At 43.1% G+C, this 132,906-nt stretch overlaps 2 protein-coding genes across 2 annotated transcripts in view; one reads left to right on the top strand and one right to left on the bottom strand.

The window, feature by feature from the left end:
* lcor (ligand dependent nuclear receptor corepressor) overlaps window positions 1-31,771 on the top strand; it is an 85,450-nt gene extending 53,679 nt beyond the window's left edge. Inside the window, exons 3-7 of the mRNA XM_040147028.1 lie at window positions 3,550-3,629; window positions 8,982-9,114; window positions 16,824-17,318; window positions 22,202-22,292; window positions 30,631-31,771. Coding sequence (XP_040002962.1) covers window positions 3,550-3,629; window positions 8,982-9,114; window positions 16,824-17,318; window positions 22,202-22,292; window positions 30,631-31,771 — 1,940 coding nt within the window. The remainder of the gene's footprint in view (window positions 1-3,549; window positions 3,630-8,981; window positions 9,115-16,823; window positions 17,319-22,201; window positions 22,293-30,630) is intronic.
* A 33,027-nt stretch (window positions 31,772-64,798) lies between these two features.
* Window positions 64,799-132,214, bottom strand: slit1b (slit homolog 1b (Drosophila)). Its single transcript, XM_040145984.1, has 38 exons — window positions 132,066-132,214; window positions 118,136-118,207; window positions 116,767-116,838; window positions 116,581-116,652; window positions 95,836-95,907; window positions 95,520-95,591; window positions 95,325-95,396; window positions 94,779-94,942; window positions 94,536-94,683; window positions 93,226-93,297; window positions 90,025-90,096; window positions 89,595-89,666; window positions 88,684-88,827; window positions 88,417-88,580; window positions 87,068-87,091; window positions 86,598-86,742; window positions 85,612-85,686; window positions 85,178-85,321; window positions 84,299-84,442; window positions 84,037-84,203; window positions 83,658-83,796; window positions 83,220-83,288; window positions 82,040-82,111; window positions 81,324-81,395; window positions 81,009-81,080; window positions 77,762-77,925; window positions 74,514-74,638; window positions 74,037-74,131; window positions 72,991-73,130; window positions 72,659-72,752; window positions 72,289-72,426; window positions 71,513-71,741; window positions 71,218-71,348; window positions 68,102-68,256; window positions 67,764-67,975; window positions 66,649-66,773; window positions 66,362-66,471; window positions 64,799-65,106 (listed from the first exon to the last, which is right to left on the bottom strand). The coding sequence occupies exons 1-38, from the start codon at window positions 132,212-132,214 to the stop codon at window positions 64,799-64,801; spliced, it is 4,566 nt and encodes a 1,521-aa protein (XP_040001918.1).
* Between the last annotated feature and the right edge of the window lie 692 nt (window positions 132,215-132,906).

The raw sequence follows: 132,906 nt of genomic DNA, 5'->3' as shown, positions 1-132,906 counted from the left end.
GAGGGAGAGACAGCTTTTCTATTCTTAGAGCCTTAACACTAGTGGGCCGGAAAAAAAAAAAAAGAAAACATTTTTTTTTAATCTGGATCAAATGTTGGAAAGACAGACCTCGCAAGCCATACAGCTGTGATCCAGCCCGATTTAAAAAAAAAAAAAAAATTCTACTAAACAATAAATCAGATAGAGTTGCTACTTTTGTGTTTCTAAGTATTCATCACTAAGACTTTAAAAGAAATATCTCTCATTTCATTTAGCCATTCATTCAATGCACGGTACTTAGGGAGGTAACAGTATGTGTTCTTATTATTTATGTTAACAGTATGTGTTATTGAGGCTGCACGGAGCCCCAGGCCGCTGTGTGAGGGATATACAGTGGGCACTTACAGACCAAATTATACGGTTGAATTCACCAAAACTGTCATCTGATTCGCTGACTCTCGGAAAAGGTTTCCTGCTCTGAACGACGCAGATCAAATACAGATGCCATACGAGTGAAGCGGGCGAAGGCCAATCTCACCTAAACACCTAGATCTCGCTCTCTCTCCTCCGATCCCGGAGAAAAATTAGGTCAACATGGCGCCCTGGAGTCATGTGACCCCTCCCCCACCAACTTAAGGCATTTTTAGAATAGTTCTAATATTTTCACTCATGCATTACACTTCCGCACACACACACACACACACACACACTGTCTCCAAATAAAGCAGCCATACATGCTCATTTACGGAGCTGCAGACAGTCAAACCTGTGCGCGTCGGGTTTTATACCCACGCACACAAACACACACTAGCATCACTAGATTTCATAAACGTGCAAAGACGATATAGTTAAATTTTGTGGCATTGGCATATTCACAAATGAAAAACATTGCGGTGCTTCATTAATTATTTTCCCTCAAATGGCGCTCATCCCTCTCTACATCAGTGGTTAGTGATTTCCTATATTTCCCAGAATTCCCATTGGCACTCCACTCAAGAGAAGGGGCACATGCTTGTTGCCTGACTGTCGGTCAGTCCTCATCAAGCTGTGAAGTCTGAAAATTGTCATGCGGCCATGTTGTGTTTATGTAGATGTATTTGTGAGCGCAGATGGATTGTTTGTTGGTTGCCAGTCATACATTACCGAGACATCAGGCTTGTGCAGCAGAAATCTACGTACAGTATGTTAAGCAGGTTCCTGTAAATCTCAAAAAAAAAAGAAAATGTTTCTCATTTACATGACGTTTAAGAAACCGGCTTGGCAGTAACCCGATTAATTAAGTGCATGTAAACACACCGACCGGTGAGCAGGAACACAGGCACATAAAGATTAATGTAAACAGTGTCAGCGTCTTCCTCAAGCTCACAAACTCGCACACAAACACACACACACACACACACACAGACACACAGACACACACACACAGAAGCTTGACTACTGTGAGGGTGGGTGGTCACGTTAGCAGTGGGACTGGAGCTAATTGGCGCCTTCCCGGGGATATTGTAAGTGGCACCACCACAGGGTTCAAGCACGGCTCACCTTTGACCTCTTCATTACGGCAAGAGGAAGAGATAGGGCGAGAGAAAGAGAGAGTAATAGATTGTCCATTTATCTGTGGCATGTCTCACAGGAACATGAAAGGAAAGTGGAGCCTGATTAGAAGAGACATAGATGCGAACTGCTGTATTATAAGGAACGCAGCATGTATGTACTGCCACTTGTGCACACATGCACACACACATGAAGAAAAAAAGACTTCAGGTGGAAAGCTAACACACCGTATAACCTAGAAGACCTTGTACGGTTCCCCTCGTGATTTGTAATAATTGCAAAATGCCTCAGTGGTCTTAAAGACGTATACTGGTGTTTTTTGCAAATCTTAGTTCTCAAAAAGCAGCATGATAGCGGCTAATAATCTTGTTTTGGCTGAGCTCTGGTGGTTTAGCTTCTCACTTTGCTCCAGTGATGTAGTGGTGAGTACACTGTGACATCACATCCGGGTGTGGTCAGAGGGGCAACAGACTCAAAACCTTCAACAAGAATGTGCGGTTGATTTTTTTTTTTTTTTTTTAATGTATTTCTTCGACCATTCTGGGCAGCCATTGTTTCCACTGTGGTATGAAAATCAATTACGAGACTCTTTAAACTTTGTTGGGCTGTGTAATTCGTCATAGTCACAGTCACAGTTGTGATGGATTACACGCTGCACATCAGCTCTGAGAGGACCACAGAGGAGCGATTACACGACTGAAATACATTTCAACAATCGGATTACTGATTGCCAGATCTTGCAAATTAATGTTAAGTCATGGATTGGTACGAAAAATTACATTTTGAATTTCTAAAGATTGCTGGTAAATAACAGCCAGACGGATACACCAGCCAATATTAGTTTAATAGCAGATATATTAGTATTTGTGTATATGTTGGGCGATAAGTAAAATGTCCCGGTTAGATTTGTGTTCTTGAGAATTGTGTAAGATACAAACCAAGGGATCTTTTTCAGTTTTTTTTCTTTTTTTTTTTGGTAAAAAAATATCTATATCAGTATCGGATTCATAAATGCAGTGTTGGTCGGGCTATACTTTAAATCTGTGAATTTGTGATGGAAAATTTCAATGACATTATAAAACTTCTTCCACATCATTTGAGTTCATTTGACAATTTTAATAAAATCCTTTCTGGTATCACATGATTTACGTTCATATTTTTATTTTTCGCAAGGATTGTAAATTTGTCCTCCTCTTTCTGGGTCATTAAAGACACTGCATACAAATTTTTTAACAAGATCTTTTATTGCATTTTGGCTGCACGTGGCTGACCTGGCAACAAGGAATGGAACCACAACCAAATCCACCAAAAGAGCAAAATCTACACATTTAATGACATGGGGAACATGTTATTGCCTTTCTAAGTGGCTTAATACAAACTTCTTGTCATAAGTCAAACGCAGACTTTTGTTTAACTCGTCGAGAACCATAGATACTGGTTTTTTTAAATTTCCCAAATCACAACTCCAGGTGACACGGAACCAGTGTGAACAAGGCTGTTAAAAAACTATCATTTTGGGGGTTTGTGGCACCTCGGCTGTCAGGCTCGACTAGATGTTGAATGAACAGTGTGTTTGGATTTGTCCTTTGATTCATCTAGACCTCATTTACACCTGCTGGTAAGAATCAACCTGCATACACAGCGCAAATAATCTACGAACTTTGAACCTAAATTGAAAAGGCAAAACAAGAAAAAAACAAAAATCGTAGAAAGAGAGTTTTCTTTTGCCGTTTGGTGCTTTGTTTTAGTTTTATGCTACCAGATTTCCTTCCCAACTTCATACTTTGCTGGATAACAGGACTGCAGATGCGAACATTGAGTATTTAGGATTTTAGAAGTGTGTGAGTTACCTTTTTCATCAAACTAAACCACAACTTCACCAGTTTGCTGATGTCTGTTTAGACCTAAAAAGTCCATTGCCTGCTAGAATGTGCATCGATTTGGAAGATGCTGAGGATTATGGGAGCTGGAGTTTGTTGTGATTTAACCCTCTGCTTTCTGTCTTCCTCTGTGATCCAGATTGCGAGCCGGAGGAAGTGTCTGACTGGTCCTTCGACGAAAACTGTCTCTTCTGCTGCTTAAGACGCGAGAAAGTCAAGGTAGGAGACATCGTAACAATTTGTCCCCCTGTCAGACAATATTCTGTGACTCTGGCTTCAATGCCATAACTGTAAGAAATTGGCGGGTTATCGCTTTCGCCTCACGAGATGATGGTCCTGGGTTGAGTCCTGCGTTGTCACATTCTCCTCATGCGCACATGAGTTTTCTTCAGCCCAAATAAACACATGCTAGGTGTTAGCAGTACCCTTGTTGTTGTCCTTTTGCAAAACAAAAGAGCAAAAAAAAAAAAAATTAAACTCAGGTCAACAAATTCCCTGAAAGATATTAATAAAGCATAACCTAAAGGAATAGTTTGGCATTAGGGTAAATTTTATATACACAAGGTACAATTACTCTGCTATCTTCAGTTTTCTTACTGATACTTAGATGAAAAGATCAGTATGACCCTGATATCTTTATATGAAGCTAGAAAGTTCTTACAGTTAGCTTAGCATAGCATACAGACTGGAACTCCCCATTAAAGAACAACTTGCATTTGTACATTTGTTCGTGTACTGATTAAATAAATGAGAAATAACCTGTTAATGAGTACATTTTAAACATGTTGATAGTTTGTTTTGTTCTGTTTTTTTAACCTTTGGACAGACCCAGGCTAGTAGTTTCCATTCTTATGCTAAGCTAAGCTATCCAATGCAAGCCAAGTTCGGACTCAAACTCTCAGCAAGGAAGCAAAAAAGCATATTTCCAAAAATATCAGGTGTACAAAAACAAACCAATGGTTTTACCTTTTAAACCACTTAAACCACATAATTAATTATTGGGTTAAAAATATCAACTCTGTAGCATTTAACACTTTTATCCAAGGCTGACAGAAAAAATATTTATCAGTATCTACTATAAAATATAACATCCTTGAATAAAATGTAACAAGAAAAACAAAAAAAAATAGTGCCCCAGAACCAAATTCAGTGATTGCACTTTTTTGTGAAGAATCTTTCATTCTTATGTTGCCGATTACTCAGTGTGTTTTCTTTAGATTTTGTTATGTGTACATTCTGAAGAATAGAGACAAATGCTGCCTTCTGCCTAATACAGCACTTGAATTAATCATGTGAATTAATCCCTTTCCTTTGTCCACACAGTTAGTGTGTTTGTCTGCCGCCATTTTGAGCTTTCTGCCGAAAGCTCCACATCTTTTTCTTTCCTCCTCCTCCTCCTCCTCCTCCTGCGTTCTTGTTATTTGTGTTTTTCAACCATCATGGTCTTGACCCCAATTTAGCTTATGAAAGGAATGCTACATAATAGTTTGGAGGTAAGTGTGTAAGTGTGTGTGTGTATGTGTGTGTGTGTGTGTGTGTGTGTGCGTGCGTGCTTGTTAATGTATGTGAAAGGAGGAGGAGGATGGTGACATGGGTTTAAATTAGTGAGACTCCCACAGCAGCAGAGAGGCCGGTGCCTCCTCTGAGTTTCTCATCGGCTAAAAAGTGATCACAGCAGAATAATAATGAGTTTATTGGACCGGCTACTACTTAATGCACAGATACATATGCACATACATGGACACTGTGGTACCTGCTTATTCCACTGTGGACAAAGTATTCATGTGATGCAGCCACTCGCCGTTACAGATCTCCACTCCACTGAGAAAAATAAGGAACAAAAAGCAAGGGAGTACATATGCTCAGCGGTCCCTGTTTGATTTCAGACGGGGGCTCTTGTCGCACGCCAACCCCGTCTCCGTCGTCATAGTGGCTGCTAGAAACACCACAGGGTACGCGTGGATCGGGAGAAAAATTCATTGATTAAAAAATAAGAAAACACAAGTGCCATGATAGGTGAGAAGCAGTACTGAAAGAAGAATCAGCCACTCCTGCTCTATTAATTAACATAGTGATCTTATCACATGCTCTTAAATACATTTCAGTAAAGGTAGTAGATGGAAACACACACCGATTCACATTGTCCACTTTTGTACTTGTACACATTGCAGGAATTTGCTTAAAAGTTGTGCAACAGTTTAACGGAAACAAAATTTCAATCTGCTGCTTTTAGTCTGGAATTTCTTCTCACACTTTGTTGACAAAACAATCTCAACTCGAGGTTCACTTAGTCGCTTCTTCTGGAGCTTTTGACTGTATCACATAGTCTTCATCCGCAGATGGAGTTTGCTCACTTGTCATAGAGCTCTAGAAGTTCAGACTTTTCACTATTCTGACCACTTGTAGTCCTTTCTGTCCATGTTGGCTTTGAAGTTGTTCTCTTCAGTTCTTTGTAGTTGTTTTTGGTCTCGACTCACTGATTAATTTGTTATTTTTCGAGTGTGATGGAACAAGGGAATGAGGGATGCAAACGAAGAAGGGAAGGAAGTCAGGAGGAGGCGTCCTTCCCTCGGCTGTTGCCGGTCGCTTGTATTTCAACTTGACCCAGGTCTGACCCACAAGGTCCGCCATCTGTCTCCTAAAAACATCCCGGCTTCACCACCGCCCCGCTCCATCAACCCCCATCTGTCGCTCTCTGTCTCCCTTTTCTGTGTTTCTCTGCTCACGCTAAAAAAATCATGCTAACAGAGCTCGTGTTGCCAAAGCTCTCACTGACACGATTGAGAATATATGTAAAATGTACAGAAGCACAACAAATTTCCCCAATGTAATACAATAATTAAAGATAAGACTTGAATGGAACAATAAAAAAAACTGAATCAATCAGAGAAAAATCAATTAAACAAAGCCTAGCAGGGATTATAGGAGATCTTTTCAGCAGTAATGTCTGATTGGTCAATAATTATGTTAGCCACTCATGGTGTGCAAATCATGACACAAATAAGAAGAAATTTGCAGCAGGCTTAATTGTATTCCTTTTCTTACTCAGTACGATTTTCATCTTTTATTCATCTGTTAGGACTTGAAGGCTTTCTCTGTCTCACTGTTATTACCCTCTGCTTGTTTGTGAAATGCCAGAGGAGCTTCAGTAGGCGGGAACCATTGATTCATTGATCTGAAGCCATGCAAACTGCCAGCAGAAAGAGGGAGCTGAGGGGGTTAAAATAAAGAGAGGGTGAAACGGCCTTAAAAACACACTCTCATCTCTGTTACTTGCTTTGTTTTCTCACCATTGACACACAGACACAAACACACACTCAAATTCCCTGTTTAGTGTTTTAAAGACAATGGCAACACACTCATTACAACTGACAACCACAACACTAACAGTGGTGTTAATCCCCTTCTCCAACTTAGAGGCAGAATTCACATTCCAATTTAGCTGTTGTTTGTTTCATAATAATCCCCTGTTGGAAGACCAGCGTCTCAACAGGCTCAAGAACCTGGATATCCTGAGGAAAATGTTTGATTGGCTGTCAGCTTGAAAAGGCCCGCCTCCAACAATGGCACCTCAGTAGAGAAGTGAGCTGTCCTGCCACCACTTCTCCCTTTAGTGTAATTTCATTGGAAATTGGCCAGCTCATGACTTGAGCTGATTAATAATCAAAGTCTTCACGTTTTGCAGCCAGTTCTCCTTCCTCTTTCAGCAGCAGTTTATGAGAGTAGCGACCAGATGAAGCAAAGTGGCAGGTGGTGTTGGGGGGGGGGCCTCTCTCAGATGGGCAGTGGCTGGAGGAAGAGCGTGGGCTAGACTACATTTACTGAACACCTTATTAGAGTCACCATACTGGGCCCTACCCCCTACTAATGCTGGGCAGGGCCTCCTTCTCCTCTCAAAACAGCCTCAGTTCTTCGTGGCATGAATTCCACAAGACGTTGTAAAATCTTCTTTGAGATTATAGTCCATGTTGACATGATTGCATCACATAATTTCTGCAGATTTGCCAGCTGCACATTTATGCTGCCAATCTCCCAATCTAACACATCCCAAAGGTTTTTTCTACTGGATTCAGATCTGGTGCCTGGGGAGGCCACTGAAGGACACGTAACTCACAGTCATGTTCGTGAAACCTGTGTGAGATGACTTTTGCTTTTTGACATGGTGCATAATCATGCTAGCCGTTAGAAGATGAGTAGAGGGATGCACATGGTCTGTGGCATTCAAATCATGACTGACTGGTATTAAGGGGGCCTGAAGTGTGGTAAGGAAACATTCCCCACACCATTACACCACCACCACCAGCCTGGACTGCTGACTCAAGGCAGGTTGGATCCATGGATTCATGCTGTTCACGCCAAATTCTGACCCTATCATCTGCGTGCCTCAGCAGAAAACCAGATTCATCAGACCAGGCTACATTTTTCCAGTCTTCAGCTCTCCAGGTTTGGTGAACTTGTGCCCAGTCCAGCCTTAGATTTTTGTTCTTGGCTGAACGTTGTGGAACCAACTTGGTTTTCTGCTGTTATATACCATCCATCTTAAGGTTCAATGTGTTGTGCATTCTGAGAGGCTGTTCTGCTCACCACAGTTGTGAAGGGTGGTTATCTGATTTACCTTAGCTAGTTCTGTCAGCTCCAACCAGTCTGGCCGTTCTCTTCTGACCTCTATCATCGACATACTGTTTCGTCCACAGAACTGCCACTCACTGGATGTTTTTGTTTTTTTGCACCAGTTCTTAGTAAACCAGCAATCATGCCATGGTCAAAGTCACTGAGATCCCGTTCTGATGTTTGATGTGAACATTAACTGAAGCTCCTGACCTGTATCTGCAGGATTTTATGAATTGCACTGCTGCCACTTGATTTGTTGATGTTCAGTGAGTGTATATTTCAGTTGTAAAAGTAAAACACATGCTTAGAAAATTACTTGTGGAATACCTAAGACTGATATTTTTATACAATTCCTAAATACATTTTGCCCCACCCAAAATAATAAAATAAATAAAATTTAGAAAATGTCTTAAAATTAGCAGGGACATTAGTAATTGCCAAATGTCTTTTCAGCTCTAAATAGCCAAGGTGATCATCAATCAGCACAACGCCCACGATTAAATTGCATTTTCTCATATAAAATTTTTTATTGATTATAAATATTAATATTAAAAAAAAATAATTTGAAACCACATTGTAGCCAGTGATATCTAGTCCTAATTTTAACCAAGACAAATAAATCATCATGCAGCGCAGCCACACGATGTGTTACATTATAAGCACTGACCATTACACTCCCCTTTTCTTATCTGGAAGAAAAGAATATCAGCTATGTGCACCCATAGACCTGGAAAATGATCTGCCATTTTGCCATCATCAGGCCAAAGAATGGAGAGGACTGCATGTACCTGCAGCTGCAACCCGTCTTTTGGCTTACAGAACCGAGAAGGAGAACCATGACAGACATCTACAGTTGGACATGGTGGAGCTAATTTGCGATGGAATGCTGTGTATGGGTATTATTTTTTGACAGAGGAGACCTTTACTCACTCATTTGTCTCTGTGTATTTGTCTGTGTAGGACCACAGCGTAGAGAACGGTGGTGGCAGCCAGGTGCTGTCGGAGTGTGAAGACTTCAAACAGGAGCAGTCTCGGATCAGCCGGCTGGAGAGACAGGCCCAAGACTTCCTCAATGCTGTGTTCCACAGAAAAGGTAAAACAAACACACACACACACACACACACACACACACACACACACACACACACACACACACACACACACACACACACACACACACACACACACACACACACACACTCCTCATCAGTTACCACATTCCCTCTGGTCAGAATTTCCAGAGTTGTATTTCAGACAGGTTTAGTCAGAAAATTTGGTTAATTCCCATGGTAAATCAAAGAATATAAGGGAATTTCACAAAAAATGAACCCTATAAGAAAAACATAATACCAGAGTATATTCAGACATTACTTGTATTTAATTATTTTCCTTCTTTCTGTTATTTTCCTAATGGAAAATTATGAAATTGGTCACAGCTGAAATCCTTTTTATTGCTTTTTGTTTCAGTCCAATACAATATAAAACTTTTACATCCCCAAAATTGCCCTTGGACTCCAAAGATTAAAAAAACATAGTTTAATCTCCCATTCATGATCAAAAAAACCAAACAGAATAGTTGTAAAATGTTCCTGATATAATTTTTACTTCATAAAATCAGAGTAGTGATAATGTTCTCATCTACAGGGAGTAAACCTTTCTTTTTGTATTGTCAGTGTATGTTCACTTCAATTGAGAACAAATTACTTAATTTGGTGTGCACATTAAGTGCTTTGGAATAATCAGTTAAGTTGGGCCTGCAAAAGAGTCAGCTGTACTTCGGACTATCTGTAGTAGTTCTTTAGGCAGGACACAAGTTTTTGTTAGAGACTGATGTGTAAAGTTGTGTATCATCTGCATAATATGAGAATTTGTGCCATTTGTAAATGGATAAAAAGGGGGCCATTGATCGATCCCTGAGAGACACCACATCTAACTTTTCAAAGTTTTACATTTGGAACAAAGACGATTCTGCCCTCTAGGTAGACGATAGACTGGTTAAGATCTGGGCCAAAGAGGCCGACCCACTTTTCCGACCTGTACTAACAGTGCTTTGATTACTATGAGAAGCCATGTGGGAAACTCTGCAGAGGGTTATTTTACATGGTAGTGGTATAATGAGATACTAGTGCTGAATTTGGGAGAGTGGAGACTTTAAAAATAGGATAAGAGATATCACCTGTGAGGTTTGCCACATCTGTTGACTGTACAAAACCCCAAGTGAAAATGCCACAATACCAGAGATGACAAAAATACATGAACACACCTAAAACTATCAAAGATTGGTCATCTAAGTGATAATCAGAGCCAGGCTGAGCCTTTTCAAGGCTTAATCAGAAATTGATGAGGTCTTATTAGCACATACGAGCTGACTAGGGACCGAAAATCAGACCAGGTGCGATGTCCGGTTCACTGTAGGACTTTCGTATAATTAGTCACATGAGGATTTCTGCCTAAATGTTGAGAGCCAGATATAAAACTGCAGCATGGTTGGTACAAACTTACAGCAGCCTTGAAAAATGTTGAGGCTGATTATCCATGGGGCCATTTAGGAGAAATTTCTGTAAACCATGATATTGTCTATTTAGGAGTGGATGCTTTTTGATTATGCTTTTAAATACATCATCTAAATACTTACGTTCTTTTTCATTGGCATTTGCGATACTTGATGGATTTTTTTGTGCTCCAACTCAAGCTGCATTTAACTGAAGTTGCTGGTACTTATGCCAAAGTAAATAATTCCCATGCCTCTTTGAAGAGTCATGACCTTCAGACTGATTCAGACGCAGTGGATGGGAAATGAAAACTGTCCAAAATGTATAGGTGCCAATGAAAAGAGAGAAAGGCCTTATGAAGAGTCAAAGAGTTTCAGTTATACTTTGAAAAATGGACTTATTCTAAAATGAGTCATAGCACCAAATAGGTTGTGCAAAGGACAAAGCTTTATGTACAGTAATTGTTATAAACACATGTTTCTGTGGTTGCACCAACAGCAAATATTCAGCATTTACCAGACCAAACTAGCTTTCTGTTCTCACTTGGACTAAGACAGCAGTAACCATGTGAAAATAAATAGTTTTATTGTACAAACAATTACAGTTGTCAAAGCTGAAATATTACAAGTATGCAAAATTACAGTACATATCATGCTCAGGTTGAATGCTTCAGGTCAGGATCAGATTTTAAAATTTTAAAATGTGACTTCATGCAGCTTTTTTTGTTGTATAAATATCAAATCTTTGTCACATGTGATGCCAAAAATTGAGCTCTCTTGGTTGCTCCTTAAATGCAATACTTGTTAAAATCATCATAAGATGCATTACATAAAAGATGGATTCTGTTCTCCATTATCTTACAAAAGCTAGGCTGCAGCCCGCTATGTGATTTCCTCTAAAGAGCTTTCTTGCCAAACCACCTTTTCCATACATGTAGAATTTGACTCCGCACTCACTTTCAGTCCCATTTGAATTGCTTTTAGTCACTTAAGGCAATATGCTCTATCATTCCTCAGTCCACACCACATCCGCGTAACATGCTGTCCCAGCATTTTTACATGGCCAAGAGGATGCCACTGTGAACAAGTTCTTAGGTTTACATGACATGAAGGTTTAATGTCAACCCAAAAGTAGACAAGCTTTTAAAAAAATGACATTAACACTTAGGCTGGTACATACACTCATCAGAGAGCTTTGGTAGCATAATTAACTTTATGCGATCAGTCTTGTAAAATTTTAACCACTAGCTCTACAATTTCTTAAAGTAGCTGATTTGTTCAAATACTTGAAACACTGTCAAATTGTTTTTCCAGTATCACTGTCCCTTCATTCATTATCTCTTAGAATCTAGTTGTAAAACTAAAGCATATCTGAGAATATTACTGTGTTGCCTCAGATGTGACAGTAATTCTCCAGTAAAGACTAACACTAAAAATTAATTACCCTTAAATTAAATTTCTTAGTTCACCAAAACGAAAAAAATGCTTAGTTTACTTATTAAATTAGAGAAATGAGGGTCCTGACTTCCCATTTAAAAGTGACAACATTAAACCACCGGTTTTAATGTTGTGGCTGATCGGTGTAGATGTTGCGTTAACTCTCATACTGGTGCTTGTATTTACATGCACTTACTGCGCTTTGTTTCAGGAGTCAAAAAAAAACATCTAATAAATGTCTGAATATTTGCTGAGCTGCCATGATCTCCTCGAAACTGGGAGTCTATCATGTTCTGTCCTGAGGCAGGCAGCTATTTTGTGACAGAGGAGAGCTGAGCCTGGTAGAAGATGGCTTGTGTTGGGCTTTTTCCAGGAGGCAGGGAGGAAACAGATGTCTGTCCAATCAATGCCCAGCCCTAATCAATCTGGGTTCACTCGCACAGGCAGAGCTTCCCAGAGCTGCTATTTATATATATATATAGACACATAAACAGTAACACAGGCATTGGCATGATGGGACACACATACACTACACAAACACACACTAAAACAGCCATTCATACAGTAACAGGCCTGACAATGCAACAAATAGACAGAAAGATTACAATAAATGTCACAAAACATAAATACAACACATAATACAATAAAAGATGTATACGGAGAAGTGTTTTCCAATCGATTGGCACACACCCAGTGTCATGTCCCATTCAACTGGCTGTTGCTGTTACACATTAACAACCACAACAATGCTCAATTTCTATGAGTCTTACAGTTGGTAATAGCAAGGAGTGTAGGTGAATCGATAAGTCGTTCAATAGAAAAAGTAATCAGCATCTATTTTGATGATCAGTTTATTGTTTAAGACATTTTTCCAGCAAAATTGCCAAAAAAAATCTCTAGTTCCAGCTTCTCAATTTCAAATATTTGCTGTTTTTGTTTGTTTGTTCTTTTTGTCCTATTCGATAGTAACCTGAAAATGTGTAGTTTCTGAAGTGTAGCTTAGGGAAAACAAGCAAGATGACATCACCTTGGACGTCAGGAGTGTTTGGCATTTTTCAGTATTTCCTTGCATTGTATAGACTAGATGACTAATGGATTAATCCAGAAAATAATCACCTGATTAATTGATAATAAAAAATTTCTTGCAGCCCTGGAACTTATAAAGTAAAATTTGCAATTCCAGGTACGGTAAACTGTAAATCGGATAACCTCTGCTGCCATACTGACAAAGTATCCTTTCAAAAATCTGGCAGTTAAATTTTGCCTGGGCTGGGGCAAACATTAAATAACCTTTGAAACACTGTGTACAGCATCTTCCTAATTGTTAGCATCTTCTTTTAAATTCAGCAATAAAAGTAATGCATCAGGATGCAGTTATTTTAAGAAACATCAATCTTCACCATCAGTTGGGTTGACTCGTCTATTTGTACCTTGTCTTGTGATCATTCACTGGACAATTTCAGTCAAAAATCTGTGTACCCCAAAATATGGCATTTAAATTTTGCCATCTGTTAAAGAAATGAAAGCCAACACCATTGGCCTTCAGCTATAATAGAGAAGCCCCATAAAATACCCAGGATGCAGTGCGACATGACGTTGATTCCCAAGCCCTACAGTATATAAAACATATGTGCCTACACAACAGTCACGCATACACAGACATAAGAATTGAGCAACGTGTATTCAACAACACATGTGTTCCTGTCGACCTCAAGACGCTTCCTCCCTCAGGCTGCACGGTAGAATTCCTGAACTGCTCAAGGAAATGTCTTTTTTTTTAAATAAAGCCTGACCTCTCGTGTACCTTTGCACAAGCCTTTAGTCTTACACAACGGCCATTTCCTAGCAAACAAAGCACGGACAGTTGCTGCATGCTGGGGTTTCCCCTGGAGATTTCCCGAGGTGGCAACTGTCAAAATCAAGCTGTATCATTGAGGCATATTTCCAGCAAACTACACGCGCTTCTTGGGTTTTCTTAGCATTTAAGGCCTGTTCGATTGCGGTAGAGAGGGCAAAAGGCCACGCAGTGTATGAACATATTAGAATAATTTAGGGAATCAGTTAATTATTTGAACTTAGTGGGTCTCTGACAGAGCACAACAGATAACTCAGTATACAGTTTAGGACCTTTTATTGCCATGTTAACGAGATCATTGCCGTAGCAAGGATTACAGTGTCATGTGGAGCAACAAGCGCAGAAGTCAAATAACATTAACAGGGGATTAAGCCATCTATCACAAACAACAAATGTCAACAGCACCTACGTACGGGTGTGTGGCAAAGCTTTACAGCAGCCTGTGGGTGAAAGTCACAGTCTGACAGAGAAGAACATCAGAGTTAAAACACATCTGAAATGAAAGGCTTATAAAAAATAAGCCTTAATATTAACAAAGGCTTACAAATACTGGGATAATAAAACTGCTTTGGTAGTTTCTACATTCCCTTGATTTTGACATTTTTCAAATTGATTTTGTTCGTCAGTACACCAAGTTCATACAGTAGTTTGCCCTGGTCTTTTATCACCACAGCACCATAGCTGACTGCAAGGCAAGTGTGACATAAAAGCGGTTTTATCTCCCAAAAAGTACAATGGAGCGTTATTCAATAGAATTGTGACACGTGCCTAAATACTCTTAAAACAAGTGTCTTTACTGAATATTGATCAAAGGAGCTCATGATTTCATGCAGGAGGATATTTTTTACTCCTTCTTTCAGAGGAGCATATTACTGTTGTCTTTAAAATACCTCATAGAACAGAGAGGTTTTTGACACAATTAGTTTCCACCTCTTTATTTTCTTGCTGTGTCTGACTCTCGTTTTTTTTTTTTTTTTTTCCAGTGTTCATTGGCGGTTTTAATCATCTGTAAAACACTGTGATTTTCTTTTGATAACACTGTTCTATTTTCACAGTGCCTGGTACAATTAAAAGAAATAAAAAATCGGAGCAAATTATGCAACGCATACTATGACTCTAGGCTTGCAAGCTCTGAAGAATAATAACACCCATTGTTTGAAAGTTTGCTGTAAGTCTGAAGGATAATTATTTTGATGGTAAAATTTCTCACAAGTCACAGCATGTTTAACACAAGAAAAATGAAGTGCCAGTTTAGGGATAAAAAAATAATTTATACAAGGGAAAAAAAATAGCGTAACAAATAGAAGACACCCAACAAGAAACAGAAAAACAGTCAGGCTGTTGTCGGCCCAGAACGAATCAAAAGTCCAAATGAACAAGTGTAGTAGATCATCAGTGGTTTTACAGTATTTTTCACACTTTTAATCTGAAGCCCTCTTTGCTCCTTCAGCACACATGGTAATGGAATAGTAATCAAGCTACAGTGCAGAGTTAAAAACAGGAACCATGCTGGGAGAGCAGATGTCTGAGGTATGGCTGGAAAATAGCAGCATTTACTAGCTATATGATATTATTGTTCTTCAACCTTGCTCAGTAGGCAGGATTAAGTCCTGTACTGTATATACAGTGCAAAATATATGTGATTTTGGGATTATTTCATCAAATCTTCAGGATTAGATTTTTGGGCTAATGTATTGTTTGGAGGATTTAGGGTTCGACTCGGTGGCAAACATGTAAGTATCCAAATAATAAAGCTGCTGGTCGTAAAGATATAAGTGCTGTTGACTTATCTGGGACAACGCCAGATTAATGCATTAATAACAAACGAGTGTCAGCATCGTCGCCGTTTTGCTCAACGTTTATTAACCAGTGAGATCCATGACCAGTGTTTGATATGGGTTTGTTTTGTCGCAGCAGGGGATAATGGAAAGTTTAGTTTTGACATCCCGCTACAGTACTTGTTCTTTTATTCTATTTTCCATATGGTTTGCTATGATTTGAAAGGGCGTGTTACAATATGATACAAGACATTGTGATACTAGACGATCGCCGTCCCCCTCCTGTAGGGGACATTTTTTGTTGCTGTCTTGTTTTTGCCGGCTCGCACGTCATGCCATTGTTACCTGAACTGAACCGGTATGCGCCAGACTTGGTTGAGGGACGGGGCACGGCCCAGGGATACATCCCGTTAAATTTTGGTGCGGGTCCGGTTAAGGGGGCAGATCGAGGATCACCTTGCTTAACATTGTGAAATAGGGCATTTTTCGCCCTGGGGGAGGAAGGCGCTCTGCTGACTGTCAGTCTAGTTTACTGTTTAGTAACTTAAATTTAGGATGTACTGTAGCAATACGTACAGTCAGAGACAGCTAAGAATAGAAGCTGCTCCGAAACAGGGTCCTGGCCAAGAGGCTGACAGACTCTATGGTAATCCTGAGCTCAGAATTATTTCCATTGTCAGTGTATCCGTTGATCAAGCTTTTGATTAATGGCTCGGCCTATAAAATGACGGAGAATTGTGAAAAAGGTGCATTACAATTTTGCCAGAAGCCCCAGGCAACATCTTGTAATTACTTGTTTTGTCCAACCATCCGACCAAAACCCCAAAATTAAATCAAATTAAAACGATATAAGAGAGAGAAGGAAATCCTCAAATTTGAGCAAATGAAACCAGAGAATGATGGAGTGTTTGCTTGATAAATTATTCCAATGATCACTTCATTAACAAAACCGTTTAATGATTCATTTTTTGTCGATTGAGTTATCGTTAAACTTATTGTTGAGCTCCAGCAGAAGGTTGGCAAGCAATAATCTCCTGTACGCACTGTTATCATGGTGCTTTCACCATGATCAATAGGCAGGATTAAGTGCTGAGTGATTTTTGGATTATTTCTGCAAAGCATCAGGATTACATTTTCAGGATGAAATGGGATAAATAAGCTGTTGAACATGGCAATGACCGAACATATTCCTGGAGTATGGGATGCTGACATGTTTGCTCTTCCGTGTTGTTTTTCTCCAGACCTCCCAAGTTTCTCAGACCCTCACATTCCTCTAGTGGCTCGTGAGATCATGCAGCGAATGATCCGCCAGTTCGCTGCTGAATATACCTCAAAAACTACTCAGGACGACCTGCCCCTGCCTAACGGCACCATGAAGGACCAAAGCCTGCCGAGAGCGGCGTCTCTGGCCCCGGCCCCCTGCTCCCCGTCCGGCCCCCTGCCCGTGCCGAGCTCCCCTCCATCGTCTGCCTCCTCCTCCCCATCCCCGACCCCGGGGCCAGGCCTCAGCCCCACCTCTGCTAACGCTGCTGCTGCTGCCTCAGCACCCACCTGCACCCAGAGCAGCAACGGTACGGGAGCCAGTAACGGTGGAGGAGGAGGAGGAGGAGGTACGGCTGCTGCCTCTGCACAGAATCCCGTCCTCAGCAAGCTTCTCATGGCCGACCAGGACGGCCCGCTGGATCTCACCGTGAAAAGGAACCAGGTCGACACGGAGCCCGGCCAGCAGGGTGAGAGCAACAACGCACTTGTTTTTGTCACTTATGAGGACATTGTGTCAACATTCATTAATTCCTCGGAGGCTTACCCTAATCTAAAACATGGCCATCCCAGGTCTAACTCAGCCTTGATTTTAAACTTAACCCCAAACTCTAACTGCGATGCTAAAACAACGTCTAAACCAGGAAATAACAAAGTAACCTCATGGGACCAGCTTTTGCGTCCCCAGATAGGGAAGTCCCTGTAACCATAGTTCTCACATTGCTATTAAAACAGCCATACACACGGGAGTTAATCAGGAGCATTTCAACAGCCTTTTATCAAGTGTAACTAAAGGATCCGTACATTCTGAAATAGTGCGGTGGAAGTGCGTCTTCATGTTTTTCCTTTTTAAAACTGTCACATAAAATTTCCAGCTGTTAGGAAGACACATTAACATATTTTTTTGTGTGTGTTTTGAGGGTTGTTTGGTTGTTGTTTTTTTTGTGAGGAAATGTATGCTAGCTGCGCCTATTTTCTTTTCCTTGATACTTGATTGACATTCTTATTTCTCTTATTGACAGCGCCCGTGTTTAGAGTTACACGTCAGATGATAATTTTTATGAAATGTTTCATCACCTTGACATTGTTAAGAGACAGATAATTGCCGAACAGATTCATTTCCTACACACAGGGACTCCGATTCAGCACGTACATGCAGATCGGGCTCGTGAACAGATCACTGAAAAGCCATCATCTTTCGGAGGGAGCCCTCGCAGCTCTGTGCTGAGCTCTGAAATGTAGCTCAGGACTCAATCTCTGTTTAATCAAACTAAACCAGCAGGGGGTCGGGTTTTTTTTTGATCACCTAAGGCTGATCAAAGGCTGCAGGGTAGAAGCGATAGCTCGCTGTTTCAACCCTCAACCACAGTGTGACCGGTCACCCACTTTAATACCAGCTTTTTGGAATCTGCTTACAGTAAGCCTCCTTAATTTTTACAAAAAAGATTTAGGCACTTACATCCACTGCATGCTCACACATTATCTCTCTCTCTCTCTCTCTCTCACACACACACATATAAACACAAAAAACCTTTTACATGAATTCTGACTCAGATTATCCCGAATCAGCTGAATCATATACATGCACTCGTTTAAATTACACAGTAGATGTAATTTCAGGAAAAATCCCATTTTTAATGCTCCACAAATCAATGTTTTTACATTACTAAGGAACCAACTGACTACATCCAACGTGAAAGGCTGAACTCACAGAGCTGTGCAGCTCTGCTGAGTGTTTGAGCCTCTTTTAGCTCATAGTTTTGGTCTTATGGTACATTTACTGTATGGTTCGGTCTGGTCGGCACTCTCATCCACTGGGTTTCCAAACGAGCTCTAAAAACCCCGCTGTCCACTACCTGCCCGGCAGAAAACAGCAGACGGACGGTTAGAGACTAGGTGGTGAACATAGTGGAGCATTTAGCTGCTCAATACCCAGATATTTTTGCTCAGGAGTTGGTGGAGACAAAAACAGCAACAAGGAGAGTGAATCCTGGACTTGGTTTCAGCAGGTGGACACAAACATGACTTCACTGGGATCCTAATGTTGATCGGGCTCGACTGAACGTGTAAAGAGGCAACTGTTTATTAATGCGTTAGACTTAACGTACGGTCTGAGGTGACATGCTGTACGGGCTCTGTGGCTCTAAACTGCGAATCATCATCCTAACCCTCAGCAACCATTAATTCCAAACAGCAGGGAATGATGTGTTTGTCTGTTGGATGGGAGCTTGAATTTTTATTTGCCCAAAACAAACTGACCCCCCTGCCAGTGATGCCTGCCAGGGAGTATCTTCGAGCTACCATTGCGGCTGACATTTCCAGCGATGCTTTGGCTTATTGCGCTACCGCCACAGCAAAACATGTCCACTGAACGAGTTTGCCCGGCTTACAGTCTGACTGCCCACTCAAACAATTTATAATTTAAAATGATGACAGACATGGCATTTAATGCACAATAAAATGAAGACACACTTTGATAGTAACAGAAGAAGAAGTCCGTCTAAAACATTTTTTCTTTTTTACCCTATTTTAAAATGTACCAAATATCTCATGACCTTTAGCAAGTAGCATGTTTTGCCGTCTCATTAGTTGGGCTACTTTCACAGGCTGCTGTAGAAACACTCCAGGAGGTCCTGACCTAACGGTTGAGAAAGTCAGTAGATAGTATGATTGATGATTTTGGTGTCTGTCTGTGTACACGTGTTCTAGTGGGCTCAGTAACTCGTTATACTGCGCAAGTATGAGTTGCGGTTCATGCGACTGATTGGAACCTGATTAGAATTGGGAGCACCTTGCTGGATGAATCGGCCTGTTCATGAGGAAAACGTTTTTGTTTTTTTTTCCCCGTAACTCTTTAATACTGAAACATAGGAAAGGTCTCATTACCACCACCAGTTTGTTACGTGAAAACAAGCACGATAATGTGGATATAGATGCTAACCAACATGTTCATTAGCTCAGAGAAGGAACTCATTAGAAGAACTCGTTAAGTGTAATTAATCATGGTTGTTATCACTCGACATTTTATGACTCGAGTGCATTTTAATTGAAATTAATTTTGGAGCAAAAATTCGATGTGCACTCTTGGCTCTCAGTTCCTAGTTTTAAACCCTCAACGTGTGCATGTTGCATATATACGCACATACTGCCATTCACATGACCAGATGACTCGTTTTTCTGTGTCCTCTGGGCTGTACGGACACTGTGTTTTATTTCAGTATCACCTTATGTTTTCTTTTTTGTCCGATTAAACAACAAAAAGCCTCTGAAGATTAGCGAGGTAGAAACGAGGCCTGCGTCCATATAAGGTTGCTTGGGTTAGAGGGGTCAGAAGGTCGGCTGCACTTTAGGGATTACCGCAGTAATCACCAGTTTCTGTATCAGTTTGAATTTCTGCGTACTGCACTGTACGTTTTTTTCATTTCAGGTTTTGGCTTTTTAAAAAGATGACGTCTTACCTGTAAGAGTCATTAACCTAAAAGAGAAATTAGTTATTTTCCTTAATTTTGGCCGACACAAATTGTTTGCCTGTAAACCATATTTCAGCGTTCCTGCTCGTCCTAGAAAACCTGGGATCATACATAGCTCTCTGGTCATGGAAGAGTTCTGAAAAATGACAGACCAAGATGTCCGGGGAGACAATGAGCCGTCATGAGCCGTGTTTCTACAAATTTTCACTTTAAAATAATAATCATTTTTCTTTTAAAACCGGATCAGTTCAAACTCATTTTCACACAATTTCATGTCCCCAAACATGCAGATTTATCCCTTCTGTGTGTGTGTGTGTGTGTGTGTGTGTGTGTGTGTGTGTGTGTGTGTGTGTGTGTGTGTGTGTGTGTGTGGTGACCTGATTTGATGCACGTATGACAAACATATTCACAAATATACAATATACACACATACAGAAGCTGTTCACATGTATTAGATGACAGTAACTTCATTAATAAACAGTACACGCAAATCCACAGAAGTGATATCTCACTGTAAATTAAACAAATGTTTAATGTTTAAAACATGCAGCCCTGTCCATTTGCAAGTCTGAGTGATATGGAGTGTGAACCGCCTCATACTGTATATAACACACAGGCATGATTATCTGGAATAGGCTTCCCTTGTTTCCTTTTCTCTGTTTTTTCCCTTAATCTTTTTCTAATGAGGAATATTGTTTTAAAATTAAATAATAAAAAAACCCCAGCAACTCTCTCGCCAATTTGATTAAATCACAAGATTAATATATAGAATGCAAGTTCAATATATTAAACTGAGTTTAAACTGAGGGATTTCACACACTCACACAGGAATATGATATAGTTGTTAATCAAATCTTGATTGCAAAGCGAAACATTGTCACTGTTGTACAGTCAGACACTAAACACGCCTGGTGAAGTCCAACTTGACCGAGGAGGAGAAAAACAAAAATGTTGTTAGATGAATATGCTGAATATGAACAGATCATGTAGACTAAGTTAGTTAAGGCAAGAAAAATAACAGAAGATAGCCTAGATACAGGAAGATAACTTAGCCACAGGGATATATTATGAGTTAACAAAAACTTTGCCATTGAAGGTGATTGTGCGTCTAAAAATAGGCTGTATTCATTACTGCGTCAGAATGCTTAAAGAAAAACTCCTAAAGATGCCCTGTGAAACTGCGTATCGATAGTAAATTTGTGTACATTTTCATTTATCATTCATTCATTTATAAATTCATGTACATATGGAGTACATTTCCTGAAAATAGCTCTGCAAGGGAAATTTTTAAAAGAAATTTAGAGCAACAAGCGTCTGGGGATAATTTTGTTAAAGGCAACAAACAGACCTCCTTTATGTGACTATAGTGGTATAACTTAAGATTTCCCTTCATTTAATACTGGCAGACTCTAAATTAGTTTTACAATTAACATTTTTTCTTCCCTTTGCATTTTTGTTCAGCATGTGATGTTTGTGAACTGTTTTTTTATGGGTTTTTACGAGTGTCAAGTCTTTGGGTTGTTTTGCACTGGACAGCAGGAGGAATAGCTGTTAAAACTGGGTAACAAGCAACGGGGATCCTTAAGAAATTCAATATTTGTCTTCGATACTGTTCTTGTCTCCTCTTCGAACATTAAGGCCAAGTCACCAAATGAGACGAATGAATCCCTAAAACCCCTTGCCTTCCTCCGGAACGCAGCATGATTAATGAGCGCACAAAGTGATGAATCTTCACTTTACAACACAAAATCATAGTCGGAAGTATTTACGTATGTGACTTGCTGCACCTTTTAATGTGTTTTCTGACTCCTCAAAGCCAAGTGGTGCTTTGAATAAGATTCGAACACGCAGTTGTTTAATCTTTTTTTCCTGTGTGTGTTTAAACTCAGACGGCGTCCTGGACCTCTCCACCAAGAAGAACCAGAGCGCAGAGAGCCTCAAAACCTTCGCCGGCTTCTCGCCTCCGCCTGGGGTCAAAGGGTAAGCCAACAGGATTAGTCAAACTGGCCACTGTTAGCCGAAAACAACACTGGGGAGGTTAAAGCGGCCACTGCAGTTGCATTGCTGCACTGCACCTCCCAGAGACCACAAAATGCCGTGTGGAGGTTTGGTCTGGGGTGATGACGCCACGATCTGACTCTGATTCAGATCGGTACCCGGGTGCCAAAGCCAGGCTTCTTGTTTTTAGCCAGCAAACACTGATGAGATGACAACCGTCACGGGACGATTTTATCATCTGCAGTAATTAACGTTCGTGTGAATATGCTTTGCATGTTGATGTAGATAAAATTCCGGCTCAACCACCTGGGGTTCCAGAAGCCTGAAGGGGTTTTTGTAGATGAGGAAATAAGAAAATAAAAAATTATATTTCGGCAACAGAAATTAAATTTTCCCCACCATTTCTATGCTTTCTCATGGTGAAATACTGGAAAGCTTTACAATGTCAGACCTCTAAACCTATTCAAGGAAAACAAATTGAGAAGAGACTCTGGTTAAACTGCTTACACTTCATATACACCCTGTAGAAAACAGGGTGGCCAGTAGACAGCGGCACACTGCAAAGGGTCCCTGGTCACGAAGTGAAGAAGAACTGCTGCCCTCGATGACACACCACTCTGTATCTTCTTGGTATGCAGCAAACAACGGAGCACGCTCTTTTTAAACGACGTGTCTTTTTGTTGTTTAAAAAGACATCGAAAAGAGAGTGGGGTTTCTCATGCTTCTAGGGGGACGATCAAGGTGCTAGCTACACTACACTTTGTTCTGTAGCTACAATACAAATTTTCAGGCGTAGCTATGGTAAGACGGCCTTTGACAGCCTTGGTTTTAGGTCTTACCTTATACTAAATGTCACCAATAACTGGTGAATAGTGAACTGTTGCTGAAAGCCAACGTCAATATCCTGTATTTATCAGATATACAGATTCTTGTCGTTTATCAAATGAATAGCTCAGATTTAGGATGCCAAACTTTAGAGTTGTAAAGTAGCACTGTCAGTCCGTAAACTAGTGTTAAACCCTAGTTGAAAATGGAGAGCTATTGAAATAAAGGTCATCGGACTTTGTTGTGACTTGACTGTTTTGGCTCATACTGAATACAGAACCAGCACACGTGATTGTAGATGCAGGATGCAGGACCCGGTCTCCTTTAAGCTGTGTCTGTGGTGCTTTTACACAACGGGTTCAAATCTCTGAAGTCTGACATTCTCACAGCATCTGGATGCATCACAGCACCAACAGCAAATTGCAGCGCAACCGCAGCACAGCTTATAAGACTTGAAATCAAAGGTGGCTAATGGGAGAAAGCATGCAAAAGCACCAGTAAGGTCCTTGAACAGTGTCATAAAAGATGCATGGAGTAAAGATGAGTAAAACCAGCGAATCCACGGGTTTGTGGCAGCAGCACAGGGAGCGAGTTAAACCACGAGACAGACAACGCACTGCATTTGCAAGTGTTCTGTTCACCTCTGCTGATACCCTACTGAAAAATGCAATATGTTGCTCCAGCCGTGGATATTAGTTCATACAGCGTAGTTATATCCAGAAAAGACACAAAAGCTGTTGTAGATATTCATGTTTATCGACCATGCAGCTCATCCCCTGTAGATACAGTAATTGTTTTCTTTTTATCTTAGTGAAGTTTGACTTTCTGCACGCGTTTATTCCAAACCGCTGAAAGTGTAAACATCTGTGTGTCAGCATTAAGCTTTTATTAACCTATATGGCTTTAATCACAACATTCAGGGTATAATGTAGCCCAATTGTCATACATTCGTACAGGATGAAATTGCAGACGATATCAAACCTATGAAGGAACATGATCAATTCTATTGAATGGGGTTTGATTCTCATCACAATCTTCTCTCCTTTGTCTCCCCATTGTGCAGTACGTTATTCATGTTCAGTCGTACATCTTTCTATCACTCTAATATGTTGTTTGCGTAGATGAAGTTTCAGAAGCCAGAGAAAGGCTGAGAACAAATTGCTGGTAGTTGGGAGTTAAAGAGAATCGACTTTGTGAGAACAGCAAACCAAAGGTCTGCAGGTCTTGAGAGGAACATGGGGGCCCATACTTCAATCCCCCCCCGGTTGTCCTCGAGTTATTCCTGCCAACACCTCCCACCTTTCATCTCCTACATATTGGTTTCACTAAACTGATCGATACCTAAGCTACCATCAGTCTCATGGCAAGGTTGCACGTACTTGTGAACAGGTATTTATAACTGTCCTCATCCACCCCTCCAACTCAGAGTGAGAGTTCAACAGCAGTGCATGTCAAACACATGACGTTGGCTTTGACTGCTTTTTTCTTTTTGTCTCTATGTCAGCGCCTTTATTGATAATCCTCTGCAGTGCAGCCTGATTATTTATAGATGAACTTGTACTCTGCCTCGAAGTCATGTTTGAATCAGTAGTCATCACACTTGGTTTTTGCATCAGGAGGGAATAAACAATCAACGCTAATCGAGGCTGTGATTTCCAGGAATACTTTTGATCTGTAGGTCAGAGATGGATCAGGTGAGGTTCGGTGCACAGCGCAGTCCCAAATGCGGCGAGGCTGCAGTGATGGAGGATGTTGCCATAGTAAACTGGCGCCCACCATGTAGGCAGTGTCTCTTCGATCCAGCAGTGACTACACCTCCAACCGCCTTCTGAACGGAGATGTGAGAAGTGTTGCATTGACATTGCAGTTAACAAGCGCCTCAGAGGACCACCACATGAGTTCTTCCTGGTGAAAGCTAATGCTGATACAAAGCTACCAAACAAAGTGCTGACCACACCAGTTTTGGATTGAAACAAATAGAAAGAAAGTTATCAATGGAGCAACAGCTGCCACAGATATTCAATTATGGACCCGGCATTTAATGGGGGGCTTTAAAGTACAGCAGGGTGCAAAAGTCTGAGACCACTTTCCCATTCACTTGGGAATGGGAAGTGAATTGGACAAAAGGTCTGGTCTGAGACCAGACTGAGACCAGACTGAGACCAGGTCTGATGGGAAAAAAAGGGAAGAGAGAGACAGGAAGTTATAACTAGCTATTACCTATTGATATTAACTCTGACCGCCGGTGTACTACGCATGCTCACCACCCAGGTACAACAAAACCCTTCATAGTTAGACTGGCCATCGGGCATTCAAAAAAAATTAAAATTAAAATTAAAAAAATCCATAAACCTTTCACTGGCCCTGTCAGTCTCTTTTGTTGTTTGTCCTACCTGACAGAAATGATGGCCAAAGGTATGAAACTAGGACCCAAGTTGTAATAAACGTAATGAAACATCCTCTTTTGAAACAGGGAAATTACACAGTGAACGATAATTCTGAACTGTTATGGCATTGAATATAGTGTATCCGTTAAGAAGGTTTTGTAAGAGTGACAGAAGAGTGGGATTCCTTAAAATTTACTGTGCCACGACCCAGCTCATTAGTGGAAGGGGAAGCAACATAAAATAAAGTTATTTATTTTCAAGGAGCATAGAGGATTTATACAAACAACCATCAGGTAAACTTAAAGGGAAACAGAGCCTGCAGATGCTGTTCAAAACAAAGAAATGAATAGAACCAAAAGAGGACTCTTAAAATAAGCACTACAAATAACTTCCTTAAAGAAACCGATAACAAAAACAGAACCTCACTATCTGCGCTATCGTAATGAAAACCACAAAACAGTCAAAACAGCAACCGTTCCTAGTGTCTCTAAACAAAAGGTTTCTCTGTTCGTGTGTGTGTGCAATCAGTATTTGAATCTATATCTGGCCCAGTCCCCAGGTAGTTAGCGAGTACCTCAATGTTAAATTCACAAAGTTGACAGAGTTAATTCAACCGTTAACATCTATCAGTCACAAACAACAACGAGAGGCACGATGGCCAGCTAAGAATTCCAGCCGCGCCGATCGATTAGTTGTCCCGGCTTTTGTTACTTCTTAGTCCTCAAATTGCCTCCAACCAGGATCCTTGGCTCAGACAGGAAGCGGGTAAAACGAGGATGGGCAATGCCTCAGCAGCCGGAGCCAATCTCGGGCAGGATAGCATACATCAAAAGCACTGCAAGAAGGGTTAGACACACTGGGGGGAGCCGGCTGCGGCCATAACACTCTCGCTGGCGCATTTGTTGCCAATGAATTGAGCATGATTAGGTCACCATTAATGATTGAATGTTTCCAGGAACTGACAGGTTCCATTGAAAATGAAGTCTCTATTTAATGAGGGCAATTTGTAGAAAGATACTGAAAAGACTGTGATTGCGTGGGAAATAAAAACGTCAGCAAAACCTTTTTCGACACACAAGCTTCCTTTTTTACTTGAACACAACAAGATATCGCCTGCTGGCACACTCCACAAACGCAAACGCAAAAAGTTAAATTAGAAAAAGCACCGTAAGCCCCTCAAGAAAGGACTCAGTCTCCCAGATGAAGTTCCTAAGGACCCAAAGGACCAAAGGCCCCAAGCCTCACCGTGAGTCCCTAATGATCAGGTAATGTAACATTTACTAAAGGAGGAGCTGGAGCCTTTAGTCCCGTCCACTAACACCAACTCATCTTTGACAGCCAAGCAATCCCCAAAGCACACAGCAGGTTAGTGCGTGCGTTTACATGCTACTGGCCTTTGATTTAAAATTATTTTCTGACCATGTGTGTAGGAAAATGTTGGAAAAAAGGCCATTTTTAGTGTGTACGTAATTTTCATTTTTTAGCCCTTTTATTGGGTTTTTAATTCAAAGCATTACTTTGATTCATAATTTGTTACTAAGTTGGTTTGTGACAAGTTTTGATTTCCCATGACGGTCCAAACGCTGAGCATTTTACTTAATTAACAAGAACACAGTGAAATCTACTGCAGGCTTGAAAATGTTTAAAACATATACATTTTCAAAAATGAAATATCAGCCCCAGGATAAAACTACCATCCTTCAAAAACCATTTGAGCCTCAGAATACTGCTGTTGGTTGCGGAACACAGATCATACACCCAGATGCTTAAAAGCTCTTTCAATCCGTCTCATTGGGGATCCCGCTCTGTTATGCGCATTTCTTTGGGCTTTTTATTCTCGCAAATGTATGCTCACATTGAATCCTTAGATCCACCATTACTGTCTGGCGCAGCCCTCCCCCGATGACGATACGCTTACTGTAACAGAACGCTCTATTAGAGTGTAGACTCCAAAGCCTCTCGTTAACCCTGTATTGTCCTCAACGAGCCCGAGACCGCCCACTGTGATAATCTGTTTTAAAGCTTCTGCTGAGGACTCCCCACGGTCAGTTGCGCTGTAGCTCACCAGAATACGTCTCCAAAGGAGAGATGCAGATTTTTCCCTCAAGTTACTTCTCCCCATCCCCTGACATGACAAGCAATTTCCTGTTATTATGAACATAAGGGAAATTTTCTTTTAAAGACCCTTTCCACTGTTGCTATAGTTACTTAGCAGTGGGAATACTGGTTGCGGCACTTCAAGTAGAGGCACTTTGCATGTAAGAGTATGTTTCAGCAGCAGACGTGGTCTGCCTCCACCAAGTTTGGTGCAAATCAGTTCAGTAGTTTTTGTGTAATCCTGCTTACAACCCCTTGTTAAAGGTTGCATGTGACTTTGTGGAGCGGTCATGGTTTTTTTTTTTTTTTTCTTCTTCTTTCCTATCTCACTTATCATCTTGCGACCACTTGACTATACCTTACAACCCCGTTGACGTGGTCCTGACCCACAGGTTGAGGAACGCTGGGTGAACGGATTAACAGCTGGCTTTTTAAAAAAAATTTAATTGTTAACACGTTTTTACATGCCAAGGTACACACTTCAGGCAGCGCTTAAAAGTCACGTATCACACATTATTACTGCCTAGCATCGGGAATCTACAGTTTTTGTAATTTTTATTGATTGGTTGGTTGGTTGATCTTGGTACAAAGTTATTTCTCTGTCTTTTTTTTAAATTTTTATTATTTTGAAGATACTACTTCATAGGAAGTCCTTTTATAGTGACTTTTTGAGTGAAATTTCTCCGTGAATAGTAGTCTTAAGTTCATTCTGAAAGCTGAAAATGATGGAAATGTAAGTCAGAGTAGGCACCTATCAGCCACGACATTAAAACCAGTTACTGGTTTTAATGTTGTGGCTGAATGTTGTATTTATCAGTGCTAATTTTAGCAGCTGATTTTCATTCAGTTTTAGTCTTAATCTTTTGACAAAAATGTATATCGGTTTTAGTCACATTTTAGTCATTTTATTTTTGTTAGTTTTAGTCAACAAAAACTACAATTTGAGGCAACAGTTGGCGCCATTTTTGTGTACAGTTACCGTGATACAGGTGTCTCTCGCAAGGTGTCCATGTCACTCTGCTCTGCAGTAGTACAGACCGACTCACCTCAGTAAATCGAGGTCTGTTTGAACAAACCGCTTTCTTTAATCTGACCTAGTACAGTCGTTGCTGCTAACCTAGCATTACTGCAGCTACTTGTGATGTTCACTGCACAGAAGTGAGTCATTCAGAAGCTTGATTCACTAACTTAACTAACACTAAAATACTGTTCATTTTCTTGGTTTCGTTTGAGAGGAGACGCTATATCGTCGGATAAAATCAATACTGTGATCTTTGTTTAGCGAACATCTGGAGGATGATTTAATCCGTCTTTTGCTTAATTTTCTTGATTGACGTAAAATGTAATACATTTCGTCGTAGTTCTCGTTTTCGAAGGTTACTTTTGATTTATTTTTGGTCCTTTTTTTGTCGTGAAAATGTAGGTTTGTGAACAAATATTTTCCATCATAGTTTTCATGAATAAAAAATAATTTCATTAAATTTATAACAAAATTAATAAAAATTGATTTCATAAACGAAATAAACACTGGTATATACGGTTGCACCCATGGGTCCCTGGCAGGCATATACCTACAACTGCTTCCCTAGAAAACATCACACAGAGTATTTATGAACTTGTTCATTATTTAGATTCAGTAGATGGACAGTTCTGTGATCTTTTTGCATGGGTGCAAGAAGTACCCATGCAGATCTGAAAATTTGGCTAAATCTATAGAGTTTCTATAATCCTTGTGTGGTCTTGGCTTAACCAGAGGGTATAGTTGAGTTTAAAACCACCATCAATGTTTCTCATGTTGTGTCCTTGCTTTCCAGCGTCTCCCCTTGAGTCTCTTCTTAATGTTGTTACATTATTGATTAGCTTAGCAGACACTACATGTTGCAGTTTGTTCCTTGCCCCGACGTCTCTGAAACACTCTTGTGACTTGGCACTGAAAAAATAAATAGTAGTTGGTAAACAGAAGTTGGTATTAACCAGAGTGAAGACAAGATTGCCAATCCATAGGTACATTTTCAAACAACAGCTGTACCGATATGTACATATATTTGTGTTTGTATCTTTCAATTTGTGATGCTTTTTGATGCAGTTTTAATCAAATTTATGTGTATAAGGCATTTAAGTTACATAAACAGTATTTGTTTAGATTTAATTATTAGATCAAAGACTAAAACATAATGACTAATATCCTTGTGCTACCTCAGTTTGATTGCAATTATAGAGTGACTGAAAACAACTAATTGATGTTTAGTGATGAAGGGCTGAGAAAAACAGCTAGTTTGCAACGGTTTTGTCAGATTGTAAGCCTATTAATATTCAGCTTGCATTATAGCTTTACTTAACCACTGGATTTCTTGTAAAATGCAAAATCATGCAAGTAAAAAATACTAACTAAAAATACTGTTTTTTCCTTGTTTACGTTAACAGGTATTCATGCAGATTGTTTCAGTTTTATTTGCAGAGATTTTAAGATGTCCACCACTGAGATTTCTACCCCCATTCTGATACAGAGAGAATGGAGAGAATTTTATTTGTGCTGCTCAAAAAAATAAAATAAAAGATGACAGTTTAAACTACAGCTACATAGCTTTCCAGTGTATCAGTTTCTCTGGACAATCTCCAGACCTTCCTTTCAAAAGATTTCATTGAGGATCAAAAAATAGTAATATATGGACAATGAAAGTCGTTGACAGCCGTCTGTGGTGTATCTCAAAATATTGTTTCTGGGAGAAGATGCTGCTTTTGAGTTTGTCAAATGTTATCATTTATGGTTTTGTTTTGTTGTTTGTTATTTGGGTGAACTGAGACTCTAAATAATGATTTAGCAAAGGTCATATTTAGGTCCTATTTCCCAGGTCCAATTATTGGTAATTTAATTCTGAACAACACATTATAGACTAAAATCTCAAACTGGAAAATGCAGTATGTATCAAACCCTGGTCTCAATAAGTTATGTCTTACAACAAGATCTCTGTCACTGATCCTAAATCCTTTTTTTTTTTTTCTCCATCCAGACGTTCTCTCAGAGTGGAACATACCCTGCCAGAGGTGGATGAGGAGGATAGCCTGCTGCAGAAAAACTTGCAGGAAGGACTGAGGGAGAACTACGTCAGCTCAAACTCTTTCAAGCCCCCATTGGCCCGCTCGCTGCGGATCAAGGAAGAGCTCCTCAGCCAGAAGCACCGCCTCTTGAGCCAGCCTGCTGCTCTTTCATTGGCTAATCTAGAGGCAGCTGGCTTGCTTAATCATGGGCACTCCCACTCCTTGCTTGGCCAGAAGGGCTCTTCCTCTTTCTGGGGAAGCAAGGCCCACCTCGACAGCCTGATGAAGCTAAAACAGGCCAGTGGAGCTCTAAGCGGGGCCCTCAGCGACCTCAAAGACCTGCCTACATTCCTGGAGAATCACCACCACGGAGCCTTCTCCATCAAGAGTTCCCTCCACCATCACCACCACAATCAGGTCTCCAAGGCCCAACACCACCACAATGAGGGCAAGAGAGACCAGGGTCACTCACCTCCTGTCGACCTTAAGATCCCCCAAGTTCGGGGCATGGATCTCTCCTGGGACTCCCATGCCTCTGAGCTTTACGGCTATGGCCCCATGGGGGTTGGTGGTGGTGGCCATGGGGAGAACACCCTGAGCCGGAAGCTGAGAGCCATCCTGCCTAAGCAGAACCGCCGGGGAGGAAGCCTTGGAAGCCTGCTGGATGGGGCAGCTGACTACTGGAGCGCTGACTTGGAGCACTCAATTTCCGGGCCAGCGTACTCCACCTCCGATGTGGAAGGGGACCCAAGCTCCAAACAGCCGAGGAAGAAGAGGGGCCGTTATCGCCAGTACAACAGTGAGATCCTGGAGGAGGCCATAGCAGTAGTGATGAGCGGGAAGATGAGCGTGTCCAAGGCTCAGAACATGTACGGCATCCCGCACAGCACCCTAGAGTACAAGGTCAAGGAGCGCATGGGAACCCTGAAGAACCCCCCAAAGAAGAAGCTCAAGCTGATGATGAAGATGGAAGCTGGAGGCCAGGACTTTCCCACCGAGTCGGAGAACACACCCACCTCAACCCCACGAGATGATGGCCCGCCACTGGCAGCTGCAGAGCTCAAGGACAATGTAAAAGAAGAGATTGATGACAATTTCAAACCAATCGACTAAACGACGTACACATGTAAACCTCAGTCAAATGACTTAAGTAATTTGAAAACGGATGGGGCTTTATTTGTGCCAATTTACTTTGCAGTATCTGGGTGAGCACAAACGCAGGGATAATATGAGGAGGATTCTTAAACTGGAAAGAAACAACTAATCTGATGGTTTTTAACAAGTGTCACTTGAGCGACACTGTACAAGCATTTGTTTAGCTTTTATATCTAGGGGCTTAACAAATGTAGCTAAAGACATTAGTTAAATGACAATTGATGAAATTTCCTTAAGCATGCTGATAATCCCTAGCCCAAATACCCAATCGCCCTTTTTCTGAACTTGGTACACTGAACCATTGCCGCTTATAAATGCAGGTTGGTTTCTGGACAATTCCAATTTGGGGAAGAAATGAGGGGAAGGTTGAAAATTAACTCCTTAAAGAACTCACAAATTAGTTATTTACTGCTCCCCTTTCTCATGGATTACTAGCTGAAAATTGGTAAGTGAACCGTCTATTACATTTGAAGCCAACTGTAAAGTTTAATCATACCATTGATACTCTTCGCTAGGGTTCTGAATCAAAACCCATTCTCTTATTGCCAGGTAGCCGTGACGCTTTAACTGCAAACCTTTTCTTTCCTCCTTACAATATTCTGCTAATTTCTGTCTGGATGAAAGCAACATTAACCCGTCCTTTTTGAACGAGAAAAGACACACAAAAGTCATTCAGGGATGCATGTTTGTGAGTTTCGTGGACACTACTGACTTCTTTAATTGACTTCTTTTCCTCTATCTTTTCGTTTGATTTGTTTTGCTTTCTTTTGCACTACACTTTGGGTCTGGCGCTTACAGACCAGGTTACCTCGGCATTGTTGCCCTTGCATCATGCACTTATTATGGTCTGTCTCTGAAGCCCAGTCACAACCTCGCAATGGGTCAGGGGTGCACGTCGCCTGCATACGCTGATCCGTAATCAGATCTAGGAGGCTCTTTAACTCTCTTTTTTGCCAATGGACAAGTTGAGAGGTAATCTGATAATGGATCAGTTGTTTTTAAGGCGGAATGCTACCTCATGGACCTCCATCAGTGTCTCACTGCTGATCCTGGAATGCCAGAGACGCCTTCAGGTTGCCGTCCATATGGTAACCGAAGTCAGCTCATCCTCTCATTGAGATCTTTGCCTGATTAGGGCCTTTTAGGATCAGAATGTGAAACTCTGCTGCTAACCAGTTGATTATCTAGCTCCTATACAAGGTTTAATCTAGCGCAAGCTAATGAGTTTTAGCTAGTCTTCGCTAACAACACATTACATTTCTGATGGGTTTTTTTTTTTTCCTTTTCTAATCGAACTAAGCAGAAGCAGCTTAGCTGATGAGTTTTAAAAGAAATTCTTCTCCCTCAAACGTCAGAGACAGTTTTAGAGGCAGTTTACTACAACAATGTGCATTTATAGAGGGTTGTTCATTCAGGGTGGTGGGTGGGCAATAGGAAGGGGGGAGGGGTAGTTGATAGAGGTGAGAGAAAGGCAGATTTTAATATATTATAAGTTATTATGACTGATTATGTAAAAGCCAATCCGTGATTCTGGGTGATTTCTTTTCTCCTCATTTTTAACTCAGGGTAACTGAGACAGATGATGTGGGTTTCAAATATGGTAATTTCCTCTTGGACCTATAGTAGACAGACAGGAGGACAACGCATGCCTCTCACAAATGCTTTGTCTGCGGAGAGGGGCCATGTGAGTAAATATGGCAGTGCCATAGCAGACAGACCTGCTGATGAATCATGAAAATGAACAGAAAACACTGATGTTGGGTTTAGGTATCAGACTTATGGCGCAACACTTCTAAAATAGCACTTTTCAAAAATAAGAGAAAACAAGAGAGAAAGAATTCTGTTTGAGGTTATGCATGTAGTGTAGCTTTTCTCTGAGGGATATGGAGCAGGAAGCAATGAGGACGGCAGAGAGATGGAAGAAAAAAGCTTTAGTGTGTGAATACTTTCAAAAAGCTGCAGCTTGGACCCAAACTACTCTTTTTTTTTTCCTCTCAATTACCTCCGCAAATTAAAAAAAAAAAAAGAGAGAGAGAGAGATAAAAAAAGGTCAACAGCTTGACCAAGTTCAGCTTTGTGTAGTGTCGTCTTGTCGGTTTCCCTCTCCTCGTTGCTGAAGCACCAGGGATAGAAAAAGTGTCATCACGCTTTGCCTGGCGGGGTAAGAATATCCCTCAGAGGACACAGGTGGAAAGAAAAAAAAAAAAAAAAAAGCTCTTTTGGTGTTTTCCATCAGGAAAAGATTGAAGGAAATGACAAAAGCTTTTTGGTTTTCATGTCTTCTTAATTTTTTTTTTTTCCTTGCTTTGTGGTAAATGTTGCTCTTCGCTCCTAACACTGCCTGGTGCTCACCCAGTCTGTGAGATTTTTAACATGAGAATTGTACCTCTCTGTTCAGATGAAATGATGATGATTCACTCCTTTTGAAATGTATTGTATATTTTATTTATTTGATCAGTTTTTTTTTTTCTTTGATTATTCTCTCTAAAATGGCATGCACCACTTTTCTGGTTGATTTTGGGGTCAGGCCAATTGAATATATTAAGTCGAGAGGATTTCAACTCAATTAATCCTGAGCCAGAGATGCTCAAATCATTGAGAATGAAACTCATTTACTACCTGTTGCACACAATCTTGATTTTCCCCTCTGTGGTTATTGGTTATCCACCTTAAGCTTTGTAGGTCCCTTGGCTGGATTGGCAGGTGTGCATGGCCAATGGGAAAAGCCCTAGAAAAAGCCCCTGGAACAACAATATTGTCAGGGCTCATCATGCATGAAATGCGTCCAACACTTTGACAATGCTGAGCATTTGAAGTGTCTAAAGGGTTGTTGTGCGCTTTGAGTTGGACCCAGCGACGGACAATGCACTGATCTGATAGTTAAAACAGGATCAAAGCCCCAGTGTTGATAGTAATGCACTTCTCATGAACACGCCTCTTATAAAAAGGCAATTATAGCTGCTCCCTTGGTCAGCTGTGAAAAGCAGTTGGACAAAATGTGACATACAGTGTGTGCCCCCTCCCCCTAGAAAACAAAACAAACAAACTATGGCAATCTGCCTGTCGGCCTGTTTCATGTAATGCATGTAAAGCATGGATTTGTGCAAATAAAAAAAGAAAAATATATAGCGTAAGAATAGTGTGATTGGCACTTAATGCACAGGTTTGCATGGATAAACTCCAACAGCACTTAGGCCGAATTCCCGAGGGGTCGATTCCTCGAGGGCCAAATGAGCTCAGTGCATAACTTACACGAGCCTTTATCATTATATTTACAAAAGTTTCGCTCTATCCTTCAAGAAATTCCTGACCCTTACTGTGCATTTGGCTATAAATTTGTCATTTTCTTTTAAAACTGCAGTTAATCTCAGATTTTTAAGAAGAGTCCCATTTTCAGCCTGATCTTATCTACTGAGGTGCATGCCATTTAAGGTATATTTATTTCATTCCATTAGTTTTTCCTTGGGTTCTACTGATTGTTTATAGTTATGTGGTTAACAGCTCCCCCTGTCCAAAAAAGTCCTCCTTCTTGCAACTGAGTCTCACTCCAGTTTTAAAGAAACCTCATACTATATTATATACTTAAGAGAGCAGTATATATCTATTTATATGCATATATAGTAACAGATACTCACATAATAAATGTAGTGAACTGAAATGAATATCTAAAACCTACAGACCACATCAGTGAACAGTGAAAAAAGATGGCACTGTCCGTTCATTTTTAACAGACTGTTGTTTTTATCCTTTTACTTTCATTTTCACTTTACGCTGCTTGCATTGGAAACGCAGTTGTTTTCTGACGCGGGCGTGCGACAGTAGCCTTCAGTACTGTATATGTCTCAGGACCGAGCCAATGGGATGGGCAGCAATATTTGTCAGTCGGAAAATGGCGCAGACTTAACTACCTGAACTAAATGTAATTTATAGACATATATTTATATATAAATATATATATATAAATATACATATATATATATATAAACTATATGTCAGCTTGGCCTGCAGAGACCAAGTGCTATACCTCATTCTCATAATAATGACTCCTTTCCGTGCCTCGTACTTTTATGTATCCCTTACCTGGGAGCCTGGCGAAGGGATAGCCGATACTCTGGGAAATATAGTATCCTCCGCTGTTTCTTTTCTTTTATTATCTGTTTGTTTTTCTTTTCTTTGTTTCGCCTCCCTCTTTCGAAAGGGAGGAGGGAGACGCTTCAAGGGTCTGACTGACCAATATTTGCCACCCTACCTCTTTTCAGGTATTTTTTTTTTATTTTTTGCAACAACAAAACCTTATTGACGTATAAAATGAGCAACAGATTGACAGAAAGAGAGACCCATGGGGATTATACAGCTATTCCTATTCTTAGGACTGGTTGGGGTTGGCATGGGAGGGCTGCAAGCCTCCCATTTCTTCCTCTGAAAGTCAAAACATTTTGGGAATCAGTTGTCTGGTTTCACCCTGGAGGCACTAAGTCATGTTGGTCCCACCCTGGTCTGAGAAAGAACAAAGTGTTTTTGTTCACTGAGGTTTCTTTTTTTTTTTTTTTTTTTTTTAGTTTATTGTGTGTTATTTAGTTGCAACATAACTCCAGGTTGAAACTTGACAGGGGGATTTTTTTTGTGTGTTTTTGTTTTTGTTTTTTTGGCTGTTTTTTTTTTTCCTCACACCGAAATCAGAGACCCAGAGGGGAGATTGGGGGACAGGTGGACGAGTTAACCTTCCTTTATCTGCTGTCTTTTAAAAAGAAAAATATTCTATCCAAAACCTTTTACACTGCATTCCAAAAAAACCACCCTACACTAAGGAAAATGTACCTTTATATGATGAAAATGAAAAAAGCTATACAATATACCTATGAATATATGTATTTATTTAACTGTTTTTGCATCTCCAGGTAAGCCAATCAATTTCTCTTTTAGTTTTCAGGTTGGTTTTTATTTCATTTGATTTTTTTTTTAATTTTTTTTTTCTTCTGAGTGAAAGACTGTCAAAAACCTGATAAAAGAAGAAAAAAATGTCAAACAGCAACTACTGTAACCTCACTTAGCAGACGCCACATGATGTGCCATTTTGTTTCGGGATGGTGCATGATGCTGCGGGCTACCAGGAAAGAAAGAACCATAATGTATATGATTGCCATGCTCCTCTCTGCGGAGAGATTTCTTCTGTTTCTTTTTCTGTCACGCTGCATATCTGGTTGTCATTTATACCTCAGGTCCGACCACTTCAAAGCAGCTGATTGTATATTAGAAATACACACACACACAAAGAAGAATCAGGATTTTTAGTATGGCTTGTTTCCAGATTTTTAGATGTAACCGACGGAAGCAGTTTTTGAATAATTGTCGTTTCTTGTTGTCGTCATTCGTACTGTTGTTATTCTGATGACGTCTTCTTTTCCTTTCTTTGTTTTCATAAAAAAAAAGAAAAAAAAGAAAAGACAAATTCTCTAAAAGCCAGAAGCCAGGTTTCTCGGAATACAATGCTGTATTCTCTCTAGCACATACAGCCGTGGAAGAGCAGAACGCACACACATATAGAGACATGACGCACCTATCAACAACTCTCCCTCCTCATCAGGTAGCCACACTTTGTGTGGGCGGGTTATATGTATAATTATGAAGCTGGGAGTCTGCCGTGTCTCTTTTAGAAGCAGGTGGGTGTGTTTTGTCCACAGCCTGCAGAACATCAGCCCCGCTGGCTGATTTTGATCTGGCACACTGGGACACTGCAGGCACTGCCTCTGTGAAAATCGCTTTTTGTTTCTTGCTTTCAACAAAGACTCCTTTACTCCTCTCCTTTTTTTTTTTTTTTTTTTAAATCAACCTACCGATCTTTATGTTCAAAGGAAAAAAATACTCCCTCCATTTGTTCTGTACATGCGACCAGTCTGTGATGTCCTGTGCATTCCTGCAGTTGTTTTTGTTGTAACTTAACTTTCTCTTTTTTAATATCGTTTCCTTCAATCTGCCTCATCTATTTCTGCCACTGTCATTGATTGCCTACAATTTGCAGAATTACTTTTGACAACCCCCAGAGTATGGACATGGACTTGTTGTACTGAGCTGTGTGTTAACTGTGGGTGGAGATGCACATAGGCAGAACTATCGTGACGCTCAGGCTGCATTTGTTTTTGGTTGGATGTGGAAAATTTTTCCCGTTAAGAAAAAGTGAGTGCTGCTCCCATGTTGTGTCTTGTGTGCTTGTCCAATATGGCTATTGTCGCTTTAGAAATTGGATTCTCTACCTAGACACAATCACCATTAAAAGCTAAAAAAAATTGCTACGGGAATGCAAAGAACATCACCAGAAGTTCATATTATGGGTTAGATTCCCAGTCCAGAATGAATCCTTCTTGGACTAAGGTTGTTTTTCAGTGGATAGTTCAGGATTTGGCTTGATCACTGCCTGAGAAACCGCCTGGTGTATTTCTGGATTGATTTTATTTTATTATCCCCCCCATCCCCCTTGAACTACACATCCAAGAGGGCTGTCTCTTTCTTGCAACAAGATCTATCCTACTTTAAGTGCAGCTTTAAAAAATAATCATCATTACATTCACTGACAGTTACAATTCTCCCTGTGTGCCGTAAGCTTTTTTTCCCCCCCAGACATCTGCCGAGGCGGCGCTAACAGATCTGTTAAAATGTGCAACTCCTCTGTCGTGGAGTCTGATGCCAAGTGTCGTACACGTCAAAGACTCTGTGAGGATGTGACAAGCAGTCACTCAGTGGCAGTATGGCTTTGAAAGCAGAGCTTAGTAGCGATCTTGAAGGCCAGGCACGCCTCTAGAATGATGCGGATCTGCAGCAAACAACACAACAGACACCTTCACCTCCTTACGTTATAATTTACTAAACAATAACTCTGGCAGGGACCTGGTAGTTTTGGAGGACATTTGGAGAAAAAATGCAAATTGTGAACCCAGATTTGAGGCATTATTTTATGTTGCTACTCGGATGAGGCGAAAGCACGCAGAGTGTTACCCGTAAGTCAAGACTGTCTGAAAATTTGATCAGGATTTTGATAAACTACACCTTGAATTAGCCCTTTAATACAGCATTCACTCATATCTTTCACCAAAATGTGTGCTCGGAAAATAAGAAAGTCGACGCATTTGCAGCCAGATTTTGAATATTTTTACCGGAATGAATGTGTTTTCGAACCTCACTCCCTTAATTGCTAACCGCAGCCGGGTTTTCCTCCTTTGACATTTTTCCAAGATGATTTGATGTCCAAATTCCCGTCCTGTCTCATTAATATACGACGTGGACCACACTTAACTCCTTACTCGCATTCAATGAGATGGTGCTGCCAAGAATAACGTGATTATATATTTTGCTGTTCTTTAATCAGTGGAAGCAAGAGTGCCTTTTGAAGACTCTGATCACAATCTCAAATCTAATCTTTAAGGGTTGGTTTCTTAATCAGGTATAATCTAACCACTTGATGAAATCACGAAGCAGTCACTTCAAGAACAACATTCTTCTGTTGAAAGAGAATGTCATGTGAGATTCAGGTCAAATTTGTCAGCTTAAACCCCCCCCCCCCTTGTGTAATTATGTTGCACGGAGAAAGGCCTGTGTGCGGACATTTTCTCACACTGGCTGTTTCTCGCCTCCACCAAGCCCACAATGCTGGCATGCGTCTCACCCCTCCGCCTCGTCAGAAAGCCTCCTCGCAGATGGCAACCAGACAGACCACCAGATAGACACGGCGGTCTGAGGAGGTGTATGGGAGTGCGAGGATGAAATCTAAGTGAAGCTGAGAAGAATAAAGGTCGCTGAAGGTCACCTTCCCCACCCCCACGCCACGGTTAAGCAACGGGCTTTTAATGGCACAATGCTGAAATTCACTTCCCAAGTGAACATTACCTCAGCAAATTGCTTCTGCAATGGTGCCGCGGCTGATCTGAAACTCCACTTAAAGAGAGAAGGGGATTATTAGGGAGGAAAATATCAGACTTGATGTACAAGTTGAAAATTCAAGTTCAAAAAATAAAAACCAGGGCTGTTTGAAGGAAAACCTGGTCAAAATGCTCTGTGACAGAGTGCATTTCATGAGGTGCCCTTGTGTGTTGCCATGACAATCTTGCAGCAGTGTTCCCTTGTGGAGGTGTGCCTGGCCCTTTAGAGCCACCTACATCAACCAGCTGGTCGCCGTTGCTCTTGACTCTGCTAACACTGGTTTATCTCCTGCATTTGTAGACGAGCACGGAGGTTTTGGGTTACCGTCGGAGAATTGGGCGAAGCCGATGCCGTCTTGTTGCAAAAAACACCAGTCCTAATGTGTAGTCGCAGCTTCTGCTGTCGATTTTTCAGGCCTTGTCCAGTGTACTTTCGTTTCAAAGAAAGTGCTTTTGACAGAAGACATGATTATACAAAATCTCTCTCCAACATTGGCAAACAAATAATTACCACTGAATGTCTGTGATCCTCTTCTCATGTCCTCTTATCCTTTGTTATGCTTCCAGGAAATTTTGACAAGACTCCTTCTCTATTTTGCTCAGAGTTGTGTCCACGTGAGAGCATCCTCGAGCATGTATCCGTCTCTTTGCTTGTCTCTGAGATGGTCTCTGTTATTTCTGCTACCTCAGTCTGTCATGAGGACTTGCCCCTAGGGATCTTTTCAGGTGATGGCTGCTTCAGGAGTCAGACAGTTGCACAAAGTTGATTTGAAAACGAAATCATCGTCCATTTTTGCCAGTGAAGTACCATAACAAGCATTTCATAGCATTCCTAGGCCTAGTAGACGTTTGAGTTCAGGTCGCGGGGTCCCCAAGAGTTTTTATGAAAGTGAAATGCTGAAGAGTTAGCGGGATGATTAATCAGGCCTCCTACTGGCGGTCCTTGAGGACCTTATCCACTGATTGTTTGCCGACCATTGCAATCTCCTCTTCTTGTTTTTCCTCTCAGAAATGTGTCAGATCTCGGCTGTCTTGTCACTCAAAAGGGTGAAGTTTCCAGAGATGTACCGTGATGCTGGTGCACTGCCACGGGTCGGCCAGTTCGGGCCTCGCATCCCCTCCACACCTCTGTAAACATTGTATGGTTTTACTGTCACTTTCTTTGATGAAAAGCCATAAACGCCCGCCTTCCCCTTCCCTTCACATTCGCCCCTTAACTAAGTGTCGTCTTCTCAGCATTCTCGGTCAGCGGAGGGTGAGCACCGCGGGGCTGACAGGCCCTCCTTTATCCCAGGAGAGATGGGGTGTTCCTGGGCAGCCCCGGGTCTTTCAGTTCTCATCGGGCCTTTTCATAAACCTCACAGCCACCTCTTGGGGTTGTATCCTCAACCGAGAGGCCTCTGGGCCTCCACTTTTCTTTTTTCTTTCTCTTATCTTTTCACAGAGGCTTTGCCACGCTCTCTTTGATGAGGAACTTGCAGATTTGATTTTTTTAAGACAGGGCTTGAGGTTCCCTCAGTAAAAAAAGGGGGGTCGTTATCCTCTGAACTGTTTCTAGAAGAGAAAAAACACACACACACACACACACACTACCATACTACATACATACATACAGTATGTTTGGCAGTTGGTTAATATTTCAACCTTGGTAAAAATTTCATGAACTCTCCCCACAAAAGAGACTCAATATTTTAAAGGTTGGGACATTGATGTTGTATGATGTCTCTGATCTGTTGTTTTGATGTTTCAGGGAAACGGGCTCGGGTTTGACTTTTACTTTCTGTGTTTAAAAACGGAAAAAGAAGAAAAAAAATTCAGCTAATGAGGAGGGTTGTGTGTTGTTGAAATTGCCAGTGCGTTGCTGTGATCCTCACGTAGCTTCTTTTCGCCCTCTTTTGAGTTATGACGTCTTCTGAATTTGAACTTTGGTGTCCTGGACGACCATGTACCTTCTCTGTTACCGTTCAGTTGAGAAGTCTACACTACATGCAGACAACCCCAGCATCCAGTGTATTTATAGTCGAGCTGAGGAGTAACACTGGCTCATGAGCGCGATCGATAGTCAGGTCAGACAGACCGGCACTCAGTGAGCGGATATCGGAGTTCAGTCCTCAGCCAGGAAGTTTGGCAGGTGAGATAAATTTTCTGTCAAACAGTACATAGGATTAAATGTCAGGCATACGATTCCTACTGCCAAACAGAGTATTCAGAAACTCTTTTGTGGAACACCTCACACTCACGGAAGCCAGAACGTCGCTTAGAAGGGTCTTTGAAAAAGCCTTTTTTTATTATTTTTGACTGATTCTGTACATTATTTTCAGCCAAATACTTTTTCAGTGCTTTATAAACAGCAAGGATTGTAAATATGAATAACTCTTAGCAGGGGAGGCTCATATGGAGCTCACTTAACAGTCCGCCTCGTTGATCCTCTGGAGATCTAACTTGTAAGACTTGGACTGTTGTCTTTCCAAATGTCAAAATTAAGGAAAGCTGCTCGTAAAAAAAACAAACAAACAGAAAAACGAGAACTTTGACTGAATCTTCTTTGGGAAAGCAATGCTGAGTGTTTGTTCTTTCTTTCAGTCTTTGATAATGTTTTCCATCTTGGTGTTTCTTGGTGTGCAAAAAATGTTAAGAAGATGAAAAAAAAAAAAATTACAACACAGAATACCTCAGAAAAGAAATCCATTTAACCTTGACAACCTCCACACATCGTCAGACCCTGTCTATCAACACTCATCTCCTGGGCACTTTCATCTCCTGTCCTTTGTCTTTGTTTTCGCCTCTTGCTTCTTTTGCCATGCAGTCCGTAGCGCCCAGTGGAGGTTCCATAGCTTTTTATACCCCTTTGGTTTCCCATCCTAATATGTGTCGTGTCTTTTGATTTGTGAACATTCTTGGTCTCAAACCTTTCGCGGCCCACCTCGCGTTCCTCGGTTAAAGCAGAAAGAAGCTTGTTTTTTCCAGACCATTTGATGCGTCGCGATTTTCTGACCGCATGGAAAGGTTCACAGAGGAGATAGTCTTTCAATCCCTGCTAAAGATGGGGTTTCATCGAAACAAAAAATCCTCCTGTCTTTTGATTTTAAAAGTGGGTTTGCTGAAAGAATGAAGGCCAATATGTGGAACACTTGAAACCACACAGTCCCCACGTTGTTCCGTTTGCATACCTCTTTATCTACTTATCTACTCTTTATCGTTGAAAACTGAATGTAAAAAAAACGCAAACACAACTAACCTCTAATTTAACTATACATATTTAAGAATAAGAAATACTCTATATGTGCACATAGATATACCTATACAAACCCCACACAGACAAACACAAATGCATATGTATATAAAAATCTCTAATGTCATATACTTTTATCTTGAAAAGGAAGAGGATGAGCCTTTTCCATTGATGATTCAGGGAAACAATACAGAAGTCCAGTGCAGTATGTTGGGTAAAGTCACTCTCTCTCTGTTGCTTTTGGTGTTTCGTTTTCTTACTCTGTCCTTGTTTGTTATTTCCCCCATGATGTAGCATAGGACAAAGGGGCATGGCGACTTGAGTTTTTTGTTTTTTGGTTTTTTTGTTTTGTTTTGTTAACAGAAGTAGTAGTGGAACTAGGATCCAGTGTAGTTGTAGTCTTTTCAAGCCTGGTTCTATGAAAAGGGGGGGGGGGCAGGCGGGCGGGTTTTTTTTCTAAAACGGACACTGTAAAGACAGTAAATTTATGAAGATGACTTGGAGCAAGAGTCACATTGAGGGGGTTGAGGAGTTGTGGGGGAGGTGGGCCGGGGTGGCTTCTTTGGGACGGTTGTATATAGAACTGCTTTACCCATCAACCCTTGCCTGTCTTTTTCACAGGTGAGTTGGAACTGTATATTGAAGGCACTGAGGAGGAATGGTTTGTGTGTTTTTATGTCTAGAAAAGTAAAGATTGTTTTAACTGAAGGAATTTTGGGGGAGGGCAGCGGGAAGATCCTGTTCGGGTTCTCTGTAGAACCCAACAGACAGCGACGTCCTTGGAAAACGCATCTCCCTCAAGCTCTGCTGGGAGCGACGGACGGTTTTGGGAACGTTGACCCTCTCGATATTTTTGCATGCTGGTGTACATACCTCTGTATCAGTCCTTTTGTTCGAAGAGGCTGGCTAATTCAGAAGCGCTTTTTTTGGATGTTGTCCGCAGGACAGATTCTGATGTTTTGAATATGAAATATTGCCCCTAAGAAAAAAAAGAATCCCTTTCCTGAGAAGAAGGAGCACCTAAGGTGTTTATTTGTCACTGCAACAGCTTTCGTAGTGGTTTTTGGCTAAGGCTCTTTTGCAATCATTTTTTTCCTTGTGTAAAGTAACAAAAAAAAGTGTGTATGAGTGTGAATCTGCGTGACTGTGGAAGAAATAATGTGAATAGGTTGCTCTTTTTGATTTTCATCAGTTTTTCTTCGACTATATTTTAGCCACAGAGCTGTTTTTTTTTTTGGTTGTTTTTTTAAAGGAACATTAATCTACCTGTGTGCTTATGGTAAATCAATGGAACAGTGTACAAGTTTGAAGAATTGCATCTCTAAACGTATCTTGGCTGTCTGTAGGAAAAGACGCTTCTCAGACCCAAAATTACACTACCCAGACACCCTCAGGGACCCTCGACAACACTGCTTTCACTCTTATTCAGGTAATAATCTACACCGAGGCCTAGCAGTGATGAACCTTAACTATGGTTTATTTTCAACAGTCTGTTCTTATGAAGACGAAAATTAGCGCCAAAATCTTAAACGATCAGAAGCCGTTTTTCTTGCCCTCAGAGTTTTGTTATTTTGTGTTCTACTCATGGGATTACTTCTCTTTTCCTTACCTTTTAGCTGTCTCTGCTCTAGTTTTCAATCTCTGAATATTTTTAGTATCTTATGAATGTCGATCTTCTTCTCAGTCCAGGACTGCTGAGTCTTTGTTAGTACTCTTTTCCCTCTCTCCGACTTATATTAGGTGCTATGGCTTTTACTCTGCCTAGAGCATCAGCGCAGGCATCTGGTATTGTGCGGCTGCAAAGCCTCTCTTCTCTGCTGTGACTGGTTAAAACCTCTGCTGTCTGTTGCTAAGTGTTTGTGTTGCTGCACACAGCTTAGCCGATGCCATGGATTTTGGAAGTCTCATGCATACTTTAGAGTCGGTTTTTCACCCAGAACTAGTCATGCAAAAGCAGTTATTTATTGGCCTGGTCGAGATGAAAGGAGTGTATTTTGAATTTTGCCTGAACTTTGTACCTCTTACAACAATCAAATCAGTGACGTTGGTGAGAACTGTGTTGAGACTCTTAAAAAATACGTTGTATTTCATGTTGTAAGAACTCTTAAGATTACTTTCTACATTCCTTATGGTGGTTTTGGTAGTAACCCGATTTTGTTGTGATAAAGATACAGTAGCTCTGATTGGTTTGGACACAGGAAGTGTCGTCCAGGGGTTTGGACTCTAGTTTGGGTAAAACAGCAAACCTCTTCTTTTCTTCGGTCTTGATTTTTGTCCTGCTGAGGTTTCTAACGTTTCGTAATCTCACCTCAGTTCTTAACGGGTGGCTGGATGCCCCGCTGCAGGGCCTGCTGGGCTTTGTCCTCTTTTCCACTGAGATTTTGTTTTTGGGTTTGACGATATACCTCATTCCTTCAGTCCAGCGGGCCCTAGGGGGCGCTGTGCCGATGCTCAGGACGCCAAAGCCCCCTATCATGGTTTGGTCCCACCTGCACTGTACTTCTTACAAACACGTATAAACATAAACACACACACACACACACACACACACACACACACACACACACACACACACACACACACACACACACACACACACACACACACACACACACACACACACTACATCCTCTCTCACACACACACACACACACACACACACACACACACACACACACACACCTACATACACACAGGATCTCCAAATACCCCAATGGACCTCATTTTTTCAATATCTACTGTTTACAGTTTGACAAAAAATTGTATAATTTAAAAAATATTTTTCTCATATTGTAGTTTTATTTATGTACTATATTTTTTTCGTTCTTATTTTGTACCTTGTGAGTTGGACTTTTATTCTTATAGGCTTATATTATCGATGTTGGTGTAAATGAGCACTTAACAAGGATCACAATAATTGGTTTTAGTTTGATTGACTGCACTATTTTATTTTTCTCTTCCTCTCTCCCTGTTTTGAATGCAAAATCTGATTTTCTGATTGGGCCAATTAAATAATAAATTGTCTCATAATGTCTGTGATTTTTTCTTTTTGACGAAAAGATGAAAGATGATTTGATTTCCTACAGTCTTTTTTTTTTTAACTTCATTTTGCATTGAACGTCAGGCAACGCTGATTAGATCTGTCTTTGTGCATGTGTAAAATATTTTACTGGTTATGTTATATTCAATTTGTTAAAAAAAAAAAAAAAAAAAGAAAATTGCCATTTTTGCCACACATTTCAGCTGTAATGTTGTGTAAGGTAGTATTCACTGGATGCTAGAACCTTCTTTTCAAAACCACTATTCTTCTAATAAATTTTGTTGTGAAAATAAAATGCCACTCTCGTTTGTAGTGATTTATTTCCATTTTGGATGACTCATTTGTGTTATTATGTTGAGGACGTGAACGTTACAGGTGTCAGTTTTTTCTATGAGACGGACAAACATCTAGCGCTCCATTCCTCACTGAATGTGGCCAGGCACGAGGCACGGGGTCGACCTCTGATACCTCGCCTCCTTGGGTTAACAGCCTGGATAAGCAAAAGGTCCTCAAAGGTTATGTACCGCCCCTCTGAGGAAAACAACCAGGAAGTAAATACGGCATCCTTCTCCCCAACAGACTCCACTCTTTCCCATAGGTATCAACACCACAACAGAAAAACAGACCTTCTCAAGTTAAAGTCCTGCATGATATTTGAATGAGTAAAAGTAAACATATTTAATGGTCTAAAAAAAAAAAAAAAATGGTGAAAAACAAATTGTGAAAAAACAGGTCCTTTCAAAGTGTTAAATTAGTGATGTATTATATAAAAGGTTAAACAATAATGTTGCGGGTGGTCCACTTGGCACTGGAACTAAGTACCCCACATACTGTTGGGTAAATAAATTTACAACATGCATTACATTTGGAGATTATTGTATTGCTTTGACTTTTTGACTTTTTGACTCACTAGAAGCTGTTCAAGCAGCTTTCCTGGTGCTACCATTCACTGAGGAAAAAAAAACTCCTTGGTTAGGGACAAATTTTACCAGTCCTGCTCCATTTTGTCTGTACCTTTAGTCTGTGAAGTTTTGACGTTGATCCACAAGGTTGGTCTGATTGCCGAGGCCCTTCTTCACCTTCTTGGACTTCTATCAACGTCTGTTTACAAGACTGGGTTTTCCCTACCGTAGAAAGGCCTAGACGCTATGCCTGTATGGGTTTGTGGATCGCCTTAAGCCGAATGAACGTAAAAAGGCATTTAGGTGACTTATCAGAATGAATGTTAAACAACAATGGGAGCTCAATGCGCAGACAAAAGGGAAAAAAAAAAAAAAAATTTTAAAAATTAAAAAAAACAAAACAGTGAGGTGGCTTGATCTCAAATGGAAAGGTAAGATGGCGACAGAAATGACCTGCCAATCATAAAAACAGCGTTTGGACGAACGTTTGTGTGACTGGTGTGTGACAGATGTTCATTGCCAAGATAATCAAACAGCTGATTGGGTATTTCTCTGTACCATCAACTTGGGATGGTAGTTACAATCATCGACTCGGATGAGCAAGTTGCAAGCCTCAACAAAGGATAAATGAAGAATCAACTTTTGTTGTTGGGGAGTAATTCTTGTGGATGTTAACGGTAGAAACAGCAGATGGAGAGAATGTATAACTAATGTAGCCTGTTTTACAACTAAAGAAATTGTTAACCTAGATAACTTACGTACATATTCTGCGGCGAAGCTAGCCAGCGAAGCTAGTTAGTTGACGTGGCTTGGTAGCTGAGCAAAGTTAGCTCGGTGTTCAGAGACTGTCCTTTGTTACCGTAACCTATACTAAGCTAGAGTTAATGTAAGGTAACAGGCTGCTTTTTGCTAGCGACTGAAATAAACGCAAACGCCAGCCAGAAACCCCAGTTTGACTCCACAAACGAATATTGCTGATACAGTTTGACTGTCATGAGATATATTTCACTGTGCTCTTGTTGGATTTCAGTTAGGTCCATAAGAATTTGGACAATTTTGCCTCTTTACACCACCACAATGGATCTGAAACAAAGCCATCAAGATGTGGTTGAAGTTTAGACTTTCAGCTTTAATTCAAGGGGTTTAACAAAAATATCACATTGACTGTTGAGGAATTACAGCCATTTTGCTGCACATGGCTGGTCCTGACAGCGTAGAGGACTGTATTTAAGTGACTGTACCGACAGCGGTCTTTAAATCTGTGTAACACGTTGCCCCCCCATACCTGACAATACCTAATGGTTGCATAAGGTTAGCAGCAAAGGCTCTGGAGAGACGGGGCCCACACCTCCTGGAAATCCATGCAGCCAAAACTGCTGGGTTCAAAAGCAGCCTGCAGTATGCTGCCACTATCTGGAATAGGGCTGTCAGTGAATATTCTAAATTCGATTTTATAATCAAATTGTAAAATAAAAAAACATTACAAAAAAACCCCAAAACTGCCTGGTGAGTTCTTGCGTGGGCCTGGGCCGCTGCACTGAATGCACTGCATGAAAGACGGTAGTCGCACGTAACTTTCGCTGATTGAAGATGAAATTTGGGTCAAGCTGAAACGAGTGAATAATTCAACAACAACCGTGTGGTAATGATGGCAGAGAGTTCACAGCCCGACTTGGCCACAGAGACAGCGACGTGCACTCTGAGCGATCCAAAAAGCCCCATTCGGAAAGACTCTGGGATTTTGGTCAGTAGGCGGCAAAATTGTGGAACCTCGAGATAACGCTGTATGCAAGCTACCTAAGATAGTTAGTCCACCGATTCCAACACTAGCAACCTGAGTGCACATCTCAAAAATCTGCACCCAAGTAGTTTCGTTTCTCGTTCTATTGGTTTTCCCTCTTACGGACATGATGCGCAAAAATAGATATTTGTATTTATTTTTTTAATTTTTTTCTTTGGCCCTTTCGCTGAAACCTGTTCCAGGGGTTTTCCTGTCCATATTCTGAGCCAAATCATCCATTGTACTCGAGAGCCAAATTTGAGCACCCCGGTTAAGCTGGAACAAGTTCGAACTTGACTTGTTTCGAGTTGATTTGAATGCAAACCCATACAGCGTGATGTGTGAGCCCGTGATACAATGAGCTGTGACTGCCACGCAAGCATGTGTGGTCGTCTGCGGTGACAGACGAATGGGTGTCAGGGCGTCTAAACCTTCGGTACAGTCCTAGTACTTTCCCATCTGGTGTCATACAATTGCACTATATGTCTTGAGTAGGCAATCAGATTAAGTGGTCCAGCTGACATTGCTCCAATAGCTTTGGCGCCACTGCTGCCACTCGGGTTGCAACAGGATGTGAGTCTGCAGATTCGTTGTCGCTGTAGAGTAACGTGGCTGCTTTTTACGAAGTCGGCAAACAGCCCTATCTTCGTTGGCAATGTTGCCATCTGTGGTGTACAAACCAAACCACTTGCACACCCGGCTTCTCAGATGCTTCGCTGCGGTGATTATCTGATTAGCACTGATTAGCTCAGTTTACATATAGGTCAATAGGACATGGAATGGGTCAAGCTAATGGTGAACGGTCGATTTTAATAACACCCTCTGTTGGACCACAGGGCAGACTACTTCAAACAGTCTGTTGTGCTTATGGGCCGCAAATTCTGAACTCAATTACCTTTCAAATATTTAATTTCCATTCATCAACTCATAGAAGCTGGTTCTTGAATGGTAACATAGTAATCCTTCTTCTATCCTTGTTAAAATGACAATTTGCTCAAATTAAGAAGCCAGTACAGGAGTAGATAACCGATTATTTAATATGGAGAGAAAACCCCGGTATCGTGTTTCATCTTGTCAGAAAGAAAGATTGAAAAAAAATCCCACTAGTGGGATTCCCACTAGAATCCCACTAGAAGTCATTGAACAGCAGGTGAACCAGCAGTGGTGCGGGGCTTTGCCTCTCCATATGTTGGATGCCGGAGAGTAGCCCCCCCTTTTTCCCCTTTTCTTGCTGCACACAATGTATTTTCTGTTCACGGTCACACGACGAATCTCTGCACGATTCATGAAAATCAAAAGTTTACTTTTTACTTCAGTCACTGGGCTTCACATCAGTGTTATTTAGCCAGTAGCCCTGGGGCTTTGAGGTGTAATTCAGCCAATGAGATCATTTCTACCAGCGGACTATCTCTGCCTCTAAGGAACTCAAACTCCAATCGAAAACATTTATTCTCTCTCCAGCTCACCTCTCACTCTGCCCTCCAACTCTTTTGTCTTTGTGCATCTCATCTCTCTCTCTCTCTCCCTTGCCTCTTTCTTTTTACATAAATGTCTCCCTCTCTTTCACTCTGGTTTCCTCTGCCTCAGGGCCTGAGGAAAGAGGCCTCCACAGTGGATGGAGGCAGAAAAAGACAAATAACTTTTCAGGGCACAGGAAATGGGTCATCCTCCTATCAAATATTTATTTCTCATATTGTGCCTAAGGCTCCAAAAGGACTCCCTCTTTAGGTACTGTATAAACATATACACACACACACACACACACACACACACATATACATGTATACATATATATATATACACATAAGTACACATACGCATATATACACACATATATACATATATATACATATACACATATACATACATACATACACACACACACATACATATATATATATATATACACACACACACACACCTATATACACATACCTATACACATATACATATATACACACATATACACATATATACACACAGAATGATATACATACACACACACATACACACACAGAAACACTTACATGTATACAGTATGTGTGTCTGTGTGCGTGTGTGGTTTCACACTTTGCTCATTTGCACATATATTGTTACCTATGGTCTGTGCCTGACTGAACTTGAGTACAGAGAATATGAACATTTGGGGGTTCAGCTCTCTTCAGGAGGCTGAACTAATTTTTTTTCATTCAGTCTTTTCTTTATCAAACATGTATTGAAATATCTTTTCACCATAGTGTCTCTATGTGTGTGTCCACAGCCTGCATCCATTCAGAGTGCAGGGTTTTGGGTGTTCAAAATTGGGGAAAAGGAAAAAAAAAACAGAATAAAAAATACCTAACCTGCAGCCAAGTGTTACTGTGCCTTTGGTCTGCATAGAGAAAGTCTGTGGTAGGATTCGGGTTTCATGTTTGAGGCATTTGGCTGCACCATTTTTTCCTGGAATTACGATAAAAGCATAAGGGCACAGCTTAAGCGAATTGGTGGAAGCCAATTTAGTTTTCTACTAATTGCGTTCAGTTATTGAGCAGCTTTCTGTTGCAGCTGTGCAATATCATTGAAATAAGTATCACAAAATTAATTAGACAAGATTACGGATATCCATTTATAATACGCTATGGCAAATATAGGCAAAAGATTACATTTAAAATGATGAAATCCAGGTTTATTCCAATAAACTGTGTTCCACTATTATACTTTACATTAGACAAAACCCTTAAATTGTACAAAACAAAACCCACAATAACAAATTTTCTTAGTTTCTAATCACAGGTTGGTTGGAATTATTAATTTAGACAAGAGAATTTTATAAAATTATATCAAAATAGGATCCGATCATCGTAATATGCTTCAACTGGAAGTCAATAAACTATTATATCAAATGATTCTCCCTAAACCAGAGTCTTTTAGCTCAGGGGTACTGGAGCACAGTTGTTACTGCCCAGATCTGGAGGTCTGAAGTTAGGGGGGCCATTTACGTAAAGACACACCTCCCCCAACTGCTGGATACCGGAGCTGAAATGATTAGCTGATTAAGTAATTAGTTCAACAGTCAGAAAATTATTTTTCCAACAGTTTCGATGACTGATTAATTGTTTAAGTCATTTTTCAAGAAAAATGACAGAAGATTAAGCACGTACAGCATATTTGTACATTCTTCTCTGTCATTGCACACTGTGTATTTTTGGGTTATAGACCACTGTCACCTTGAGCTCTGAGAAAATGTGGTGGACATTTTATGGACCAAACGATGAATCAAAAAACTAATCAACAGAAACATCAGTTGAAGCCGTACAAATGAAGCAATAATGCTACTAAAGAGTTTAACATTTCTACATATGTATGCAACATGTGTAGAAATACAATCACTGTTGATTTTTCTTTTATTAATCATTATTTCTCACTGAAAAAATGTCCGGAAGAAGTTCAAAATGCCCATCGCGTTTTCCCAGATCCCACTGGGGCGTTTTCTCTTTAAAATGGCGACATATTCATTTCAAACACTGATATATATATATGAGAAAAGCTGCAATTCCAACAAATGTTTGGCACTGTTGATCGATTAATTGACACTTATTCGATTATCAAGGCTGTTGTCTTCGTTTTTATGACATGTGAGGACGACGGAGGGAAGACGCAGATATTTGGCTTCCAGCTTTTCAACCCGCCGTCAACCGCCTGCAGGTCTTTCCGCTGTGAGAGCAAAAGTGCAGAAGTAGCAAGATTCAGATAAAAAGCTTTAATGGCTCCCATCGTGTCCTCCCGCTCAGCGCACGGCGGAAATATCCGCCGCAGAAACATTTTGATATGAAATATTTTCCCCATGCCGGCCTGCGCTCCTGAGACACAAACACATCTCCCTGCTCGCTCTCAGTTTTTTTCATACGCACGCCGACTGCTGTGAAAATGTCAGAGGCCCCATCAGAAGCCCCTCCTGCTGCGGTGTGTGGTGGCTGAGCCCAGCAAGGCTCCCCATTACTGATTAATGGAACCACATCAGCTCCATTCAATTAAGACTCAGTGCCGGCCCCATGCGGTCATCTCCCCAGGCCTGTCTGAGCTGCATTTAGCTGCGACCCACCGAGGACCTACTTTTTTAAACGCGTGTCTGATTTTCTTTTTAAATGTTGTTTAATGCCTCGTCTGAAGCACTTTGACTTGCTTTTATGTTTGAAAGGTTCTGTACAAATAAACCTGCCTGTTATCCTTTTACCAAGATATATGAGACGAACTGTTAATATAATGCTCCGGTGGCCGGCTAAACGTGTTTCGGTTGGGCTCAGGGCTGAAACAGTTAGAAGGTCAATTCAATTTGATTTATTACAATAATCTTGATGATCAGATTAATTGTATTAACATTTATCAACAAAACTCCCAAAAACTCTGCCCCTAAAATGTGAGGATTTTCCAGTCGTCTCTGTTTCGTATCATTGTGAAGCGATTATCTTCGGATGAACTGTAAGACTGTTGATCCGACAAAACCGGCAATGTGAAGACGTCATCTCGGGCGTGATTCGTTGGAAAAAAATGACTGATGCTGAAAATAATCGGTGGCTGCAGCCTGAATGGGGTTGAAACCTTTTTTTGCGTGTTATTTAAAATTCCACTTTCTAACCGATGTGTATGTGTGATTTTGGAAGTGCTGTGTTTGACCTAGGGCTGCGTTATTTTCATTATCGATTAATCTGCTGATTATTATTTTCTCGACGCTAGAATCGAACGGAAAAGAGCGAAAAAGAAAAAAATGCGCCGAGGTTCCAGGTTCCCAGAGGCCAAGGCGATTTCTTTGAAAGTCTTGTTTTGCCCAACTAACCGTCCAAACCCCAAAAATATTCAAATATTATATAAAAACAGAGATATGCAGCAAATCCTCAGGCTGGAAACAGCTGTTTGGGATTCTTGCTTGAAAAATTACTCAAACAATTCATCAAAACAGTCGCCGATTCATTTTCTGTCGATCGACTAATCAATTAATCGACAAATCGTTTCAGCCCCGACTGGTCAGCCTGCAAGTTGCCCCGGATGTAGGTCCCTATAGGTCAGCCATAGCAGCAGTGCCTAGCGGCTGCATTGTGTGTTTAGTTTGGGTCAGACTCACGGACGAACATTTGAAGCGTTCATTTGGAAAGCCGTAGGACGCGCGTGCTGGTTGCCCCGAGTACACGCTCCTCATTTCCCCGAATCCCAACGATGGAGGAGGCGAGTGCAGAGTTAGGACCAGCTGAACTGCTAATGGCTAATTGGGCGTACTCAAGTTCCTGGAATGTAAACAAATAGGCAAAAAAAAAAAAAGATTTAATTAACTGGGGTACACAAGCTACACGCATCACAAGGTTAAAATGGGGGATCAGAGTGAGCTAACCTTAAACCAGGGGTTTGTTCTTCCTCTCTGTAGAAAGGTTCTAATCCAGGTCCAGGTCCAGATCTGATACCGCTGCCAAATCATGAAGTCCAACCTCGTCCTGGTTCTTACAGGCTGGTGTGTCAGCCGGTTTGGTTGATTTCGTCTTTAGGGGCCGTGAGCATCTGTGTCAGCTCCACGTCCTCTCCTTGTGTTTCCACCGCCGGTCCTCGCCGCCAGTGCTGTGGTTGTCGTTTTCTTCACTTTTCTATTTTCTACCACAAATGTGTGGTCTCTGCTTTCACCAACTGAAGTTCGTTTCGCCCGCCAACCGAAATCTGTCGCGCAAACGGAAGCGGTCATTTCTGACACCGTGTGGCAGACACGCAATAGCAGTCGTGTGTACAGAACAGAGCAGATTTACAGTGTACAGTTAATGAAGAACACGATCTATCAGACCGGCCGAGGTGTGAAAGACAGCACCGAAAACCGGTCTAGAAATATTCATCATCATAACGTATTTTTTCAGTGCTTCCATGCAATAATTCCTGATGACACAATAATCATTAAACATGGCCTGGATAAGCAGCAGAAGATCGAACCAATTTAGAAAAGTTAATGATTAATTTAAGGTCCACATATAAATTTTACACAAGGTCTGGAACAATAGCCCTGGAGATTTTCCAGCCAAAATCATATTCAAGACGTTTGTAAATGTAACTTGTAACTTTTTAATTCCCATGAAGGGCTTTTTGTTTGTTTTGTTTTGAGGAAACTGAATTTCAGTGCTCTTTAGACTTTTCAAGATCCCCAGATACATTTACGTTGTACATTATACATTTAAACTATACATTTATTTCATATTGTTCTGTCTGGGTTAACGTCAAGACTCAGTAAAGTACTGTCTTGATATTAACACCAAAGAAAATCGGAAGTCATCAAAACATTTCCAATAATAGTCCCTGTTTACGGTAAGATATCTCCGGTTCCGGTCTGCGTTAGGAGCACCTGATGTCTCAAATGAACTCATCATCTTTTAAAAAGGAGCAATATTTGATCGTAATCATGTCTGGTATTTTAACAGTAAAAGCTCATCTCTTTCTTTGTCCCGCTGAGCGTCTGCTACCTCTGTTTTATCCAGTGTTTATTCATGTAAAAGTCGGGTTGAAAATACGAGGCTAAAGGAGAGACTTTCTGATTCTTTTTTTTCCCCACCTGCACCGACAGTTCGGACCAGGGCCACGTGAAAAGGGTGAAGATTCATCTCAGAATTGAGCCTGTGATTAGAGCTCACTCTGATCTCTAACTTTTTAAAACCTCAAAATTGTGAGGATTTTTCTCAGAAAAATTAACCAGATCTCATCCTCGTCATTTTTGGTCGTTTTTTTTCCCTCACACTTCTGACTTTAATCACAGAGAGAGGAAGTCGTGTTTCATAATCCGTGCCCGTCTGCTTGCTCCTTTATTTCTTGGCCTGGATTGTGCGAAAAAGTACCGAACCGACTCGCACCAAACCCGGTTGGAGGGATGGGGCGCGTTCCAGGGAAGAACCCGTCTTAACATTGTGAGAAAGGGCTCGTTTCCACATTTTTGTCAATATTTGGCCTTGGTGCAGGAGTGAGCTCTACTGACTGCCATCTAGTTTTATAAAGGAAATACAAGTGAATACTACAGTGGAAGGTTTTTTTATTAGCACCTTTCTATGTGTCACAAAGTGCTTCACAATAAATAGAAGATAGTAAATTATAATGAAGCCTCCATGGTACATGGATTATATATTTCCCTCGCAGTGCCTCACAATGCCGCTTCGCGAACCTTTATATGTTGAGGCGAGACTGAAACGCATCCGGAGACCGTTCAGCCCCAGTCGAACCTCCGCGGGTCCGACTGGACATCGTCAGCTCCGCTGCGATGTGACCATGACACGGAGAAATAATAAAGTAGTCAACATTCTCAGTGCAGCTTAATTTGACACTGAAAGGAGAGCAAATGCTCAACAAGGTCACACTTAATTGAAAATGATTGAAACACTTTTCTATAGGGGACCGATGGCAACCTTTTTTTTTTTTTTTTTTTTTATTATTTCACTTTCTTTCTTTTCTCCTTCTCCAACAGGAACTCCTCCCAGGTCACCTTGGTTTTTTCGACTTCTTTTGGCAATTGCCTGAAATATTCAGTTTGCCTCCGGCGGTCTCAAACCCCTTCCCCCATTTCCCTTTTTCTCTGTCACTCATCCCCCAGCCTCCTTTCCTAACTTCCTTTCTCCTCCTTCCGTCTTTCCTGTGTTCATCTCACCTTTTTTCTTACTCTTTCGGGCCTCCACCTCCCTCTCCCTCATCCTCTCTTTTTCCTTTCTTTCCAGTCTTGCTGCTCACTGAATCCAAGAGATGCAGTAGCCGCAGGGCGAGTGTGTGTGTGTGTGTGTGTGTGTGTGTGTGTGTGTGTTTCGGGCTGCTGGCTTCAGGAGGTTATACAGTGGATCCAATGAGCACCTGGAGACCACTAACCATGATCATATCAATAAAAGGACATCTGCTCTACGGCAAAAAAGACCGGCACGAGAAGAGAGGAGAGGAGGAAAAAAGAAAGTGTGTTAATGGGGGAGGAAAAGGAGGAGGAGGAGAGGGGAGGAGGGAAGCGAACAAAGGAGAAGACGGTAGAGAGAGGATGACGGGAAGAAAAAGATGAACAAAGGAGAGCAAGAGACGGGTGAAAGAAATGTGATGGAGAGGAAGGGAAAGGAGAGGAGATGAGGAGGAGAGTGAGAAAGACGGAGTGTGTGTGGGGGGGAGAGGAAAAGAAGGAGAAGAGGGAAGGAGGGATGGATGGTGATAGAAGAGGAGAGATGAAAAAAGCAAAGTGAGTGATGAACAAGAGCAAAAAGCTAGAGAGGACGAAAAGGTGAGGGCAGGAAAACGAGAGGAAAGGAAACGGGCTTGAATAAAATAAAAGAGTGGAGACGGAGAGAGAGAATGAAAAGCTGAAGAAAAAGAAGAGAAAGAGGGGATTTGTATAAAGCGTACAAAGAAAAGATGAGGAAAGTAAAAGAAATGAAGATAAATATGAGAGATAAATTAAAGAGAAAATGCAAACGGGGTAAATCACACAAAAGTACGCGTGAAAAGGAGAAGAGATGGAAGAGCGGAAAGAAAAGAGTAAATGAGAATAGAGGAAAGGAAGGAAGGAAAGATGGCAAGGAAAGAAAACTGCAAAAAGTGTGGGAGCAAAAAGAGTCGAGGAGGTGGATATAGGAAAAAATGGTGAAAAAGGAAGAGTTAATGCAAAGAAAAGAGAGGGTAAGAGAAAAGGATGAAGTAAAAAAAGAGTTCATTTACTGATAGAAGACAGAGAAGACGGAGGGATGTGAAAGACGAGGAGAGCAAATACGAGAAGAAAGGAGCAGAAGGGCAAGGACAGCAGAGAGGAGGAGGGAGAGGAGGGAATGAAAAACAATGAAGGAGAGAGCAAGTAAAAAAAAAGAGAGAAAGAGTGGGTAAGAAATGAATGGAACAGAAAAATGAAATGTAAGTGTAAGAGAAGCTGAGAGGATAATCAATACCAGACGCAACAATGAGTGGTCAGCAGAGAAGAGCTGAGGAAACAAAGAGAGAGGAGAGGAAACGGCCGCCGTGAAGAGCCCTGGAAATAGCGGCCGACAACACTGACAGTCGGACCGTCAGACTCAGGTAGTCGACTACCGCTGCAGGTGCAGTACGGAAAACTTACTGCCCCCTGCTGCTGTCAGATGGCATCGACATACAGTATTTTATCATCTCAGCCAACAACAGTCAGCTGCCGTCCACCACCTCAGGGACTCTCAAGCTCGGCCCTGGAACACACCACGGGGTCCAAAGAAACAAAACAAAAAACACTCTCAAAGCTCAAAGAAATACGTCCTTTAAAACCAGAGAGGCAGGAAGAAGAGCGCAGACCCCGGCCGAGGCCAGCGTCAAACATCATGCACCAGACTTCAGAGAAAAAAATGATCCGGATCTGCCTCGTGATTTAATGGGTTCTTCCCCGGCCCACGCCCCCATCCCGCCACCAGGCTCGGTGCAAATCGGTTCAGTGGTTTCTGCGTAATCCTGCCGAAAAAACAAACGGACACGGGGGAAGACGTAACCTCATAAGGCGGAGGATGAAAAATAAATAAAAAAGGTTGGTGCGTTTAAATAGAGACTGAAACTGACCACGAGAGTCCGTTCTTGACCGTGGACACGAGTCTGACAAGAGAAAATCATGAAGCTCCTGAAAACCCGATTTCAAATCGAAAAAGCAACGTTAACAAAAGGAAAAGTTCATTACTTGAACGGTTGAAAGCTCCGGTAAAAAAAAAGAAGCGTCCTGGGAAACAGTCTCAACGTGAAAACGGCTGATTGGTGGCGTCGGTGAAAAAGCTTGGGACGTGAGCGGGGTCACGGGAGCCTGAATTCAGTCAAGGCCGCCGAAACCAAATGTAAGGCAGCATACGAGAGAATAAATATGAGGTAGAGCTACTAAACCAAAGTGAACTCGGTTGTTCGACGGGAACACCTCACCCAGGGTTCCCTTGGCGACCGTGTCTGGAGCCGTCAACCGCATCTCTGTTTTGGCAGGTTGGTGTTGGTCAGCGGATGGAGTTCGGTGGTGCTGCTGACGTGGAGCAGGACGAACTTTCACGCTCGACGTGAAACGAAATAATTCTGCACCACCGCTCCCTTTTTCTAAGTCTTTTCAATGTGGTGTATCTGGTTTCCCTCCTCTTTTTTCTCCTAATGTTTCTGTTTGTCTGTTTTTTCGTGAAACCCAAAGACGCACCTTAACACAGTAACGGAGAACTTGTGCGTCTGCGTCTGTGTGACGGTTTTCTAGTCTCCCTCGGAGACCTCCGACCTGAGGCGCCAGATGCTCGGGCGTCTGCGCTTTCACTCGACGCGAGCTCGATCAATGTGCTCGCTCAGTGACAGGTTATTGATACACTGGTAAGCAGCGCTGAAGGCGCTTTCCTTGTTTCTAGGCCGCGGAGCAGCCTTTTTCACGGGGTCGGGCTCGGACTCCGACGCTTTCTGAACTCCAACAGAACTCGACAGGGGCTAGACTCCGGACGGACTTATCGAAACAGCATGTGTGCGCGTAGATGGAGAGAGGATGAAGGCGTTCTGAAGCTTTATTCAAGGCGCACCGGCCCCCCTTTGTTTTGCTTTCTGAACCGGCAGCCGTGCATAAAAAGAATGCATACATTCCTGTTTAAATATGCAATGTCGCTGCATGATGTACGTTTTATTGGTGACCAACTGTAGTTCTTCCTGTTTGTCAGCGTGCGCGAGTTCGTGTTTCTTTTCCTGATTTAATGAACCGCTGTTCACTCAGAGGTTCAATACGTTTCCTCTTTTCTTCTAAGTTTGCCAAACAAGTTCTTCTCTTACAGATAAACAATGTCACTGAATTAATTGGCCATTTTTTTGTGCAGACGCTGGCTAATGATGTGGTTTTTTTTTTCTTCTCCTGTCCCCGAATTGAATGTACTGTTTATATTTATCCAGTTTGGAGACAAACACCTCAGTTATTCTGTATATGATCAATCATAGCTGACAATCAGCCTGCCATCGTTTCATAGCTGTATTTGTGTATTATTTTTTTTTTGTCCTTTGTGTGCAGCCGATTGTCAGCGTGCAAAGACGTGGGGGCTTTATTGGACTTGGGGGTTGGGAAGGTGCTGCTGCCGTGATTTTATCCCCCTTTAAAGACACAGGGAGAGAGAGAGAGAGAGAGAGGAGAGGAGAGGGGGAAGGGGTAAAGATGGCGGTGAAGAAAGGTTGAGGGGGTGGTGGGAGGCTGGCTGGATGAGTTGCAGAGGTGGAGGTGGTGGTGGAGGTGGGGGGGTGCAGCAGCTTTCACTGGAGAGCAGACTGGAAGGGTGTGTGTTTCTCTCTGCGTGTGTGTGTTGGGGGAGGAGGGACTCTGTCGAAGCCGATGGGGGTATATATTATGTTTTATGGTTACGAGGGGATGCATAAATCACTGTTTCATTAAACGGCTTCAGTCTGCGAGCGCTGCCCCCTTCTCCCAGTGGGACATCCCTCTCTCTCTCTCTTTCTTCTCCCTCCATCCTTCCCTACTTTGTCTTCCGCCTCTCTCTGCTCTCACCATCTCCCACTAGCTTCTTAAAACTGGCCTCCCATCCTCCTCCATCACTCCATCCACCGCTCCTCCTCTCCTCCCAACCTCCACTCTCTCTCTTTTTTTTTTCCCACCATTCTCCCTCCCCCTCTCTCACTCTCTCTCCCTCCCTCTCTCTTTTTTTTTTCCCACCGTTCTCCCTCCCTCCCTCCCTCTCCTCTGTCTTCATGAGCTGCCATCGTCCATGGACTCAGGCTGGACGCTAGACAGCCCTGACACAATAAGGTCAGAGGTCAGAGCAACAACAACAGGAAAACCAGAGCCAGTGTCAAGGTTGAAGAGAAAGAAAAGGGAAGAAAAAAAAACAAAAGGAAAAACGATGGAGGAGAAACAGCTCTTTATTTTAAATAAATAGGAAAAAGAAGCACTACCTGAAGTCTCCACTCAGGTGAGACAACATGAACCGAAACACTATCTGATTTTTTTTTTCTTCTTTTTTGTAAAATTCCCATGAATGATGCAAAGTTTTTTTGGAAACTTTTTGTTTGTTTGTTTTTTTTTGGCAACTGAAAAAAAAAAAAAAAAAAAAGAAGATTTATCTACAGTCTACAGATGATACAGACACAACATCATCTTCAACATATAAAAATACTATGACAAAATCAAATGCAGTATAAGCTTATAATATATATTACACTCTGTTAGGCTGTTACTGTTGGTAGATGTATTGCAGTTATCATAATTATAACAAGAATAATAATAATAAAAATAAAAGCTACGTTAGTTTAATTCTGATTCGTGACACGACTCGGCCTTTATGAAAAAATGAACTCAAAGGCTAAAAAAACAAATAAAAACATGTTAAAACTTAATATTACACACATTTCATTTTAGTTTCACATCCATATAAATTACATGTCATCATATATAAAAGCTTCATTTTCTGTGTGGCATTTCTATGATGCGTTCACTGCCTCGTCTGACGAATGGGAAAGGGAGCGTTGGACCGGATCAGACACGCTGCGTCGTCGCGTGGGGAAGCTCCGCACCGGGGACGGCGCCTTGTCGTTCCGGGCGTTTTTTTTGCACTTCTACACTTGTGAGGACCGTCATTCACAGTGTGCTCCTGTAGCCTTTGACCCTGACCATCCACGTGCCGAGCCCCAACCCTTTCCTATGGATCTGCATTGTTTTAAATTTTTCAGTACTATTGCGGATACAGCACCTGTGTCAAGGTACCGATGATGAAACGATTCGGTTTGAAAAACACACTGTATTTTGAGGAGTATAAACGTGTTTTTTCTCCACACCTGCTTTTTCCAAGTTAACAAAAGCGGCCAAACTACCACACCATCGGTTTTGCATGTTTTAGCCCATTTACGAGAAAATCCTGTGTACTTTCAATCACAAGTGACCATTTTGCAAACTTGCTCACTACCTTCTCTTTAGAAACTTGGAGGTCTACCATACCAGACGTCCACTGGTCTCCACGCTTTTCCGTGCAACATAAAAATCAGTTAGCAGAGTCTCAAAGTCTGCGTCACATTGGGTCACATTGTTGTTGCGAGGTAATAGGAGCAATTTGATAATCAAATAATCATTTTAGTCATTTTTTTAAGGCAAAAATGACAAATATATTTCCTGGTTTCAGCTTCTCAAGTTTTGCAGCTTGATGCTTTTCTTTGTCACATATAACATGAAACTGAATCTCTATGGATTTTGGACCGATGGTCGCACAAAACAAGACATTTGAAGACATCGTAAGGGCTGTGGGTGATGACATTTTATAGGCAAACAACTAATCAATTAAGCAACAAAAATACCTATAAGCCTAATCAATAAGAAAAATAATCAGTGTGGAGCTAGAAGTAATGCCGAGCAGGCTTTCCAAATCATTCTGCTCTTAAACCGCATCGACACAAAGTCTAACGAGAATAACTCCAATCTGACGTTCATTGATTGCATAACTCAAACAAGTTATAGATTTTCATAGTGTGCAGAAATGAGAGGAAACCAATGGACGCCTAAAAAGAGTAGGGAAAATACATGTTCAAGCAAAATTGTAATTAAGGCGCAAAAACTTGCAAATGCACTGGTATGGTCCTTTGAATACAAGAACCTGTGCAAGAACTTTGCCTAAATAAAACCAAAATCAGAAATATTATGATTTTAAATCAGGAACTATCTGATCAAATCGTAAGTAAAGAATAATACAAATACGACAATGCCAACTTTCGATGCTTTAAAATCTTGGACGCTTTGCTACAGACCCATTTCTATCAGAAGTGGAAAAGTATTTAGGCTTAATCCCCAACGTTGACCTTAACCTAAACCTAATCCCCTAAACCAACTCTAAACCCTCAAACACCCCTTTGAATCAGTATAGACTGGACAAAATGTCCTCTCTCTCTCAAGGTTCATTAAAGAACTGTCCTCACAAAGATAGAAGAACAAGAACACACACACACACACACACACACACACACACACACACCCAGCCCCCTCCCCCCACCGCCAGCAGTCTACAGTGGGAGAAAGGGTGTATGGTGAGGAGCAATGGGAGCGTGGCGGGACCCCTCTGCTGTCCCCCGTGAACTCCGTCACCTTTGACCTTTCAGCCGTGCTCGTGTCACGTCAGAGGAAGTGGAACAAGACGACAGCTCGCTTTCCAACGTCTGTTTTTATTTATGAATATTAACTGAAGTATTTGTTAACTGACTGCAGCAGCCGTGAGCTCACTTTTCAAACAGTAGGTGGTGCCGATCGTTAGTAGGATTATATCTGATTATTATTTAATGTGGTGGACCACGGACGTTAATGGCCTCCACCTGCATTATATCAAGTGGAAGACATGCTCGTCCACACTAAGTCCTTCTTGTAAATAGCACGGAGGGGGGAGGGTATTTTGCAGTTTTTAAATCAGCATCGTGTTGATAATGAATCTGATTCAAAATAATCGCAGCATTTGCCTCACAGACACTAAATCTTCCTGCCAGCGTGGTGCTCAATATTCCAGCCCGGTCTCGTAAAATTTTATGAAATGAGCGTCTTATCTAAGAGAGGAGCCTTGAGGCGATGGGTGGTGACCATTTATCTTTAAAGTCAGCATATATATATATATATAGTTTGATTACATACATTTGAGGCATATTTACAGACATGATTGAAATTTAGACTTTGAGTTGAGGACAGAAAACCTTCTTTAATTTGCCAACCAAACCAAATTGAAAATATGCAGTGATTTAACAAAAACTACACTACTCAGTCCTTACAATCAGTTTGGGTGTGATCTATGGTTCAAATCATGCATAATAGAGGAGGGGCGACCCTTATCTTTCCTGATTACGCCCTAAACTCAGTGACCTGGGATTATTTCACAATTTAAAGATTTTCTACTGTGAGCAAAGGCGTCATTCTCAATTAAAGTGTTCCTTAATTTGAAATGGGCAAGGCCACAACCTTCCTCAAATAACTGTCCACATTCCATTTACAAAGCTTCATGTCAAATTTATGCTGTTGTCACACTGTTGCAGGAAGTCAGCTCCTCTGTAAATAATAAGTAAACTCAAAGTAAGAAAGCATGAATTATCCTCCTTTACCTGACTGATGTTGGGATCAGGGCTGGGCTTCTGTACTCTTTTAAAAAATATGTAGCCGCTAGTCTTATTTCTGTAATTCGGGTTGACTCTGATATTATCTACAGCTTCCAGCTGCTTTGAGGAGAAAGAAAACGATCCCTCGGTGTTTTTCTGCCGTGCCTGTACTGTGGCTCCGTCAAAAGAAGAATGTCTGGACTTCAGACTGTCAAAGCAGTGCGTTAGGAATACTCGGCACGTAGTTGTGCGCCCACAACACGTTCTGCGTTTCACAGTTCTTGCTCATTTTACAAAATTTTGCGACGCCGGTGACAGGTTGAGGATTTCGCCTTCCCGGTTATCGTAAGGACAGCACATACACCCGTCACCGCTGAACCGCTGGTCTACTTCAATCACAACTTGAAGAGGGAACGAATAACGCTCGGTGCTCAGACCCTCCTCAGTGTAGTAGAAAGTTGAGGAGCCTGTTAGAGACGCAGCAGTGAACTTTCTCCTCTTATCGTTGCTGTTCAGAAACACCCACACGTGAAGTCTGAGAGATGAGATCTTTACATTGATAAATCTGAGTGCTTTTTAATACGTCAAATTTGACTGTGAAACCTTTTAAGTCATAATCGACTTAGGATTGGTAGCTTTGCTTCCTGTTGACAAGTCGCCATTCGCCGTTGCGACCGTGAGGGAGCGAGGAGAAGCACTTAACCACTCACACATCAGAAAGACATACAAGAAGGCATACGGAGGCTTTTCAACACACGAGTATTAATAAGGAATTAGTTAGCGCGCGGGTTCCCTTGCAGCAGGTGAAGAAGAGGAAGAGGACGAATGACAATGAGGTTGACTCGTTGATTTCATGTCTCAGGAGGGAAGAACTGTCTTATGTTACAAAACTGCGTCTGTGCGCAAAAACAAACAAAACAAACACCAAAAACGTCCGTTTATCGGTGATAGATTCCCTACAGTGTGTGTACCTCTTTAGCTTGGAGAGTGTGTGTGTGTGTGTGTGTGTGTGTGTGTGTGTGTGCGCGTGTGTGTCTGCGTGTGTGTCTGCGTGTGTGTATGCGCAGCACACCGAGACATCCACAGTACTACACACACTCCTTGCAGCCACATTCCACCGGCTTCTCCACGTCCTGTGTGAACGAGGTGCCGTCGTCGCATTCGAAGGTGAGCCGCCGGCGTCGAACCCTCAGAGGAGCGCAGCAGGGGGCGCCGCTGGCACCCGGCTCGCTTCCCGCCTGGCACCGGCCCCGACATTCCACCCAGGAGAAAGGTTTGGACGTCTGGCAGAGGACGGTGCCGCGCTGCAGCCGGTGGTAATCTCTCACCGGCTCACCGCCACACGGGGACTCTGCGGGCGATAAACGCACCGGGATGGTTAAAAGAGTTTCCAGGCCTCAGCAGTCAAAGGGCCAATCGGTATTAATTTTGCCAACAAAGGCTATGACGGAAAATATTCGTTGACAATCTATTTTTAAAATGAGACTGAAAGATGGACAAATGAACTAATCACAGTTGTTTTCAGAAGTTGGTTTAGCTGCTTGACGCGTTGCACGATCAAGAAGTATTTTGCATTCGGTAGTGTTCTGTCCGTCGGCGATGTTGTCTGACGTTACCAGTTCTCGGAGGAAACAGATTTATGGAGTAAAGTCATCTGCAATATTGCTAAGAATTAAGAAGCATTAAAAAGCAGCTGGGACAAACCGTTAAAACGCGCAGGCGGCCGCCGACATTTCTAATGAGGTAAGCTAATGTAACGTTATCACATGCTGTGGATATAGCTCCTCAAAATGCTTAGAGGATAGAAAAGTTAAAAATGCGTGATAAAAATGAACTGACCACGAAACAGACTACGATGTCTTTAGTTGACTAAATCTAGACTTAAATCTAACCAAAACTACTACCTGGGACCAAAAAGGAAACTGCAGAGTAGCTCTTTCCAGAGACAATTTCACTGGAACTTCCTTTTACCAAAGCAAACAGTTCCTCTGACATCAACTCAGGGCATTTTACACATTTTTTCACCTGCCCGGTTGAACCAACTTAAAGAAAAAGAAAAATTCAAAGTTTGAACAAATTGTTTCAACCGCGTTTGGCGTGGATGTGATGTAAAATACACATCTAGTCCACGGATACGAACGTGTTCTTCTGGCCGGCGCTAATTCTGGGATCAGACACCAAGCGTGGGGAATAAACATGCGCGTTGCTGCTTTAATCCCGAATAGTGAGTCTTAGTGGAAGACAGGTGGTTGTGCTTTTAGGACGCCTAGCAAGGCCCCGACAGGAAGACTAGCACGTTTTTTTTTACCTTCTCTTATCTAGTTTGACAATGTCTAGAAGGTGCTACGTGATGCTTCGGGTGCCAGAGGTCAAGTCTGTGGCTTCCCCTTCCCCATCACTTTCATGCTTCATGCAGGTTGTTAAAGACACGTCACAGCAGGAATTTAAAGCACCTTGGTGACCTAATCTGACACAGTGACCATCTGGAAAACGCATAGTCATTAGCCGGCGTTCGAGACTGAAAGCTGTTTCCACCCCTCATCCTTCCTCACCTATATCACAGCTCTCTCCGGTGTATCCCGGCTCACAGACGCAGCGCTCTCCTTCCCCTGTCTCCTGACACCGGCCATGCAGACACCGCAGACCCTGACAAGGCCCCGCCGGCTCCCCCTGCAGGTTGCACAGCGCACCGCGATACCCCTCCTCGCAGACGCAGCGGTACGTCTGTGCGTCCAGCACCACGCACGCACCCTTCACGCACCTGGGCGAAAACGGAGAGAAGCCAGTGAAGGAGAAGAGTCAAGGAGGACAAAACAAACAGGAACCCAATATTGAAAAGGATTCCTGAACGACTCATCAACCGTTTTGCTGTATGTTAATGTGCACGATTTGTGCAACACCTGAAATGTCTTCAACTGCCAGAACAAACCACACTCACTTGCTGCCTTCACATGGGGAGACACCAGCTGCCGTGGTGACAACGTCCATTCCAGTAAGGCCTCCTGTTATCGGCTGGTCACAGTGTTGTCCCGTCCAACCTGCCTGACAGTGACACTGGGGGCCCTGCGAGAAAAGACACGTCTACTATCTGAGAAAAGAAAAATCATCTGTGTGCAAAAAAGATATGTAGAGGATGATTAACCTTCTCTGTCTCCTTTATTCTTTGTCCCTGAAAGGTTTTCTGCTTTTTCAAAACAGAACGGAGAGCTCTTGAAAAATTAAATGTCATGCAGGCTTGCTAGAACATGAAATAAAATTAAAATCAAGTGTTATTCACCTCAAGAATGTTTCTGTTACACTATAAATCATCCAAGAGACCTCAGTATATTCAGGCAACAATAATCAGGGTATATATAAAAGTGCAGATTTTGTCAGTGGGGGGAAGTTTGGGGACAATTTCTACAGAAACGAAATTATCTCAAAGTGAAAAAAATGTATATAAAAAGTGTCTGAAATAGTTTTAGATTTGACAACAGAAAATTATATGACCCCTTGTTGCATATGGGCTACGTCGGAGGACCACGTCGGGTTCCACTCCTGTCAGCCAAGAACAGAAATCTGTGGCTGCAGTGGACACAGGGCTCACTAAACCCGGAGAGCTGAAGACTGGAGAAAGGTAGCCTGTCTCTGATGAATCTGGAGTCACGCAAATGGTTGGGTCAGAATCTGGTGTCAAAAGCATGAATCCATGGACCCAACCTGCCTCGTGTCAACAGTCCAGGCCGGTGGTGTGGGGAATGTTCACTTTGGGCCCCTTAATACCAATAAATCGTGGTTTGAATGCCACAGCCTGTCTGAGTCTTGCTGCTCACCATGTTCATCCCTTTATGGTCACAGTTTACCATCTTCTCGTGGCTACATCCAGCAGGATAATGCACCATGTCACAAAGCGAAATGTCGTGTCAACGTGGACCAGAATCTCAAAGGAGAGTTTCCAACATCTTGTGGAATCCATTAGGCTGTTTTGAGAGCAATGTGAGGCCCCTACCCAGTATAAGCAAGGTGTTCCTAATAAAGTGCTCGGTGAGTGAATGCTGGCTCTCTGTCTCCTACCTGTGCAGCATTGGGTTGGCAGATGCCGTGGAGGCAGTAGAGTTTGCGGCAGGCCTGACAGCCCGGCACCACCCCGGGCTTCATGTGGCTGCGGGTGAAATCCTGCAGCTCGTGGTTGATGTAAAGATTCCTGATGCAGCCGTGGAAACTGGACACGTTGAGGGTCTGAGAGGAGAGACCCAGAGAGGCAGGCATCACCTCCTCTGGCATACCTGGACAGACAGACAATCAATCATGTGACAGATATTGGTTCTTTTTTTTTGTTTTGTTTGAAAATTCTAGAAACTTCTGGTCCATGAATAGAAAGGTTTTTGTCCGAGTTCCAGCTCTGCTCTTACCTCCCACATACAGAGGGGCCTCCCCTGTCACCAGCTGGCTCCGGCCCTGACTGTCCAGGGTCGTCGGCTCCCCTCCGTCCACCGACAGGTTCACCATCCGGTTAAAGGTCACCAGCTCTACTGTGTGGAAACGCCCATCGTTCACCGTCTCAGTGCTGCACACAGAGGGAGTAACACACACATTCTATATTAAGTTTAAAATGAATGAACTTGTGTCTGGAAAGAAAAAGTAAAAGCCGGTAGGTTAATGCTTTGCTGACATTTTTTTCTGGAATTAAACTTTATATTCAGTCTAACGTCTGTGGCACCGCGTTCTTAGTTGGGGTTGGATGCAGCGGTAAACCAAACATTCATGGTTAGAGGTAGTGGCCTATCCCAGCATGCACTGGCCGAAACGCAGGACAGCCAGGTCATCATTCCATCACAGGGCTCACACACACAGACAGAAACTACCACCGTGTCCTATTTTGTTCCATTCAACGTCAACCCTCCCCCTTCGGGGTGCATGCTCACATGTAACGCAGGGCTGTGCTTAACACAAAACAGCACTGTGTCAAAAGCCCAATTATTGTTTTTTGTTCTTTTCAGGACTGCACGTGGCCCTAAAACGTACCCACGACACCTTGTAAACTGCAATAAAGCAAAAAGACATAAAGTAAAGGGCAATAACACAACCTTAAACTAAAATGGTAGATGGTAAATGGCTTCATTTATATTGCACTTTTAATCGATTGCACTTTAAAATGTGCCTCCAACTGTCCCATTCTCTCTCACACTCACACACACACACACACACACACACACACACACACACACACACACACACACACACACACACACAAACACACACTCAAACCAATGGCCAGGTGCTAGTCTGACCATCAAGAGCAATTAGGGTTCAGTGTCTTGCCCAGGGACACTTTGACAAATGGACAGGAGGAGCTGGGGATCAAATCGTTGACCCTGTAATCATTGGATGACCTACTCTACCTGCTCAGCCACAGTAGGGCCGGGTATCCAACCTCAAGGCTTTTTTTTGGTATCAACCAAAATGTGTCTGTAGCATTGGATGCAAAGAAATATTCAAATGAGGAAAGCCGGCAATCGAATGTCGGGCCAGATTCTTTTTTTTGCTTCTTCTTTGATCACACTGTTGCTGGTTTAAATCCAAGTTTTGCCGGTTCCAGGCTGCACTTTGTAAGGCAGACTTCTAGTACAGCTGCTTCTTTTCAGACAACATGTGACATTTAAGAACTCTGGCTTTTTAGCACAGCTAGCAACCATATCACATTATATGCAGCCGTATAAAAGAATGACCTTGTTCCTTTGATAAAACAGTGTGATATACGTCCCCGCCAACTTCCTTCTGTTAACAACTGTTGCAATATTCAGTTTGCCTTGAGTGCCCTCATACACCATCTCATTTCCTCCATCACATCTCTTTACATTTCTAATTGTCGTTCACTCGTGACTCAATCTTTTCCGCTACTTCTCTGTTCTCTGCACTCCTGTCGCCTCGAGTCTTTTTTCTGTTCATCGTTTTTTCGTCACACGACTTGCCGTGATCCCGATCTCCGCGTGCGCGCGTGTGTGTGTGTGCATGTGTGTGTGTGTGTGGCTGCCAGCTGGCCGAGCCTCCTCCTCCTTAACAGTGAAACATCCCTACATTTAAGATTTCGACACCTGATCACGTGGACACTCAGCGTAAAGTGTCCCCCGGCCGCGTCTGTGATTAAACCAAAAATAATACCGGCCGATGTCCTCTGTCCACATTCCCAACCACTGCAGGATTTTATCTCCGCGCAACGAGGCGGATCATGCGCCAACACGCTCGGGGCGACGTTGCTGGGCTACAAGTCCGCTGAGAGGCTGCTGAGGGTCTGACGGGAGTCCAGCATATCACTCAGCTCAATCAACACTCAGCTTTCGAGACCCGATGACGAGAGCTCACTAATCAGTCTGCGGCTGCTGGCTGGAGTCTTGTGTTTAAATGTAATGTCAAACACGATCAGATTCAGTGGGTGGCCGTCATGACCCCCTCACAGAAAAAGGTAGTGTAACTCAAATCTGACAATTTATTAGTATTAAAAATGGCTGAAAGGCAGATTAATGTGCCAATAATACAAAAATGTGAATGAAAATTTGGAGGAATACTGTGGGTTTTCCTTGTTGTAAGTGGACGTCGTGTACAGTAAACTGGTCACTCTGGTTTTCTGGCAGCACAAAATACATCCAAACGAGACCCTGTTTAATCGGATCTGCTTCTTTTGGAAAATCCTGGTTAACCTGCACCCTGAGAGAAGCTTAAAAAAAAAAAAAAAAGGGGGAAAACTGGTCACTGAAACATGAAGTGGAGGCCACGGCAGACGTTGCATAACAATAGAATCAAAATTTGCAGTTTTTCCTCTACTTTATTTTAAGTTTGCACCAAATGCACAGGCTATAACACGGTCTATGTACCGTCAAACCGCTATTTAAGCTAGGCATCGTTATTCTTTGACGTTGCGCAACTCAGATAATATAAACATATCATTGAGAATAGACCTACCCTAGCGTATATGCACTAATACATGTTGTATCCATCCATAGTTATAGACACACCGAACTACAACAGTCGTAAGGCTATAATGTTCAGTTTCTACAGTGGCGTTGATTCAGCTGTCTGGTCATTTTGGAGGCTGTAGTTTGTGGTGCTGTTGAGCTGAAGTGCGTTAGTCAGAGAGATGTTTCTGATGTTCAGCCAACTCTATTGATATCAACGGGCTGGACAAACCATTAGAAACACCTCTAAAGTTAACCTTGGTGAAGGTAGGATTTACGGCAGGGCAGTTGTATTAGACTGTCTTAGTTTTAGCTGGGTGTAGCTCATAAAAGGCCAGATGAGTGTGTATTATATTCTATTTAGCATTAATTTGAAACAGGAAAAAGGAAAAATCGTGCTTTGCCTTGTTTCCTCTGCAAAATACAATTTACTGTGCACTCCAAACGGCATCTACTTCGACAGGTTTTCATAGGGGACTGGATACTTGTGTGTGTGTGTGTGTGTGTGTGTGTGTGTGTGTGTGTGTGTGTGTGTGTGTGTGTGTGTGTGTGTGTGTGTGTGTGTGTGTGTCTACCTGTAGATAGCTGTGGCAGGCTGGTTCCCAGGGTCGTAGGTGACCCTGACATGACCCTGGTGGAGCTCCACAGCGATTGGCTCGTTGTCTCCGTTATAGAGCAAGATGCCGTTGTCCTCTGCTGTTGACACCTGAAACACACACACACACACACATAAAAACACACGAAGCAGAGTACGTGTGTGTGTGTATGCGTTTGTATCTGAGGCTGCTTCCGCTAATATTTCATTTTTATCGCTCTTCAATGCCTGTCTCAAACATTGTGATGTCTCTAGACGCAGGCTGGTGTCCCCACCTGCAGCGTGATGTTGGCCTGAGGCCAGTTCTTGACATCCTGAAGCTGAACGTAAGAATCTCTGTCGACGAAGTTGACGCTGACCAGCTTCTCGCAGCTCTGACCCTCGAAGCCCGGCAGACACTGACACACCGCAGTCCCGGTCTTCTCCACACAGGGGGCGCCGTTCTGACACTGAGCCAGCGGGCAGGGGGGCGGGGGAGTAAGGGCCTCCTCACAGAACTCTCCGCTGGCGACGAAGAAGACGACGTTCAGAGAGGATATCAGAAAGTGCCTCACATATCATCCTGCATTAGTCTGATCACATCGAAAGAAGAACTGAATTGATCCCAGTGCTTCCCCTCCCCCCGAACGGATATGATCCAATACCAGCTTTTAAATCTGTGTACAGTACAAGACTGGATGGATCTAATTAGGGGTCATTCTTTTGTGGGGAAGATAACTACAATTTATTTAACTATAGGTGGAAACATACATATTCCAACATCCTTTTTTGGCTCGTGTCAATTTTGGTCATATTGTTCTAGAAGGTTTATAAATGCATATAGTTAAAAAATAAGAACCACTCATTAATGTGAATCAGGTGCTGGACAAATTGCTGATTTTTGATTGTTATTTGATGGTTTTGTGTATCTTCAGATGATCATCACTGTACTGTGTTTTTCTAATTACCCAGTTTTCCCAGAGACCCAAGTTACCCAGTTACAGCATCTACAGTGTCCCCCTAGGTTCCTGGTGTTTCCCAGTGATCCCAGTTTTCCCGGCGTTCCCACTACCTGTATCCCTGTGGACAGACGCAGCTGTAGCCGTCCAGATGGTCGACGCACTGAGCTCTGTTCTGACAGCGATGATCCGCACACTCATTATAATCTATACTGCAGTCTGGCCCCACCCAGCCGGGGATACACACACACCTGGAAGACAGACAGACACACACACACACACACACACACACACACACAGTATACTACATCACACATGGTGTAGGATTTCGGGGAGTCAACACTGATCTCAGCAAAATGTACCTTTGTATATGTGTATCTGTGTGAGTCTGTATTTTTAATCTCATCTGGGATCTGAAACTTTGCTGAGCCTGGCAGTGATGAAGTGAAAGGTGTGTGTGTGTGTGTGTCTGTCTGTTGTCACCTAGGGCCGGTAGGACTGCTGATGCAGGTAGACTGATGCTGACAGGGGTTTCTACCTGGAGAGCACACACCCTCCTCTTCTTCACAAAACAGGCCTGAGAGCGAGAGGAGGCCAAGACGGATTATGTACAGCAGTTTGTGCATAATTTCAAACCAGGTCATCTCTCCTCTCGTTATGGTTAGAACAGATCAGCGGTGTTATTTTCTAAGACATGAACATTTTCTAAAATGCTTTTTCGTCAGTGTTTCCTAATAACCAACTAATAAATTCACTGGGAGGAAGGAGGGGGAAAAGTAAGGCAGCTGATCCCAGGCCGACGCCTGGTGTCGTACCTGTGTAGTTCGGTGGACACAAGCAGGTGTAGTTGCCAACTCTGTCCACACAGGTGGCGCCGTTCTCGCATCCGTTGTCCTCACAGTCATCCACGTTCACCTCGCAGAAGGTGCCGTGGAAACCAAATGCACACGCACAGCTAAATGAATAAAAACAGAGGTGGAAAAACACGCCAACATTTACGGGAACAGGAATGAAAAACTACCTAAAACTGTTCGCTACATTCACATACACCCGTATAACATCATTTTGTTAACTGTCCATGCTAGCATGTCAATATTACATGTGCTGTTTCTCTGTATGTTACATTCTTGCATGCTAACATTAGTGTGTCAGTTTTCCATAGACTGCGGACAAAGAGTCTGTGCAGCGTGCCAACATGCCTACCGTACACTAATATGTTAGTCCCAGTAGGTTAGCTTGTCAGCTAGCACCTTAACATAATTTCCAATATATTGACAGTTAGCATCAAAGGTTTAGCTTGTCTATATGCTAATGATAGTAGGTAAAGTAAGTAAGATGCTGACATGTAGCATCTAAGTATAACTTGCCTACATAAATAAATATGTAAATGTTAGCATGCAGGTTTAATCTCAACGTATAGCGGAAGGTGACCGGACTTCGGGCGTTTTTTTTATTATATCCTGTCATGAACAGAAGTGTTAGACAACTGGAACTTTTAAACCGTCGGCGCCATTAGCTGTAAAGTCTGAGCCTCAAGCTTTTAGAGCTTATTACTCTTCCTCCTCTGGTGACCATGAATGTCTGCATGGAAACATTTCAAGACAATCCATCCAATAGTTGTTAATTATCTCAGCCCTCGGAGAATCAATCCTGCAGCCACGCTGCTAGCGTGGCCAGTGTCCTACCAGCGGAAATAACAACATTCAACCAAGACCAAAACAGAGGAAGTAATCTGTCAACCTGGCCGTCTTAAATTTGTTTACTTTTGTTGTCAGGGGTGGTTTAAGGATCATCAGATTAACACAGCGGGGGCACGTCTACTGGTTGTTTTGTAGGGTGTGTTTGTTTGAAGACTTGTTACCTGAACCCTCTGGTCTGTTCGTCGCTCAGGCAGGTTCCTCCGTTGGTGCAGGGATTACTGACACAAGCATCAACTGGTGTCTCGCAGTGCTTACCCTGAAATACCACACACGAGCACACACACAGAACACGGAGCATATTCTTGACAAGCATACAACATTAGATCAGATCAACGGAGTAATTTGATGGGATTATCGGAGACAGATGTGGGCTCAAAATAATCACTGACAACACGCAAACACATAAAACATTGGATCAGTGGTTTTAAACGTTCAGCTCTGGGTGTGTAAATGGATTGCTGTGGGTCTGCAGTGGGAAACTTTCTGATTAGATGATACAAGGTGCCGACAATAACAGACGAACTCACAAACTAGAGCACACGAGCCTCTCTGCAGCACGCAACACACACACATACACATACACACACACACACAAGAGAAACATACACACTCACACACACTCACACACAGTTGCATACCGTGAATCCAGCCTTGCAGTTACAGGTGTATAGCTGTGTGTGGTGGACTTGACAGATGCCCTGGTTCTCGCAGGGGGAGGACACACACGGACTACATTTGGCCTGGACAGACACCTCCACAGGACCTGATAGCACACACACACACACACACACACACACACTCAGAGGCTAGTTAGAGGTTTTAACACCTTTCAAGTCATTAACAAGACACTGTGAGACAGACGTGGCTGACCCGTCTCCGCAGAAAACTGTGTCTCGAGTCACCTCTGGTGGCTGAAACAAGGAACAAATCTGAGCTCGGAAGGAAGAAATGCTCTGATTTTCATGTTTTTTTTATTGAACGTATAAATACACCCGGCGTTAGGCTTTATTAAATCTGTGGATTTAAAACTGGATTAGATAAATCACCCATACAAAAATCAGGGTGAAATTTCTGAAGTCTAATTGCAGCACGCACTCTAAGTTAAATGTTTAATCCTTTTATTTGCTTTGGCACATCATCTGAAGCTCATTTGTCTTTTCACCCTTGTGACACGACTTGTGTTTGGGGCTTAAAGCCAACACCCGAATGTGACTGACAGCAGAGCAGTCACTTCACAGAGAGCTTGTGGAGGGATCTCACGAGCAGCAGCGAGGAAGACCGATTATGAGTTCACTTCGAACACTGCAAAAGAAGAAACAATCAGAGACAGAACCCGAGGGTGCCAGGGGACAGAAAATTGGGACGAAAATGAAGCAACGGAAATTTGAATTGTCACTGTAATTCTTATGTGGACCCCAGGAACATTAGCCTCCTTGATACAGTGGCAAATGGGGTAACAGCTGATACCGAAACCGACAGTCAGTAACCTCTGTTTGCTGGTGCATATTCGGGTGCAATCGCAAAAAAAAAAATGAAATATACCGTTTCTGTTACTTTGGATGTTTCACGTGAAAGAAAATTCGACAAATGCGATTCATTCGACAAGTTCGATTGCCGCGCGTTTGCACACGTTTTACTATGAATGAAAAAACAAGAGGTGCCAAACCATGAAGAAGTGAGATGAAAAATCCCTCCCAGATAGTTTTAACGTCTTCAGTTAATTCAGAAAACATGTGGAGCCCTGTGACGAGGAGAGGAGGCTCCATGCAAGATGTGAGGAAATATTAAGGTATCACCATGAATTTTACAGCGCTACAGTAGTTTGATGTTTAAAAATACAACAATTAGCACCTGTGATTATGCGAACAGGCTCTGATACTAAAGAAAAAGTCACTAATGGAAAGTTCACAGTGTATTCACATCACAAAGAGAGCGGTATCAAATTGGTGAACTTGGAAATGTTAGGCTATGCGCTTTTCCCTGGTGTTATGTTTAAACGGCAATTTTACTTTAGATCCTTGCTGCTCTTAGCAGTTATTACAGTACCTATTGATATGATTCACCTCTGAACTTCTTCGTTGTGAGTCACACAGTACGTTGAAGGCAGATTAAAGCCTGTCTGACGTAGAAGCACGAGCGATAGCATATGACAGTATGATAGCAAACTTTGCTTGTATAGCACTTTTCTTAGTAGAGTGCTTCAGAGGAAAAAGGAAAAAAGCAAACAATAAAAGCAAAGCAAATAAAAATAGATACAAACAATGAGATCCTCAGACACAGGAGACTAAAAATTAAGTTATTAGCAGAGGATAGTATGAAATTGCAAGGATGGAAAGGTAAAACCCCAAAGTAAAAATTTTAAAGACATTACAGATGTGCTTCGTCTAATCTCAACAGGAAGTGTTTCAAAAAGTCTGGGGGCTCTAACAAAGGCAAAGGCCTTTTTTCACCAGCAGAGACCTGGGAAGGACCAGCAGAGCACCTGCACGTGCGGCGCAAGTAAATCAAAGATATGTTTTGAAGTCCAGGACATTCAGTCTTCGAAAAGTAATCAGAAGGATTTTAAAATCGATTGGAGGTCTAACAGGGAGCTCGTGTAAACTGGCTCGCACGAGGCCATGTGGTCATATTTCCAGGCGCCAGTTATAACTCAGGCGGCAGTGGAGTGGGTGGAGGGAGCTCGGACCGGTGCCGACCTAAATGACCTTGCAGTAGAGTCCAGGTGAGAATGTGAAAATTAGTAAAGGACAAAAATGACCCAGTTTTTTTGAAATTGTCCTGAGATGAAAAAAGCACGACTGCACAACCTTTTCTACTTGTTCATCAGAAGACAGATCTGTATCCATCTGTACCTGACCTGCATCATAGTCACGTATCGTTCGCGTGAGAGGGATAAAGAACATTGCGATTATCTGCGCACATACTGGCTGATAAGCAACAAGGCAAAGATATGTTTGGGTTCATTCAGAAACGGTGTCTCCAGCTGTAAAATGCTCTGCTGACAATTCTTTAAGAAGAAAATGTGAGGACTACTATCCAAGCACATTTGCTTAGGTTATGCAATAATCTTAAAAACAAATACTGCCCAGTATGCTTTTAAACTCAAGTTAAAAATGGATGTTGTTATCAGTCTCAAAAGTTCAGCATCGGTCTGGCTCTGAAGGACACCTATGCGTAATCACACAGGGGGCCCTAAATAAATGAGCATGATCTGCTGAAAGGGTAGAAACAAACGCAAACCACCAAATCAAGCGGAAAGCATCCTCATGAAAGGAATTATTCAAAATTAGCTCTATCAGCGATCTCAATAGGGTCCTTTTATCTGCTTTCATCGTAGCCATAGTTCGCTTGCATCCATGCGAAGGAAAAGATCAGGTCAGCTCGGACGTGCCCTCCCCGACTTAGCACAAGTGACCCAGTGTTGTGGAGGTGGTCTTTGTGGCTGCCCAGACAAAAAAAAAGAGGATCTTCACTCTTCGGTCTCCAGCAAAATCGGACGGGTCCTTTGTTTAGGCAATTTTCACTCCACTGTTAAAGACACTGCAGAGTCTCCAGCTGTGACAGGTGTGTGGGAGTGGAAAGCAGCCAAGTCACGCGGAATCAAAAGCTTTGTTCTGTTAAATCAGTTTACTATTTAAACGACAGAATCACGCATGATTAAAATACCCCATCAACTTTCGTATTCATCACAATTTACTTAGTATTATGTGAACAGGTTTTTCAAAAGCACGTCAGTTCACTTTGATTTAGGGAGCACTTTTACAAACCAAGTAAGACATTTTCGTTCAGTAACAAAGAGCCCCCCCCCCGAGTGCAAGACACGAAACTAGAGCTGTTGTTTCATTTACAGCTTTGAGTTGTGCACGTTGGCTCCCCGATAACTTACCCAGACACTGAAACTTGTCGGCGGGCGTGGTGAGCAGCAGCTTGCCCTCCATGCCGCGGGGGCCGGCACAGCGGGCGATACCGGGCTCCTTGTAGCCGCTCTTCACCCAGTCGGACAGCCAGAGCAGGCGGCAGTCACAGTACAGAGGGTTGGCTCCAATAGCTCTGAAGGAGTAGAAAGACAAAGAGTCGGCTCACTGGCAGAGGGAGAGGGTCTGTGGTTTAGGGAGAAAATGCGGAGAAGGACGGAAGTTTTGAAGAAGGATGGGAGAAGGGAATTGGGAAAAAACTGAAAAGGTGGGGAAGAAAGAAACAGACAGGAACGAGGACAGGTAGGGAAGGAGGAAAGAGTGGTAAGAGGTAAGTTGCAAAGGAAAGATAAGAGGAAAGAAGTCACTTAAAGAGAAAAAGGAGATGGAGAGAACGGAAATCAACCTCTTCTCCTTGTTTTACCAACTGGCTCAGTGCTAAGGTTTCCCATCTCATCCTGGGAGTTTAGCTACTCCTCGTCTAACTCCTTAAGATTTGGGCTCCTTTCACTGATTATAGCTCAGAGCAAATGAGCTGGGGCTGCAACTCAGTCCTGTACGTGATTTCTATTCGCCTCCGAGTCCACGTTCAGTTTATTTGCCCCGTTTGAGTTACCTCTTATAAAATCCTACTCACTGGGCATCTCCTGGCTGGGACAGTTTACGGACAAGTTTAACGTTGATGGACGTGTCCGTGATGGCGACTCTGGATACAGCGACATTTGTAAGATTGTACCTCAGCAGTTGTATTGGGGTAGAGGTTTTTGCCCTGCGTTTCGTTTTTCTTGTGTTTTTGTTCTAAAAGGTCCAAATAAAATTTAAAAAGAGGAAATGAGGAAGACAATGAGGGGAAGAAGGTAAAAGCAAAAGGGAAGGAATGAAGGAGGGAGGGATAAAAAAAGAAAGGGAGTGATTCTGAAGACATTTTGAATGACATATGTGAGAGGGGAAAGAGTGGCAGGAAGTGAGGAAGCAATGAAAGTATTCAGGGAAAAGAGGGAAAAGAGAGGAAGTGAGGAAGCAATGAAAGTATTTAGGGAATGATGGCAAAAGAGAAGAGAGAGAGGGAAAGAGAGAAAAAAAAAAAAAAAAAAAAAAAAAAGGGAAAAAAAAAAGGAAAAGGAGCTGAGATGAAAGAGAAGGCAAAGAGAAGCAGAGGAAGGAAGGAAGGTCGATCGACCTGCATCAACACGCGCTGCACCAGTTCTCAAAGCCACACGGTGGCGCTCTTACACCTCACCGCTCTGCTCGGACAGTGACACACACACACACACACACACATTCATGAGGCTAATAATATTCATTTAGATCAGATCAATTGTTTCACTTGATAAGATTATCAGAGACACATGTGGGATCAAATATCAGTCAACACACACACACACACACACACACACACACACACACACACACACACACACACACACACACACACACACACACACACACACACACACACACACACACACACACACAGAGCAAGGTCAGGATGTCTCAGAGTCAGATGAGAGACTGTTCACTTCTTCTCAGTCGATTAAACTCCATCTGCAGCTGCACAGGATGAAGCGACGAGCGGGACGACACTCTCAGGTCAGATTTGACTGTTCCTGTGCTAAACATCTCGCCGGCAGGAATTCAGTATGTGGTTCTTGTCTTTGCCTTAACCGCCCGTCGGGCCAAGTGGACTCGCGAGACTCTTCGAGGAAGTTTTACCCGGGCGGAGTTTAAAGGGCTGTTGAAGCTGTTTGTCCTGGTCTAATTCATCCCTTCTAGTGCTTCTGATGACAGCGGTGAAGCGAGTGTAGCTGAGGTCTGTGGGTGTGGAGATATCCCCAGAGCACAGTACAGCAGGGCAAAGAAGTTTAGCAGTCAGATGGGCTCAGAGGTGGTTGTACTAAACACATCTGGAAGGGAACATTCAGGCCAATGTCAAAACCACTGCTCCATTTTCTCCACTGTCAACTGCAAACACCCATTGGATTTTGTGAGAGGATCCCTGAGTCAGTTCTTCCTGGTTTCAGTGAGGTATTGAGACAAACATGTCAGGCACACTCACTTTCATTTTCACCTCCACGTAAGTGGTTTAAAAGACGTCACCTGGCTAAACGGGGTGATTGTTGGGGACACGTGCGCTCCTGCCCTCTTGCTGCTGCGATGGCACCATGTCCCAGGTTCTCAACAGTCGTTTGGGTGAGTAAAATGTGATCGGAAACAATAGGAATAGTAGCCAAGACAAAAAAAATCTCAAATGTCCTTAAAGGAAGACTTTAGAAACATGTCATTCATTTTGGTTTTGCTTACGTTCCTTTCCTCAAACACCAACCATCAAAAAACTTCACGTACCTGCGCAGGTGATACTGAGCTCTTTATTTTATTGCACTGGACAAAATAAAAGAGATTTTCAGATCCCGTTGGTCTCTCACGCTGAAATAACACCTAGAAATTCACACCTTCTTTTGTTGGCACGAAATACAAAGCCATGACATGTTGAACACTAAACACCAAATTTGTTGTAAAAACAATTAAAAACCATCAGAGAGAAACCTCAAGAGCCAAAAAATACTCCGTTTTAGAGCTAGGATTGGTTACATGGGATCGTTTTACAGCCCGATTCCTTTTCCTGACGGACCGGGAGTCAGCAGCTTCTCATTTCAGAGATGATGTCATGCTTCACAGGACGAAAATAAAAATTCTTCCTCCCTCCCCTCTTCACCTTCCTGTTCACATCCTTTCCCCTCCTCCTCCTCCTCCTCATCTTCAACCTGCCCTCCACCATCCATCTCCCCGTTCCCTCTCCTCTCCTCCCCCCTCCACACTTGCTGTAGATCCCCACATCGATTCACGTGGGTCATGCTTGACTGAAGATGAATATACTGTATATGTAGGGAGACACACACACACACGCGCGCGCACACACACACACACACACACAAAGGCCTCAGATCAATGAAGCCATGGGAAAGGATGGATTTTTCCAGCTAATTCAATCCACCAGACAGCCACTTGAAACCATTCACTCTCTGTGAACTGGACTCTATCTGACTGGAGCCATAAAGGCAGGAGAAGGAACATGCATCATACACACACACACACACACACAGACCTCATTCCGTCAGTGAGGACAGACCCTGCTGTCCGTTACACTCAGCTGGTGCTGTGGATGTGAATGTGCACGTGTGTGTGTGTATGTGTGGACTACACGTATATTTGATTGCTTACAGGTGAGACAGGGAGGCCACGTCGCTGAAGATGCCCTGCTGCAGCTCGGAGATGTCGTTGCCATGGAGAGAGCTGGAAGACGAACGCAGCTGAAGGTCAGAAACGGTCAAAAACGGTCAAGCTGAAAACTCAGAGACCTGAATGACTCTGACAGGCAGCGAGCGTCATTCAGCTCAACAACAGAGGAACATTTCAAGTCCAAAAACAGATGATGGCTTGTTGCAATAAGACAAGGGGATGACAGTGAAGGGCTCTGGCCAGTGACAAGTACGGTATGGTGTGTGTGTGTGTGTGTGTGTGTGTGCGTGAGCTCACAGCAGTCTCAGAGAGCGCAGGCCACCCAGCGCCAGGGGAGGGATACAGCGCAGCGAGTTGTAACTGAGGATCCTGAAACCAGAAAACACAGCATAAGGCAAAGTGCACTCCGAGCTGGCACCGGCATTGAAAGAGCTCTCCAGAGATTTGGCACTGCACTCGGACTCACGGAGGACGGCTCAAAAGTAAGAAGTGTTCCACTTGTACACGAGGAACATAAAAATCTGCTCAAATGTGCCCACAACATATATATTGATCCGTCTTCTCTCTCAAGATGAACCAACTTTATGAAAGTACAACATTAAGTCACTGGAGTCTGTCGGCAGACGGACTCAGTGATGTCAGTGAAGCGGGAATATCTATCTTAAGCGTACCGACGTGGGCTAACATCAGCCGCCAAGTATGTGTTATTTCTGATGGCAGAAAGAAGTCACACGCACATGGACCTTTGGACCCTTGTTTGACTGTAACTCAGGGTTATGTTTGCAGGGTTATATATTTCTGTGTTGACTAGAAAAATAGGTTGCACGGAACTGAAAACACCCAAGTTCGGCGACACTCTAATGCCCCAGTGTGTGAGCATGGTGGCCCCTGTTGAAACAGTGGGGGGGTTTATTTTCTATTGAACTGACCTCTTTTCTGACACACATTATTTTTGCGTGGACTTGAACCTGCTTTAACGTTTGACCGAGGAAAATCTGTGTGTGTGGACTCACAGTGTGGTGAGCTGGCTCATGTTGGAGAAGGAGTCATCGGACAGGGAGCTGATCTTATTGTTGCTCAGATCTCTGCAGAGGCAAAAGTCAATTCGGGGTCAAAACTCACACACACACACAGACACACACACACACACACACAGAGAGAGAGACACACACACTTTTTCCCATGAGAAGATCTTACATGCTGCTCATCAGTGAGTTAAGTTGATCACATGTGAACGTTTGTTGGTGTGTGTGTGTGTGTGTGTTACTACATGAACATACAGTACGATGCTGGTTGGAATGAGCTGGACTTCCCTGCACAGACTTAACTACACAGTCCACAGCTCCCCCTGCTGGATGTGTTCATAAATACCATTTGCATGGGGAGCTCCGTTGCATCCCGTATCTTTCCAACAAATGTTGGATCGACGCCTCATTATAAACGTCACAAAAAATCTGGAGTTCATAGAAAGAACCAAGATAACACAACAAGGGCGAGGTTAAGGTGCTGCCTTCCAGGTCTACTGTGTGTTTAGGGTGTTTACATCCACATCTGATAAACATTGTAGAAACTGTGGCTCTTGTTATTAGTAGTCCCCAAGTTTTAGGGGACGGAAAATGTAGGTGACTGATTTTTAAAAAGTTCAATAAAGTATTTAATATATGGTTCTGATGACACCCGAAGTCTCTGACCCACAGGCATCAGCAGACTGATGGCGCCTTCCCCGCTGACTCCCTGCCAGTCCTCAGCTTCACTTCCTGCTTGTTTCGGGGGCCTTTTGCCCTCGGTCTGAGCTTCCGCAGGTAAGGCTCAAATCGGACGGATTCAGGTTTTAAGAGGGACTTGGCCAGCTTTGGTTTCCCTGTCAGGATGTTCAGGATTATTGTACTGTTACGTTGTCTTTGGTTTAAAAAAAGGCCAAACGAGTCCTACAGTGTTCACTCAACGTGGATGTGAAAACCCTGGAATTAAAGCGTAGAGTCAACACTTTAACCTCGAGGTCCTCATGTTTGTTTCATTTCAAATCCAGTGTGCTGAGCTACAAAGACAAATCGATAAGAAACCGTGTCAGCGTCCAGATTCTTTCTGACTGCATCGTACATTGATAAGATTTACTAAATGTAGCAGAGGCAGTGGAGCAGCAGTGTGTGGACAGAAGTAGGGTAAGTCATGTGTGAGAAGACAGTCCCTTACACGAGCTGCAGGTATTTGAAGGTGGCTAACTCCTTAGGAACACTGGTGAACTGGTTTCCGTCCAGATACCTGAGAGGACGACAGAGAGACGCTCATCGTGCATTTCTAGAAGAAATTCTCAATCGTCATCATCAATTCATTTCTGAATAATGTATCACGGATTCAGACATAATCCTGTCTCTAAAAAAGGAACGTGTTCTTTCTCCTGGATGAATTAAGTTCAATTTACGTGATACTGGAAACCCTCATTTGCGTAAAGTGCCTGGTTACTGCAGAAAGACGATCAGCTCATTAATAGATTCGTTTTTCACGTATAATTTAATAGTATCCATCATGATTAGAGCCTTTTAATCAGGGAAGATAAACACTGCTGATAAGATAATTACTGTTACGTCGTCTACTGCTGCAGCGGCCGTGTAATAATATTCACGGACTCACAGCTCGGTGACGTTGCGGGGCAGCCCCCGGGGCAGAGCCTGTAGGTGTTTGTTGCTGCAGCGGACCACCGTTTCCATACAGGTACACTGGCTGGGACACTGAGGCCCAGGAGCACAGCTGCTGTCCTCCAGCACGGAGCCTGACCAGACAGAGGGGAAGACGGGGCTTCACTGCATGGTTGGTCAAGGCGGATGTGAAGAGGTGACATTTAACGCGATGTGGTTGTCAAAGGCGATTTTAAGGTATCAAACATGTAAACGTGTCACTTCTGTCTACATGCCCCTCCGTAGGTTGAGGCAATCTGTTTTAGCGTTCGACTCCTCCGATTATTCTCCCGCCCTGGTACATTTGCATTCATATTTGAGTGCGGGCATCGTACCGTCCTCGCAGCGGAAGTCGGGCACGGCCACGTCCTGCAGCGGGATCTCTCGGAGGAAGGCGGGGCCCTGGCAGCGGGGATTCCCCGTCACTATCCGTCTGCTCCGAAGCCAAGCCCCGAACCAAGACAGACGGCAGTCACAGTTGAAAGGATTGGCCAGCAGGTTCCTGGCGGAGCGAAAAGATGAAGAGTAGGGGATGAAGAGGGCGGCAAAGAAACAACAGGGGCCATGTGTGTGCGTCTGCGCGAGCGCGTCACTGACAGCGTCGATAGGTTGGGCAGAGTGTCGAAGGCTCCGGGCAGGATGGTGCTCAGCTGGTTGTCGTAGAGGGAGAGCAGCCGGACGCTGGTCAGCCCCGTGAAGCTGCCGTTATGGATACAGCTGATCTTGTTGTTCCTCAGCATCCTACACACACACACACACACACACACACACATTCAGATTTGATTGCTCCAGAGCTTAAAGGACTATACTGCTGCTTTCAGGCCATTACCTTCAGCTCACTGCCATCACTCTTTAGTTTCTCTACATCCCCGACAGCCACTGATTCCATTTTAATTAACATTTCTATGAAAAATCTGTACCAATACTTAACTGTAATTTTAGCAAGCTGATATTTTCTTTGAGAAAATGACTTCTTACTACTCTCCAATCGCACCGTGATAACCACTCTTCCTGAGGGAGTCAGTGCTCATAGTTAAAACTGATTATTCTGGTCATTCTTAGGTTTTTAGGTAGTTTCAGGGTTTGCTCTCCCAACTACATGTCGTTGGTAGGATAACTTTATAAGTACCTTCTTAAATTATCACCTGAGATGACGTGCAGTCGCTGTTGTGTTTTTTCCATCAAGGTTACTCAGTGACTGGCTTGTTTTATCACTTGTTGTTGTTGAGTCCCGTCTGGTTATTTTGTCCATGTTATACCATTTTAGATTTTTTCCAGCTCTATGCCTTTGTTTGGATGAGTAACAATGAGCTTAAACTTGACTCTTTGACCTAGGGGGGTCATTCGTATTTGTCCCTCGGTCTTACCTGCCTGGCCGAAGTCTTGGGGATTTTAATTCTGCTACATTACTCACAGCGCATTCTCTCTGCCCCTGCCGTTACAAAAGGCATCGTGACGGGTAAGAAGCGAACTCACAGCATGCGTAGTCCCTCCACGCCTCTGAACATGCTGCCCCTGACAGACTCCAGGTGATTGGCCGTCAGGTGAAGCTCCACCACCGAGGAGGCACCTTCAAACGCTCCGTCCTCAATATCTGAGATCTTGTTGTTGCTCAAGTTACTGGACGGAGAGAGGAGGAAACACACGATAACAAATGTTCTCAACGGCCTTTGTCACGTGGTGGAAGCCGACCTGGTTGACTGGCAACCAGCCCAACAATCGGAGAAGTGTTTTCCAGTGGTGAAATTAATCAATTATACGTTCCCTCGTTACTGTAAGACATTGCTAGTTTTCTTTTTACATGGGAGGTTAATTGTGAAACGAGGCCAGACAACGAGATCTCTGAGACGCGTTTCTTTTGATGATTGTCAAGAGATCGTCACTGTTGAGAAGTTTTCTGAGCGACCTACATTTTCTTGAGCTGCGTCAGGCCCTTGAAGGCTCCGGTGGCCTCCAGCACGGAGAGGTCGTTGTTGTTGAGACGCCTGGGATGGTCACAGAGCGCAGACATGAAGAAAAAAAAAAAAAAAAAAATCATTAGCAGAAGACTCGGTTTGGAATGTGTGTGTTTGTCCAGTGGGTGTGCATCCATGCGCTATGGGTCCATACACACATGTCAACACGGATATCCATAAAGTAGCTGTGCACAGCGTGTGTGTGTGTGTGTGTATGCTTCGTAGTGTAATCATTATCACTGACTGACTCAAACAGACTATTCCACATTTTAACAGTGTTTACTGGAGCCAGCCTGATATATCAGCAATTCCAGTATCATCAGCTGATATTGGCTTATACTAAATATATCGATGTTGATAGAAAGAAAAGTCGAGCAAACATTTTGATCATCAATTTATTGGTTTTTTATTGATTTGTCAGGCAAAAGTGTCGATTTCTGGCTCCATTTTCTCAGATGTGAGAATTTGATGCTATTCTCTGTTTCATATCACTGCAGATTGAATATTTTGGACAGTTTGTCTGAAAAAATAAGAAGATTAAAGAGGTCATCTTGGGCTCTGGGAACTTTTCACTATCCTCTGATATCTCATAGACTAAATGATTCAGTGGCAGATGCTGTCGTACTATAAACTGCAGCAATAAATGTTTTATGAACTCTATTTTTATGCAAATTTTAACTTCCTTTTCTTGATTCGGTATCTAAATAATATTGTTTTACCTGCTATTATTTATATTTATTATTATTATGGTTAATTTTAATTTTCTATACTGGGAAACTGTACAAAAATATCCTGCTCTCTTTAAGGTCCTGCACAGGTGTTCTCGCTTCCAGCCAACTGGAAGTATCGGTTGGACTCTCGTGTAGAGTGTACATGTGACCTGTGCGTGCTTATGGGAGTGTGTGTGTGTGTGTGTGTGTGTGTGTGTGTGTGTCTCTCACAGCTCTTCAGTGGAGGAGGGCAGGTGTTCAGGGAACTTTGTGAGGCGGAGGTTGGAGCAGTCGACCACATTTGCCTCACAGCGACATTTAGCGGGACACACCGGCTTACTGTTACACTCGTAGCTCTGACGTCTGTCTTCAGTGCCTGGACACACACACACACACACACACACACACACACACACACACACACACACACACACACACACACACACACACACACACACACACACAGGACAAACAGATGGACTTGTGTGGGTCAAACTGCTAGACATAGCTCTTAAGTTATCTATCTATGTAGACGGAGACAGACAGAAGTATTTCTGTTTTTTTCAAATGATCAGAATTGAAACTACAGAGCTGTTCTACCCCTGTGACTGCAGCATTATTGGTGCAGCATCAGGACAATTAATAAGTTACGTACAAGACACACAAATACACAAAATTTACATACAAACACACATGATCACCTGGGATATGGTACTGCTCTTTGGCTGTCATGAAAAAAAAAGAAGAGAGAAAAACCATGTCAAGTCAAAAGGTTTGGAAGCTTCAAAGGAACAAACAGTGACACACACACACACACACACACACACACACTGTCTCCTGGAGGCATGAAACAATCCTTGTTTGTGTCGACCTGCGTGCAGTTTTCCAGGCCTGGCAGTGGACTCAAACTGCATGGAGCGGTTGATATGGTGATCAGAGAGCCTGCCATGGCTTCACTGGCCAGAGGCTGGCTTCACACACTGGCTCCACAGATGGGCATCGAGCGGGAGATGAAAATGGTTGGGAGCTTGTAGTTCAGGCATCGGGTTACAGTCTACCAGATTAATTTGCTTCCTTCTTGTCTTGTTGTCACACACTCTAATAAACACGCTTTTTCCTTCAGTCCCTTTGTGGCCCCTCAAGTTCCAAAAGTATTATGCAGAATGAAAAACTTGTTGATAAAGCTGATATTCTAAGAATACATAAAACACATTATTATTAAGGAAGCTACACAAAATAAATTTGCCATCTCAAGTTTTTAGATTTGAGAGAAAAACTCTGAGTTGCATGGACGGCCTTGAGTGGTTCTGATACATGTCCTTGTTGTGTGCAGCCGTCAAACCTGTTTGATTTCAACTTAGCCAAAAACAAAATGTAATTAGTAATAGTTGAAGCACTCTGGATAGGGGCCTGACATGGGGGATGAGCAGTATCCAATCGCAGAGCTCTCCACCTGGAATAATCTTGTATTTAGTATCCTTGTCTGACCTTGATTTGGTCGGTTTATGATGTTTTATATCAGAGAAAAGCTGCCTTTTCTAGACAAAGCATCATATAACAGTCTGGATTCTATACTATGAAAAGCGAGGTCCTGGTGTCTGACAGCAGAATGCCACTAACTAACTAAAACTAACTAATATATATACATATATATATATACATATATATATATATATGTGTTTATATATATATATATATATATATATATATATATATATATATATATATATATATATATATATATATATATATATATATATATATATATATATATATATATATATATATATATATATATATATCTATATATATATATATATATATATATATATATATATATATATATATATATATATATATATATATATATATACACACACATATTTCTTGCATATACTGTATGTTCATGTATACATCTCTTGAGGGAAGCTTTGCAGCGGTTCAGTATCTTACACTATCAACTGTAGCTCACAAACCCAGACTCCCTCCTTAATTCTTCCTTTAATTTTTTCCCTCTCTCACAAACACCCACAAACACAGTGGCACTCACCGGAGCATCGGAACTTGTTGCTCTTGATCTGTGCGATGCGTTTGTTTGCGAGGCGGCGAGGGCTGGCACAGCGAGCTCCGCTGGTCTCTATGGGGTTTGAACGCAGGAATTCGGCCAGCCACTTCACATTACAGTCACACACAAAGGGGTTCTGGGCCAGGTGCCTGATGGGAAATCACAGGGAGCGAAACATCCTGACGTTAGAAAGGGGGATGGAACGGAACTGAACAGAACAGAACTTAAAACGGTATCTGTTTACTGTCTCACAGTGTCTGGATGCTGTGCAGTGAGCTGAAGGTGCCTTTGGCCAGACTCTGGATCTTGTTGTCGTACAGGGACAGGAGAGCCAGGTTCTCCAAATCTTTGAACACCGTGGCTCTGATACAGTGGATCTTATTTGCATTCAGCAACCTGCAGAACAACAGGAGACCATCAGCAATAAAAAGCCACGTGACATCTCACAAGCTCAACCAGTGAGAGATATAAAACTGAGAAACATCCTCTGAAAACCAATCAACAAACTTTTGGGAGTGCTTAGATAATGACATGACTCTCTTCTCACCAGACTCCCAGCCCCTGTGAACAACCAGACATAAAATGAAGCATAACTCTGCGACTGCATGGTGCACTCTTCATCTAAAGTTTGATAACTGCAGCCTTGTTTTTCATGTTGAAATATTTAAAACTGAATCCAGCGAGGTGGTGTTCTTTTCGTCACAGAAGCTGTAGGATGGACTCACGTTGATTTACCGTACTCCGAACAGTGAAAATGGTCTTGAAATATGTCCTGCGTTTAGCCCATTCATTCTTTTTGTTCCTTGGTTCTGCAGTGCTTCTAGCCACAACCTCTGGGCGTCCGCGCGTAAGGTTTAAAATTATTACCACTAAAGGCTCCACGTGTGAAATGCAGTGCAGGGTAAATAAGTAGATGAACATTAATCAATAATTAAGAGTAACAAAAAAAAAAGTAACATCACAGCAGGTCGTGAGAAACAGATTCATATCGGCTTGACTCAGCAAAAAAAGGCACACAAACACGCATTAGTTTCCATCCCCCAGTTCAACAAATTATGGGCACTTTCAAGCCATTTGACACCTGTAATCAATTTATGTAAAAAACAGTCAATGTAAATGTCAGTCCGGAAAAAAAGTATATGTATATTGTGGTTTGGACTTACAGCAGCTCCAGTGAGGCCAGGCCATCAAATACACCGCCAGGCAGCTCAGTGATCTTATTACCATACAGAACCCTGCACACAGAGAGGGGTTCAGGATTTCCTTTTCTTTAAAAGACCCTGTATTCATATATATTCCATCAGTCTGTTGCTAGTTACCATGATCAGACACATGCAGTATATGCATACACACAGACCCGCAGACCACCCGCTGTGACTATTTGTAAGCCCTGATATTTCATAGGAAATCTCTGTTTACAGAGAGCAGGCGCCACTCTTGCATTATTCATACCAGCGGCTGCACAAAGCACACGCATGCTGTGAACCATATGGAGTTATAGACAGGCATAATAAAGACATACTGTATGTAAACACGTATTGGTAGAGACAGTCTCATAACACTCACTCAGACGTGTGTGTGTGTGTTACTCACAGTGAGTTGAGAGCTCTGAGGCCGTGGAAAGCATCTGGAGCAATCTCAGATATCTGGTTGTTACTCAGGTCTCTGGGGGGGTGGGGGGCGACACACACACACACACACACACACACACACACACACACACACACACATAAAATTAAGTCACGGCAGACAGACACACTTTCTATTTAAGGAAGTACAGAATGCTTGAGTTTTGTTTTGATGTATACCATGGGTTTCCGTGCCGATTCAACGGTAACCCATCGGGAGCAGGGATCATACTGTTATCCGTGATTGCAAATTGAGCCTTAATAAACAAACTAAATCAGTAGTTCACTCTCGTTTCTATCAACTCAGGGAAAAATCTCTAAGATTAGATCATTAATCTCTGCAAAAAAAACCTGGAAACTGTTACTCATGTATTCATTATTTCCCCTTCTTGTCTCCTACAGAATCTCTTTCCTGTTTTATTAAAAATTCTGCTGACGGGACTTCGACTCCCAACTAAAAACCAATCCTCGTATGCCAAGGCCTTTTGCGCCATATTAGTGAGCTGTCAACGTCCCCCTTGCTTGTTCCCTTAGCTCTGTAGGGACCTTCCTTCCTGGTCGCTCCAAGGTCGACATTTAGTCACAAAGGTGAGCCAGACTTTGCTTCCATGGCTCGGAGACTCTTGAATGGGCTGCCTGTGGACATCAGGGAACCTAAAACAGCTTTAAAACTCATCTTTTACAATTTAGCTTCAGTGATTTTTTATTTACTTACCCATTTATTATTTTACTAACTTAGCTAATGGCTGGTTTAATGCTGTGTTTTTGTTTCTGTTTTCGTGATTCTTTTATTATTTTTACAATGTCTTCTTTACTATTATCTGATTGTTTTATAGCTTTGTTTACATGTGTATTGTCATAAATACCTTTATAACTGTATTTTTGGCAAAAGTGGCATAAACATTAAGTGATTTATTGTTAAAATAGAAGTCTGAATCTGAAATGAAGGAAGTGAGAAAGTGTTAATGGTGCATTGTTACCTCTGACAAGGAGGTCATGTGTTCACCTGGTCTGTTGGTTGGTTGTTTTATTTGTCAGCAGGATCACGCAAAAAGTACTGAACCCATTTGTACCAAACTCGGTGGAGGGATGGGGCATGGCCCATGGAAGAACCCATTCAATTTTGGGACAGATCTGGCTCATTTACTATAAATTTGACTTTTTTTCTCTGAAGTCTGGCGTATGTTGTTTGACACTGGCCTTGGCGGAGGTCTGCGCTCTACTGAGTGCATTTTCTAGTTTTTTTGTCTAACATTTCCATGTGTTATTCTCTGGGGTCACACATGCGGGAATGTTTTTCTTGTTCATTCTTCTTATCCTCAAACCAAATCAAATAAATACAATTTATAAAGTGGAGGGACCCCACCTCATAACTGGACTGTAAGTGAGCTTGAGGGCAACTTTTTATGTAAAAGGCAGACTCGGAGAGAGAGAAAGAGCTGTTCTGCTGACCAAGTTGAAGTTTTGACGTGTCTGATTTGGTCTGGCAGGCCAGACCGCAACATGTTAGATTAGAAAATCTTTGCTCTGTTGCCACATCTGTCACTCAACTGTCCAAATGAATTTTAAGACAAACCCCTTAAGCCAGCCTGGTAATGTAATCAACCCCCCTTTAACACTCAGGACAGTTTCATAGTGATGATGTAAGGGGGCAAAGAAGGGGAAAAAGGATAAGCCTAAGAGGAAAAGGAAAACCCAGAGAGACAAAGACGGAGAGGAAGAATTTCTGAGGATGGAAATGGGCACAGGAAGAGAGAAGAGAAAAGCAGCAATAGTGGATGGAACCAAAACCACAAAGTAAGCAAGAAAGAAAAAAACTAAAACAGGGTAGAAAGTCAAAAAGTCATGAACATTATTATTGTGGTTGAACAAGGATTTTTTTAGAAACACAAAGCGCACACACAGTATGTACCAGATCTCAATGATACACGCTTGATTCATCAAGCGAGACCCTTAAAAGGCCTCTGATGGGGACTGCATCTCTTTGCAGGCTGACATAAATCAAGTGCTCCCCGATGCTGAAAAGCCACTGGGGCTGTTTGTTATGTCGAGCAGGAAAACCACAGCTCAGTGAATAGTGGAGACAGAAGAAGAGGAGAGCGGTCTAGCTGGCAGATCAGAGTTAAGAACATGAACATTTTCTGAGGCATTGCCCATCTGGAGGTAAAAATACGGCAGTCCCATTGGTTGAGGTAAACCTCAGGGGGTGGAGCCGTAAAACCACAGCTTCCCTGGCTAGATGGCGTTAGTCTAGCTGACTTTCAGACTACTTCCTCTCAAGAAAAATGATTATTTAATCATTTAATGTCATGATAATCATAATTGCACCACAAATCATTGAAGCTAAAGGAAAGATTTTAGTGCTGATGTTAAACTTCTCAAGCAAAAACAGGCTCAACATCACAGCAAAAAAGACTGTGGTTGGATTTAAGTTGGAAATAAATAAATCTCTGAAAATCCAATCTTAATCTTAGAGTGTTCACCTAATTGTTTTTCTGAATGACAGCATGTAAAGCGAAACGCACTAAGACTACATTAAAAGCGGCCCGGTGCGGCGAATCATCCGTCTCCTTTCATAACGTTCTGCTGGTGTGTTGTTGGGTGCGCTGGAACGGTAAGGTGAACGTGCTCGGCTGTAACAGCGGACTGTCAGCACGTTCTCCGCCACAGAAGCTGGGTCGGCTGGATTTGGATTACGATCACAGAACTGCAAACTCCCCGGGTCGAGCTAACTTTAAAACTGAGCGAGACTGAAAAATCCCTTGGAATCTGAACAGAGACGTGACATCTGCTCCTTCCGTGAATTTCTGATTTCAGGACATCTCATAACTTCTTTTCCATCCCATTCATTTATTGCCATTTCTTGTTGGCAGCAGGTGAACCAGATGTTCTTCTCCCCAGACACGTCCTCCTGCTGTCGGGGGATAAGGAAGCTTCCCCCGGCCAGATTGGATACAAAATCTATTCAGCGTATCCAGCGTATCCTCTCCCACAGATTTAAAAAAAATTTTTTTTTTAACTTGACCTTGGATTAAATCATCGTTGTCTTGTATTAAATATTTCACATTTAATAGAAAACATTCAGTGTTACGTCAACCCGAGGTGATATTTTGAAGCGTAACTCTGAAACTGCACCATGAAGCAGTGCTTTGTTCGGAGGACTCACATCCGTCGAAGCTTCTTGTAGGAGGTGAAGGCGCCTGGAGGAACCGACTTGATGCCATTCTGCTCCAGTCGACTGGAGAGAGAGAGAGACAGAGACACGGTCAGACAGAGACAGACAGAGCTTCACAGTTTGCCTCCTGTAGGTAGTTACACACCACAGCACAGCTGCCAGCGTGTTGTTGCTTCCATCAGCAGGCCCGTCTGCAGTTTCCACTCAGACTATCCAAAGAGCCGTCAACATGCAACATCAGTTCTAAAAACACTTTTTTAAATGTGTCACAGAAAACGTAAGATATGAGTTGTTTGATTAAAACAATGTAGAGGTTGCTTCTCCTCCTGATGTTTCCTCGTACGTATTCCTACAGATTCCTCATTGTTTTGGCACCGTCCTTGCGCCGATATCAGATTACTATTAATGAATTATTCATTACCAAGCTTGATTCTACGGGCGGGCAATACTGAAAATTTCCCGGCGAAAAAGTTCAAGAATTTTTTTCTACGCGGTTTTGCAACAGGCCAGCACGCCGCAGCCCGGCTGCTACCGCTCAGCCCCCGCGGCGGTTTCCTCCTCTGCCAGCAGACATGAGTTCATATCTCCGTGCTGCAGCGGGGACAAGCGTGCGGAGCCTTTAATGCGGGATCGCACATCAGAACAACTGATGTGTTGGCCTAAGTGTAAAGTACATGTAATGGCCTGTAAAATCTATTTATTAGATTCTTTTCCAAGTTACCACCCGCTGTGATCAACGGCCCCCGTCACGCTACCGAATGTGAGCCACAAGCTGAAGTGCAGCAGGTTTAAGAGAGTGTCTGTTTAAGTGCCCCCGAAAACCACTGTGTTTTCAGTCGGGGCAGGTTTCAATGTTTTTCATATTAAAAGTAGCTGGAGAGCACACGAGGAACCAGCACAGTTATATAAGTAATGCTGCACTCCTCCTTTTCCAAGATATAAAGGTATCGCATTCGTTGTATTCTGAGTTTGGTTCTTTCCTTGTAGTAGAATCGTTGGGGCCTTCATTTAAGGTGACAAAGAATGACATTAAATAATCTTCCTCTCGGAAAGAGATGGATTCATTAGGAATTTTACGCGCTGTTGCAAAACACAACCGTGCGGAGGTTTTGCTGCTATATCTTTACTTGGTCTGATATGACCAGCAGCCAATGCTGGGCATGGTAAGAAACTTTAGATGCTGTAGATATTGATGTATGTTCTCGGAGACTTTTTCCTTGTTGCTTCATCCGAATACAAAATAGTCAAATCCGTGTTATTTATGAGTCTACATTCACAACTTTTTCTGCCAGGGGACTCACATCTCAGTCATGGCCTCAGGGAGGTGGGCGGGGATGGCAGTGAGGCCCCTTCCTCGACAGTCCACAATGTTGTTGCTGCAGGAACACATCGGGGGACAGGAGCCGGACGCCAGGCTGCAGGGCTGAACGAAGGCACTGCCGCCGTGGCCTGAAGACAAAGAGGAAAAGCTGCTGAAAAACCTCCACTCCACCCCCCGGACTTGGACCTAGGTTAGCGCGTTGACCGACGCTGAGCTGCTGTACCTGAGCAGGCAAAGTCACTCTTGCGCAGCTCGGCGAGGTTGAGGCCCCTGAGCGTGGGAGGAGAGCTGCACTGGGTGTAGAGGCCCAACGCCGGCCGCTGCCGCAGCCACGGGGACAGCCAGGCCAGGTGACAGTCACAACGCAGAGAGTTAGAGTGGAGACGACTGGGAAGAGAAGGAGGGAGGGGCAGAAAGGGAGATCAAGGTGAAGAGGGAAGACAAACGAGAGGCAGGAAAGGGAGAGACGGAAAGCGGGACGGAAGGGACGAACGGGTGAGACCAAATGAGGAGGAGGAAAAGAATAAGTAAGGAGGTATTGCAGGGGAGAGGAAAGGAGGAGAAAAGGAGCGAGCAAGGGAAAGAGGATGGAAAGAGAAAAAAGAAGGAAAAAGGAGGAAATAAGGAAGGACGGAGAGAAGTAGGAAAAAAAATTAAAGAGGTAGAAAAATAAAACACAGGTATAGTTAAGTATCTGGCTGTGTTCTTCCAGCCAGAGAGAAACCTCCAGCATTCTGGGTAATGTAGTGAAAGGAGCTGGAGCACTTACAAGGTGCGGAGCTTCGGCATGTGGTTGAAACTGGAGACGGGAATGCTGCTGATGTTGTTGTTGTTCAGTGTGCTGGGAGAGAGGCAGACACGGGAACGGATTTGAAACGGAGGAGTCTATCAGGTGCCGGGATAATATCACCGTGAGGGAATGCAGCATATTCCTGTATCTAAATTGATTTTTCAGAATACTCACAGCACTTCTAGAGATCGCAGGGCTCTAAACGCCCCCTCCTCGATACAGCTGATATGGTTTTTATCCAGCTGACTGGTAAAAAAAAAGAAAAAGATCACCAACACAACTTTACACGACTCCTTCCACGCAGGTTTAGTTATGTTCAAGCACATTGGAGCAGCTGATGTGAGTGTTCCTGCACAAACTGGATCTTTTGATTGTGTTTGTGACGTTCATGGTTGCATTAGCAGATTGTATCATCATCGCCACTGTATCCATCAGTTTCTAATCTCTGCTGTGTGCGTGTGTGTCTCTGTGTACTACAACTGTCACGCACAGGTTTTTGAGGTCCGTGGCTCCTCTGAAGGCCCTCCTTGGGATGGCCTGGATGGCATTTTCACTCAGGTCCCTGGAAAACAGAGAAACAGGGAGAAAAACCCGCTGTTGAGAGATCACCGACTCGACACACTGTTGGCTTGTTCCGAATGTATCTGCAATCAATAGCTAAAATATGCTTTGGTCGCACATGTTTCTGTCCTACCAGCAGCTCATAGCCCAAAAAGCCTTGAGAGAGACATGTTGACACACAGTCACTACGCAAGACAAATGGTTTCTATTTTCTTACTCATGAATTCCACTTTTTCTCCTGATCTGTAGTAACCTCCGGTTATGTGAGCACCCATGTCTGTTTGTTGTTGGTTTGTTTGTCTGTCTGTCTGTTTGCCAGCAGGATCAAGCCAAAAGCACCGGACCGATTTGGGCCAAACTCGGTGGACGGATGGGGCATGGCCCAGGGTAGAACCCCCTACATTTTGCGGCTGATCCAGATCATTTACTATGAATTTGATTTTTTATTTTTCTCCTCTTCCATGAAGTCTGATGTGTGTTGTTTGACACGGGCCTTGGCAGCGGCCATTTTCTAGTTCAGTGATGCTTTGGATATACTGTGGTTTGGTACTGCTGATGCCACTAAAGCAGAGTGACTAAAAGAAGGCTTCCACATCTTCTTCTCCATCTGTTAAAGCCAAATGACTCACTGGGAATAAGAAACATTTAAAACAATTTGAAAAAGAAACTGCAGTCACACATCTAAACTTCATATTAATTTAGAGCATTTCAAAACCTTGTGTCAGAGCTTAATATCCCTGCCGGTAAACTCTGGGTCCTCCTGCAGCCTTTACCCCCTATCAGTCTCATAGCGTTCAGGCTGTTCCGCACCATTGCCAGCTAGTTTGATATGAATCTAAACAGCAGATCCTCTTTATCTTAATGTGGTTTTTTTCCCCTCCAGCCTGGAGGAGCCTGGGGGGGGCGGCCAGATCGCTCATCCCCCCAGAGAGGGTCACATGTACTACAACAGGCCGGCTTCACTATCGACAAAAAGGAGGACGAGATGCAATGTTACCGCTAGAAAGACGGTGTAGGAAAGGAAAAATGAACGGTAGCAACAACAACAGAGCCCAACTGATAAAAGCAAAAATAAAGGGATAAAAAAATGTGTGTGTCTGTCTGCATGTGTGTGTGTTACAGATAAGCCACAGGGGAGGATGTACATCATCTTTGGCTGCCCATTGAGGACCTCAGACACACTCCATTAACGTCTGGGTCAAACCCGAGAGCATGACGGCAGAGGAAACGCCCACTTACTTCTAATTCAGCTCAGAGCATAGCTGAGCCTACAGCTGAGGCTGAAGGCTTAGACTGAGGAAAGTGAGCAGAGTTTGGTGATATACAGCAGAGTCTCACGAGTCCGGTCTGGGATATTACGCCTCTGGTAACAATAGGTCCCCCCCCCCTCCGGTGTCAACCTTGCTACAAACTTTACTTTTGTTCACCCCATCTGTGGTATGGATCCAAGAAGCTGGCACAGAGCAGTCTGAGTTCCCCAAGTACTGCTCATGTAGGGGTTACAGGAAAGGAAGTTGTCTCTCCATTTTTCTTCCACCCACTAATTTATTTTATGCCTATATCGCGCATTACAGCCTTGCAAAGCCATTACCATGGCTATAGGCTTGGCACTATTGTCAAGCCACACTCAGTCACTTGATGTATTCAGTCTTCTGTCAGTTACAGCTCTGCTTCTGTTGAAGGTTCAGTGGAAAGCCGGAGGTTTCTTCTGTGTGGCCAGACCAGAGGAAGTATCATGGAGAGGTCAGTGGTTAACAGCAGCAAGTCAGCCCGTGATAAAATGCATCACCAGGATAAAACCCAGATGAAGCCAAACTACACAAACCCAAAAAAAAACAAAGAAAAAAAAAACTAGACACTGAGGACTGTGATGAAAGCAGAGGGATGAATACGTTTGTTGAGGGAGAAAGCTCAGCAGTGGCATGAAACAACCAGTAAAGGAGGTGGTGAGCGATATACAGAGTGATGGAATGGTCAAAAAGAGGCAAGGCTGATGGATGGACAGAGTGAAAGAGCGCGGGGTGGTGCAGGACATGGAGATTGATACGGGGAAAAGCGAGGACATACAGTAAATTATAGGGTGAAAAGAAAGTGGTTCGGCATCTCATCCGGCAGACCCGGCGAACAGTGGATGGATTGATGGATGAACAGAATTTAGAGAGGGAAAAAGGAAAGTTAGAGACCGAATACGAGTCAGAGAGAGAGAAGAGAGAAGAAAAAAAGCCAACAGCAAGACTGTGCAAAGAGTTGGAGCAGAAGAGAAGGCCTGCTGTGATCATTCAGAGAGAGAGAGAAATGGGGGTTCGATAGAGACAGGAGAAAAGAGATGAAGTCCAGTTGTTCGTGCAGTTTTCCTGCTTCATCTCAGAGAGAGCTGAAAGCCAGTGAAGCAGACTAATCCTTTATTTCTGTCTGTCCGTCCTTCTCCGTTCGCTGCCGCTAAGCTCTGTACCCAACCATGGATATGAGCAGCGGAAAACCAATATTGTTAAAAGGACTTCAGTTCTGTTCTTCATAAATAAGTTATTTCTCTACAACACGAAAAAGGAACAGGACAGAGCTCGGCTACGCTGCTGCCAACACAGCAGCGTGTCAGCATCAAAAAGAGGAGACACAAAGTTTGCAGAGCTTAAACTGATCCTCAAGAAATACAGCTGGAAGTTTTAAACAACGTGCTTTCAATGCATTTCCTTTACATTTGAGTTTGAATCAGCAGTTTAACGGAACAATAGCTTGCAGTAGCCTTGAATACACGAAACAAAATGTGATGTTACAGTAACCGTGATGGATTAGCCACCCGAAGCAAGCTCCAAGTCTCAGAAAGTTGCTGTTAGGTGAGGGAAGGAGGTAACGACGCAGTAAAGACTCAGACTTGCGTGTGTTTGAGCACAGGGAGCACTGGGCAGGACCAGCTGAACTAAATCAAATTAAGTAACAGATCCATGAGTTTGAAGGCTTGTCAGGCGGCACACCTCTGCACGGAGGTTTACAACTCCCCAAGACGGGACTTGGGAAGTTATCACAGTAGCAATTATTCTGTCTTTTGTCGAGACAATTGCAAGTTAAACAGTGCTCATGTAGCGACGTAATCTAGCAGGAATGCGTGCTTGCATTTATGTAATTGGCCGCTGCAGCACCTTGCCGGATGACGTCGTGTTTCAGCGAAAGGTGAGCCGGACTGAACTTGTCGTCCGTGTCTTTGCCAGAGCCGTCTGCATTGGCACCCTCGCCGCATTGCAACACATGAGAGGGCTGCCTTTTTTCCACGCAGGCCTTGGAGACTTTCAAATAAACTGAGGCCAGCTTGACAGCAATAAGCTGCCTGACTGCCCGGCAGATACACTCTGCTCTCTGGTCGGTGGACGGCCTTTGCTATGTGAAGTTGTGCCTGATTATCCTTTCCCCCGCTTTCCTTCCTTCTCGAGTTTCGTTTCATAAGGTGTTTTTCTTGTATTTCTTATGACATGGTTGTCCACAGTGAAAAGCTCTGGGGAGTCCTGACACAGGAATTACTCGGTATGCAAGCAAAATGGGTATTGTTTTGATATGGTTCCATATTTGTGCAATTTATTACAGACAATTTTACATATAAGAAATATCGAAACAATTCAAGAACATCAGTACAGGGCATCCTGATCTACTGTACATACCCTATTACCACAACCCCCTTGGTTATTTGTTGCAAGTCATACTCCTCTCTCTCTCTCTCGCTCTCTCTCCCTCCCTGTATTTCTTGTCTCTGTCGCTGCCGTCACTATACAATAAATGCAACATAGCAAAAAAAAAAAACTGCCACAGGTACATTCCTGTAAGTAAAAGTTACGTAAATGTCCCTTCTCCATCCCTCCCAAGTCTACAGTCAAACTAAAACACGATCATTATTAGCTATTGGTGTTAAATCAAGAGTATACCACAATGTCAAGACGACATGACAATGAAAAATGACAACGTACATAAACCATGTGCCCAGTTGAATAAAACACACCTGATTAATGAGGAACCTGGTGTAAAAAAAAAAAAAAAAAGTTAAAGAGGATGAAAAACGGGGGTGAAGCTGCAGAGTCTTGTGGCTCTGCTTCAACATCTGTTCAACATGGGTTTTCATGACATAAATAACATAAACAATGAGTATAAGAATAAAGTAATAATCAATAACAGTAAGAGGTCAGATGGGAAATCTATCTAACTGTATGTACACATACACCCCTCAATACTTCATATTCATAAATACATCCGCTGAGGAGTATTAATAGACAGCTCTCTCTCTCATGTTCACACAAACACAAACACACACACACACGTACGTTTGTTCCACCGTTGCCGTGGTGACAACTCATTGACATACTGCATTCCCCAGCCCCTCACCCTGAACCCTAGAACCAAATCTTAACCCACAAAAAAATGCAGGAAGGGAAAAGGAGGAGAGTCCCCAATAACTGGTGTGTATTCGGTTTTAAGTCCCCACCGGGATATAAAACCAAGCCCACACACACACACACACACACACACACACACACACACACACACACACACACACACACACACCTATATATACACAACACGAGTATTAAAGATGCTTTCCCATCAGGTTACCAAGACATCTGTTACCAGGACACCAGGAGGCTGGATATGATGTTTACTGGAGGGAAACAGACTGGTCACAGCTGGATGTGTGTGTGTGTGTGTGTGTGTGTGTGTGTTGATAGTACGTAGTCTCATGATATTTGCTCTCTGTCCTGCTATCTCCTCTATTCATGTTCTGATCTGTTCTGTCATCCGTTGTGTCCGTGTCCATCCTCCCCTCCTCTTCATCCTCTCATTGTTCCGCCGCCTCTCCTGTCGTTCCAATATCCTCCTCCTCCCTCCGTCCCTCCCTCTCTGCTCACAGAGGAGGGTGAGAAAGGTAAACTTTCCCACTCGTTTCCTACTCATCTTTTCCCTCGTCACCTCACCGTCCATCCATCTCTCTCAACTAGGGTCAGTGGTAGTCAAGCAATCTGACTGGTCGAAGAGGCATTCGTGCACACATTCGGTTGTTCCCAGTCACTAGTGCTTGCGCTTGTTTTAACTGTTGATCCGGTCGGTGACCTTTCCTGCTCTTTCCCATTTTGTGTTTCGTTTTTTCAATCTGTTGTTCTTGATATTAACATCTTTTAAGTCTATATTCTGATTATCAGAAAGAAACGTCCCGTCACAACTCAGCGTGTCATTGAAGTCACAGCCCATTTGCACCCCGGTCACCCCAACTGCATTTGCACCTCATTTGCACTGGATGGCTATCAAAGAAGGCCAAAACTGTAACTGCAATCAAGAAACATGAGAGACGGATCCGATGGCTCAAACCACCTCCGTCTCACCAAGACGCACCTGCGATCTTTACTCCTCCCCAACTGCAGCTACGTCAAAGTGCCCTCTGCAGAAAGTAGCCTCTAAAGGGTCCCAACTGAGGATGAGATTACACTGAAACCATCCGCCATTCTTCCTGTCTTGTATAAAGCAGCAGGAAGAAAGTCGCTCCTGGGATTCCAACACGTGGAGGACGCAGCAGGCCGTCGTAGTGTTGATCTGATCCCCTCTCAGCGCAACATTACAGTCTTCCCATGTAAAAGCATTTTGTAACTCTGTTTTCATAGTCAAGTCATTCATGCTTGGATGTTAGGTTGAGCAGTAGTTGTTAGCGAGTTAAACTGTTATCGCCGTCGCCGAACTGCTTAACTGTACAAGTAAAGCTGGTCAGACGCTGCAGTTGTATCGATCTTGCCCGTAACGTTAACTAATTCACACTGCGACTCTCATGCTCATGTTGACCAGACCTCACACTGAACGTAAACACGGAACCACCTGGTCGGTTTCGTCCAGAGACAGCTCCAGTAAAGTTTACTGAAAAGTGATGGCTGCGTCGGGGACAATGATGATAAGAAAGACAGAATGGCAGCATTATGTTGGGCAAATTCTATCATGAGCAGTAAGTAATAAAAAAATAATAATAATATGGAGCCACAGACGCAACCGCATGTAAAATACTCCTCCAATAATATTAAAACAAGCTCGCTTGTAACGGATCTCTTAATAGCAGCCATTTGGGAAACCGGACCATGGTTCTGCTCAAGCTGCAGACAGCCGACAAAAAAATCCATCAAATCGTCCGAGAGCCAGAACGATGATCGTTGGGGTGTTTAATCAGGCGTCGTGACCCCCCTCAAACTGCCCGTCAAACGACCCACCGATGATTTCACCAAGTTCCCGGCAGCGTGGAGTGCACATATTAAATTTGGAAAAAAACCAGAGCCCCCGTATCGGACCACTAACCAGCATGTACCCTGATATAAGTTATATTCTTCCCTTCTTAGGCAGTAAACAGACAGCTTCAGGTGAATTGCTACCAACCTCTGGAACGGAGCAGGGCCAACCCAGATTTACAAATGACTTACAAAAACCAAGAATAACGCAGTCAGTCAATTTGTGATCTTGCTGAGTGAGTCACAAATAGTATGTGGCTAAGTGTAAACAATAGTGTTTTAAATCAGTTTTTCTAGGGTTTTTTTTACAGGATACAACCCTTCAAATAAAAAGGGCAAATGGCACTTTATTAAAGGGGCAGTTCATAATTTTTCAAGACTGACTTAGACTCAGGTGCCCATATGAACATCGAAGGTTTTACTTGCTGTAATTGCTCCCAATCTTCATACCGGCCATTAAAAGATCCCTTCCCAGTTCACTTCCAGTGTAAGTGACGGGGGACAAACTCTACAGCCTCCATTTCATACAAAATTACATTTAAAAAGTTTATCCGAGCCCGATTTGAAAAACCATGAGACTGCGTTGGCCAGGTCAAGTGGATATCTGCCAAAGTTACTGCCTTTTTATCAAAAAGATTCCCTTGTTGTGATTCTATCCTTCCGCCGCAGTCCAACAGGGAAACGCAGTCCGCTGTCACGGAAACACAAAGAAGGGATTCTTTTAGTAAAAGGACGGTAACTTAGGAAAAATACCCACTTGATGTGTTTGATTCCGGCTATTTAAGCCTAATATTAGCTTCAGATAAACTTTTTTAATGCAGTTTGCATGGAATGAGGACTGTAGATATTATCCCCCATCATTTGCTTTGGAGGCTCATTAGGCGGGGGTCTACTGACGGCCAGAATGAACGAGAGGAATATCTACAGGAAAGCAAAATCTGTCTCACAGTTCATTAGACAACTGTTAACACGGCCCGTAATCATTCTGCTGCGAGTGCTGCAGTTAGAGTCGGAGAGACATGATGACAATGAAGTTTCTGTGGAGGTTTTTGTTCTGTTTTCATGGGATTAATTACAGTGCAGTACAGGATTAACCTTGCGTGTTCTGGAGGCAAAAAAAAAAAAAAGACCAGAGCGGGCAATTCCCAATCGGCAGGAAACAGTATCAGCTGATGTAGCTGAAAGATAACGCACCACCCAGAACGCCCTACCGAGGCTAATGGGTTACCACTTTCCTACCGACGCACAACCACTGACTAACTCCCTCACTCACACACACACACACACACACACACACACACACACACACGCACACACACACACACACACACACACACACACACGGACGCACGCAAACACAAACACACAAACTGTCTTGTTTGACCCCCGTCCAGCCAGGTTAGCAGACAGAGTCAGAGCAACAGCACAGTTAATATTTTATTGTCATAGTCTGGTCCCCTCCTCAGCCTGATACAGACGAACACACACAGTATAAACACCTTAAATAAGTTATCATCTACAGAACTGAAAGATACCGAGAAACAGGCAGGAGGAGGAAAGAAAGATGATAAGAGAGAAAAGGAAAACAGTCTTCGCAAAAGAGAAGGAAGAGCAAAGACAAAATACATCGAGACCCGACAGAGTGAGGAGAAAAAATAAAGTTAAAACCAGATGTGGAGCACAGAAAGAACAGAAAACTGAGCTGCTGCAGCATCACAATGCAGACAAACACGGTTGAGTGGGAAACCACACTTAGAGAGGATGACCCTAAAAAGACCTGCCCGTGACACACGTTCGCACACACTGGGAATCTCCCTTCAAACACACACACACACACACAATATAATATTGAGGAATTAACTGGAATGTCTAATTATATCAGTCAAGAGGAAGCTGATCAGACTTGATCCCCAAAATCACGCACACTCACATCTGCAAGCACATCTCTTACTCATTCTGAACAGGTAAATCCACCCACACACACACACACACACACACACACACACACACACACACACACACACACACACACACACACACAGGTGTACACGCCCTCTTCACCGGGATAAAGATCCAGAGGGAACCGGAGAGAGAGATGAAGAGAGACGAAGGGAAAAAAGGAAAATTAGAGAAGAAGGAAAAAAAAGCTGATAACATTTTACGTTATATCCCCCTGGTTAGCATTTATAAGCAGTAAACACACATTAATAAATGGTTTAGAACACACTAATGTAGTTGTAAGCAGATAAAAGGACGTGTTTAAGTGTTTATTAATGTGCAATATTTGCCAACAATTAGAACTTCCATGAAGTATCACATTATTACAGCTGTGTTTCACTGCATTGTTTTCATTATTTGTACACCAGCATCCACTTGTGCTTGTCCACAGATGGAGTTATATTAGTTATTTAATGCATTTACAAAATTATATCTACATACAACTACTTTATAAGGTGTAATAAACCATTTATTGCATGTTTTGAGTGCAAACTAAAATCTAGTATTTACATGTGTCAAAAAGCCAAATGTATCACCTTCATTGTCACTTGAGGATATTTTATATTAAATAACTACTCTTTAAAAAAATGTATCGTTCCGTATCAAAAGCTCAGAAACGTCTCGAACCACTTCTTCAGCGTAATAAACGTCTCCGCTGTGGATCCGTAAGTTCAGTGTTTCCCAAACAATCAATACTTTGCCAATAAGCTGTCACTCACACTAAGCCTGGTGGAGCCTCAGAGCTATGAGGAGGTGAAATGCTTCGCAGAGGAAGTACTTAGCTAGACTTGTGGCCAAAAGTATCCGACAATCCCTGTTCCCATTTGGCCCATTAGTTTCAATGACGCGGAATCTTAATGCGACAGATTTCAAAGATAAAGACGATGGCGTACTTCTAACTTGGTGTCAACAGTTGGTGTCGGTCCCTTTCCCTGTTTCAACCTTTACAAATCCCCAACCCCATGGCACAAAACCAAGTCTATAAAGATTTTTTTTTTCCCCCTCCTGCTTGGTGTTGAAAAACTTGACTGGCCAGAGAGCCTGACCTCAACCCTATCCGACACCTTGGAAATGAACCGCAACGCCGACTGTGAGCCAGGCCTCATCAACCAACACCAGTGTCGGACCTCACCAACGGGCGTGCGCCAGAAAAGGAAAAAATCCCCGCAGCCAGATCCCTAATTTCCAATGGGAAGTTGGAGTTGGACTCTCGGGCTGTTTGGAACAAGCTCCCATAAATATCAACTGCAGAGAACTGGACTATGCTGCAGGAGTGGTTTGGGAAGTTTCTACAGACTATACACTTTTAAGAGACATCTTTCAAGACAACAGGGGTGAGCATTTGATGCACAAAAGGGGGTTTTGGTGGGGTATTCCCTCAAAATATCCGTTTTCCTGCTCTGTACCGTTCGGTATTAGCAGAATACAGCATGTTCTCAGTTAAACACAATTAAACTAATTTTATGTTTTTGTAGCAAAGCAGAGGCACACTCATTTGCAATCTTTTTGTTTATCAGATGAAATTGTGATCATTACAAATCATTACAAACTCTTTTTTGTGTGCCCAAGATTTGTTCAAACCCACAGACGCTCATTTAAAATTATAAAGGAGGCCACAAGGTTTCCAAAAGGTACCAAATATGTCAAGTTCAATTTTCAGGAGAGTGTAAAAAACAAAAAACAAAACCTCTGAAACATTTTGTATTTTGATGGAATGCTGCAGCTCTAAAAACATGTTTTTTGGATCTGAAAATTTCACTTTTTGAAGCTTCAATGACACAGTAGATCAAGCAAATACAGATATCATGTGGAAAATGATTTTCTAACCTGGAAGCTACTCAAGTGTGAATTTAAGGAAGACAGTTTAAAAGGTTGAAGACCAGCCAATGCAGAGAAAAACAGCGATAAAATCTTCCTGTTTTACTTCTGAAGCCCACAAACATTCACTTTTCTAATTTCCATTCTGTCTTTGTGTCGACCACAGAGCTGCTGGCAGAGAGCTCACGCAGACAAAACACAGCATGAGGGGACCAAAAAACACACACTCGGCATGAACACGCGCACACGCACACGCACGCACACACACACACACGCACACACACACACACACACACACACACACACACACACACACACACACACACACACACACACACACACACACACACACACACACACACACACCAGATACATTAGCCTCACACAACATCCAGCGGCTGCCCCTTAATTCAACACAATCCGGGCTCATCACACCACAAACACGCTACAACACGCTACAACACACGCACAAGGCTTAGCATATGCGTGACAAAAACGACATGCACGCCCACTGAACTATGGGAGGGTTCGTGACCCGATGGCACGAAGGAGGCTGCAACCACGGCAACAGGCCAAAGTCAGACAGCTCAGGATGTAATTACCGTAAGTGTCTTCTCTACCTCTCTTGCCCGCTCACTCTCTCCTGCTCCTGTTTCCTTTTTCCATACCTGTCAATAGAAGTTCAGGCGTGCGTCGAAGAAAAGTGATTTCAATCACGTCACTGTAATATTGTTAAGCACTCACGACTAATTTATTCTGTTTTTCTGGTAACGAGTAACATCATATTATAATTCTTTTTCACATTTTTTTGATACATTCACTCGTCTGTTTTCCACCTTGAACTTGCAATACTTGTTTATATTTACACTTTACGCCCTGAAGAAAATGATCTACACCTGAAAACCAGTCCCAACACGGACTATGGCTGACAAGTTAAATAAACATCTAACTTTACACAAATAAACAAACTAGTTTACTTCTGTGCGGTGGCGAGAAAGCTCTCTGTTTATTTAGTGTGGTTATGTTCAATAAAGACACTTCCACACCAAGTCCAAACTTTCCATCACCCGCAAAACTCTGCACGTAAACGTCATTCCTACAGAGTGCACCTCTTTTGGGTCTTTTGTTGGAAGAAAAATCAATCAAGTTCTCAAACCATTACAAGCGATGGCGGTCTTAGACAGTTTCAGTTTTAAACATAATGGTCTATACACAAAGCAGGAAAAACAGGTGTCCAAGGCCTTCAATTAGCAAATGAAATAGTTTCTTTTTGAGGCACGTAACACACTATCGCTCTGAAAAGTAACTTTAGCCACTAGTGATTACAGTGTTTATGTGGGTCTGATATCACATTGTTTATGGCTGGACTGCAACAGCGGGGCCAGCCCTATAAACGCGAATGTTGTGGACTGGCTGAACGTGTGAACGAGCGAGTGAAAAAGTTACACCATTGGTCAGGGAATCCCGCGTGACTGAGTTCTGACATTACACCATTGGTTGGCTGGCCGAGTGTTGGAGTTTCCCCATTGGTCACTGCTCCCTCAAAAGTAATTGGCACAAACAGTTTCTATTGCGTTGGCATTGTTGCCAACTTAGTGCATTTGTCGCTAGATTTAACGACTTTTCAGGCCCCTTTTGTGACTTTTCTACACAAAAGCTCCCAGCGACACATCTAGGGTGTTTTTTTTTTTTTTTTGACAAACCTTATGCTACTTTCCATAGAAGAGAGCCGTCGGTATTGTCCCGTGACCGTGAGGTCGGGCTTTGCCTCCACAGGCACACCTCTCTATGCGTCTCATTCAATTGAACCGCAGCTGTCATAGATGTGAAAGAGCTTCTAACTTTCTCTCTGAGTGATCATTTTACAGGTAAATAAGGCTGAAATCACAGGACAGCTGTTGTCTTTAACTTATGCGTGTGGTGATTTTGTCAGACGACCTCACAGTTATAAAAATCAGGATTTTAGCAGTGCAGAGCAGCAGCTTGGAAATGGCTTGGAAGTGACTGTTAACATGTCGTCTTAATGGGCCACGCTTCAGTCACTATTCCATGCTTGTTCCCCTGTCTGAAAACAGAAACATAAAAACATGAGAACAGCTTTATTGAGAATTCAGCTGTATTCAAATTCAGCTGTATTAAAATACTGTATATGTGAGCAAAGAGAGTAGGAGAGAAGCAAACAGATAAAGCGCGATCCAACCACATACTAGGTTCTGACCTGTAGGGTCCTCCATCCTCCATCCTTACTTCCCATTGCTTTTTCCTTCATGACACTCGTTCTTCACTCTCTTTGCTTTCCTTCCTCCTCTTCTTTCACCTCTCCCCAATCCCTCTGCTTTTGAGCTTCACACCGCTTGCTTTCCATCTTCGCTCCAATCTTTTTTTTAACCTCTCCTCTTGTGTACTTGCTTCTTTCCTTCATCACTCGCTCCTTTGCTTCCCTTCCCCTCTCCATCCACAGGGGAGCACACGGCTTAATTGAAAAACCCCAAAGGCAGATGAAGGAAAGGTGGCGAGGTTGAGGAGGAGGAGAAAGAAAAGGATGAGGAGGAGGGGAAGAACGACAAAAACCCAAGGGATAGAGAGAATGAAAATGAAACAGACGAAACAGGGATGTGAGAGTTGGATGTGATTGTCCACTGTCTCTCACTAGTGTTTGTCTTAGCGCCAATCTAAGGTTACTGATTGGCTGTTTGAACAGTCGTGCGCGTTTCTTCCCATCATGCTTTTCCACTGGTCTCAGCACGTCAGCTTTACTTTGGACGGACATGACAGGGGAAATCAGCGTTCCTGGTCTGACCTCCCACAAACACACACACACACACACACACACACAGAAACACACTCTGGGCTGAAGAATAACAGCCGAGCAGGTTTTTGTAAGGGGAGTGATGGTGTCTGCCCTCGCCACAGACCCTGTTGTCTGGTGTGAAGCTGTTACCACACACAGCAGGGAGCGCCCCGCAGTCCCGGCTTTAAAGAAAACTCAAATTCTGGGAAAAAATTCTGCTCCTCTGTCTGCTGCAATTACAGATCTGAGTCCTGCAGATAATGTAAATATAAAAATGCATGCACGTGCAAATGGACTGAACACAAGCATAGCTGCTGCCGGGTGGACACTTTTCATCCAAAGCCCCTTGTACAAGAGTGTTTTCTTTTAGTTTAACAGGGGCAACACTATAAGGACTGCAGTAAAAGTAATAATACCACAGTATAAAGTAGTTCATTAGAGGTAAATGTGCTAATTTCAAAATTTGTTTTAGACACGCATTGGAGCTACCATTATAGCTAATATTTTTTGTTGAAATATGCTGCAAAACAAAGGTGCGGGCAAAGGCTTCTGTAACCCAGACTCACTTAACAGCCTGGCAGCAGTGCAGAGATGTTCCCTTCTACCGTTTCTGGGCGAGCGGTAAATGCAAGTGAAAGCGTGTGAGCATGAAAAATCATACTGGCGCGCCAGTATCTGAAAGTAACTCTGAGTTCCGGCTCCTGATAATGATTTACGAACCGTGAAAAAGTCCCCGTTGCAGCCAACACTGAACAGATTACAGTACTTGAGCTGCAGCTAATTAACATAAATTCCACAAGTGACGTGACAAAAGGGCAAAAATAAGACCTGGCTGTTGTTCGGTCAAAGAACAAGGCTGGAGATAATCTTTATTTTTGTTAATGTCAGCAAACGTAGCCCCATGGTTCTTACTGGTTACTGGTTCTTACATGGTTCTTTAAACGTGGGCTCACGAACCAGTTTTGGTTTTCTACTGAGTGTTTGGAGCAGCAGGATAGTGTATGTGCAGCGGGGTCAAAGTAAACCATGGCAACCACATGTAGGGTACTGAAGGAACATGATACCCAGTGCAGCGGTGGGGCTCATAGATATGTTATAGTTTTTGGAAAACAAAGGCGATCGATGGCACCGAGGAATAAGATGTATCAGGGTTTAGATACAATGGCACTACTTGACTGCTGGTTTTGGTCTCTCCGTGGGATTTGTTGACACTAACAAACATATCAATAGACTAGTCCTTTAATGTGATCTGTCGCCAGTGTCTGTACAGCAGCCCCCCCCCGTAGCCCCTCTGGATGGATATAAGTGCACTGTGCACCAAGACCAAGGGAGTTTACAGACTCAATTTAACATTAGAGCAGTATCTGTGGTGGCTGTTTTTCAATTAAATGAGCTCATTTAAACATTCAAGGGTCCCCGTTCTTCAGAATTTAAAGTATTTATCACAAGTACAACTTCACTCATGACAGGTCTTCTTCAGGGACAACCACACAAACACTTATAAGAAAACGCCGGCACACTGACGCACAAGGTAAAGATCCACATGCATCCAATTATCTCACAAACTCCGGGACAGCCGACACAAAAACTGCATCCATACAAAAATGATCACACACGCATATGAAATTAATTAATGCACATGCAGACACACACTTTCTCTGCCTCTCATTCTATTTTATACTGCAGGAACACCTATAGACAACCAATCAACCAATCACACACAAAAACACACACACCATTGCTGTATAGATGCCAATCTGTGTGACACACACACACACACACACACACACACACACACACACACACACACACACACACACACACACACACGGAGAGACAATTATATAGTACAAATGCTAATACAAGCAATTATCACAAACAGTCACAGACACACATACAGACATGTCGCTCTTCCTCTCTCTCTCAGCAAATTAGTCGGGTAAATGGCGAGGTCACACTCCGGTTAGCCTCTACACAGCCGCAGCCCGGCAGCTGCTGTCACTGCCTCTGTTAGCCTCGCACCGTTAATTAGCCGCGCTCAGATGCCAATCAATTGTGTTAATGAGGACAGCTCTGCCATTCTGCCTAATGAGAGAGACTCTCAAGTGTCTGAGGGGAGAGTTAACCGCTATGACACGCACCAAAACACACACATTAAATCGTGCACACACCCTTAATTTCCCGCTGCATTTCTGTCTTGTGCGCACTTGGGATCTCTTTGCTCTGGCCTGCTCTCACTTCACTCAGACTCGATTCTCTAACTTTTTTAAAAAGATTTTGTAACCTGAATTCTCCACGGTTGTAACTTTAATTTCACTTACCCACCAAAATATGGTCAAATACGCGGCTTCTGTTTTTCGCTTTCAACATAAGCCTTTTGTTTTGTTTGATGTTTGGTTTACTTTCATTCAACACAAGTAACAAGCATGTAACCGTGCAAGCTACAAACAGAAGCTGTGTCCTAAGACATATTGAATGTTTAGAACATACTGAGCATTTGGATGGACAACAGAGGCATGATATGTGCTGTAACAAGTAAAAGTTTATTAGGACGATGAAAACTTGATTATTTTTTTGTTTTTAACAAAGAATTCTCTAGCAGAATCCACTGTAACTGACACTGATGCAACTAATGCAAAGATCTTTCCATCCTACCGGATGTGATTTCCTGATCCTAAAAAAGGAAGGTTGAGGAAAATGTGAAAACACCATAAAAAAATAATAAATCTTTCCGAACTCTAATCATCTGTCTAAGAAGATGAGGCAATCGGTTACACAGTTACCCACTGACTTTTACCGTCTGCACACATTAACAACTGAAGTTCCACCCGCGCGGTTTTCTTCTGAACAAACAGACTTTCTGTTTACTGTCAGTGTTTGTCACCAAACACGTTATGTGTATATCTACGAAGCTTAACGAGCGTCTTCTTTCACGTAAGACACATGCCCATTTTTAAATATTTGGAAACCTGCCTTGTTCGCAGTACATCCGTACTTGCCGGCGGTCAGTCTTCTTCTTCTTTCCTGCATTTTTCCGGCACACTTCGCCCACGTGTCCCGTCGCATGGAAAAAAGGTACAAACAAAATGCCAACCCTCTCATAAAAGCAGTGCCCCATAGTGCTACTGGTGGTCAGAAACTCCGCATGGTACCTTTGACCAGTTCCCAAGAAGATCGTGTCTATTATTCAGACTTCTCATCAACATGTTTGACCAGGACATTGCACGTTGCTTTTTACTTAGACAAAGCACCACCACTCTGCCAAGGTGTTGGTCTGACTGAGTAAATCCCATCAATCCACAGTCGATAGCATACTTGCTATGCCGCACAGTTCACCTCGAGGTCAAGGTGAGTGTGTGTGTGCGTCCGTGCGTGTGAGACATCTAGCTACACTCCCATAATTCTTAGGTTCCCCCTGGGCTAAAGGGAGGTGCTGGGAGGGGGCACCCTGGTACATGAACACACACACACACACACACACACACACACAGATTCAGGCAGCCTCTGGGTATCGTCGAAACACACAAAGGACTGTTACTGGGTGTGGAGCGAACCCTTCACACAACCACACAGAGCCAACAAAAGACCTGCGAGGGGGAGAAATGAGAGTCTACGAAAACAAGACAGAGGTACAGAGAGTGTATGTGGGAAAGAGACGAGGTAGCGGGAAGTCAAGCAAAGAACGAGGAGAAAGCTGTGATCACGATGACGACAAAAAAAAAAAAAAAAAGCAACCGCCGCAAGCCTCCTAACATTGACAACCTGCACCGTCAGTATGTATGATACTGGAATGTATGATATCAACACAACGTTATGTCGTTCACTGGCTGTCTGCCTAGAACCGCCAGCGGGTAAAATGTACCCACTACTAGAGCGCATTGGCTTTCAAGGTGCAAGGTGGATTTGTTTAACATGCTAGTCCTAGTCCCTTTACGCCACTCAAAAATGACAATAACAAGATAATATAATAGTAAACTTTGTTTATATAGAGCGATGTTCTTAAGAAGGTTACAAGGTGCAGCAGATAAAGCAGCACGGATAAAGAAGAACCAAATGAAAAGCAACGCAGGGATCATAAAACATCGAGGCATAAAATGAGGTTTAAAAATGTTTTTAATGTTTTCCTTTTTGAACCCGTTGGTGGCTCTAGTGTTTAGTGAAATCCAGATCTTAATGTTATCACTTCAACGCAGATCCCACTACGAAAAAAAAAAAGAAAAAAAGCTCTGCTGTGCTGCGGCTTTATAATGTGACCAGTCCGTGATTGATTGGGTTAATGCTGAACTGGACTACTTCCATCAAAGAGGAGAGAAACTGTGGTATTCAGACAGAGTCCTGCAAAGCTCGAGTGAACTGGGAGATGAAAGCGCTGAATATCCCAGTAAAGAGTCAGTCTGTTTTGTTTTTTTTAATCAGTCACGTGAGTGTGTTTCTGGACTCAGATCCATTCACGTCTAATTGCCTCGAGGGTCCACGCAGACTTCGGTTCTTTTTGAGTTGAGGTTTGTGTTTTGTTTTCGTTTTTTTTGGGGGGTTTTTTTTGGTTTGCTAAATCGGGGTCAATGTCACATCACATGGATCTACAAGATAATTATCATGTCCATTATTTTCCCTCATTCCCAGAACAATATTTTTGTGATAGTGAGAAAGAAGAGGCAAAGGAATTCAGTGGGTCGTGGCAGTTTTGGCTTCTCCGGCTGGGGAGTGTAATGTGACAAGCATGCTGTACGTTCTGTTGGCTGACGGCAACGTAGCTGGTTAAAGAGCTCTCACCTTTTCCAATTCACCCTGGACTAGAGCGTGAAAAGAACGAGTACGTGGGAGTGGAAAAGGAGAACCGAAGGTTCTACTTTAAGACTGGGTGTTAACAGGCCTAACTATTTCGGTTTTCACTGTGTTTGTTTTGAACTTTTAAAAAAAAATGCGTGGTCTTTTTTTTTTGTCATGGTTTATTCAGGGAATGGTGGAACTTGTTCTGTTCTGTTTAGTGTATATCATGTGTGCATGATTAAAATAGCAGTGTGTGCTGAGCAGGGGCGATTTTGACGGTTATTTTTTCGAGTGACTGATGAATCGTTTAGTCTATGAAACATCAAATACATTGTCGAAAAAAGCCCCTCCAAAAATATTTAGCTTACAATGATGTAGGACAAAGAAAAGAAAAAATTCTTTTTCATAAGAGAGCATGGAGTCAGACAATGTTATTATATATTATTTATTTTTGCTTGAAAAATGACTGATACAACTAATCGATTATCAAAATAGTTTCTGATTATTTTTCTGTTGAGCGACTAACTGATTGATCAACTGATCGTTCCAGCTTTATTTTAGATGTGTGAGGACATACTGTAAAATCTGGGTGAAAGTCAGTTTAAGCCTCTTATATTAATATAAAAATATACAAATACAAATTTCGAATATCAGTGAAGAACATTAAGAATCTGATGGAAGAGGAGAGATGGATATGTGGAGAGAAGGAGAGGAGGGAGGGTGTTTTGGACAAAGACAAAAAATGCTCGCAGACAAAAAGCGGCACACCAACGTATTTGTGTGTGCGTACGCGCATGTGTTAGGAGAGACCAATTACACTAGCGAGGAAGAGTGTGTGTGTGTGTGTGTGTGTGTGTGTGTGTGTGTGTGTGTCTGTGTGTGTGTGTTTCAGAGGGACACTGGGCTTTATAGAGTCCATCAACACAGCAGGAGGAAAAGAAATCACTCCTGCTGGAGGAAGTGCTAATGGCTCTGAACTGTGAGTGTGTCACTTCATGACTGTGTGTGTGTGTGTAGTGCTGATTGATCTAACATGCCAAGTCCATTTCGGCATTCCCTGATGGGAGCCAGAGTGTGAAATTGCCAAAAAGGCAAACAGCAAATAATCAGGACACACGCGCACACTCACACACACACACACACATCCACAAGCAACAACTTTCACACACTTTCTATTACTGTTTATCACACTTACACTTTCTCTTTATCTCCCTGTCTTTCTGACACACGCACAAACAAAAACACACACACACACACACACACACACACACACACACACACACACACACACACACACACACGTCCACCTGTTCAGCTCCTGTAATTACTGTTATTTTTCCTGGCTGTTATCCACTTCGCTCCCCCTTCGTCTGTCCTCAGAGGAGTTAGAGTGTCTCTTTGTATCTGCACATTTTCTGTGTCAACCATTAAAACCATCACACACACACACACACACACACACACACACACACACACACACACACACACACACCAGCACTCACGGGCAGGTACAACAACACATCACTGTCATAAATGGATCAATCATTGAGAAAAGTTAATTAAAGAGCTCTGCTGTGTTTGCTTTTCTCTCTCTCTCTCCCCAGCAGTGTGTTTGTGTGTGTGTTTCCAGGCGTCTCCAGGCAGTTAGCAGATACCTTCCCAATCCCGCACTACAAACACGCATTCATAACAAAGATTTCACAGCAGTGACACATTTAGCCGCATAGTAACCGACTGTGTCCAGGCTTTCGGTTATTAAACACAAAAAAAAAACTCTTTGTGTGGGGGCTGAGTTGTCAAATTAAAGCTCGGCTGCGCCTACTGCTCCCGTGGGACTCTGTAAGTGACGTGTGGTGCCTCTGCCGTCCGAAGGGAGACTACGTGCAGAGTTTTCTAGGTGAGAAAAATGGGTCAGTTTGTGATCAGAAAAAAAAAAAACCCAGCAAGTAGGAAGGCCTGAAGCAGCAGAAAACAACCTTGTTACTCCGCTGCATGTGTTATGCTTCATTACTTAAAACTTAAAACAATTTTCAGTGATTCTAAATATTTTACTATTACCTCATATGCGGTGCAAATGTATTATGGCATAATGGCGGGGCATGCACAGCGGTGTGGGATTACGGGACTGCGTTATCAGAGTGCCGAGTTTGGGAGTAGTTTGGGAGTGAGGCGTTTGGAGGTACGACGCCGAAAAGACTCACTTTGGGCGGGTTTGGGCTGCAGGGTACATGAAATCAAACTTCATACGACAAAGAAGGTTCATTTCGTCAGAGCTGCAAAAAAAAAAACTCCATGAAAGGAACAATACCATAGAGAAACTGCATGTTGTTTCTCCTCCCCTGACTGCTGGCTTCTCCCCGACTACCACTCCTCCCTGTATAAAATTACCCCCCCTCCAATCCGATCACACTGAGCACATACGTGCACTCCGCATCGCTCGCACACAAAGTGCCACGGATGAGCGGTGAGCATCATCGGGGGGGGGCAATCCCAGTTTGGGCTCTGATGGGTGTAAGATACAACTCCTAAATCCTATACCTTAAGATATGGGCCGCAGTTTGCGCAGAAAAAGCAAGAAAAAAAAAAAAAGTTTCCGAAACTTGGGGGAAACTGTGCATGGAGAGGTGTGTGTAACAAGGACTGTAAACTCGAGGTGAACCTGAGCTCAGCTGTGGATGAACCCTGTTGCGTCACTTTCTCCGTCACCACACGGGGCACTATTTTTTTATTTTTAAATTATTATTGTTTATTATCCTTGTTTAAGTTGTAAGTTGAAACTTAACATTTCAATTAATGTCAATAACAACATCGTGCAGCAACCCGTTCAGAGGGCAAACAGTCAGAACCCCTAAACACCACACACTCTACGATTTTGTGTGTCAGTCATCAACACCGGCTGCGACAGACCCGGTCAGACTTGGTCTGATCGGTCGTGGTCCTGCAGGACGCAGGACCGAGGGAGTAAAGTAATGAGTCCTGGGCATAGACGTTAGATTTAGAACAGAGGGTGTGAGGTAAAGGATAGAGAGTATGCAGAGGTTTCGGAGCTTGTACTCACAGTCGAGACAGGGCCTCATTCTTCTGGAACAGCAGCTCTGGAAGTTGGCTGAGACGGTTCTTGTTTAGACGACTGGATGGACAAAAAACATGTCGGAATGAGAAGCTTGCAGGGTAAATATTACGGTCACCTCGGCGAAAGCATCGCCTTAATTCTATTGGCGTGTGTCTATGAGTGTGCTCTCACAGTCTTTCCAGCTCCTTCAGCTCGTCAAAAGCTCCCCTCTCAACGTTACTGACCCGGTTCTCCATCAGATGACTGCAATACAAAATGATTCACACACACACATCAAGCATGAAGAAAATTCACAATGTTTCACTGCAGATTCAGAGATTTCTATGCCGCGTAAACAGCAAAGCAGTTTGTCAACAGATTGAAGACACACGTAGTTGCATGTTTCATAATGCGGATTGCTAGTGATAAAAAAAAGTGCAGTAAAAGACAAAATGCTCTTTAGTTGCTCTGCAGTTTTATTTTCTTAGAAGAAAAAGCTTGTTTAATAAATATTTCGCCATCAGACCACCTCAAAAACATGATTAAAACATGGTTATGGTGAAATATCAGGATATAGTCCAACTACTAAATTAAACCAATACATGCAAGTGGGTGGGATCAGTTTGGCAAATTAAAAAACGAAACACAAGCAGGAGCATTGGTTTGTGGAATGACTGTAAGAAAATTGCATGAATTATGACACTTTGCACACAAAATAATCAAACCAAAACAGAAGACCAAAAGTAACATCTTTCCCCTTGAAAACACAAAGCCTCAAGACACACTCTCTCTCCCACAGTCACATCTGTATATTTGATAAATACACTCCACAGACTTCTACATAATAAACCACTGGTGTAACACGTCCACATCAATCCCCTCCTGACAGCAGCGAGCCTCGGGCTCCCAGCGGGCTGCTAATCTGTTCTGAGCAGGCCTCCGGAGATGTCATTAGCTCCTGGCACGTCATCCATTTTAACACCACACGTCCATCACCGACACTCAGCACGGTCCCGGTCCTGGGGCTTGCACAGAACACCCGCCTCTCCCAGAGGGCACAGCGTTTCCAGGTCAAAAGGTCACAGATAAACCCCTCCCTGTTGTAAATTTGACTGACACCGACACCGAACAAGCACCTCGGGGCGGTTCGTGTGTCATCGCTGAGCTAAACCATCATTCAGTGCCCTCTGCTTCGCTGCAGCCACGATTCCCACATTCCTGCCGGAGAAATGTGGGAAAGAATCTCTGCTGGATAAATACAAGCTGTTGCCCTGTCAACAATGTGCCTGGCAGCTGTGAGAGAAGGCTACGGCCCTTTGTTTTCCAAAAAGTATCTGAATAGATTTTATATTTTTTAAAAGAAAAGAAGAAAACGGGTCATGATTGAATTAAAAAAAAAAAAAAATCTAGCGCTACTCTGAAACCTTTCTAGATAACAGCATTTAAAATAGAACTTTCCAAACACTGGTGAGAACGCCGCCCTGGATGGGACCAACACCGGAGTTCTAGACACACAAAAACACGCACGCCCGCTGTAATAGTAAATGTGGCCCTGACTCACAGGACTCTGAGGTGTTTGAGACCGGAGAAGTCCGTCTTGGTGATGGTTGTCAGGTTGTTTCCGTTCAGGTCACTGAAAAACAAACAAGACAACAGCAGATCAGAGAACGTAAGAGGTCGTAGGGACAGAAGCCGGCGTCACTACATCCAGATGACCAACGGCCTCTGAGAAATGAGATAACATGAATCAAAAGAATATATAGATACTGACATGTTTGACACGTATGTATATCAATAAACACATATACAGTCATATAAGTACAACACATACAGAGGACACAGACATACAACGGCAGACATGTCAATATTTGGAGAAAATTACCGGTTTAAAATTATTTAGCTAAGAACAGAAGTCGCTACCATAAACAAGTGGTAGACAAGTAAAACAACTGGCCATTCATACATAAACAACACAAGACTCAGTCACACGTCTTTTAAGTGTAGCTGCGTGTCGGCCCTTTAGTGATGCTGCGAGTTCTTAAGGGAAACACACAACGACAGCATCTTCATGCATGTCCAATCGTCAGGATACGCCTCTGTCAGAATTTCAAGCTCTTCCAAAAAAAAAAAGTCAGCTATTTTATCAATTTTTTTTTTTTTTTGCTAGACTGGGACAACCCGCCTACTGTGCCTCGACCCTTTCCGCACAGTGTGACCCGTTGGGCGTGTTGCACCGTGTGTGTGCAGTGTCACCCCCTAACTTTTGAAGACGTGCTAGCGGCCGGCTACGAGGTCTTAGCACGAGAAAGGCTCGAGCCGAAACTTTGAGTAGAGGTTGCCCTCGGCGTAAGAGTGGGATTCTGGCAGACACTCTACCTGGTAATCTGGTATCACCCTTTTCAATTTGATGGTGGAGTAGCTGGCTTTGATGACTTATCGGACGCTGGGCTCTGCAGCCTCAAGGTGAACTTCTGCCTCGAGTATAGTTACAGAGGCAGCAGATGAAGCTCAGCTGAAACTCACTTTCTGCTCATCTTTCTGCTGGAATTTACGCTGTAAAAGCATCTCTGTACTGTACGGCACATCGTTCTGCTCTTTGAAGTTATTTTCACTCAGTTTGTAGCGAAGAAAGTCTTTTCAGTGGGAGTTCATTTTGAGGACAATCTGTATTTTTTATTTATTTTTTTTAACTGTAATTCAGCTAACGTCAGCTTAAAGCCTCAAAGAAAACCCAGCAAACCGCTTCTCCCAGACCTTTGCTGCGACGTACAGTGCGAGATCCACTCCGGGGATGACGGGGACACTGTTTGACAAGAGCGCCATGTTCCTCCCCCCACGCACGCTCTAAAAAGGCCTACGCTACTGCTGCACTCATTCCCAGTCGCTCGGGGCAGAGGCACCAGAGCAGTGACGGTTTCCATCCACTCTGCGTACACACTCCAGGTACAGACCGTTGCCAGCGTGCGTTACGTGATACTGTTCTTAGCCCAGTCGTAGAGGCTGCTTCTAGAGGGAGGGGTTTAACCCTATGACCTCATTGTCTACTTTGATTGACAGCTGCGAAGAAAGAGAGAGGGGGGGGGTGATGTCATTCTTCCCACGAGGCTTTGTGGAAAGGGAGGTAAACTGAGCCCTGTGCACTTACCTGTATGTGTGTGTATATATATATATATATATATATATATATATATATATGTGTGTGTGTGTGTGTGGAGTGTCATGTTCCCGTCCTACTGTAAAGGGTGGAGCAGAGTTTGACCTTGTCCTGTCCCGTATAAAAGACAGAGAGACAGAGAGAGACACAGAAAGATGCTACTTAAGATACTTCAAGAGCCATTTTTTCTTATGTTCCCGGTGTATTTTCTTTTGTTTCAGGGGTTTTCTTTCTACAACAGTTCGATGACAGGTTCACATTCGCGATACTTGCGCCGTAACTGATGGGGACATAATCCACAGTCCAAAAAGGCCAAGCTGCTGTTCCTGTCATCCTCTCACGTGAACTTGATGTTACCGTCCACGGGGTTACTGTGTCCTGTGTCGGCTTGCACTTTCTGGGTTTTAACCTCGACCCATGTGTCGTCCACGTCTCCTGAGGCAGTTCAGGGCTCTGCTTTCTACTTTTTCCCCCGTAGATTTTGGCCACAGTGGGAGATACTGGTGAGCCCATGGCACATCCAAGCTCTTCTCTGTAAACCCCCCCCCCCCAATCCTACTGGAAATAGGTGGGTTTCAGACAGAGGTCCGGCGCTTCGCATATCTGGGTCCAGTTGCAATCCTCGAACCTTTTTCCCCTCGAGGAACCCATACACGCATGGGGTGGCATCTCCGAGATACAAGCGCCGATACTGTTCACGGTGGACGGTTTCATCCCGCTGTAGCTGTTTAAACAGTCGATGGCCTTAGTCTTGCATCCAGTGGTTGGTCGGCGCTTCAGTGTTTCATGTGTGGCAGTGTAAATGAGTAGTGTGGTGACCCCCGGCACGGCAGTCCACTGTGTTAGGGACCACCGGCAGGATAGTGATGCCTGGAATTGTTTTTCTTTTGCCTCCAGCTAAGTTCCTCTTTTCTCCTGGCGTTGTTGGCTCGGGATTGTCAGGTTTGGTGTTCAATAAAGTTTGGCCAAAAAAAAAAAAAAACTGCTCAAGATAACAGAGCCACATTCTCCACTGTATATAATGTAAGAATAATGTCGTTCTGCGTAACGTGACACTAGCTGGTAAGGCAGATTGCTGTAGTAGCGTCAAGCCAACTGAAACTTGGGTGTAGAAAATGTTTGAAGGTGAAAACGTCTCATCCAGTTGGAGGAAAATTAGATTCTTGGTGGTCTTACGGTCTAAAGATGGAGGAGGCGGTGGTTCTAGGGGCTTGAGAGGGAAGGAAAGAGGAGGGGATTGGCTGGGAGTGAGGGAGGGAAGGATGGATGGAGATGGGTCATGGCAGGGGGTCCAGAATCACTCCCTGGATGTGTGTGAAATCACCCCGACAGATAGACTGCAGAGGCTAAACAAGCATCAGGAGGGAGAGAGACGTACCGCAAACGACCGCATTTTCACACACTATAGGAGCATGTATGGATGCTCAGAAACGCAGCAAGCCTGAAAATATCACCCAATATGCTCACAAGATTTGTCTTTGTTGTGCGAGGAGTAGGGAAGAGACTTGAGGGAAGAGATGAACACAAACACAGGCCTGATGAGGCGTGCTTAATTGAGTTTTGTGCAGCATGGCGGGGTCAGGGGTCAGCCGAGCGACAGACTCCCCTCGAGTGGCGACTCTGCCAAACAATAGCTCATTAAAGCAGAACGCGTCTCGCACGCACACACACACACACACACACACACACACACACACACAGCCTCAGAGGGCAGTGAGGCAGTTGATCCGCTCAGCTCTGCTCTCCACTGTTAGAAATGACATGGGGGGGGCGATTCAGAAAGATGATTAGATACGTTGTGTGGATGTAGAGAAAGAAATCAACATAAAAGACGCAGAGTGAGTGGAAGCAATGACCCTGAAGTAGAGCCGGTAATCAAACCTCAACACTTTCTGAGTACCAAAAGAAATTTGTCTATGGAATTGAGTATCAAAAACAACAAGTAACAAAAAAGCAAGGAATGATGCCTGGTCGAATTCCACGTCTTGTTCACAGAGTTTAACACGGATTCCTTGATAAATTTTTCCATGTTTTTCTACATGAAAAAGAGTTCTCGCAGGAATCACGTTTATAACCTTCAAACTTGGGAATAAAAAGAATTCCTTCGATATCAATATCAAAACTCAGGACTCCTGTTGCCACTACTACTGGAAAAATGTTCAGAGCCGCAACGATTAATTAGATGAATCGATTAGTTGATCGACAGGTAATTAATCGGCAACTATTTTGATGTCCATGGCATTTAAATTATTACGGCATTTTCATGATCTACTACTCACTATTTACAGAGAAAAATATTAATCAAAAATAAAACTGGCAGATTAATCAACAATGAAAATAATCATTAGTTGTAGCCCTAAAAAATATAAAAAAAGGCTCCTACCCTGGAGCTTGACGCTTACTTTTTTCTCAGGGAGAACATTCCCAATGTTCCCAAGTTGAAAAATTTAGGAGCGTATAAAGAACTTCAGGGCTCACAATGAAAATGTATCAAATAATGTATTTTCTTTTAAATAAAGAGATACGAGGAGACATTTACAAGAAAAATGATGGATTTAAATAAAAAAAGTACACCAGATTTTTAATTCTCTCTGTGTCAAACTGTATTTATTTACTTATGTAATTATTTATACTTCAAACTGTAGAAACAGTATGAACAGTGTGAACACCTCTATTATAAACTAGTTCCTTTTAGTTCTAAACGCCAAAAAAAAAAAAGTCTGCTGAGTCCGTTTAGACAGAAAGAGCTGTTGTGAGGTCCCTGTGCGCTGGCGAGTCGATCAACGGACAATATTGGTTCAGCACAGTGACCCCGTCAACGTTACTGTTGTGTTATCAATTTTCTTTTGTTGAGGAAAAGGCTGCTTGGGCTAAACTTTTTAATGCTTTTTTATTCGCACATCATCTCCCAAATACTGTGTGCCGGTCGGGTGTCATGGGTTCCACGTTTACAGAGAATAAAAAGTATAAAGACAAAAAATTCAAATCAACCAATAGGTCAATCGAATCCAAACAATGTCTAAGCTTGTATACGACTGTAACACCAAAGATACTGAAGGGGAAGGACATGACACACGTCTTGAAAGCCGTCAAATATAAAGACGCCAAACGTCAGCAAAAAAAAAATATTGGCCATCGACAGCTTCCGCCCACATCTGCTTTTAAAAAAGTATCTGAAAAACTCGCACATAAACACACAGTGCAGTAGGATACATGCATGCGGCAAGTCGATACGAATGGCTAATTTTAATCTACCAATCAATTGAGCATCTGTGCAGAATGCGGGGAGCAGTGAGGTATCAGGATACGAGCATGAAGCATTAACGAAATCCCCCTCCCCACAAAACCACACTCACGGCCATTAGAGAGAGAGAGAGAGAGAGAGACACACACAGTCTCAACTGGTCTCAATAAGCAACAAAGAAACCCAACACTTTTCCACGGCATCAACTGTTTCCAAAACAAGTTCAATTCTAAACCTTCGTCCGCTCAGGTTTCTTTGGCTGGAACTAGAAGAGACAATTTCCCTGTAAAATGGTGTATTGGTTTTGCTGAGGTCCACCCTGACTAGCTACAGCAGATGGACCAGGCTTCTTGCCTTCTTTAATGAACAGAGCTTAGAGACAGAAAACAAATCAAAATCAAAACCCTCCGAGTTTAGCTCCGGACGATGGGCTAATCTGTTTGGCTTGCCTCGGTTTTGTTATTTCTGGTCTATGACTTTTAACCACCGGATGCCAGATGTCAGCACGCTCACACGCTGGCACTGAGGTGAAGCACCTGAAACCAGGCCCAGTCCGCCATCACTCAAAAACAGAGCTGCAGCACCGGCAGCTGCTAACCTACTTCCTCAGCTTAATCTGCCCCGCCTACAGACTGGGCAACGAATACCTGCTGCACCTTTAATACTCACGCCACCTGCGCTTATAGCTGCAGTTTCTTGTTTTCTGTATAACTGCTGTTTCTATGTACGTGTGTGTGAGAGTGTGTGTGTTTGATGTTTCACATAGCAACCCTTTCACTGTGTCACGCTGATGATCCAATCTTATTTCATTTCAGTGGAGCCTGATTCAGCTTTTTTGCTGGATGACGGAGCCCTCCCCACCGCGCCCACGAACCGGCTCCGTTCAAATGAATGAGAGGACTACGTTTTTTCACACGAGGCTCAAATCGGTGCGAACGCGGCCTGAAAGCCATTGTCACAGGTGGTGACGTGTCCGTATGTCTGCGTCTGCAGGTCTAAACTCCGGCTCCTCTTGCTTTGCGTTATGCGGCGAAGCTTGGCAGGCGTTGAGCCGCTCTGACGATGACAGACGGAACTGCAGGCTGCTAAAAGTGGATGAGTCTGTTTAAATTACTTCAGTTCTACTGGAAGCGGACTGATCCATTACCCTAATCGCACTGTCAGGGTCCTGGTATTCAATATTTAGTGTAAACCAGCATTGAAATGCCATTAGTCTCACCAAGAGAAACCAAAGTCCAAACCAAAGTGAGGGACAGGAATCGTGAAAAAAAATCCACGGTAACTGCTCCTAACAGAAAAACACGTTTTAATACCTATTCGGAGCAATTCTGTGCTGCCCTGGGCTGGTTTCATTCTTTGTGTGGTCATGTGAGAACAGAGCAATCAGTACAAGATGTTACTGAGCGGGAGGTTTTTCTCGGGTCCTTCCCCGTCAGCCCCGGAGCGCTTCGTTTGGACCGAGGCCTGACTGTGACCAATATCCCACCCACATGCTTGGTGCATGAAGAAGTTAAGAGTGGCAGCAAATACTCAGCTTCTGTTGATAAATTAAAATCGGCCTAAAAGCGACTTTGTGCCATGTTACCGAGTCAACGCCAGACTGCACTGCAGATGTTAAAACAATCCTCTCTCCTCCCTCCTCCTCTTCCCCTCTACAAACACCCCGTCATGTTATCATCCTCCCCCCTCAGCCAGCTCTCCTCCTTCATCTTCACCTCCCCATTTCCTCCTCTTCCCCCCTGACGGCCTGAAACAACTCTTCCCTTCATTTCCTCCTACTCCTGCTCCCTTCTCCTGTTCACTCTCCCCGTCGCATCGTTCTCCCCAGATGCAGCACAGTGGACGTGGCTTACATTAGCGACCGCGCGCGCACACACACACACACACACACACACACACACACACACACACACACACACACACACACACACACACACACACACACACACACACACACACACACACACACACACACAGGACTAATGACACTTCATTAGCAGCATCCTTCCCACTGAGAGGCTGCAGGGAAAATGGTAAGATGATTATAAGAGAGACGGACACAGAGAGAGCGAGAGAAGAGACAGTGAAAGAAGCTGAGGTGACAGTCACTGGTAATGAAACTGAGAAACGAGGTTTGTGTGTGTGTGAGTGTGTGTGTATGTCTGTGTGTGTGTGTGAGAGAGAGACAGGGAGGAAAATAATTCCGCTTCTGAAAGAAAAATATTCAGCCACTTTACGACTGACAAATATCAGACATGATTCTACGTATTAATAACTGGTGTTTTCCCACTTACACCTTGTGGTATCAAGTTTCAGTTTAATTTACTGAAGTTGTAAGATTCTCAATACGTGGAGGTGAAGGGAACTTAGCTTGTGTTGCTCACCACACTGGAAAACGACTCTTTAAAAACTTGACTACAGCTTGTCTTTCCAGGAGCAGTGTCCAGGTTACTCGGGGTAATCCACAGACCACGCTGTGGGCAGTTTCCAAGTTCTCCAAGAAAAATGTTCACAGCGAGGTCTGTGGATTATCCCGAGTAACCTGGACTGTTTCAGGAAGATGCGTTACCGCTGAGTTTTTCAAATTGAGCTTTTTAATGTTCGGGCATTAAAAAAAAAAAAAAACCCACACACACGAGGTCCTCTGCATTCACAGTTCTCGAAAAGTCATTCTGAATTAAATGAGGGTTTAGGAGCTCAGAATTGCAATGTTGCACTCCATCTTCTCCTACAGTAGGTAATAATTAGAACAGAGTTTGGTTCGTTAGTTCTCACTGTGTGGCCAAACTTTAACAACATGCATACACGCTCAAGCTGAACAAGAGCTCGGATAAACTGTTGATTTGTATTAATCATACTGTGGTGCCCATGAGGTGTAACTCAACGTAACTCGGTGCAATGTCCTCATAAGAGGCAAAAACGAGACGCGGTGTGTTTGTGCGTGCGTGCGTGCGTGCGTGCGCGCGTGTATTTGGCATCCGTGTGTCCGTGTGGCACCTCAGTTTCCCGCTTTCTGCCCACGGCGTCGGGCGTTAACATTAATCCTCCTCACACTCAATTAGCTGTGTCTCACTGGCGGCTACAAATTATGTCACACACACACACACACACACACACACACACACACACACACACATAAACACACACACACAGGCACACGCACGCACACACACACACACACACACACACGCACACGAACACCCACACAAATACTTTTGAACACACACATAAATGCACAGCTTGGTTAAAATTTTTCTCAATGATTCATGAGCAATTAATATAATGATGCATCCAGAAACAGAATTAAACAGACACGCAGTCTGACAGTGTGTTTTCTGGACTCGCTGTGTGCGACCGACTGACGTGTGCAGCTCTGAGTCCCGCCGCGTCGGTCGCTTACGTCCGAGTTCCAGGCCATCCAGGAACTCTGCGCAGACGCCGCGCTACACGCTCACCCGCACTCTTGGCCTTCCAAATACACAGAGATAAAACGCCGGAGTCCGACGCGGACCCGGACCTGCACCTTCTCACACTCTCCCCTCTTCGTACAAACACACGTTGACAGAGCCTGGGGTTTGTTTTAAGATCTTCTCCCCCTGATTGTGTGTCGGGTTCATCTAGGGTCAGACAAAGAAAGTTGACTGGGAGACGCTTCAGTGTCGCACTCGGCCCTTTTCAGGCACCTGCAGCAAAGTTTCTGTTTGGCTGCCTGCGAAGAAACTTTAATTAATCCAGTGGCGTTGCCGAATCGATATGCCCGTGTTTTCTAAATTTGCGCCATTCGGTAGACTCAAACTTGGGTGAGTTTTTAAAGGCCTGCAACCTATTACATTTGTTCACTGATGACTAAATGGACAGGCGTGTGTATTTTATGTCACACCATACACTGCGGAGACATGCTAAACCTATTCACATGTAACGCCAACTTACAACTGATATATATATTTCTTTTTTTAACTTTTTCTTTTTTCATGGCAGGTAACAGGAGATTTGGCTTTTTAATCCAACACAGCATTAAAATGATAGTGTTGACCTTTAAACTCATAGGTTCAGAGACCAGAAAACATGGACATGCAGAAGAGTACTAGTTAAAATCTTTACACAACCTGCATTAAACTAGGTGCCACAGCTACTCTAGTTTCTACTACTAGTCCTCCTCTAGAACCCCAAGCGTAATATCAAATTCTAAGAAAACTTAAGGCAAAAGTCGTTTGCAGTGCAAACAACAAAGTATCAATATCAATCGCAGTGGGAGTAGTCTCTGATAACTAAGTCTGAAAAGCTTTTGCAAATCGTCACCGTATCCGTGTTGTTTCTCCATTGTTCCCTCCGCTCCACTTCACTGCAGGCACATTCTGAGCCGTCCTCAGGACCATTTTTGGATACATGAAAATGTCCCGGTGATAATCTGTTTTTGAGGAAATGCCTCTCCCCAGGGCGACCACTAACGCGGTGGCAGTACCTAACCGACTTTTAACGTATCCTGAGGGACCGCCGTGAATTAACGGCAGCTCTCAATCTTCCGGATATTTTTACCAAGCTGTTCCTTGGTGTGAGAAGACCTAGTTTACTGTGAACTTTTGTTGAGGGTTTCATCTTGGAGCAGGACATAGTACAACTTCTTGCTAGGTGGGAACATAAGATCTGGATGAAAAACCGATTAAACTGATACGCTCTTAAGTATAAGGCCGACAAAAACCATTGGCCATAAATCTAGCGTTTCCTCTAATACCATGCGCTCATGAACACATCTTCACAGGACCACCCCCCCCCCTCGTCTTTATCACACACTTTCCTCTTCTCTCTGCTCAAATAACCGTGCTCATCAGCGCCCAAAGGGGCATCCATTTTTCAGCGTTGCCATGACAATCCAACGAGGAGGGGGTGTTTAGTTGGACTCGGGAAGTCACCTTGATGAATGACCCTCTTATTGCCGACTCTCTCCCAGGGAATACTGTACAAACTCTGTCTCCCACTCACACACACACAGCACTAGCTCTCTCTCCCCCAGTGGCTAGCTGTCCAGCTGACACACACACTCAGATCACTTTACATGCTAATTGGGCGACAAGCCCTTCGACAAATAGCTGTTTAATGAGTCGCTCCTCTCCGCTGCAGGGCGGGGACTGTCTGAGTCTACAGGGCGCTGGGCCGGTAGGGCCCCGGGAGGAGGAAACTATTCGGAGGTCAAAAGGTCACGCGGGCTATGTTTACGTGGATGGAGTATCCGGTCATTGGTCATTCTCGTGTGTAGGTCGTATTCTTTTTAAAGGGTCAGTTCCCATGAAAATCACAAATGGACATTTTTTTTTTTTTCCCCTTCTACAGTCTCATCTGGTTACAGCACCTGTGAAAACTGCTCATTGTGTGTTTTCTGTGTTATTTAGAGTAACGGGAACAGAAAAGGGACACGTTACTGTTTAGTCTTTCAAAAGGGATTTTTCCTTCATCCTCGCTGTACGAGGCCGAGGCAACATTGTCAGTGACAGACATCTTGAAACCTGGATGCATAAAACAAACTTCCAGCCGGACTAGATGCCAAAGGTTTTTACTCTGGAGGAGTACTTGTGTGAACCCACCCTTTAAAGGATTTGTTAGGAGGAACCCGTCATCCCGGGCTGATCTGGGAACACTCACATCTTGAAGAAATGTCAAAAAGAAAACATGGAACGTTGTTTTGCATCTTACCTAGAATCAAAAGAGAAGATGGATGGGAATTTCTTCTGCATTTGTCCGGTGCCAATAGAGGACGTGTTTAGTCCTGCTAATGACAAAGACGCAGATGAGAACTGAGAGAAAACTGATGAGAAAACTGCCGGCCTAGTTTTGTCAAAAGAGGAAAACCTGCCCACCGAGGCTGCCGAGCTTATCTTTAAAAAGTGTAATGTGAAAAACACGAAATTGCTGTTTTAAGAGCGGCCAGGCGCTCGAGCTACACGACGCCCGTGGGTAACACCTCAAAAGTCTTTACTCCTTTATGAACTAAACCCAAAGGATTTTCACATGCAGCAGCGAGTGGCCTTCGTGCCATCTCGAGGCAATGGCAATTCAACCTCATTGTTTCGTTACGTACGTATGTACTGAGGTTCCTATCTTTTCGAAAGTAACCCAAAGAGATAATCCTAATTCAATTTATGAAACAATGATAAACTGCCACGGCAGATGCTCATTTTCAGCAGATTATACTGGGCTGACATCACGAGGACAGATCCTAACGTAAAATATCAAAAGTTAGGTCTGAATTTGAACTTTCATAACGTCACTTACACCCGTCGATTCCACTAAATGATAATGTACCTACCTACTTACCTACTGGACACTTCTGTCTGCGTAAGAAATTCGCCACTGTCAGTTACTGTCACTTTGTACGGCAAGAAAAACCTTCAGCGAAAAACAAAAAACAAAACCAGTTGCCATCTTTGATGTGGAGAGACAAACGGGCAAGTGGGTCTGCCGGCTCGGAGTTTTTTTCCAGGCCATTTCTCTTTGACCAGGAGCCCGAGCCCCCATCCCCGATCATAAAGCTATCGGCCTCAGAGGGGAAAACATCCTCCACGCTACAGTAAACCGGAGAGGAGGAAGGATAATGTGCCTCTGCTGGCACCCCTGACAGTCATCCATTATTCACACGCAGGCACTCTAGAACCTGAAATAAACACACACACACTCACAATGTACAAAACATACATGTTCACCCTGCACTGAGAGCCCCATACAGCACATACAGTACGTACAGCGCGTACAGTACATACACTCAGAGAGGGTCAGAAACAGATAAAGTGCTTCCTTATACACGTATATAAATATAACCACACACACACACACACTCCACACTGCAATGGTCTTTGAGTTGTTCTTTTTTTAGGTTAGAAGATTAGAGTTTCTGAAGAAAAATCTCCAGTACAAGATTTTACTAGTACTGGTGACATGCCTTGTATTTTGAGGGCCTTTTTTGGTGGGGGGGCAAATAGGTAGATACCGGACTTGATCTGGCAACCACGTATTTCAGTCAGCCGCAGCAGAGCATTATACAAGCGGCAGTCCGTCAGAATCAAAAAACAGCGAGGGCTAGTTTCTAAGAGTCACCGACCTGCCCTCGACATTCAACACAAGGAGAAACTCTCTGCGGAACAGGCGGGGAAACCAATTAAGACAACAGCACTATCACCAGGAGATCGGCAACATTACACTGGGCATCCTGAGGGAAGAGGTATAACTATCATCTTGGTTTAAACGACTGAATTTGGTTCGTTCGCGCCGCCTCTCTGGCTGCTACCGACATTCTCGGAGACGGAGATAATCACAAACTGAACCGGGCGCGGACAAGCTAGGTTGGAAATTAAAGCTGCTACGTATGTCGATGTGATCCAAGCGCCAGTTCCGGGCGTACGAGTCAGCGAGAGGATGCGCGACTCCTAAGGAGTTCCACGGGAATTAGATCAGTCGGACGGCAGGGGAAGTCTTTCGAAGTTAGAAATATCTCCTTTTAAATACAGTAACACGAGTCGATCCTCACAGTGGCCCAAAAAATTGGATCTGCAGCATTTGAGAATACAGAATATAGTTGTTAGCTAGCGAAATATTCGACTTTTAAGTGATGCCATCAGACAACGTTTTCAATGCTGGGACAAAGCTTTAAAGACACGTCCTCTGAATTTTGTCTCTATGTGATCCATTAAACTGATTGGCCACTTTATTAGGTACACCTGTGATATCTAAAGTAATCAGATACAAAAGCTCAGCTATAAGTTCTACGCTTACAGAGATAATAATGTCCAGTCTTGAGAGGTGTTAATTCGACTATAAATCTGTTACTGAGCTTGCAGTTTGCGGCGGTGTTGAACTGGCCTGCGTTATGTTGAGCGGCGTTTCTGCTGTTCTGCCCAAACCTTTTACAAACATGAACATGAGGAAGAGCGTTAGAAACACTTTTCAATTAATATAATGCCGTCCAGTACAACACCACCACGAACTACGACCTCAGTAATAATGGTACAGTTGAATTAACACCTCTCAGAGGGTTTGACGGAAACTGGGCCATTATAAACCCCATAAGGGTAGAATATGCGCCGAACATGTTGTACTGGATTGCATTTGATTTTATAGGTGAACCGAAAAAAAAAAGTTACCCGGGACTGTAAATGTACAGCTAAAAATATGACTTCAAAACATTTGTGTAGTGAGGCATGTCAGTGAGGTCTTACAGGAAGAGAAACGACAGCAAGAGGAACGACAACCACAAATAAAATGAGATTATATTACTCTTCTCTGAAACTCGTACAGTTGTGCTGTATAATCTCATCAGGATTCAGAAAAGAAGAATGAAATAAAAACAGTGCGGGGAAGAAGGTTTTGTTTTCCTTAACGGATGATGATAAATTTGATATGTGAATGATGAAAACGTGGAGAAAAATGCAACAGGGAACAACTGCAGGAAAGATCAATGATGCGGCAGAGCAGCAGTCTGAATCACACACACTGAATCCTGGGAGTCAAGTGGAGAGTCAAAATGTGTGTGTGTGTGTGTGTGTGTGTGTGTGTGTGTGCATGCGCTATGAAGCTAAACAGACTATTGGTAAAGAAAGCTGGAATGAGCACGAGAGAACAGACACTGATGCAGACCCGAAATGACACAAAGCCCACACACACACACACACACACACAGTAACACACAGACACACACACACAAACACAATCACTGATACTATGAAATAACTGCATACAGGGTGAGTCACACTGATCATTAAATTCCCACTACAGACTCATTTGCAAATAACTCCCGACTTCGTCTTCCTCTGTCTTTCATACACACAAACACACACATCCTTCCTATGCAGACAAATACCACTACATGTGTGTTTGATCATACTTGTGAGGACCTTCATGCCCTGACCTATAAACCAAGCCTAAACATAAAACCCGGTCTTAACCATGGACCCAGATTTGAAGTGCTCCTTGCTCCTTTAAGTGAGGAGCAGCAATATGCCGTCACTTTAAAGGATTCCCCTCATTTTACAATCCATCTGTGATCGTTTGGTCCTCAAAGGTATAAAAAAACATCGATACACACGTGGACAGTGTATGAGTACTCACAGCCTCTCAGTCCCTCTGGGGATGTTTTTGGGGACGGAGTGGATCCCCAGGCCATGACAGTCCACCGTGTTCCCCAGGCAGCTGCAAAGAGCGGGGCACGCCTCCGCACCTCCTCGACCCGCCAGCAGTACAAGGATGCCCCACGCCATCATCCTCATCGTCCGCAGCCCGGGCTGACGAGCCTGGCCCGGGGCCCCCGCCGCCGTCGCCATCCCACAGCCTCCTGACCCGGTTCCATCCCCTCTTCTCCCGGCGGGCATCCTGCTGTCCTGCGTCGGTCCGCGACACTGCAGAAACCGGCGCAGATCCTGTCCCTTCCTTCACCACCGGTGACACCTTCCCTAAAAAAGGTGGACACAAAATGCTTGAAGTGCAATGAGTGCAATGACTCAAGAGGCTGAGAAAGACAGCAGCACAGCCAGGTGGAGTTCAGCTGGGACTGAACGGCTGCCACTTGATCCCAGAGTGGCCTTTCAGAGAGAGAGAGAAGTGGGGGGGGAGACAAGTATATCCTCCTCTTCTTCTTCTTGTCCCCAGCTTTAGAGCTCCCTCCAATTGCCTTCCCTTCTTCTACTCTCCTGTGTGTTCTCTGCTCTCTCTCTCTCCCTCCCTCTCTCTCTCTCTGTCATGCAGCCGTACAGTGTGCTTGCCTCTCCCCTCCACTTTTCATTGAGTCATTGTGCACTGAACAGTGAGCCACTAGAAAAAAAAAGAAAAAGAAAGGGGGGGACTCCCTCACTCCCTCTATCTCTCTCACACACACACACAGAGCAATCATCCATCAAAAGCTTTTACAAATAACAGCACTCAGACTCCTCCCATGCCACCCCCCAGTCACACA

The sequence above is a fragment of the Xiphias gladius genome, chromosome 15 (genome assembly GCF_016859285.1).
Source record: "Xiphias gladius isolate SHS-SW01 ecotype Sanya breed wild chromosome 15, ASM1685928v1, whole genome shotgun sequence".
NCBI classification, from domain to species: Eukaryota; Metazoa; Chordata; class Actinopteri; order Istiophoriformes; family Xiphiidae; genus Xiphias; species Xiphias gladius.
This window is presented reverse-complemented; position numbering and strand designations above follow the sequence as displayed.

What these genes read in the sequence shown, in the direction of transcription:
- slit1b (XM_040145984.1), bottom strand. Translation starts at nt 132,214, where the DNA reads ATGGCGTGGGGCATCCTTGTACTGCTGGCGGGTCGAGGAGGTGCGGAG. An exon ending in AATGAGGCCCTGTCTCGACT is followed by an intron (nt 95,908 to 116,580) that starts GTGAGTACAAGC and finishes TCTGTTTTCCAG; the next exon opens with GGACCTGAGTGAAAATGCCA. An exon ending in GTGGCCTCCCTGTCTCACCT is followed by an intron (nt 77,926 to 81,008) that starts GTAAGCAATCAA and finishes CTACTCCTTCAG; the next exon opens with AGCTATTGGAGCCAACCCTC.